This window comes from Lagopus leucura, unplaced genomic scaffold (genome assembly GCF_019238085.1).
Source record: "Lagopus leucura isolate 7727_CA_CO unplaced genomic scaffold, USGS_WTPT01 Super-Scaffold_100012, whole genome shotgun sequence".
Taxonomy (NCBI): Eukaryota; Metazoa; Chordata; class Aves; order Galliformes; family Phasianidae; genus Lagopus; species Lagopus leucura.
The window spans coordinates 20,720,955-20,862,676 of NW_024962267.1; the positions used below are offsets into that span (position 1 = coordinate 20,720,955).

The 141,722-nt window shown below is 48.5% G+C and overlaps 4 protein-coding genes across 6 annotated transcripts in view; 3 read left to right on the top strand and 1 right to left on the bottom strand.

Annotated features, from left to right (window-relative positions):
- Positions 1–41,156: 41,156 nt before the first annotated feature.
- Positions 41,157–80,587, bottom strand: NDUFA10 (NADH:ubiquinone oxidoreductase subunit A10). Its single transcript, XM_042874299.1, has 10 exons — positions 80,463–80,587; positions 80,106–80,274; positions 78,620–78,835; positions 77,760–77,846; positions 75,365–75,486; positions 73,006–73,085; positions 70,055–70,109; positions 63,574–63,659; positions 54,204–54,312; positions 41,157–41,619 (listed from the first exon to the last, which is right to left on the bottom strand). The coding sequence occupies exons 1-10, from the start codon at positions 80,553–80,555 to the stop codon at positions 41,551–41,553; spliced, it is 1,086 nt and encodes a 361-aa protein (XP_042730233.1). The 5' UTR covers positions 80,556–80,587; the 3' UTR covers positions 41,157–41,550.
- Positions 80,588–83,740: 3,153 nt separating this feature from the next.
- Positions 83,741–106,599, top strand: LOC122181769 (aryl hydrocarbon receptor-like). Of its 3 annotated transcripts, XM_042874457.1 has the most exons (10): positions 83,741–83,809; positions 87,762–87,949; positions 98,413–98,531; positions 101,179–101,268; positions 102,810–102,888; positions 103,076–103,200; positions 103,357–103,559; positions 103,663–103,772; positions 104,075–104,216; positions 104,365–106,599. In XM_042874457.1, exons 1-10 carry the CDS (start codon positions 83,769–83,771, stop codon positions 105,869–105,871), a joined length of 2,604 nt encoding a protein of 867 aa, XP_042730391.1. In that variant the 5' UTR covers positions 83,741–83,768; the 3' UTR covers positions 105,872–106,599. The 3 variants fall into 3 exon arrangements, with proteins under 3 accessions (XP_042730391.1, XP_042730392.1, XP_042730393.1); XM_042874458.1 differs by lacking the exons at positions 83,741–83,809; positions 87,762–87,949 and adding an exon at positions 92,080–92,335; XM_042874459.1 differs by lacking the exons at positions 83,741–83,809; positions 87,762–87,949; positions 98,413–98,531 and having other exon boundaries at positions 101,181–101,479.
- Positions 106,600–107,309: 710 nt separating this feature from the next.
- LOC122181759 (aryl hydrocarbon receptor-like) lies at positions 107,310–121,180 on the top strand. The gene is made up of 11 exons (XM_042874435.1): positions 107,310–107,350; positions 107,532–107,713; positions 112,496–112,602; positions 114,747–114,836; positions 115,292–115,415; positions 115,651–115,781; positions 116,431–116,633; positions 116,752–116,861; positions 117,165–117,306; positions 117,481–119,086; positions 119,853–121,180. The coding sequence occupies exons 1-11, from the start codon at positions 107,310–107,312 to the stop codon at positions 120,000–120,002; spliced, it is 2,886 nt and encodes a 961-aa protein (XP_042730369.1). The 3' UTR covers positions 120,003–121,180.
- A 13,318-nt stretch (positions 121,181–134,498) lies between these two features.
- COL18A1 (collagen type XVIII alpha 1 chain) overlaps positions 134,499–141,722 on the top strand; it is a 30,806-nt gene continuing 23,582 nt past the window's right edge. Inside the window, exons 1-2 of the mRNA XM_042874644.1 lie at positions 134,499–134,557; positions 134,640–134,716. Coding sequence (XP_042730578.1) covers positions 134,547–134,557; positions 134,640–134,716 — 88 coding nt within the window. The 5' untranslated portion in view covers positions 134,499–134,546. The remainder of the gene's footprint in view (positions 134,558–134,639; positions 134,717–141,722) is intronic.

Here is a 141,722-nt window from a genome sequence, read left to right on the forward strand (position 1 = left end):
ATCTGGCTGATGCCAGGCAAGCAAACATAGAGCCAGGGCAGTATCTCAGTATGACTTCTGCCTCTGGCCTTTTCCTGATCAAAATCCCATACAACCACCCTGAGCTTTGCCTTGGATTTCATTTCTTTGCTCCAAGTTCAGCAACATCTGTCTTCTGGAGGTGGGAATAGAGCAGCACAGCTATTCCAAAATAAACAGTTCCACAACTGCTTTTCCGTAACAAGGAAGTTGTTTTCTCAGGGCAAACCATTTTCATTCTAGAGGAAAGCGTCAGTGGGAGGAATAGCTGGAGAAAACCTGGCTATGCTGCTTTTCTGGAGCTATCATCATCGGGTAGAAAGACCAATGAGTTTCCACTCTGCAGTATTTGTGGCCAAGCCAAGCTGGCATATGGGAGTGACCTGATCCTTAACTCTGCCACTCTGCCTTAAGCACAGTGGGAGATGTCAGAGTTGGGGTTCTCAATAAATACCCACAGCTAGGGGCAGCAGTGTGGGGAGAACTCTCTGTCTCCAAACCAAAAGGGCAGGGAAAACATGGAGCTGCTCCAGCAAGGGCGAAAGGCCTGTAATTAATGCAGTGGGAAAATTACACGTTTATATAGCCCCTCCAAACACAATAGCAGACATCCATTTCCTGCAGGGCCATGGACACTTGCCAGCCTGCAAATAAATCACTAAAGCACAAAGCCAACAAGGAGGAAAAGAAAGAGGAATTATCACATAGGATGCAGTAGCCTTTGTACCAGGAAAATAATCAGCGTCGCCATCAGACATCTATTGTTTATCAGTAATGTTCTCCAATACTCCAGCAATTGAAGCCTCAACAAGGAAGTGATGATCAAATTGACTGATGGAGGTCTCCTTGAGTTTTGCAAGTTTCAAGCACACACAACAGAGTGGTAGACTGGGAGATGTACTGACCTTCCCAAGAGGCATTTGTGAGATCAAAATGAAAAAAAAAAAGAAAACTGAAAACACAACAAACCTGGTATTACATAGACTTTGGCACGAGGAAAATATGGAATAAAACCAGAGCCCCCTGTTTTCCTGCAGGGAGAAGGTGACTGGTGTGCAGGAGTAGAGGCATGAAATGGTCTGGCAGCACCTCAACAGCAACTGCATCCATTGATGATGGAGACAAAAACAAAAAAAAAAGGAACAGTTTTAGTGAGTACTTGCAGTCCCACTGCCCTACATTTCCCCTTCCCTCACCTTCCCCCATAAAGACACAAACTCTAACCTCACAGCACTTTCAAGTCAACGAGAGCCTTTCCATTGACTTTCAACTGCTGAAGCACTGGGATCATGACACCAGTTTTATGACTTTCCCTGTGATTTATGAAGATGGACTTCATCAGAAACAGGAGAATGGAAGAGAAGGTCCATTAGCGGGTTTCTTAGCCCTGGGCTGTATCTAATGAATTGCGAATGTCTGCTATGCTTTCCAGAACTTACTTTGGCTACAGCTAGCAAACACATGAGCAGTCCTGAGTGTTATTTTCCCTGCCTCTGCTCTACATATTGTAGGGTGAATGCTGCTGGCAAGGCCATAGAGATGTCCCTGGGGCTCTGGCCCCATCACAAAGGCCTCTTTGCCAAGCCTCAGGATCCTTCACAGCACAGTGTCAATGAGCTTCCCCTGAGCTCCAGTGCAACAGCTGGACCTGCTTTTGTGCAAGCTTCACGAGAGGATCCCCAGATATTTTTCTGAAGCAAGCTTTAGGTTGAAATTCTTTAGGCGGCACCCAAATCTCTGTTGGTCACGTGGAAGCTTCCCCATCACCTTTTACATGCTAGAGGAATATTCAAAAGTGATCTCTAGGACTGGGGTTGCTTTATTTCACTAAGCATCCTTTACTTTGCTGCCTTGCCAGCACAAGTCCACCATGAACACAGGCTCCATGACCAGACATGAAATTCCTACCCCAACCTGAGCTTGCCAGCACCAAACCTTCACACTTTCTGCTCTCATTTTTCCATTTCTGGGAGACAAGGGAGAAACACAGCTGGTATTTAGCAGTGTCAGGGAATCAAGCAAGATGCTTCACCATACCTACAGCACTTAAGCTTTCCATTCTTTCCTTGGACTGCTAAAAAACATGAGAGTGTGTATGTTGACACACACACACACACACACACAAGCAAAACATTCATTTAGCAGAAAATTGTATTTTGTATTTCTCTCACTGATTACTGGCTGCCATTCAGGAAGCAGGGAGAACAGCAGCCATTAATGTCTGCCTGTTCTCCAGCGATTTGTGTGTTTGTGTTTTGAATGACATACATAATTCTGGTAAAGGTACACATGCATTTCTTGGACAGAATAATAAATTATTAAATGCAAAGCCCTTTATTTATGTGCCTCGGTGCTGAGAACTTAAATGCAAAGCACTGAAGACGTTCAGATTCTCAAGGTCCCCACCTCAGGTCTTTCTGTATCCCATGAATGAAATGTCCAAACTGGTTTTGGCTGCATTTATAGGGCACACATTTCAGGGATCACCAGGGCCTAAGGCAGAAATATTTGGATATTTGTGCAGCTCAAAGATGTCTCGAGCCCATCGTGCAGCAGCCAGCAGTATTTGAGAGCAGTGGCTCCAGCAGCAATATCCTCCAAACTGAGTACATAGCACGCTCCCTCTTGAGCCCATTATGACTAAGCAGCACACAGGAACCAATAAGCACATTCAGGATAAACACATCTGGAAGCGAGTCGCGAGCTACAAAGAAATGCTTATTAACACACTTTTCAGAGTGAAAACGGAGCAAAACTAAAATATGGCAACCGCAATTTAAGGTTTTTGTTTTTCTGGAGGGGAAAAAAAATAAACCTTCTTCAAACCAGAGGATTCTAAAGAGCTTTGACATTTTCCAAACAACAAACTGATTTCTTTGTTTGTTTGTTTTGCGTTTCCATTTTCTTTTAACCAATACTGTTCCTATTCAGGCTTTGAGCTTACAGAAGACTGTCATTTCCAAGCTGGAATGAGATGCTGAGATTTCCACAGCAACAACTGCAGCCTTGCTGTTTCCTCCTCAATTTCGAGAGGTTTTGGCAGGGCACAGCTCACAATAGGGCACACTGGCCCTCAGGGCCACCTGCATGATCTTTTTGACAAGGTTGGGGTTAAGATCCTGACTTGGGAGCAAGAAGGGGGTCCAGCCCTTGCCCCATCTCATTCTCCTGTGACTGCTCCCATTTCCTCCCTCCTTCCTCCACTAGATCTCAACCTTCCCTCCAGCTCCATGTGAGGAGGGAGATTTAATACTCCAAAACACCAAACCAAGCCCCATCTCATGCCTATGAGTCTCCAGCCAGGTAGCATGCATCACTCCTGAAGCATTCTGCAGCCCACAGAACAGCGTGGACTCAGTTTAAAGGCTGTCGTTAAAGATGTAACATGATGTTCCAGGGTCATAAAGCACTCAGTAGTTTAGGCAACAGTTGTCAGAGCCTTGTGTCCTTGCTCAGTGTTGAAATACTGAAGGGGAGAACTTCAAAAAGGTGCAGGTCCAGAAAGAGGCAACAAGCTCACTCAGCAAGGCCATGCAGGCCTGGAGAAGCAGAGATGGCAGTTGTAAACAGGTCACCCAGGGTATAAAATTCATGAAAGCAATATTCAAGATGGATTCTGATCTGGATGGAGAGCAAGAAGCAGATGTGCAAACAAGAGAAAGCCAGGTTAGTCTGGCTGCACAGTGGGTTGGACTCGATGATCTTGAGGGCCTTTTCCAACCTCAATGACTCTATTATTCTATGCTGAGAATGTAGAGTAAGGAGTTTCAAAGTAGGATGGAGGTCATGAAAGACAAGTTTTGGCAGCAGCATATGCTAGGTGCTACAAGCTGGATGTTTTTTCTTGTGAGTGCCATGCCAAGGAAAGGGCACAAGAAAAAACAATACGCTAAAGTCAGCAAATGCAGCATTCCCAGATGTGGTGGTTACCAAAGGCTCCCATGTACACACATGGCGGGGGATGTGTGATGCTCTCCTATCAGGGGTGTAGGCATAGACCAAACCACACTGAACTCTGCAGAGCCAGCAGCCACAAAGGCCTCATCTTTTCATCCAGATTGATCATACCATGTAGTGGAGCTTGCTGCCAAACTCTCACTGAGCCAGCACTCACCAAGCAGGCCATGGAGAGCATGGCCATGGAGAGCATGGCCACCAGCTAGGACACAGGCTGGGCAGTTGTGCAGCTACGGCACACAGTACTGACTGAGAAACGTGCTCAAGCCACGAATGAGTAATAAATAAATACACTGAATCAAAGCTAGGGTGAAGCCTGGACACGAGCATACGTTACCCCAGGTCTAGGGTGGAGCCTGCAACAAAGACACCCACGATGCCACCCATAGCCTCCCTCTCCCTGAGAATCTGGCTTGCTCACACCTGAATGAGGATTCCTAATGCCACACACATCCCACGTGGAACACTGCATTGCCCCAAGGACAAGCTGCTCTGGAAGGCTCAGGCTACAGGGAGGATTTCAGTCTTCACGCCCAAGCTGAACTACAGCTGGAGACAGGCAGCCTGGCACACACACTTCTAGCATCAAACGACTAAAAGAGAGTCTTTTCCTTTTCACTTCCATGAAAAGAAAGAAAAAACCTGCACAAAATTATTTCAGACTAATCCTAAAGTGAAAGTTCGTATTCTTTAGACAGACTTCACAAAGTCTTGGACCTGAAATGTTTAATTTGACCTACAATCTTTCTCCTTGCTTCTGGTTTCTGCGATATATTGAGGAAACAGGACAGTTTTAAAACCAAACAATAGTTTAACTTGGGCATTTTTCTTTTTGCAGCCTCCTGTAATTTACTTTTAATTTTTAAGTCACTATGCAAGCATCCAGATCATAAACCCTGACACAGCAACTCCAGCCAACAAAAGCTGCAGGACACTGACCTGTGCATGTAGACATCACTTCAACCATGAAAGATCCAGGCTTGGGAGAGGAAATCTTTGTCACAGAACAAAGTCTGCCTTTGGCCTCTGGCTTTGGTCTTCAGCAGCTCTCACACACCAAGAGGATTTAAGCCTTGAGTTAGGATCTCCTGTGATGACCTAGGAGATCTGGCTGGTTGAAGAAGAGGAACAAAGCCCTAACAGATCTCACCGAACCCCTGGTTTGAATGCTGAAGGAGTTCAAAACAGACCAAAACAACAACCTGCTGCACTCTGGATTTCTCTCTTTTTTTTTTTTTTTTTTTTTTTTTTGGTCACAAAGCATTTAACATGGCATTTCAAGAAGTGCAGCATTCACTCAGTCAGAAGGCTGTTTGTAACAGCTGCAGGTGTCTAAGCTTTAAGATCTGCTAGGACCCAGGTAGAAACAACAGTTTCCCTTCATGCCATGTGCTCGAGCTGTATAACGACTGCTTCTAACGTGACTTATGAATCATAATATTAGTTGAACTGTGCATTCCTTTGCTTTCCTGGTTTATCTGCTTGGGAATCAGATTATTGCCCCATAAAACAGTGCAAAGCTACAATTAACCTGTAATTGATACACTAAACGTAGGTATGGGATGCGTATGGATAGTAACCACTTGCATAGGATACTCTGTAAAACTGAGTAACTCTGCTATACCATGCAAGTGCCTTTGTTTTTGTCACTGTAGAATGACAAAATCAAATCAGCAGAAAGCAGGATACACAAGGAGAAGCACCACAGATCTCCAGAAATGACAGACAGCTCAGACTTTATTCCTCCTTCTCCCTGGGCGATGTCACTGACCCCTCTCAAAGCCACCACAGCTGGAAACAGCAGAGCTAAAGAGGTAAAGATGAGGTCTGAAGCTAACAGCACATCCAAAAGCAAAGCACAAGTGCAGGATGTGCTTATGCTTCACCTGTATGTGGGAAGGCCCCTGGGTATCTCCTAGCCAGTTGTGAGTGCAGGTTGTGCATCACCTGCAGGCTCCTGAGCATCTCATCATGGGATGGTGCACAAAATGAAAGCTGCAGATGTAGGTGACCAGTTGGACTAGATGATCTTGGAGATCTTTTCCCACCTTAGGAATCATAGGATTACCATGATTATCTTTTACTTCTTCTCTGAAGCTGTTTCCAGTCTTGTCCCCCTGAACATCAGGGGCTTCTCTCCAAAGAGAAAATATTTTTCTGTTTCCATCAAGATATTAAAGATACTGGTGGGTAAAAGGAAGCAGAGGGCAAGGAGAGAGCTGGCTGCTTTTCCATATGTTTTGGGAGGGAATGTGAAACACAAGCACAGTTTGTATGGATTTGGATTGAACCAAGTCCTCTGCAGACATATATCAAGTTGATTTCACTTGAAAGAAAAGCCATTAGGACAAACTAAAGGAGTCACAACATTGTGCTAGTTTCTGAAAAAAAGCCTTTGGTTATTTAATCTTCTTTTGGAAGTTTCCTAACCATTGCAATTAGCTGCCCACCTTGAAATTTCAACCACTTTCAAAGGCACCTCAGCGGTCAGGGTGGATTTCACAAGGCACCAAGCTTGCCTTGTCCTTTGGACACATCATTAAGAAGTGAAGGTCCTCTTGCCCTGCAGGGTTCCTGGGGAGGTCTGACAGGTGGAAGAAGGGTTGATAGAAGTAAAATCTGAACGACACTGGTAGCAAGAAGACACAGACATAGATATCCATCATGACCAGAGTCTGGTTTTAGCAGTTGCTGCTTGGTCTGAAACTGGCATCTTCTAGGTCTTATGGTCTTCACTTTCCAGAGAAGGTTTGCTGAGGAATGCTAAGCATGCACATCCTCTGTATTTTTCTTTCAGTGCCTTCCAGCATCTCAGACAGCAGCTTTCACTGTCTGTTACTTGTCCAACATTATTACTGAGAAATGGCTTTATGACCATGGAGTGTACACGTGGCTGTAGCTCCAGCTGACACTAACTCATTGTGCTTGGGTGCCTATTTAAGAATGCTTCAAAAAGGGCTTGGGATCCACTATTCATACCTTTGCTTGTACACCTCTGAAGATTGACACCTCCCTTCAAGCCTTCTGTAATTATCCTTAGCAAAACTATACAATTCTCCTCCCCCCGTAGCAGATTCCTCACATTTTTTGCAGGCCTCTGGGTTGTTGCATATGCTCACTGATAATGACCCAACAAGAAATCTTAAGTATGTTATAACAGCAGAATTTGGGCACTGGAACTTTTAGCCAGTCTGACATATGGCTTTCATGGGCAAAGGATTTCATTTGTTGTGTCTGAGACCATTGCTCTAAATACCTCCTACTCCTCTAGATTTTCCCAGACACTGTATGATCCCAGAGGGTATTCTGTATTCCTTCCAATTCATCTCAACTGCAGTAGAGTCCGAAACTTGCATTGGCTTTTCCAGCACCTAATAAAGTCTCATGAGAACAACAGCTTTTTGTGTGCTGTTACTTTCTGTATCCAAAGGATACTCCTGAACTTTAACCTGACTTTCACTTTTGGCTGCCCTCCGAAGACTTTGATCCAAAAAACCCTCTCAACATGTTCCACTTGCTCAGCTGGGGAATTCAGCACTGCAGTATCTTGCATTGCAGATTATTTTTAGAGATGATCAAATCAAAACAGATAAAATAAGAAACAAGCTAGAGCTGACTGCAGAACAGTGACTTACCAGCACTTGGTCTCATGGCCAGAGTTGAATTCCTGATGCAAGAAGGAAGAAAACGCATAACATGAGACCACAGTATCTACTGGACTAACAAGACTCCCATGAGCAAATCTGACTCAAAAAGAATTTTGATGCCTCTAAGCTATCCTGGACAGCAAGAGCACGCCTTTGTGTAGAAGAGGCCAAGACATTGGTGACTCAGTGGTGCTGCCTACCAGCACCCAGTGAGCAGTACAGTTAGTTTTAGGACTAAAAGCAGAGATTATCATAGGTCATGCATGTCAAAATACCCAAATTCAAATTTCTGTTCAAAGCAAATGTCATCCCTAGCTGTGAAAGACATCCTAAACAGTGACAGCCAGCAAGACTGAAGAGGCATAGCAGAATTCCACTTAAGCCTTTTAATGACTATCTGATCTTTAGTACACTCAGCTGGGATGTCTCATCTCAGCACTCATAATCTGGTACTTTATTGGAAGAAAAGGAATGGGAGAAAACAGTGACACATGCCTCTCTGTGTCATATTCCAAGACTTAAGAAGACTGTTTGGGGGAGAACTCCAGAAAACAGTACAGTAGAAATGTGAAGGACAAAACCTTTTTTCTTCACTGGTGTGAGGAAGCAGGCTTTGCTCCTAAGAGGTCAATATTACACGGGAAAGAGAAAAAGCAACATGGCAGTGAGGGGAGCAACAGCTAGTCTAAACTGGCCCCTTAGAGGCATTTTACTTTTTAGAAGGGAATTTTCCCCCCTTTTTCTCAGGTTGATTATTGCCAACAGTGTTTTAGCCCATGCTGTGCCTGCTGACCTACCACATTTGGCCTACTTACACTAATTAAACTTTAATTAAGTTTATTAGGCGCTCATCTAACATCAAAAGTCAGTCAAAGGCTTTGCAAAGCGTTGGCTGAAGCCTCAGTATGACTGGGCAGTTTGAGTTTAAATAACTTTGCACATGTTTTTATACAGAGTGTATTTTAAAAGAATAATTTCTGTCTAGCTATGGCCTTTCTTAAAACCAAGAACAGTTACGTCTACATATTAATTCAAAACCAGTGTTATACAAGAGGCACTTCTTGGTTAAATGGAGACCCCAAGAGACAGACTTGTTTTAGAACACTGCTGTGAGTTCAGACCCCTCAGGTACCCAGGTCTCTACTCCCAGCCTAACAGCTGTGTCTCATTACATTTTTATCTCTTTAAAAAGGCAAGGAAAGGGTTCTTTCCCAGTTCCATCCTGTCAGTGCAGAGTAGAATCTCTAGTTTGTGCATGGACAGCTGTCTTCCTGTCCAAATAATATGAATATAGATCCCTGACAGGTCGAATTTTATCTGTGCAGTATCAAATAGTTGTAGAATTGTTTGAGTTGGAAAGGACCTTTTCTAAGGCCATCTGGTCCAACTCCCCTGCAATGAGCAGGGTGGTTCATTAGTCAGAGCCCATTCCATCCTGATCTTGGGTGTCTCCAGGGATGGAGCATCCACCTTATCATTCCCATGTTTTCCCTCACCTGACACCATCCAAATCAAATTCCCCTCACGTCCTGGGAAGTTCACTGCCCCCATGAGATTCTGAACAGAAGAAGGCAGTAGTAGAAATTCCATGGGAGACCCCACGACCAGTGAATCCACCCCTCAACTCGCTATTCTTTAATTTCAATAGAATTAGCTTGAAAATCGCCCTCCCATCAAAATGAATCTTGTTCTGTTGTCAGAGGACACTGACCATTGCCAGGAGTTGTTTAGATGTTGCATTAAGGGACATGGTTTACTGGGGAATTATTGATGGTAGTGGATGGTTGGCCTGGATGATCTTGGAGGTCTTTTTCCATCCAACCTTGGGGATTTTATGATTCTAGGAGTCACAGAGGAACTTCCCTACCACAAAAACATGCTTCAAACACAGAACTCCTCAAAATTTTTGGAAAGGAGAAAATAAGCTTTTGGAACAAGATGAGTTTTCATCTTGGACAAAGATTTCCAGACAGGCTGTGATAACCATGGCACAAGAAGCTATGCAGATGATTTTTTGCATAAAAATGCAGGGGGAAAAAAAAAATGATTTAAAAAAAAAAAAAAAAAAAAAAAAAAACAACTTTTAAAGCAAGCATCAACTTTAAAAAGGAGGTTTTGGAAAAGAATGTTTTGGCAACAAAACTGCTCAGCTTAGTGCTTGGCAGCCACCAAAATATTTAGCTTTGAAAAATAAAAGTTTGTTCAGTGCATGGGATTTATTTTTTTTATGATGAGAGATTATGCACTGATACTGTGAGGGGGGAGGGTCTGACAAACACCACACAGTGCATTTATGTGGACTTTTATTTAAGAAGATCCATAAGCCTGAGACCAAGTCCAAACTCCCAGGAGTGTGTGTAGCTACATGGGCTTAATGACAGATCAGCTAGCATTGGAAGGCATTCAAATGGATGTTAGAGTCACAAAAAAACCCAATGTCTCTTGACATACTAAAAGTCAAGGGACTTACTTCCACATTTCTACGTCCACTCAATTAACAAAGTGGTTGTTTTTAATTAGGGCCTGGGAGGATGACGTGTTCTGATGTTTGCTGCTCCAGCCACCAAAGTCACCCAGCAGAGGCTGCAAAGCTTCTGCAGTACAAGCAGAGCTGCACTGATGGAAAATGCCAACCCTAACCTTCCCCCACTATTGCCTCACGGTGATGCATCCTCCAGCCAGAACTTCCCCTTTGGTTCCTATTCCTAGGTAATGCTGTTGTCTCCATCCCCTCTTCCACACCGCACAGCTGGTCCCACAGTGCTTGTCCCAAGGTACTCACAGGGTCCTGCAGCACCACCGCCTTTGCAATGGAGATGGATGAGTCAGGGCCTCTTTTGGCTGCTTCATCTGGATGCTCTGAGACAGAGGAGCTCTAACTCTAAGAGAAAAGTATCACTTTGTAAACAAACTGAGATGAGATTTATCACAAAACAGCCATTGTTCCAAACAGTAATCACCTATTTATTTTATTTTCCAGTGTAACAAAAAGAAAAATGCTCATCATGAGTTTTCTGTGCACAAACACAATTTCCTAATGAGACATTCTGTACATCAGTTAAACCAAACAATAGAAATTCTCTGTGCAGGGATGGAATGGGTGCTTTTACTTCCTCCAACAGAAGGAAAGGTTTGGACTCAGCACTCCTAGTGATTCCATCCTATCCCTAGAACTGCTCAGGGTCAGGCAGCCTGAGCTGATGAGGTGAAAACAGCCCATGGCAGAGATTGGGGCTGGGTGGGCTTCAAGAGCTTTTCCAACCCCACTCTGCTGTGATTCTGTGTCTCTAGGAGTCTCAAATTCTAGGATTCCTTTCCCTGCAAGGTATAGATCAACCTCACTTCCCAAGGTGAGCCCTCCCCCTTATTGCTCTGCTTGCACTGACACTGATTTGCAGCCCTTCATGGAATGCACGCTATAAATATAGATGCCAGTTTCCAAAATAGCCTTGCAGGGTTATGCTGTAAACAGTGCTGCTCCCTGATATTTCCTGCATCTATTTTAGTAGATGTGCATAACCCACAGTAAACCCCATTTTCTGGGTTCCTCTCTCTCAGCCTCCCCTTCCTCTCCGTGCACAGAGGCCGGAAGGGCTCCAAGCTAATTTGCTCGATGGCATGGGAAAAATCAGAGAGGTAGCTAGAGAAACAGAACATTTGGCAAATGTGCACTGAACTCCTCACAACAAACCCATTAGTTCGTGAGGCCCATCTCTATGGCAACCAAACAGCAGAAAAACAAGACGTTAACACCTAAATTTATTAGTGTGCAAGTGCCTAGCTATTATAATTCCAGGGGCATACTCCCCCTGCCCCCCACCTCACTTTGGTTCCTAATGAGGACAACTCAGTTCTAGTTCAAATGCCAATGTAAACATCGGCACACAATTTACAGACAGCGTATCTAAGATTTCACATTTTTAATCACAGTTTGAAAAACAAAACAACAACAAGCTGCTCGTAGAGAGTTACTCGGTTTCTATTTTATTTTGCAAAACTGTTAAAGACTGGCAAGCCATGGGGATGGAGGGAGAGATGCTATTCATCCTGCCCTGAAAGGTGTACAAAGATCTTCCTAAGAAGAAGGAGCAGCGTACATGTACTGCCTCATCGCCAAGATTTCAAAGCAGCTTCTTTTTATTTTACATCACCATTACGTACTGCTCCCTGAGGAGGAAAGTGCAACACAAACAGCACTGTGGTCATAGCACAGCACTGGGGTAAGGATGTCAATGTTTGACTATGTTCCCTCCAAAAGGACGCAAGGGAGGGTTGGAATAAGATGCTGGGAGGTGGGGATGGAGCACAACATCATGTTCTCTGACAGCCATGCTAATGTTTCCACACATTTTTTTGGAGATCCAAGTGCGCCTGAGTTAATGCCCGTGCCCTGAGGAGCTCAGATCAGACTGGGACAGCTTACAGAAGACAAGGGGAAGTGATGATTGGATCAGATGATCTTAGTGGTCTTTTCCAACCTGAATGATTACATGACTCTATGATTGTAAGGCAATGAGGTGCTAGTTCTCTGTCTTTGGCAAGGCAATGTGCAATAGGAAAACAAAGAACACATCTCAGCCCAACACGAGCACATTTGAAGTCATGTTGGCCATTCACGCCACTCAGATACTTCAGGTTTAATTGGTATTCACTTAGTTGCTCTCTCCGGCTTTCTTGGAGTGTATGTTCTTAAAGAGAATCACCCTATTCACTATCAGAGATTATTACTGCATGGGCATCCCTGCCCACAGCAGGGGTTTGGAATAAGGTGACCTTTAAGATCTCTTCCAACCCAAGCCAGTCTATAATTCCATGAAATATGTGGACAACAGTAAGACTCAAACAGGTCTCATAGGTTGGTAAGGGCTACAAGTGATTCAACACGCTTGACAGTGCATGTTAATAAGGGTTGATAATGCTAAATCCTCTATTGCTACAGCAGGAAAAGTAGAGAGAAGAGCAGCTCTGAGCAGCTGAACTGTTCTGACAGCAGTAAGTTGTAGACAGCCATGAAAAATTGCCCCAAACTCCAGTGTAATGTCTCAAGCATAAGTGTGTGATTATGCTGGTTTACACAGCTAAGGAACCATTTGATTCCATGTACCAACACAATAGACCTGGAAGGCCACTTCCAGACTGTTCAGAATTTTTCCTGTTACATCTATAATGGGATGGAAAGTACCACGATAATAGCAGGGTGGCAAAGTCTTTGGTTGTAGCAAATGAGAACAAGCCCAAATACAGCAGTCACAGAAGTAGAAATGAAAGAAAAGAGTTGCTTACCTTCAGAAGGCCTCAGGCAGACAGGAATCTCCAGCAAGAAATACCCTCACCTCCCCTGCCAACCTTTAAATGAAGTCTGGGAAGGGGTGGATGGTGGATCCTGGCTCCAGCTGCATTGCATGCACCTGAGCTCCCCTGGGTTGGCCCTGCCTTCCCACTGGGTGCTCAATCACTGCTTCAAGCTGTGACTTAGCATTTCTACTACACCATCACACATTGATTCCAGGTGAATGACACCTTGTTTGTGGGTTAATGCAGAATGTAGCCATTGTAGGGCTAATTTGAATGTAGCTTTTAGGCATTCTGTGTCTTTGCACTAGAACAGCAAAGAAAACTCAGTTCTAATGGCAATCAAACACTTGGATATGATGCCTTAGAAGACCATGGAGTCCCCATGAAGATCTGTCAAAGGTTACTCAATTAAAAGTTTTCCTGCCCAGGGGTGACTCAGGACACCCAGAATAGGTGTTGCACCAAAGGTGCTAAGATCTGTGCATTCACTTCTCATGCAGTGCTGCAACAGGTGAGGAGTCTCATGAAAAATAAGACTTTCCCCTTCCCACTGCAATAGGCACAGTTTGACACAGTAGGTATAAAATGTCAGATCTGTCTGACCAAGAGCAGGGTAGATGGGCCAAGCATAATCCTAAAGTTTTCAGCTCTTTCATGGAACTATAGAATGGTTTGGGTTGGTAGGGACCCTTAAGATCATCCAGTTCCAACCCCCTGCTATAGGCAGGGACACCTCCTGCTAGACTGCATTGCTCAAAGCCCCGTCCAGCCAGGCCTGGAATGCCTCCAGAGAGGAGATAGCAGATGCTGGCACGAAAAGGGACTGCTTTCCCTTCAGAGGACTGTGTGCAGACCATATAACCCAGTGCTACTTCCTAGTGCTGAAAGCAAATTGATTACAGGGAACAGATGAAAAACAATCAAATCAACCTTCTCCTCCAGCTTCACCCAAGTGGAGTCAATAGAGCATTTCTGAGCTCACATCAGTGAAACCATGAGCTAGATTCAGCCTATCACTGTGCAGAAGGTCTAACAGCAAATTGCCCGTCATCTAATTTCAGACGTGATCAGAAAATGTATAACATAGGGGTTGCAATACATTAACCACACTGCCATTAGCGGTGGAACAATCCATTACTAATATCCCTCTATCCCCAGGCAGCACCTCCTCCTGAAAGCCCGTTGCCAGGATTTAAGCTGACCAGGGCCCTAATTTCCAGCCCCTTCAGGCAGGTTTCAAGAAAGCAAATTAACAGGTTGAAACCCTGACAATTTGCTACTGAAGTAAGGTCACTGAGGATCCCACAAGTCCCTAACTAGCTGGCTTGCTATCAGCTGAAAGACTTCAGAAGAACGTTAGCGACGGTGCCAAAAATGTCTGGGCTTGTCCCTGCAGCAAAACAGCTTGAGGAGAAGGATGCTGAGGGCAGCGTCAGTGTCAGAGCAGGCAGAGGGGTGGGTGGGTCAGAGTGCTGCCTCTCGCTTCCTGCAGTATCATCACTGCCAGGAAGGGTGAAGCAGTGCTGGCAAGGAGGGGATGTGTCTCGACAGCAGAGCCAGGGCAAAGGCACGACTGGGAAATAGCTGCTCTGCAAAGTCTCTGCTGACCACTAATGAGAGCTCAAAAGGGCCCAGCAGGCAGGGCTGCAAAGTGGTTGTCCTGCTGCAGGCAGGGGAGAGAGGCCAGCATCGCCTAACCCACCTCACTTCAGAAGGTCTCTTGCCCTCTCCTGAAATACTCTTTGCCACCAAGAGAGTCTCTTGGAGAGTCTCTCCACCAGCTGAAGTCCTCTGACAATTGTTGTAAGCACACAGCAACCATGCTGGCTTGAAAGAACTTCCAGCACGTTCCCTACAAAAGATACAATTCCACCAATACGGCATGTTTGGCAGCATCGTGCTTACTTTTCCTCTATGGGAAAATCTTTTCCCACCCCGCTCGCTTTTTTCAGTCTCTTCAGAAGGAAAGCCTTCTGTTTTTCTCCCATGAAATTATTCCTTCATAACAAATTTTAGCAGCTGAAGGAAAATCCATCACCCAAAATTTCCTTATAAATCCAGTCCAAGAAAAGTTTGGGATTGACACAGAATATGAGTGGTAATGCAGTGGCACAGGCTGCCCGGGGAGGCTGAGTCACTGTTGCTGAAGGTGTTCAAGAACCGTGGGGATGTGGCACTGAGGAACATTGTCATGGGCATGGTGGGGATGGGCTGACAGTTGGTCTTTTCCAACTGAAGTGATTATCTGATTGTAAGATATCTCAGAATCCTCTTTCAGGGCTTTCTCCAGTGGTGTTTTGGATATATTTCTAAATTCAGATCTGGAAGTCCCTGAGCTGCATTTTGGTGCCCTTTCCCTGGAGCCCCCAGGGGCTGGCCCATCGCTCCTGCTTCATGGGAACACAGGCCAGCTTTGACTGCTCTTCTCAAACGCAGGGGCATTTCTGTCTCCTGCAGTTCATGTCACCATGCCACTACTTTGGGGGAGAGAGACACTGACCTGCACGCAGATCCTGGGTACGAGCTTTATTATACCCTCAGTCCACATAAGCACGCACGTAGATGCAGATTGTGTAATAGCTTTGAAAAATCATCCAGGCCCTCCAGAGACTGTGCCATCTTGAATCCATTAGCTTTATTACGAATAAATGAATGAACAAAAGCCAGCTTTTTTTCTGATTGTGTGGCAAAGCCACACCTCCCAGCATAGCGTGGCTCTGCAGATGACACTGCTTGAGCCACTCAGGACCAGGAGGTGCCCAAGCCCAGAGCTGGAGGCTGCTCTTACAGAGGACGTTTATTTCAGTCCTGTTTGCATGCCCATGGAGATGGCTGCAGCCAGCCTAGCCCAGCCCTCCATCATCAGGCACGTGCCAACGCCATTCTGCTTGCACCAGCGCAAGGTCGCATTTCTTGGCAGTGAGCTCCTCTCCTTCTCCCCTCTCCCATCCCCCAAGCTCCTGGTAAAATATGAGAACAGCCTGCCACCTGCCATTTGCCTGGCCCGTTCCTCTCTGTCTGCCAAAAATCAGCAACGTGCCCCCAAATATAATTGGAAACACTGCACTGCACTGCAGGGGTCCCATTTCTGTTGCACGGAAGAGGCTTGACAAAAAGCCAATTTAATTTCTAGATTTCCCGGGCTGCATATAGCTGCTAAGTGGGGAGGTAAAAAAAGTCACTTTTATCAGGCCAATTCCTATTAGTAGATTCAGATCTTCTAACAAGCCATGCTGTAGGAATCAGCAAGCTGTCATTGCAAGCAGATTTAGGGCATTGTTTCTTGGAACTGGAGTTGTGTGGGAGGTCAGAAGCTAGAGGCCAGCATTCCCAAACTTCAGAGCAGCTGGGCGCACGCAGCAGAGCTTGAATGCTGTGTTCAGTGTCCGGCCCCTCATGAGAAAGACATCAAGACCTGGGATCGTGTCCAGAGAAAGGCAACAAAACTGCGAGGGGTCTGGAGCACGAGTCTTATGGGGAGCAGCTGAGGCAGTTTGTTCAGTGTGGAGACCTCCAGAAGTCAGCATGAGACATCATCTATTTTCTACAGGCCTAACTGAAATAACTCATATAAATGAATTACCAGGTCATCTTCAGCCCCAGAGGGTACTAGCAACCACTTCACAAATGATGTGCTTTTAAAATAGACTCCCTGCCATCCATCCCAAGCAGTTATATTACTCCTGCTTGACAAATGCCTTCAGCCAGACCAGCCATCCTCCAAAGTAGGCCTTGCTTACTTTGTCCTTTGAATTCTACTTTCTAATGGACCTTAAAGACTGATACAACATACCTGAATTACAGAATCATAGAATCATTGCAGTTGAAAAAGATCCCTAAAATCATCTAGTCCAACTGTCAACCCATCACCACCATGCCTGCTAACCCATGTCCCAACACAACCACATGCTCTGAAGGGGCAGAGTGGCAGACAGGTTTCATAACACCAAGGTCTAGGAGACCTTCACTGAACACCAGGAGAGCAAGGTGCCCAAATCTGGTCCCTAAATTTTGGTAACTCATGTGACTGACCACCATTAGAGGTTCAGAAAGCCAAATCCAGAAGCCTCTGTTGTCTCAAGGAGTTTTCATCGCTGCATTTTTAGGCATTTTGTGGTCCAGTCTGGAACTTGAGCTTGCTGAAACAGCTCTCCTTTGCAGAGCGTATGGAAGGTACTCAGCAGAGAATAATGGGTCTAAATCCATCCAAGAGCAGCTGGATTCAAAACCGAGTCTGCAGCATCCAAGAGAGCAGCGTTACCTTTGGGCACCAGCCAAAGATTCTCGTTTCAACCATCTCTCTGTTGAGACCATAATTGGGATGTGTGCTCTGAAAGCTCCTCTTTGGCCAGGTTCCTCAGGGATGCATAGGATCGCACAGATCAGCACACTGAAGTGTAACTAAGAACTTTGTTGCACAACACGTAAGGCGCTGTGAGATTTGGATGTCTCTGGAGCTAGGGCAGGATGCTATCTTTAGAGCTTGGACTTGAATACTTCCATCCCTTTATGGATCTGGTGCACGAGACTCTGGCCTGTCTTAATTTCAGACTCAGAAGGGAAAAATAAAAGGGAGCCCAGAAGAGACCCTAGATTCTTTCTTGTCGGGTTTCTTAGTTAATAGATTGTAATAGATCAGAAATGAAATAAAAAAGGCTGCGTCTTAACCACCCTGAAATTAGATTTTGTTTGTCTATATCAAGTACGCCATGAAATGATGGGATGATGACCCTGTGTTTCCAGAAAAGAAAAAGTCATCACAAAATCCACAGCTGCTCCACATTCAAAATAGGTGGTTTAAAACAAAATAAACCGATACTTTTGCTCCAAGAAATGTGCATTAGGCACTGGCAGCTTGCTTCCCTCATTCCTCCATCCCCAAGTACTTGAGCTGAAAGGAGAGGAAAGCCTTGAAGTAATATGTGTGTGAAACAGCCCTGGGAACAATAGCTGTTCCCTGGTTGACTCAAAAGCTGTTATTAAACTTGAGGTTCTTGTGCTATCGGTGCACAGCTTGAGCAGAATACTCTGCATTCACCACCGTCATCACCAGGCTCTGATAATGCAAACGAGTCACATTTCCACCTACAAATTCCTGGAAGTTCATAGCCAAAAGAACTATGTGCCAATGTCTCGGTATGAGCAGGCTCAGCTGGATAGCATTATGGAAATCTCCCCTGCTAGAGCAAAATATCAAGAGACTAATCCTTGGATCAGAATGGACAGGCTCTTAGTTGGTGCCAAGCATCGCCACTGTGTTTTAAGTGGAACGTTTCCCTGTGCTCTTCAGAGCAAGGTGCAGTCAACATGTGAAGCAACGAGAGCGTGGCGTGCAAACCTTGTGCAAAAGTTCTGCTCCAGATGAGGAAAAAGGTTGGGTCAAAAAAGGAAGAATCTAGAAGCTGCGCAGCGGATTTGTGAAGCCATCATAAACTGAAGCAGGGTCTGGTGTTCATGAGCCCTGAGAGAAGTGGGTAGGCAGTCCAGCATTTCACCAGCACCACAGGAACAGACTCATTCAGTGCGCCACAACAAGGTGGGGAAATAAGCAGAAATCACGGACTGTACCACTGCTCAGGACAGATGATGAAAACAACAGGCTGGGACCTGTTTGCAGATGGTAGAAGCCTCCAGAGAAGGCGAAAAGAAGAACCAGGGAAGGAAAACCAAGAGAAAAAGGGTTCACTTAAAAGCAGCAGTTTGTGACTATAAATATGTCTGTGCAGTGTGCGTTGTTTATTTTCAATAAACCCAGCCACCTATCATTTGAGCCAGGCCTGTCATGACTATTCATGACTCAACTTTTGCCTGAAGGAGCATAAACCCAGGCCGCAGAGCTGCCATCCTAGAAGCACGGCAGAGCATCACTGGGAGGGCAAGAGGGGACACGGCCTTCTGCGTGCTCATCCTGCACTGCAAGCACAACCCTTGCTGCCTTGTTCTCCAGGGGAAACGGCTTCTGTTCCAGATGGAGGGGCTAATAAACAATCTGACAAAAGCACTGTGCTTCTGAGACAACTGGGAAGTGCAGACCAGAGACACACGAGGGCTCGTGGTCACGCTGCTGGGCTACGCAGAGCTCTAGCAACTCCCTGCCTGACAGAGGAGCCCCGGCTGCAGCAATGTTCATATTTCATTTCCATTATTTTCAGGATGTGCTGCCTGTTGGTGCATGGGGAGGGGAAAAGCAGTCAGTAAGTAATGCAGCAATCCACTCCGAAGGCTGAGGAACCGGGCTGGGAATGGGAGCAAGAGGTGGGTCTTGATCAGACAGATCTGATGTTTTATACCTACTGTGTCAATCCATGGTGCTCATGGATGAGCAGCACAGCTCCTGGATGTGGTAAAGGAAGTGGAGAGCGGCTGCTGGCATCCAGCTCATCGCTCCCATCCCTCCTGAAAATGGAAAGAGGAATTAAAAGATTTGTCCTGCACTCAGGAGGGCTCTGAGGATTCCATTTTTCTAGAAGCTGGCTTTGGAAAATAAGGCATCTCTAGATATAAATTACTGCAAGTGCAAAGGCTTGTTTTCTGCTCCCTCAGACTCTGAGCTGGCTTATGAGAAATAAGGAAAGAATGTTTTCTCTAATTGGTTTTAAGATCTGAAGAAGCCTGTGAAGCACCATCTTCAGATCTTGTCTTCATCAAGAGACAGAGCCAAGAGGAATAAGTAGCCCAGTCTAGTTCCTAACAGAACACACCACATAGCAAAAACAGAAATGGGGAAAGATCCGAGCAGGAATAAATTACCATGCTTAAAACCAGATTTCTGACCATCAAGGATGGAAAAGTAGGAAAAGGAAGGCTTCAAAGACTGCAGATAGCCAGAGATTCTCTTCCAGCCCAGCATGCTGCATCTCTCTGCATACACTGGGTTGATACACTCCCCACTGTTGGAGCAAGTAATGCACGCTTGGTATCTGCAACTAATCTGTTTCTTGTAATAGGCAAATGGAAGCATTTAAGATTTATAATAAGAATCCAACTACCCATCAGCATTCCTGCACAATGACAAAGGGGAGGTCTCCCCTCCTCCCATTCTGTGGGTTCCCTCAGCACGAGGGATGTAGCCAGCTGTTTAGAAACAGGCTGTTGACAGTGCTGCAGAGTGTGACGTCGGGTATTCTGAGTCAATTAAAAATGTATTAGCAGGAAGAGCACGAGCATGAGGCAGTGATGCTCTGAATCCAGCTGTTTCAGCCTTTCTGCAGGACAAGGACCAGGCTGCATCACCTTAGAGCTCTGACAGAGCACAAACATGGAACTGGAAGTGCTGCTCTAGGGGGGAAAATGCAAAGTCAGGAGACTTGTCTTCAAGAGACAAGCTGGGAGCTACATCTACCTCGTGGCAATCCAGATAGTTGGAACTGCAAGAGAACAGAGCGGAACACACGGGAAAGAGGACAATGCATTGCACTGTGTTTACAAAATAATTCCTTACAAGATCCCTCACGGACTATTAAAGTAACTAAAATAAGGTCTTCACAAGATGGAAGAGAGGATGGAAAACAAAGTGTGAAAAAATAAGCAGTCTTTGCAACGGATAGGGGTCATCAACCAAATACTGCTCTTCAGAGCAGTTTGAAGAAAGTGTGAGCAGAAAGGGGACAAAGAGAGAAAATATGCAGGACAGTCACACCCAAAAACAGCTAGGAAGGGGTACAAAAGTGCCGTGTGATGCAGAGCCCAGGGAAAATAACAGGTGAAATCAATAGCCACATATGCAAAGTAGTGCACCCAAGGAAAAAGCATCAAAAACACGCATCAACACAGGCAGGCTTCTGCCACATGTGGATGATTTTGGACCATGGATGTCATCTGAAGACACCAGGCTCCTAATAGATCCAAAAAGCAAACTGATTGAGGGCAGAACTGAGCACAAAACAGCACAAGACATCTGTGTGTGATTTTATTACTCAATGAGATGCCCACATCCAGATTTCTACATTCAGTCAAAAGGGATATTCTAGGAAAAGAATGGTGAAGGATGGCCAGAAGTATTGTCCATCATCCAAATGGAGAGGGAACAGTCGGCCATTATCCCATACAGCCCGAGGCCTGAGGGACATACAGTAATAGTGTGAGTCAGAGGGTTCAGCACCACAAAAGGAAACATCTTTTTTAGTCCAGCACACAGGAAAACAGCAGAACTCATTGCTGCAGGACTGGAACCAAGACTATAAGCAAGCTCGAGAAGAATTAGATCCACTTTGTGACAATAGACCTAACAATGGCTATTAAACAGCAGTACACAATGGAAACTTCCAGGCCTGAACATCCCTCCAAATGCTGATGCTGGAAGTAGCCCATACATTCAACAGTCTACGGTTTGTCTCTGCTCCCGGGGTGCTGAGCTTCAGATTTATGGCCTTGATATGGCCACACAGGATAGTCTCTTATCAGACAGGCTGATGGTCTCCGCAGCAATCAAGCCTATCTCTTCAGTTCGTTCCCTTTTTTAAAGCTGCTTCTGAACACGCTGTCCCTTTTATCAAGGGAGGCTTGGAGATGTTCAAGACAAGGAAAAGCAAAATTCAGCAGTGCCACCTTCTTTACAGCCCTTGTGTTACGAAGTGGAAGAGTAATTCCAGCCTCCCTGCAGAGCTCAGAAGCAGCAGGAACTGAACTTTGACCATTTCATCTAAAAATCCCGAGGGTTCTTCCATGCCACCTTGTCCATTCGAGGGGAGAACAGGTATGGGTGGCAGAGGCAGCGGGGCAGGAGCAGGTCCTGCTGACTGGCAGTTCTCTTATTTGGAGTCACGAAGGCAGAAATCCCAGGAGCTCTCCTTATAATGGGGGAAAAGCAGAACAAGACCTTCCTCTGGCATCTTGAGAAGGCTTGTTTCGCAGGAAGCCCTGCCAGGCTTTCTGCAATATTTCCTACAGCCAGGCCTGTCCCCTTACTTCCCCACCAAGGAACATTCTGTTCAAAGTCAGCTAATGACCCATTTATAAGTGCCTACAAAGTGATATTGGTTTATTTCTCCTCTCCTCTTCTACCACTTGGCTGCCTCTGGTTTGCTGAGCTTGTCAGGGCTAATTACATCGATTTGTTCATTGAGGGAGTTTTTCCTCCCTGCATGTGTTTTCTGTTCTGAGCATAGCACAGTTTCAACAGGTTTTTGATGCTGTTGTTGTTGTTGTTCTTGACAAGAGCTGCTGTTATGAAACGCATCCTCACGGCCCTGCCAAGACCCCAGCCAAGTGAGAACCAACTCCATTTGACGCAGGAGCAAATTGAGACCATTTGGTAGCTGGGGCACTGGACATTGCACTCAGTCTGCAAGGGAGCTGGGAAAAGCACCGAGTTTCTCCTCCCTCCCCTTCTCTTTCAATACACTCATTTGTTCCTGCAGAAACAGCCTGTTTCTTTTCCAGTCTTCCCTTTTCCGTAATTTTATCCATATGCAGTCCAAGATGGACATGGAAAATTACCTGCCTGTTATTCTCAGCAGCTGCCTTCTGCTGGTGGGGTCAATAAATTTGGCCTGGGGGTACAAGCTGTCCCTGACACCCTTTGGTCAGGGGCAAAGCTGTTCAGATGGCAGTGAAACCAAAGCAGCCCAAACCAAGACTGTTGGCCTGCCTGACAAAAGAGGGCTGAGACCCATCACCGACCATGGAGCCAAACGGCAGGAGAGCACCCTCTCTTCCAGCACACTGGAGGATTTGAGGTCTAGAGGAGCAAACTGCAGACCCCTACCAAGTGAGACCTTCTCCCCAATGGAGAGAGAGAGTCCTTCAGCCTTGAAGGGGCCCACATTAAGATCACAGCTGCTGTGTGCTCTCTGGGCAATAGTTTCTCTTCCCTATTCTGCTCCTCAACGTATCAGCTCATTTATCAGGGAAATGTGCCAGCGAGCCAAGGTGGTGGGAGAGCTGAACCACAGCTGTGCTCCCAGCAGCCCTCCGCTCAGAGGGAGTTACAGTGCAGCAACTCAGCAACAGCTTGGTGGGAATGAGATGAAATGGAACCATCTGCTCTTACATCCCTTGAATGCCAAGCCTCCAAGCCCAGAGATTCCTTAGTAAGGTAAACATTTCTGTCCACAATCAAGGAGGTACACGTAACATTCTCACTGCCCAGCAGCATGGCATCCTGCGGTGTTCAGCAGACCCTACGAGGCTTTCTTCACAGAAATGGGAATCAATGAATTGTTTAGGTTGGAGGGACTTCTGGGGTCATCTAGTCTAACTCCTGCTCGAGCAGCACTGCAGATGTGGTTTCATCAGTGCTGAGTAAGGAGGAAAGATCCCCTCCCTCTACCTGCTGATTATGTTGTGCCTAATGCAGCCCAGGACACTTGGGCCATGTTCAACGTGGTGTCCACCAGGCCCTTTTCTGCAAACCCACTTCATATCTGGGTGCTCCCACCATTCCTGGTGCTGGGGTTGCTCCTCCCCAGGTACAGGACTCTGCTTTTCTCCTTCTTGAACTTCATAATGTTCTGTCAGCACACACCTCCATCCTGTTCAGGTGCCTGTGGGTGGCCGTCTGGCTTTTCAGCCACTCCTCCCAGGTGGGTGTATTAAGCAAACTTCAGGAGAGTGCACTCTACTCCATTCTCCAGATCATCAATGAAGATGTTACTGCACCAAGTATTAACCCTTAGGGCATTTCACTCATTATTGGCCCCCTAGCAGGCTTTGCACCACTGAACACTACACTCGGGACCCAGCCATTCATACAGTTTTTGACCCTGTCTAAAACCTCGCTGTCTATCCATCCAGCCCATTCATCAACAACTTCTCTATGAGGATCTAATGAGGGTAGTGTCAAAGGCCTCAGTGAGGACCAGAAAGAGAATATGCACTGCTTTCTCCTCCTCCATCAGATTGGCCATTTTACTGTGGAAGATTATCATCAGGCATGACTTCTGTTCACTGGAGCCATACTGACTACTCCTGGTGATTTTCTTCTCCTTTACACGCCTGGAAGTGTTTTCCAAGATAAGCTGTTCCATCATCTTCCGAGAGATGGGGATAAAGCTGACCAGCCTGTAGTTCTCTGGGTTTTCCTTCTTGCCTTTCCTGAAGATAGGAGGGACATTTGCTTTCCTCCAGCCTTCAAGCTCTCCTAGCATTTGCTATAATTAATTAAAAATGGAGGGCGATCTCACAGTGACATCTGTGGCATCTTCCAGCTACCTCGGTACTTGTGGGTGTCTGCCATCAGGCCCCACGGTCTTGCAAATGTGCAGTTTGCTTAAATATTCCCTGACCTGAACCTCTTCAGAAGGCTTTCCTTGCCTTCCACCCCTACATATTCCTAGTTTCATTTCTGCCTAAAGGCTGCCCCAAACTAGAAGCAGGCCAAAAGAACCAGGCAGCTGAAGGCCATGGTTTAGAGCTGTACACCCACTACACAAACAGGGCAGCAAGTAAGATTTCCCATAGGCTGACTCCTTCAAGAGCCCAGCTAGCTTTTTCATCAATGAAGATGTCCTCTTTTGTGACAGACACTGTCCCACCAGACCTGAGAAAGGAAAACCAAAGGACAGTAGGTGGGAGGCTGTACTGTTTAGCCCGAGGCATTGACTCAGCCAAAGCACCAAGCAGCAGGGCCCACATTCAGCCCCATGCAAGCGGTGGGGAGCAGAGATAAGAGAGCATCAGGCACAACCTGCTGTTGTGCTGCTCTGGGAATCCCCTCTGCAGCAGGAGCCCTTGTAGCAAAGAGCAGTAATTATACATGAAACTCTCCAGTTCTAGTAAAAATCATTCTTACATCTTCAGAAGACTTGTGTATAACTTTTAACTGCTCCCAAGCCCTTCTATGCTTTTCATCCATTACAAAATTGTTGGATAATTACAATAAATGTGCATGCGGGGGTTGGCTGCTATTATTTTTTTTTTAAACCTCATAGTTAATTTTTTAATAGCAGCGGTAGCAGCTCTGGTGAGGGGCTGTGAGGCTGCTCTGCTCCCCTCTCCAGGTATAGCAGCGTGGCTTCACCCTGCTGGAAGCCTTGGCAGCAGCCCACACAGGTCCTTCTTTCCACTCCCTTGCTAAAGAAAAGCTCTGTAATATTCCCTGCGATTAATCAAGGATCTTTCAGTGCAAACAGTTATTCTGCATGGTGGAAGGAATAACTGCATCCCCACTTGCATTGCTTCACCTCACCTAGAGAAGACGTGAGCATAAAGGCTGGGCTGTAAATCATTTTCACGCATGCTAATGCAGCTGCTGTTGCCAGAGAGGCTGGGGAGATCAGGAAGTCCACATAGATGGCCTCCACCTAGGTCTCTTCCCAGAATACATGGGATCAGAAGAGAACAGGCTTGTATCCCGTATCTCAGCTGGAATGCTGGAGGTCCTGGCCGCCCTTCCTGCCTCAGTGGGCCGCCCCAAGGATGTTCATGCAGGTCCCTTCACAGCCAGCCCTGCTGCCACTCCCCCGCTGCTTTCCAAACTTGAGGGATGTGCTAAACTGAGACCCAACACCCAGATTAGATTCCTCTGCAAAAAGGCATGGCGGGGGCAGGATATCCTTCTTGAGGCCTTCCTCCCCAAATACATGGCAAGCTCCTCTGAACTCTAACCGTAGCCTGGTCTCTGTGACCTCTTTTCAAAATGCCTCTGACCATCATCATGCTGCAGAAATGATTTGCACAGGGAAGGAACTTCTCTGAGCTCCACTGAGATGCTCTGCTGAGCCCTGCAAATACAACTGCAGGAAAGATGCACCACCTGCTACCCCTCTCCCCACAGCAGCACAGATCCAAGCATTTCTTGTGTGTTAGCAAGGAAACAAATAGAAACCAAATGGGACATTCCTCTCAAATGGAGGCTAGGAATGTCCTCGCATGTCTTCCTGTAACCAGTGCCCCATCTGGAAAGAGAAGAGTCAGAATGCATGCAAGACATTTCCTGGATCATTGACTGTATTTACTTCATCTGTCACAAACCCGTTTTAAAACCTTCAGCAGTAAAACCACATCACCTGAGCAGAGGCCTTTTGGTGTGAGAAACAAAAACTTAAAACAACCAACCAAGTTTACTTGAGGACTGACAGGAAAGCTGCCCAGGTTACATGCTTCCAGAGTCTGACAGAGGACACGAAAAGAGGTGAAACTGTGAAGGGGAAAATTTAAGAGGGAAGCGGGTGATAGGTGTATTATTGCACACTTAGCACTGATTAATGGCAATCCTTGAAGTCAGACACACACCCCTTCCTAGGGCACGGGGGAGCATCAGACACGAACCAACCACCCTTGTCTCTGGCTTGAGCCCAAGGAAGGATTTTGGTCCTTGAGCGGTGGTGTCGTGTAAGAAGGTCACAAGCCTTGTCCCTTGGGGCGAATATTTCCTCTTCCTTGCACTTGAAGTGCCTCGCAGGGACAGGGTGCACCAAGTAAGGCAAAACAGCCTGTGCCACATAAATGCCTGAGCTCAAGGGTGCCTTCGTTTTCTGGCAAGGTCCAGACTTGCCTGCTGTCTGCCTCCTGCCGTGGACAGGAGTGGCTCTCCCTGGGCTAACTGCTCCAAGGACATCAATTAACAGAGCTGCTCTGATTTCTTGTAGTCGGGATCCCAGCCCAGCTCATTTCAGTGGAAGTCTCATTAAGGAGGAGGTAAAGTGACAAAGAAATCAAGCTTATCAAGGTCCAGCTAGGGATAGTCAGAGGAAATGCAGCAGCCAGAGTACATGCCAATATTATTAATGCCTTTTTTGTCTGTATCTCAGAGAGGGTTTATTTTGGCAGAGCAAAGCGTGTTAAAAAAAAAACGTCCTTGTGGTATAGATTGCATAGTCCATCAAAAAGAGCCAAAGCTACTGGAACGCAACAGCACTGGAGTGCTCCAGCAGCTGATGGCAGAGCAGAATCTTCACCTGGCAGAAGTCCACCCAGCTTCAGCAAATCCAACGGCACTGCATCACTTTACGCTCACCAAGCATCTGGCCCCAATGTGTTGTTTGGTCTGTTCATTGTTTGTTTTTTTTTTTCTAACGTGTCCTTTGGGCTTCTCATGTTTCATCTACAACAAGGTGGCTTTATGGATGCCTGAGGGATCCACAGATCCACCGTATTGTCATCAAACTCTGCCAAACACTGTAGTGGTTCAGCAAGTTGTGATGGGCTCTTTGAAAACCAAGCCTTCCTCTTGGTGTCAGTAAGGCTTTCTCTTCTCTAAGAAGAGACCAGGCAGCAAGCTCAAATGTAAGGAGTCTCAATTTGCCTATGACTATTTGAGCAAGTTTTTTCTTCTCTCCCAGAACTTCTTCCACAAGAAAACATTGCTATAGAGAGCTAAGAAAAATGAGCCAAGTAGGTTGGCTTGTGGTGCACAGTGACTCATCAATTAATCAATAAAAAATGACAGATTTGCATAATTAGGCAAATTTCAACCACACAAGTGCCTCTTGCATGCCAGGGAAAGATTGCGTGATGAGAGATGCATATCTTTCCCAGTGTCCAAAGACAGCAGATTGGAGACCATGGGCTATCAGTGATGGTGTCCTAGAATCACTGAGGTTGGAACAGACCTCTAGGATCATCTAGTCCAACTGTCAATCCATCCCCATCATACCTACTAGCCACATCCCTCACTGCCACATCCCCACGGTTCTTGAACAGCTCTGGGGACAGCGACACCCGCACTCCCATGGGCAGCCTGTGCCAATACTTCATCACTCTTCCTGAGAACAAATTTTTCCTTATGTCCAACCTGAACCTCTCCTGGTACAACTTAGGACCATCAGTTCTCATCCTATAACCATTAACTGGGAGCAGAGGCCAATTCCCTTCACTTCACTACAGCCTCCTTTCAGGTCTGTCCCTCTGTCCCTCCTAGAGAGGGCAGGGTGATGGCCCCAAAAACAGATGGGGAAAATGTGCAGTGGATTCCTCTTCGTTTCTCACTGGCCTGTTAGGAAACTTGGCCTTTGTGTACTTTCATCCATGCGGTAACCAGCATATTTCTTGGGGAGTTTACCAAAGGAATGACTGCCATAGTAGCACAGACAGACGGACACCTTTGTGAACCCATGGAAATGTGAGTACAGTAGCCTTCCCTCCCTGTGAGCAGGCATTACACGTGAGCATGGTGCACATTAGCACAGGGGTGAAATGCCTTTGCCATGCTGTGGTTCACTGTTTCTGTGGCAGGTGGGAACTTCTCCGCACAAACCACTTCCCTGGCAGGGCCAAACACATCCTTCACTTTGACTGCAGGAGGAGACACCAAGTCTGACCAAAAGCACTTCCTTACAGGATGCAAACAAAGCTTTAAAGAGAGTGAACCATCAAGAAAATGAAAAGGAACAGCCACTTCAGCAGTATATCAGGCATGCTTGGCATGTGTCTCAAGCCACACACAGCTAAGACCATCTGGTGACAGCAGGTAGGCTCGTACATCCAAAACAGGCTTGCTCTGGCCAGTGGCATGTGACGAGAGTTTCGTGTCCCTGGAAGATAATGCAGGTGATGAAGGCAGGCAGTACTGAATGCATCTCTCTCAGCCAGCTGTCATGGCTTTCACTGAATAAAAGTGAAAGCTCTCCTGACTCCTCACTTGGTATAACCAGGGACCTGTTGCTTGGCCAACAGTAAGACCCGCCTTGTCTCTTCAGGTCTGCTGTTATTTGGTCCCTCTAGAGCTCCTCCCTTCCTCTGTTCAGCCTCATGCAGCCACTGCTTTATGAGTCCCTTCTCCTTGTCCCAGTGTGCCGTTCAAGCCCAGCCACGAGAGAATCCAGTCTTGGCCAAGGTCAGCTTTGGCCTGATAGCAGGTGCCTCTACAGCCTGTGGTGAGGATGGCCCCGGTGGCATGCACCCCTTTGCATTTTAGCCTTGTCGTGGCTCCGTCAGCTCTGCCATCAGCAAGATGATGCCTGCAGCAATCCTCAAAGGGGGCCGGGGAGCAGGGATTCCCCTTGCTGCATTTTCCACACACGCATCTGCATCCTGCGCTTCCTTACTTCAGCCCTGCAAGCAGCAAAGGAGCTGAAATTGTACCCGCCACGTTGCTATTGGCCACTCCGTCTTCTCTCCCCCTACTCTCCCTTCTGCCACTGCCACTTCATCTCACATTTTTCACATTTCTGGGGATTGTTTTTCACCTCGCAGCGCTTTCTGGAGCTTGCCCAATAGAAATAAATGCAGCCTGACCATCGCTGGTGGGGCACGGGGGGGAGGTTACACTCTCAGTAAATTTAGCCTCTCACTGACAGATTTATCTCCCTTAATCAGAACCAAGTGTAGTTAGTGAGGTTTGTTTTTGTAGACTGAACTTCCCCAAAGTCAGCGCACACACACCTCCCCCTCCCTCCCCAATTACATAAATGCTTTTAGTTAAGAGCTAATTTCCTGGAGTGTGTGCCAATGCTCTCTCCAAGCAAACAAAACAAAGACGACACATTAAAAAAAAAAACAGCACTTTGCATTGAGAGGAAAGTTTATGCTAATAAAAACCCAGGAGCGAGAAGGTGTCAGAGGGCTCTTTTCCCCATTTCTCCTCCTTCATTTGTCCGTGTAGGACTGAGCAGAGGCATTTCCAGCCCTCAAACACCAGGGCGTCCTGGTAGATGGTCTTGACAAAGGAGAATGGCATTAAACTAAAGGAGGGGAGATTTAGATTAGATATCAGGGGGAAGTTGTTCACTGAGAGCGGTGAGGTGCTGGAATACATGGCCCAGAGAGGCTGTGGGTGCCCCATCTCTGGAGGTGTTTAAGGCCAGGTTGGATGGGGCCTTGGGCAGCCTGGTCTAGTGGTTGGCAGCCCTGCCATGGCAAGGGGCTGGAAATTGATGATCTTCGAGGTTCCTTCCATCCCAAGCCATTCCATGGTTCTATGAATCTATGCTGTTTGCCTTTCCTCCTTTTGCAAAATCCCGTTTCACCCAGTTGAGATATTTTCAGCCAGAAACCAAGACGTGCCTTTCATTAGGCAGGCAAGCCTGGCAGATGCACCAGGAGAACCGCACCGCTTCCCCATTTAAATCCAGGCTGTCTGCTCCTGTCCTTTCCTCGTCCCACCCTCACACATTAGCACCACCCAACTGTCCCATGCCGTCACAGCTTGGATCAGCAGGGGGCTGATGGAGCCAGGGCTTGGTTCCACAGCCCTCCCCTGGGAACAGTTTGGAGGCTGTGTGGTGGGAGAGACTCCGTGGACATCTTCCTTCATGGGCTCCTCCTCTACATCTGTCCACGATCTTGCTCTAACATTTCCCTTTCATTTTAATTCCCGTTGTGCTATTAATTAAGAACATTTCCAACACGTGCCAGCCTGGAAAGAAATGTGCTGTAATGACCAATTTTCTTCTGTTTCAGCTTAAAAGATTGTTTTTACCGAGGTCCTAAAATGCAAAGCCTGTAAAGAACAGATTTGAAGAGAAAAAATTGGATTCGGTCTCCACTAAGGTTCAATAAACTCACATTAGGTTTCAGACAGGTGGATCATGCCAAGGGCAACCATGACTTCAGCCTCTCTTCATTTCTGTGTGTCATGCATGAGGAGCCTGGATAATGTGAGTGAGTCATGTTCCTTCTCTGTTTTCTTCAGGCTATTGCCAGATAGGAGGCTGACATTTATTTTAGGAAAAAAAAAAAAAATTAAATAGAGAGAAACGGAGGGAAGCCCAGGCTGTCTCTGGTCTCATTACAATGTTCCTGTAATCATCAAAAGCTCCTATTGAATCTGTTCTAGAAATCATCACCTGTCCCATGCTCTTTTGGCAGATCGGGGGGTTGGAGTGGAAGGCAGAGCTGGAAATGAAGCAGTTACCACCATTTGTACTCTAATGTTTCTTGTGGGCCAGACATAAAGGCCAAAGCAGATGTCTTCAGACTCAGAGACACAGGGGAATGGATGAAGAGTGACCGTACAGCACAGATGCAGCTACCTACGTGGGGTCTTGGGCTCTGGGCCTTTCTCTTTGTGCGTGCAGAGCAGACCTGAAGACACATCTCTCCCTTTCTCTGTCATGGGCACTGATTTTTTTCTGCCCAGACCCCGATGGTTCATCCTGGCTAACCTCCCCAGTTGCCCGGCCTCCATCGTGGCAGAGAAATCAGTTCTTCCAGCTTCTTCTCTTCCTAAATCCGCTGAGTAAAGTGACTCAGATAAGTAATGCAACCCAGGTGAGACACTTGAGGTGCAGACAGCCGGACCTGCTCAGTTGTGTGGTAATGCAGCCCTCCAGAGCCCACGTTTTGGCTGCAGTTCCCACATGTGGTCGAAAGGCACACAGAGAGATGAGGAGGGATGCTGCGGGCTGCCTTCACTGAATAGGTCCACAAAGTGCAGCACAGGCCAGCTGAGTATGGCCTGTAATGGGACGAGGTGCTGCAGGCTGTGGCATCCAAAAGGACCAGACCTAATCACAGCCCATTTTGGATTTCACATATTAACTAGTCTGGCTACCATTAGGAAAGCACTCTGCTCTGACCTGCTCAACCCGTGGAAAGGGTTGCTTGTGCCCTGTTAGCTTGTTCTCCCTGGCATGCTTTCCTTTCTGTCAGAACACAGGAAATTAAGAGGATCTGGGAGGATGAGACGAGGCGTTTAATAAACTGGTTTCTTATAAATGATCCCATCTCTCGGTCTTCCCACTGCTGCCCCTGTCTCCGCAGCAACAAAGTGCAGGATGAACTTCGATAGCTCGATAGCACGTAGCTTCTGCTGTTTGTCAGCTCCAGCGTCTGTGGGCAGTCCCGAGCAGCTCCCTGTTCCTAGTCCTTAGTGGGAAGGGTACAGTGGTGGGCTGTACTGAGACCCCCGTGCCTCCCATTAGGCATGCAGCTTGAGGGACCACCCGCACCACCACGATGCTGCCCTCAGCCCACTGCTAGCATGTCATGGAGCTGTGTCAGGGGAGGGTCAGCTGGGTGTCGGGAAAGGTTCTTCACCAGGGGAGTCTGGAACAGGCTCTCCAGGGCAGTGAGTGTGGCCCTGAGCTGCCAGAGCTCAAGGAGCTCTCAGACACAGGATTTGGGTTTGGTGGTGCTGTGTGGGGCCAGGAGCTGAACCTGATGATCCGTTCCAACACAGGCTATTCTGTGATTCTATCATTCTTTGCTTTCTATACTTTTAATACATTGTTTGCTTACACTTCATGGCATTTAGAGGCAGAAGCCACCGGCCGTGCTCCAGCCCCAGCTGCCAGCTCCCACGGCCTGTGCAAAACTAGGTGGGGCTGTGCTTCCATTCCGGTGCCATTAAGGCTTTCTTTTCCCATTGCTGCAATTGAAGATGAATTCTTCTGCTTCCTTTTGCGTTCAATATGTTAGGTCTGGCCAAGAGAGTTGCTCAAGCATAGGCAACTTAGCTGGGCAGAAAGGGAGGTTACAGCAGCTGCGAGAAATGCAAAAAGACAGAAGAAAAGGGGAGAGGTACATTTACATATGTTATGAATTAGCGAGGGCTGAGGTGGAGTACCTACCCTGTGACATCTTTAATCCCGACTGGGCATCTTTCTGTGGGAAACCGCTCCAGACCTCCCCATTTCTCAGCCTAACAGCAGTTTTTCTCCTTGCCCTCTGCAGGCGAGCAGTAACTCCACCTGCAATCAGGACGGAGCAGCGACACGTACCGCACTCGTCGGCGTGCAGCAGGACGCAGCGCCTTGCTCCGGCCGGCGGCTGCTTGCGGGGGTGCAGCAGAGCGGAGACCCCCAGAAAGAAGGCTGTGCTCCGATCTTTGCTTCACCTCAGCATTCCCCTCGTTCCCCCCGGCGGGCAGTGGGCGCGTGGGACTGTTTTTAACCTCTGTTTATTTTTGCGGTCTTCCCGACGTTGCGGAGAGCTCGGGGTGACTGCGGCGCAGCGCCGTGATTCCACTGCAGCCCCCAGCCCAGGGGACGTGAAGTCCAGCTCCGTCACCTCTCCCACGGAACAGCCATTTCCAAGGAATATCCCCTTCCGCACCCCCAAGCGAAGCAGCAGCTAATTAGGAGTGCTCTCGCATTGCATCTCCCGGTCCCGAGCTGTTAGCTAGCTGACGAGCTGCTAAACGCTCCTTTACTTTTTGCTGCTGTAAGAGATTCACCTATGGCTTTAGTGGCAGAGACCCCGCAGCAGAGGCTGCAGGAAGGGGGAAGGACGCAGAACAGCACCCGCACCGATGCCCGCCCCGCTGCCGGCAGATGATGGACACAGAGCGTCGGGGTGGATACGGAGCTGTGACACCGGATCGGGGTACTCGTGCCGAGGGGAAGAGGGAAAACACAGCGCAAGGAAGGGACCCAGCTGATTTCCCCGCTGAGGAGAGAGCCGAGTCTTCGCAGACGCTGCAGCGTGCCCCGCAGAGGTGAGGCGTTGCAGAAGGGCTGGTTAACCTAACCAGAGGTTGGACTTCAAGGTCTTTTCCAATCTGAGCAGTTCTATGATTCTGTGATCACATCCATGAGGCCGCTGACACGGAGGTCCCAGACCCCATCCTGGGGCCATTCACACAATGACAGCAGATACAAGGACATTCTGCTCTCCCATCCTTCAGGGCAGTCCCTCCTGGAATCATAGCATCACAGAACCATTCCGGGTGGACAAAACCTCTCAGATCCCCAACTCCAACCCCAACCCACCCCCACCTCCAACATCCCTCAATGCCACATCGCCACAGTTATGGAACCATGATGGTGATGGGGATGGTGACCCCAGCACTCCATGGGCAGCTGTGTCACTGCAGCACTGCTCTTTCTGGGAAGAAATTGTTCCTAACGTCCAACGCGAGCCTCTCCTGGTACAACTTAAGGCCATTCTCTCTCATCCTGTCACTGTTACCAGGGAGCAGAAGCCGACCCCACCTCACCACAGCCTCCTTTCAGGGAGCTGTAGAGAGCAATAAGGTCTCCCCTGTGCCTCCTCTGCTCCAGACAGACTCCCATCTCTTCCAAAATGGGACAGCCCTGAGTTAAATGAAGAGCTCAGATGGCAGCACAACCACAAACCACCCCAGGTGGGGAGGTCTGTGCCTGAGCAAGCTGGGCTTGGGGTTGTTCTTTCAGCCACCACTGATCTACAGGATGGTGTCTTGGCAGGCACACCAGGGAACTGGAAGATCCCCATTAGCTGATGTGTAGACATCGTTCCAGGAAAGGCAATCCATTTATCAAAGTGCCTGCAGCTCCCCAGTTCAAGGCAGGTAAAGCACTAATAAATATCGAGCAAAGCAAGTGAATCAGACCCCAAAGTAGCTTAATAAATAAAAGGCTATTAAGAAAAGAAAAAAAAAACCCACATGCAGGTGCTTGCCAATTTCTGCTCTGAGCGCTGGTGCTTTGCATTCCCGTGTCAAAGGGACTCACTGGGAGAGCTGCTGGTCCTCACACCGCAGGACCCAAATGGTGGCAGTTTCAAGCAGAGATGGGATTGAAGGTTGTTTGTTTTCTGGGTAAATACCTCCCCACCATCACACCCATTCTGAGGATGCGATCTTGGCGTGCCCGGCTCCATCCAACCATGCCAACATCCAAAGGCCAAAGGTCCAATGCGTGCTGTAGGCTGCACAGATGTGGCCAATTGAGAAGTGCTGCCTCTCAAAGCAATGAGCTGCTACGGCAAAAAAAACGAGCTGCTAATTTACTGAAACACAAGTGAGTGCATTTGGACAACTCCAGCCATCCTGGTTTCATGCAGGAGTGAGGTGCCAGAGTGGGGGACACTGCTTTCTGAGCTCTGACCAACTGCAGGGGTTTTTTTAAGGCACTCAGAGAAATGTTTTGAGAAGACATTAAAGCCATGGCAGCTTTCTCCAGGGAACTATCAGGATGATTTTATTTGGCCAGAACTCGGTAACAGGGTCAGGCTGTCAGCTTCTATTAAGATTCGGACGTGCGTCACGGAATGGGAAGCACTTGGCTATACTGCTTCTCATTAGATTGCCTTATGATGAACCTCTTTGTGAACTTACTCCACGTGGCCGACCCAAAGGCTGTGAGCCCCGGTGGGATGCTCACCATCACCCAGCTTAGCCCTGCCCTGCCCAGTTGCTCCTCTCAAGGGGACGAAGCACTCGCACCGAGGACATTCGGGGCTGATGGCTCAGCGTGAGGTTTCCTCTCTGCCTCTCCTGATTGCATTCCTTTAGCCACTGCCTGCCCCTCTGGGTGCCAGCTCCAGGCGCATCTCCTTTGCAACCCAGCAGCAATGAGACCTTGGCATAAGAGCTTCCCATCTTCATTCGTTTTTAGGATCTCGTAATTTATCACAGTCAATTAGGCTGCCCCTGGCTGAGGCATCCCAGACAAGCCAGCTGGAGGCCTCCTGCTCTCTCAGAGCAGATCCCCAGCACGGGGATCTAGAGCAGGCAGAGGGTGTGGACCAGCCTTGAGCTATGGGGCTGCACATGAGGTGCCAGGCTGCGCCATGACCATTGGAGGCAAGAGGTGAAAATGCAAACACAACAAAATGCCAAGAAGAACGCAGCTCCCTGAGGTGCATAGTGGTTCCCCGTGCCCCGGGGTCAGTGACAGTCGGGGTGAGCAACCCCTGCTTTGTGTGCAGTGGGTTGGCCCTGCGGCCAATAAGCAGCTGCACCCCAAATGGGGCGGTTGGGGCCGCGTTATCTCATCTGCAGCCACACACGGAGCTGCAGCCGCAGCCGGGAGCTGCTCCCTCCCTGACTACAAAAGGGCTGGGACCGCAGTTCAAAGTTCTCCCTGGTACACAAACCGGCTTTGAGGGTAATTTGCTTCAGCTCAAAAGCAGCTGAAGTTAATTACACGGCAATGAAGCATCACACGTTAACCTGACTTTACTCTCTTCGGCCGCGCTGCTGCCAAACGCCGCTCTGTTGGAGATTCGGACCTGGGAGTGCTCTGATCTCCAGATAACGTTTCCGTGGAACATAGGAGACACGGGATGCTCAGCTCGTACAGCCCGAGGGCCGCCTTCCAGCTCCAATTCGGAGCACCACAGACCCACCTTTCAGCCCCTGCCCCACACCCAGGCATCTCCTCCACAGCTGCACAGGGCACCTCCAGGGGCGATGCTCCATCTGGTCCATGAGTGATGCTGCCTGGGAAGTCCCCACCGCAGCCAGGCATGCCGGCACTTGGCCAGACAAGCTCTTTGCTTGCTCGATTCTTAAGCAAGAGCTCAAGCAGCCTGGCCAGGGCACTGCAGGTGCCACCATCCCCTGCAGGCCTGGGGCGGTGTGCTGAGAAACGCAGCACAGATTTCCAGTGCCTTTCCCATGCTTTGGGAGCCTCAGTACCACCAGCCCGTCCCAGTGCAGCCTGCAGACCCCAGCCTGAAGCCCCACACTCCCTGCCCTCATCCTCGGGTGCCGCATGCAGGAACAGGCTGCATTGCCACCTAATGGGACGTGCTGGGAAAGAAGCAGCAAGATGGGATCTGGATGAGGCTCATGCAGTTGCCCCGCACTTTGTTTAAAATTTACTGGTCAGGATGTCCTCTGCACATAAAACCATGCACAGGGAAATCAAAGGGGACGGGGAGGAGCTGAGTGGGGTTTTGTGTACTCACAGCTCTGCCAGGACCTAGGGGGAAGCAAACAGGACTTTGTGAGATCACTGTGGCTTTGGGTTGCCCCAGTGGCACAGCTCTGCTGCCCTTTGGGGGCCAGGAACCCCACTGCTCACCCCCTGGCCAATGCTGCACAGCACAGGCTGAGCAGAAGGGAAGGCTATGCCACGCTTTGGGCATGGTCCTACCTACACAGAATAGGCTAGAAGTCCAAAACATCAGTCTCCATCTGTACATCTTGTTTCCACTTGCTACAACACTGACCCGAGCATCAGGCTGCTCTCATTCTGAATGGAAGATGAAAACAAACTCTATATATCAACGTTAATCCTCAAAGCGTAACAGACCAGTGGCACTGCTACTGCTGCGAGCACTGCAGTGGGATCAGGACTCTGCTCTGGGATAAGGAAATTTTGGAATAGGAAGTGGCAGCCAGGGCTTGCAGGAAGCCAAAGCCAGGAGACCTCACACCGCTGTCGTGGGCTCTGAGGACAACAGGAGTCTGAGTTTCACCCACACCCAACACAGCAAAGAAGCAGCAAAGGGGTTCCTCCTCCAGATGCTCAGGGATCCCCTGTTAGCAGGCAGAAACCAGAATCTGAAGACAGTCAATGAAGCCGCTGTTGTAACAACCAATCTCACCTGCTGGAATCCCACTGGTTCCTGAACACCTTTCCTCCTAAGGAGGATAAAAATCAACCTCATCAGTCCCAGGAGCTGGCAAACAGGCACAGCTTAGAGGCCAACCATGCCACGGCTGGATGGACTGTGCCTACTTTTGGTCAATTTTTTGCAAGCATCAACTATGTCTGTGCCATGAACAGAAAGCCCAGCCATCTCCAAAGGCACTTGGCTGCCACTGAGCTAACTGAGACAAAGTTTTCTCAAGATCTGGGTACTGTCTGTATCTGGAGCTCTGCAGGGCAGGGTGGAGAAGCCCAGCAGGAATCAAACAGTCGGGAGTGGTCCCATCAGATAGAAGCAGCTAGGCTGGGCTCCAGCAGAGGAATTACACAGCACCAGCAGGCAACACTTTTGTTTTGATCTCGCTGTGCGTATGTATTTGGCAAATAAAACTTAAAGCTGGGAACTGGAGCAGAACTGGCAGGTTTCATGCCATCCCACCGCCCGCACTGCTCCTGCAGTGACGCTATCTGATCAGCAGCTATGTAAGGAATGCTGTGCTCTTATCAAGGTTAAAAGGGTCAGATCAAATTAAGTGCATCTTACGGAATGACTGCGAGGGGAAAAGTTTCCCTTTCTCAGAAGAGCTCCTTAGCACAGCACCCATGCTCCTTCCTCTAGCACAGTGGGTATCTCCAATCCACAACTCCAAACCTGGAGCACAGTGCTGCTGGGTGGCCATGGCCCAAGTGAGAGAGATGGAGACATGGCACTTTCTTGCCAGAGCAGCAGGAAGGCCAGCTAGAGATGCAAAGCTGCAGGGGAAACCAGATCCAAACCCCTTCATGATGGAAGAAAGGAATCAAGGGATGAAGGGTCAGGCTAAATCTGCTGTGGAGAGTATGGCTCTAGGCTGCTCTCACCAAGCACGGCCTTCACGGAGAACACAGTTTTGGATGCCCGACCTACCTTTCAACTGGTGTTGAACTAAAGGCTCATTTCACAAGTGAGCAAGATGAGCAGGACCACAGGAAGCAATATGGATGTGGAATGGGGTTCCCAGGGCCACGCACCCATGAGGAGCTTGTCCAAGATCACCTGCAAGTGAACAGGTAGCCAGGAACTTATGGAGGAAAGGCAACCCCTTTTATTCATTTCCGGACCTCCTTCTCCTCCAAGGTCTGCTTTAGTGCATATGGATCCTTCTGAGTACTTTCATAAACAGACTTTCAGGCTTGCAATAAACCTGAGGTACACACGTTCCTGAAAAGCAGCTCGTCAAGGTATGGTGTGCAGTCCCACCTCCCCGTTGCTCCGCTCGCTTCCATTAACTTTTGCACAAATGATTCATTTTGCCCAGTCTTTTGTAAACAGCATTCAAAGCCAGCTGGAATTGGCTGTGCATCTAAATTACACTTGCTCAGCAAGCTCTTCAACAGAAGAGATTCACTGCAGTTTGTGTCTGTGGTGGGGGCACAGCAATGTGCATCCTCTGATTTAATTTCGGCAGCAAAGGCTCTGCTTTCACAGAATTTCAGCAGCAGTTAACATCTAAACCTCACTGCGATTAAAACACAAGAGTTACACCTTGAAGGAGGAAGTGGAAGAAGAAACTCATTGGATCTCTTAATTGCAGCCCTGGGCCAGATGTCATTGCTGAAGAGTACGGTGTGGGTAGGGGCAGGAGAGGAATCAATAGCTCACGCTGAGCTGCAAAGCACGAGGGGCTCAGACACTGCAGGCACCTTCAGCACAGGCTGCCCTGGTTCCGCTCTGGGCAGCTTCAGCTGTACCCAGCTGGCAAGGAGGCTATTAAAGGATGTGCTGGGAAAGCACAGACACTGATCCACCGACCACAGCAATGGCCAGAGGGGGTGGTTACGAGACCAAATCTGAGCTGCGGTAAGCCGAGCTGTTAGTGCAGGACAAGCGTTGGCATGAAAGCACTGGATCCCGAGGCCGAGAGGCAACCATCACAGCCTCACCCAAGGCTGCAGCGTACCAAGCCATCATTTTGGTGGCAGGACCTCTTCCCACCTCCTCTTTCTTTCTTTTCACCCTCCTCGAGCAAGTGGGCAGTGAACCAAAGGTGGTGGATGTTGCTGGACTGATGCTGATGCTGGGAAACTCGGTGGCTCTGCCCATAACGTGGGGTAGATGGCTCTAGATGAATCAACACCATTCCCCGTGAATCTGCCTTTGGAAAGTAAGCAGAATCAAGCATGGGACATGACAGGCAAGAGGCAAGCTTCCCCAGGCTTTAATATAGGCAGTGGGAACTGGGGATAACAAGGCAGACTGCAGATAATATCACATATGTACCTACGCAGTAGTGTGAAGAGGACTTGAGTCATTTTATCTTTTCCAATCTAATAAAGAACTGGAGACAGTTTCATTTAACTGGCACAGAATAGTCTTAGAAACTCAAAAGACTTTACAGCTGGCTCGCTAGGAGATTTTTTATTTGAAGTGTTGGAGTAGGAAGGAGGGAAGAGAAAAACACAGCTAACGCTCCTTCCCACAGCAAGGGGAGGGAAAGTTATTTCCTTCACAGAATTAGTTTGTAAACGGTTTTACTTTTGAAGAAGAGTGAAAACTTGGATTAAAACTATGCCCCGTATGTATTTTGTCATACCACACCACTTGCCACATAATGCCAACGCTGGAATTCAACTCCTTCACATCCAAAGCTGAACTCGGGCCCACTGGAGCAGGCAGGGAAGGCTCTGATAAACGCCCTGCATCACGTCGTGCCCTGCTACAGCAAAGTGAAACTCTACAGCTGCGCCAGCACCACACGCAAAGCACAGAACGCCCTTCTAAGAGTTCTGACACTGCGTCCACTGCCAAGAGAATTACAACACCTGGAAAACAGAGCAACACTGAGATGGAGGACACCTGTGAAAACAGAGCCGGACTCCTCCAAAGGGAATCTAAAGCCCCAGCAGATGTTCTCTTCATCTCCACACTCATTACTGGCTGCTGTGAGACAGTTAAAGAAAAGCTAGCAGGATCTCATCCACAGGAACAGACATCAGTGGCTCAGGTTCTCAGGCACCGGACCACCAGGACACACCTTGCTGGGAAAGGCATGGGATGAGGAAGCACGTGGCCTTGCTGGAACACAAACGGGCCTAGAAGGTGAAAATGCACAAAGCCTCAAGCGAGGCAGGCTTCATTTCCACCACATCTGTGGTCAAGAGTGCCAAGGTATCAAGAAAGGCACAAACCCTTATGGGCTGCTCTGTGAGGAGCAGGAGGCAGCAGCTGGCAGCGCAATCCAGCAGTGTGAGGACAACGCTGAGCAGCTCCTGCTGCTGACCAGCCCTCAAGACCAGAGAACTTCAGGGGGCTGAGGACGACTGTTTCACACTCGCATACTTGGCACTGCATCCCAGCGCTCGCCCCTCTCCGAGGATCCACCAGCTGCATCAGCACAGGGTGGCACAGTGGCACCAAAGGGGTCGGTCCTTCCACAATGGGAAACGCAACTGGAGCCATAAAAGATGGAAAGAGAATTCGCAGATTGGTGAGAAGAGAGACTTTCGTACCCCACTGTTCATTTATTTCAGCACCCAACTGATCCCCTCTCATTAAAGGGCTCTTTCCATCCTAGTTTTGGCCCACGGGTTAGACCTGGTTGCTTACTTCAAAGGCACTGCCCCGAAGGCCAGGATGCCTGACGGCGCTTCCATGCGGTGACTGAAGTGCTCAGCCAGCCCTTTGCTGGAAGCACAGAATTTCTGAGGACCAAATCCGGACAGCAATGCTTGAACCAATGCCAAGGTGCCTCATTTGTGTGACTAACTAATACCAAATGAATCACTGATTTAAAAAGAAAGAACTTGGATTTTCAGGGACTTACAAATGTAATAATTACTTCTGTCTTTTATATCCCACGAACATTTTGATCTATGGTTTCCATTCAAGGGAAGAAGCTGTGAGAACAACTGCTGGCAATTATTTGCAGTTTTTGTTTGTTTTACTTTCAAGCACAGATATTTTGCTCTTCACATCACGAAAACTTTCTGCCTTCTCTCAAAAACTTCTCCCTGTGCTTTGTTGCTTTGATACTGATGTCTGGTAAGAGGCTTTCAGAACATGATGTGAGTGCATTATTTAAGCAGGTGCTCTCTTCTAATGAAGCAAATAAAACACCACGCATGACAGAGCAAGAAATTAACTTCGTGAGAACCAGGAGGATACAGATTTAATTTCTCTTCATTCAGGAAAACAACAATAATTCTGTATAATAGCATGCCACAGTCTTGATGAAGAAGTTCAGCACCGATCTTAAGTCTGCTCCTGTAATACCACTTTTCTATTACACACAGACTATCAAGCATCCAAAGAGAAAGCACCCTGAATTCAGCAGGGAAGAACAAACCAGAATGAGGCGATTTGCATTTGCCTTCCAGGAGTCTATTCTCTTATGCTGTAGCTGGAAGATGATTTACCCAGCGTTTCCTTTGTGCTACACAGAATTGATGCAGAGCAGACACTCTGAACTCAGCTTCTTCTCCACTCAAGTGCTGTGGTTGATCACCGCTAGGGCTCCCGAGCGAGGCAGATTTCATTTCAGCCAGATCCATTTGTCACCAACTTCAGCATTGTAGCCCTTCTGATAATTGCGACCAGGAAGCTAGAGAAAACAGAAAGTTTAATCAGGCATTTTGTTACTGTTTACCGAAGTTTTTAGATTCTCTATGAAGCGACCTGTGTTATCTGCAAAAAGAAATACACCTTTTTTTGCAAAATTAAGACTGGTACTCGTAGAAAAATTAATTCCTTCAGAGAAAAATAGAGAATACACACAGAAAATACTACTTCAATACCGTATATAAACACATTTATATGTAAACTAAGCCAATTTCTCACCAACAGAAAAGCACATTCCATCTGGATTCACCCATTTCCACCACTGTATGCCATTCCTCATTTTAATCAGAGATGACCCCTCTAATCTTGGTGCACGGTAGAAGAATGGTATAAGTCAGTAGAATCTCATGCCAGAACAGACACACACTATTAAATGCATAAGTTTCACGCATGAAATTCTGAGCTAATTACTACATTTAAATTAAACCATTCAAATGAAATTGCATATTTAGCCTTCAAGAGCTGAACCTAACTTCACTAAAGCAGAATGCAATCTCTGCCCATCTCCACCAGCACAGCCAGACACCACTACTTGCTTCAGAATAACTGAAGTTTCTGAACACCCCACCAATGCAAATTCCACAGGTATCCTGGGAGCAAAGCAACAACCTTCACTTGCAACCTCAGAACCACACTGAGCTTCAAGCAGCAGCTCTTCCACACAGACCCTCCAGGTTTCTGGGAGCTGACTGCTGCAGACTTGCTGGTTAGCACGACTGACCCTTCTGTGCCACTAGTTCCCAGTCCAGGGCTCATGGAAACACTGATTCTGCAATCTCATTACTTCTTCTCTGACCCATTGCTATACATAAGATGCCACATAAGAGAGGTGATGGTAGTTAGTTAGAACGTGGAGAAATGGTGGGACTCAAACTGGTCATAAATGGTATGGAATAAAGTCTTTAGTTTCAGCTGGAATGGAATTGTTTCCTTCAGAGTGCCTGGTAAGATGCTGCATTTTGGTTCTAGGAGAAAAGCGATGTTGATTACACACTGATATTTACAGTTGCCTGCTAAGCAGTGCTGTACAGAGCCAAGGCCATTTGTAGTGAAGGGCTCATGTTGCTGGGAGGGAACACAGTTAGTACAGCTGACATAAACTGGCCAAAAGGACATTCCATACCACATGACATCATGAAGAAGGAGTTCTGAATGGATGGGAGTTCATCTCTCTCAGTTATGCTGCTCAGGGGCTAGGTGGGCATCAGCTGGGGGTAGTGAGCAACTGCTTGTGCATCACTTTTAGATACGTTCGTATAATCACCATTTTCCTTTTCTCTATCTTAGTCAAAGGTTTTCATCTCAGCCCACGAGTTCTACTTTTTCTACAATTTTTTTTCCCTCTGATTCTCTCCCCCATCCCACTGTGAATGGAGGGAGCAAGCGAACAACTGCGTGGTGCTGAGCCACCAGCCGGGTTAAACCACAACAATGGCACTGGGCTGGGGACCCTCAGAGTCAGCCTTGTTGTTGGATGGCATGTCAGGAATTATGGACGGTTTCACAGGTCTCTGGAGACACATTATGCAAGAGCTCAGGCCAAGTAAACCAAGAAACACGTTGCAGAAGGAAAGGCTGAATGGGCTGGAGCATCTGGGACATCAGATGTGCTAGGAAAGCTGGAGGGTCTGCATCCTCACCAGGGAGGGCAAGCAAGCTGTAATAAGGACAAGTCTAAATGGAGATGCATTAGGCCTAGCACTGCCAGCCAGGCAAGGGAAAGGACTGTTCCACTCTGCATTGCCTGGTATGGTGGGGTGAGGAGAAGGCTGTGCCCCAGAGGGCGGTGGGCACGGAGCAGCTCCCAGGGCAGTGGGCACAGCCCCGAGCTGCTGGAGCTCAGGGAGCATTGGTACAGCAACCTCAGCCATAGGGGTTGGGTTTGGGAGGTGCTGCGTGGGGCTGTGGTTGGACTGGGTGACCCTTGTGGGTCCCTTCCAACTCAGGATAGTCCACGGTTCTATGACAGTAGCCCATACGGGTTCTTGGCATGCAGGAGTTCAAGAAGTAGCATCCAGGCCTAGAGCTGAAGAACAGCAGCTCTGGACATGGAAGGACATGGGAGACTTAAGAACACAGTCCATGCCTGGAGACTCAGCAGGTCAGCTAACAGACACACCTGCAGACAAAGCACAGCATGGGATTTGGCAGGAAGAGGATAGGCACAGCCCTGCAGACCACACATGGGCAGCATCACAAGTGCTAAGTCATTCTACCTTCAGCCTTAAACATTTGGGGAAAGAGGCTGTTTAGGTAGCAGCCATTTTAAGAGATTACTAACACAGCATGCAGGACTGTGAGAGAGAGCCTGCCAATACAGCAAAGCAGCACACGTGCTCTGTGCAGCTAGGAGAGCGCAGGCTGCACCAGCAGGTCAGCAGAACCATCTCTTAGCAACTCGTTTTGCTAAAGCAAGGCAAAATTTTAGTGTAGCTTCTGCCTGAATAAACGTGAACCAGGCTCTGTACCCCCTAGGTAACTAAGCCACAGGATAACACAACTCCCAGCAAAAGGATCAATACCTTACACTGGGCAACTACTATAAAGTGAGTGATCCTACAGGCAAAAGAGATGCAGGTATAATAATGATAAAAAATGAACAAAATAATAAGCAAAATAATGTATCAGCCACACTCTTTACAATTAATTAAGCACAGATTGTCCACCCAGCTCCACACGAAACCTGGTTCCACACAGGACCCTAGGCATGTCCTAGTGATCTTTCCTTTCAAAGAAACTGGGCAAGCATCCTGCTTAAGAGAGCTGTCTTGATGAAATCTATGCTCAGGCCATGATAACAGCTACTTAATCCAAGCTGAAGCCTCTTCTAAGGAAGGTGGAGGCATCTTTTTTTTCTTTATTTATTTTAGGGTCAGAACAGACTTCTTTCTACAAAGCATCAAGCTAACTGAAGACTTCTACTTCCTTCATAAGACATCCACCACCCTGCCCTGTCACAAGCTATTACAAGTCATTCTTCATCAGTTTTTCTAGGGTATTTCATTTCAACTTGTCTTTAATGTCTTGTCTAAACGTCAGAAGAAACCATGCTGTCCTGTTAAGAGTTACTCCTGCTGAGCAAAGAGGAGATGTGAGATGGAAATAAATGATTACTATCCCTGCCCTACAGATTTACAGTGGTGAGTTAGGCAGGGCATAAGACCTGCTGTGACCAGCCTGTGTCTATTAATTCTAGCACAAAAACATCTCTCCCTGGTCCTCTCTGGGCAGCACATAATTGGCCCTCTGATACCTAAGAGATTCCCAGATAACAAGATTATTAAAGCAACAGGAGCTCTCTGGGAACATACAGGGCTTTACAGATCCATTCCTGGGGAAACCTCCCCTGTTAAAACAACACAATATCAATCCCAGCAGAATTCAAATTCATTGTCCAAAACAAATTCCACATGTGTCTTTGGTTAAAGACATGCAAAACATCAAAGCAATTTTTATAATAAGTATTCATCCATACTCCATCATTCACAGTGGGCATTGGCAAAAGCAGCTGAGTTTCAGGGTACGTTGAGGGGCCTTCCAAACAGCCAGGAAACTGCATATAAACGAATTTCCTTTTACCTAGCAAGCAGAATCATGTGAGTTTATGTTCTGTGCAATATCTATCTTAGATGCAAGCAACAGAGACGACTTTTGAGGAAGAGCCCTTGAAAGCTCACATCTTTCAGAACCATCCACTGTAAAGCTGCACAACAAGGTACAAGGCCGGTCTACTCAGCATCTGGAGAAACACCGCAATGGGAGTTGTTCCCGTTCTTGCGGTGCTCTGCCTGCCCTCCACCTCCTCCTAGAAGAAGCATTTGCTCAGGGCACGAGGAGCCTGTATCGACACAAAGGAAAAGCATCAGTGACCACGCACAGGGTGGCTGAATGGACCAGACAGCTCGATATCAAGAGAAGGGAGGGAGCCTGTAGTACTCATCATCATCTCACCTCTCTGCTGCGCAGCCCCAACCCTCTCTGCAGCTTGCTGTAACATTCCACAAGCCCAGTCACCTCCCTCACCCAGTGAGAAGCTATGCACTCCTTTTGGCTGGCTTATTTTCAGTGACTCAATGAGTTCCTTCGGCCAAATGCATACCCGACAGCTGCAAAGAGAAGTGGTGGGAGGCAAACATGGAGATGCAGGGAAGCTGTAGGATGTGCTCCTTTCGGGGCCAGCAATTGGCTAAGCTGAGACTCCGCCCTGCATCCTTAGCTTTCCGCCAGCTGAAGCTCCCAGCCTGCTGGCTGCTGAGCCAATACAAGGGCAGGGATGGGAACAAGCAGCCAGCACCAAAGCTGCCACTATGGCAGACAGAAAAGGTGATGGCTGGAAAAAGAGGTGACCGAAGGGAGGCAGGACACAGCTCCATGAAACTCACCAGTAGCAGTGAGAACAGAAAGAGGAGTTGGATATTTGACTACTACTTCCAGTACAAGATACAGGTGCCAATAAACAAAGCCAACAGCTAGATGGATCCCTTGCTGAAGGACACTAAAAATTCAGTCTCTCAATGGGAGATCAAGTGAATACTTGGAAGAGACTTTCATTTACCATGACTTGAAATTGAGTGTAAGTTTCCTAGTTGAACTTGTAGCAATGCCACGTCACTGTCAAGTGGCTGGCACACTCTAAGGACTGCTCCATGCTCTCTACCTTCAAATAAAACTTTAAGACTAAAGAAAAAGTACAACTTAATCAACGTGTTAATAACAGCAACAAGTAGCTGTAGAGGTATGCATGACCTCTACCAAACATTTCCAAGGATATAAGAGTAGCAGCACTTAGGGTGAGACAAATCCCACCCAACCCTTTCCTGGCATCATCGGCACAGATCTACAGAGCACATGTCTGCCCAATACCAAGTGTCAGAATGCAGACAGTAACAACCTTTCCTCTGAAAAGCAGGAAAGGCCACGTAGTTACCACTACCTGGGAGCAGATGCCCCTCCAGAGTGACCCAGCAGCTTCAGGAGGTGAATGCCAGCTCCTGCAGGAACACTGCTGGATAGTGGATTTTTTCGCTGCAAGAAAATGGAGGAGACTGAGAATCAAGCTCTGGTTTGCTGTGATACACTGCAGAACCTGGAGCTGGCAGCAGGGATTAGCTCAAGAAGTATGCTATAAAAACCACTGTATGAAGAAAGGAACTAATGAAATAAGCTCTACCCAGCAAAGGTAGAACCGGCTCAGAGGAATCAAACTGCTCAACTTTAAAAGAGCATCAGTAAAAAGATGAAAACAAGATCATCTCATCAGTTAAATTAAGAACTCTGCCACAGAAGTGCCTGTCAAAGCTATAAATGTGATGAAAAGCCCTATAAAGTGGTATATGCTGCAGAGTAGCAGCAAACAGTTTTAGCCAGCTGTTTGCTATATGCCGCAGCCACGGCAAATAAAATCATTTCAAACCAGACGTGTACAGGTAGAGCTCTGGAGAGTTTCAACAGCCTGAAAAGGTCTACATCCATAAGCTTAGAATCTGTCTTCTTTTCCAACACTCCATGAGCAAGAAAGAATCACCACTCTTTTCCCTTCTGCCTATAAACATGCATTCATGAGGTGCACAGTTTGATTTCCACAGGACTGGAAAAGACAGACATTTGCCTACAGCTTGGCTCCTACCATCCTTTCCTTAGTGCTGTGAGCATTCACCACAGCCTGAGTAAGACAGCTTTCAAAAGCTTTAGTGGATTGAGGTTAAAACAGACACAATTTAGTGAAATTGTTCAGTGGTTCCTGCCCCTCATTCATTCATTTAAAAACAACCAAAAACCAACACGTAACTCTCAAAAAAACAAAACAAAACAAAAAACCAACAACAAAAACCAGATAAATCATTAGAGATCCAATGGAAAGATAAGTGTCCATAAGGAGGACATGGCTTATTTCTTTAAAGCCAAAGCATTTTCACTTCAAACCAGATAGCTGAGTATCAGCAGGAATCCAATCTGTAGAAAGGAATTTGTGACTTGCAATTCGAGCAACTACAAACACCATAAACAATCTAATGTGTATCTCCAGCTCTGCTTTTGCAAGACAGCCAAGAGTAAATAAGCAACAGGGCACGGCTAAATATTTTACTGCAGTCATTTTCCAGTGTCAACTTGCAACAGTACTCCACACTGTGTGTACTCCACACTGGCAGAATACTTTGTTTTTCCTTAGGAAAGGGCATGTTAAGAACACCAATTACTCACCTCATAGTGCAGGGTCCACTGTCTATTGTTGGAAAAAGCAACTGAAGTCAAGTCACAAAGACTTAGCTAAGTGTAGATTCATTTTTTAACTGGGCAGGCACAGTGCAAAAAGCTCCTTACAACAGGACTGCCAACAGAGCTCTGGTTGGAACTAGATGATCTTTAAGGTCCCACCCACCCCATTCTGTGACCCTGAGTGAAAGCAGCTCTTTGGTCACCATTTGTACATTAAAACCCCCTGGAGTGCTTCTCACTATAAGGGTGCTATCAGGAGAAAAGGAAGATGGCATACTACAGCTCAACAACTCAAATTCACATATCTTCACGCTTAAAGACCCGTGGAGATGTTACCCCAAGGAGCTGGAGCAATGCAGGGATGGGAGGGAGGTTGAAAAGCAGAGCCAAGCACCTTCAGTACATACATGCCAAAGCCATCTCCTGATTTAGAGCATGATATTCAGTACAAGAAACCAAGCAGAAACCGGCCGATGTGGGGCTTCCTTCAAAGTTCCCTGGGAGATGCAGAAGAATGGAAGCAGTTCGGCTGAAACTTCTTCCTCCATTCCTCCATCAGCAAAATATCTTTTTTTCCCAACTATTTTTTCATGTGCTGTTTTTTTTTTGTTTGCTTGCTCTTAATGTCTTAACAGAGGTTTACCTTGGACACCGCGTTCCTATTATGTTACAGGACAGGAGGGTTTCAGAGGGTAAGGTTGTGCTGCTTCCCAAGAAACTGTTTCCTTTCACAAGACTCAATGTTAGAGTGCCAAGTTTAAAGCAGATTATTTTAATAGCAGTGTGATGTTACTTGCCTTCTGGATTCAGATAGGCACCCGGTGCTTGGGACAGCATGGCATGTAAAGCAAAACCAGAGATCTGACAGCCCCAAGGGGCTCAAAGTCCTCCTCCCCTCCATATTTGGGATGGTTATCTCTGCCTGTTGCCCATGCAACTTAACTTGAAGGTAAGCAGGGAAGAAAAGCTGCATAGTTCCAAGGCAGAAGAGGGGCTATTCAGACTTCTCACGCTTCCCATGCACATTTAAGGTTGATGAGAACAGAGGAGGACCAGTGAGAAGGAAACAGGAGCAGATCATGCACCTATTTCCTACCCTTTCCCAAAAAACCTTCAGAAACAACTTTATTAACCTTCATTTTTAGTAGTTCCTTGGGTTCCTGTAGTCCTACAGCTATCTAGCTAGGCAACATCTTCCTTTATTTTAGAAATGGCTAAAAATATTTTTGCAGAGATAAAGCAGCAAAAATAAATTGAGCTTTTCCTAATTTATTGTGCGCCTGTTTTCATCCCCTCCTGAATCCAAAAGCAGATAGGGCTGGGCATTACAACTGTCAAACAACTCCATAAAAATGAGAAATGGAACAGGAGTCCTTGGTCTAAAAAACAAAAAGTTTGGCAAGACAAGAAAAAAGAAAAATGGCAGGAGAGGAAAAACAGAAGATTGTTACCATGGCATCCATCTTTGATAGGATTACAAACATAGAAAAAAGAAGAAAAAAAAGAAGACAGAATATCTTAAACTCCTTAATTCTGCAAAGGCAAGACTACCATGGAAGCCAACTCTTGTTAACTAAGTAAACTGTGAATAGCTACAGGATTCTGGAAAAAACCAAAACCATAACTTCTGTGAAGTTCTACTTGTTCACACAGAGCAGATTATGTGTATGTGTGCATATGCATATGTAAAGTGACTAATTGCTGCAACAAACCTGTGTAAAATCTGAGGCCGGCCAGAGGCCAAGGTGTGTAGCACCCCACAAGAGCTATCTCCACAGTAAAGCTCACTGCACTGCTTTCACACAATATGGAGCTGCACTGACTAGACAAACACAATGTGAGGAGTGTAGCGGATGGAGGGATAGCTGAAGGATCAATACTTTTGTCTCTGCTTTCCTCACACACTGCGAGAGTGCAAATTTCATCTCATGACAGAAAGGGACATCGCACAGTTTGGTTTGGAAGAGAACAGGAATGATCAAGGCAAGAAATCACCGGATGGAAGCTGAAGGGATCCCCAGGATCAGCAAACAGGCACTGCACGGTGGGGAAAAGCAGTATGTGGGTAAAGAGAGAGGAGCAGAGGGTTCACCAATTCAGTACAGGAGCAAGAGGATGCCTCAGATGGGAAGCTGACGACTAACACTGTTCTAAGCAAGCCTTATGCACACGCACTCACTGGAGCCCGAACTCATATTGTGATAGAAAGCATCTTTGAAGGTAGTTCAAGAGTGTGGAATAAATTCTTCAAAGAATTCTTCATAAACTGCCTGCTCCAAGGGTAAGGCACACATCCCTGACTTTCTTCCAGTTGCATCGCTCCGGCTAACAAAAGATAAAAAACATTTTGATAAAAGATCTGCTTTATTACAAAAGGAACTTCTAGGTGCATGGACCTGTCTTGTGGTGAGAGAGTTTATGTGCCCAAGCATTTGTTCATTTTCTTTAGTATTCACACCCACACATGCACTTAAAGAATCCCAGCAAGCTAGAAAGAGGATGCAATACTCCCACTGCACGTTCTTACCCCCTGGAGGGAGGATGGAAAAAAAACAACAAAAACCCTCGAGTGTTGGATGCAAGCTGTGTTTTATAGCATTCTGCTGAAAATAGCCCTGTTCTCCAGGATTTCTTAGATCACTCTTTAAAAACATTGGGGCAAGGCACTGGACAAATAGAGGAAAGTGACTGCACAAACCAGGGTTGGAGCCAGTGGGCTAACACGCATGCCTTTAATTAGATATGATGACATGGGAAAGAAGATCAGATATTAAATACTTAACTTTCCTGTTATAGCAAAAAATTCTCCACTCTGATATGTAAGTGAACACCAGCAAGCCCTCGACTCCAAACTCTTGTCCATAAGCAGCAGCCTCATTAATTTATTTCACTGTCTTTTCAAATACAAAGATTGGGTAAAGGAAATATTGATAATTTCCCTGCAGTCTGCAATGTAACCATTATTGTAAAGTTCTGCAGCTTCGTTTTCAGAGGTAAAAAAGTAGGTGACAGTTTGACTATGAAGCTCAGACAGCTGCACTTTTATATAGACAGCAAAGAGCATGCACCTAAACAAATCCTCTTTTCACCATCCCTAGGAGAGTGAGGCAGGACTTGCTGACACGATTTGGGAGCATGAAGTACAAAAGTACATTATTTAAGTGCACTGATTCCATTACACAGAACCATTTGGTTTTGTCTTCTCTGCAAACACATCTGCCTATGTGCTCCAGCTTCACATGGCGCACACGGAGCTTGGAGCACTGTCTGTGGTTCTGTGCACGGCTGGAAGAAAGTGCAGAGATACAGCAGTTGTGGAAAAAAAAAAACAAAAAACCCATAGCATTCAAGCCTTTACTAGTCTGACAGTTCCTGAAATAATGTTGCTTCACTTAAGAATGAACATGCTTATCTCTGATCTACATACCCTGACTAGAAGGTTACTTTTCCTGTGCCAGAAAAGCATCTTTAGAAGTTTATGAATGCCTGAACAGAACGTCTGAGCCCTGCCAGATGACTCCACAGTAAGAGGAAGAGGCAGAAAGCCACCTCCTCACATACAAAAAGAACATTTACAGAAGAAATTAAGAGGATGTACATAAAAAGCAATCCCATGGTGTTCAGAGCTGTATGTGGTTACCTCACGATTTTGAGGAAAGGAAAATGTACTCAAATCTCATTCCCTGAGAAGTCTTTCCTCCTCCTCCTCAGTTGCTTGTGACTAATTAATATTTTGAACAAAACCCAGCTTCTGCCTGGAATTTGAAAATCCCTGAAAACCACTGTTATTAGGCAGCATGAACTGTGTGCATGCAGTTCTGAAAAGCACAGCACTTAGTTGCCTATTTGTATGAGCAGGGATGTATAGCTAGTTACAGGACTGCCGAGGAAGAAAAATCCCCTGCACAAATCATTGTGTTTATCTGGTAAACATCATTACTCTAACTTTAAAAGCATGCATTTCCCACAAGGAAAAGTTCAAGTTCTGTAATTACACCATAATTAAGCCTTTATTTACAAGTCACGTGAGCCTAAAATCTTTAAATGTCTTCAAACGCAAGAGTGGTAGCAGAGATGCAACCATCTGTGCACAGACACGGGCAAGGCGAGGCTTTATGAGCTGAGATTCCCTCCCATCAGACCCAGCAAACTCGTAGCCAAGACTTGTGTCTACAGTTCATCTGCTTCTCCTGTCTGTGCTGCTTGGTGTCGTGCTGCATTACCTCTGAATGCAAGCAAGCAGAAACTCACAACTTAGTCTGCTAAGCAAAGTTGGAGGAAAAATGCAGCTCCTAGGTTTCAGCACAAATAATTGGATTCTCAGAACATTAAACAGCACGTGGGGCTGGCCCTGTGCTCACCTTTCTAGTAGCTTAGGTGAATGCTTCACATCTTTTCCACTGTGCACGTTCCCCGTGCCTGAGGGCTTACAAGAGTTTAAGTATCCAGAAGAGAAAAAAATAAATAGTAGTCGGCACTGTCTGGATTTAACAGAACGCTTTGTGAATCACACATGACTCCTCTTTATTCCAAATGACATTATCACTTTCCATACTACTTCCCTGAATCAGGGCCTAAAAGCACGCCTGCAGATGGGAGATTTTATTTTGGCAATGTTTTTTGCAATGAAAAGCTCAGGCTCCTGCTGTCAACTAACTGGCATCGAGCAGAGCAATCCAAAATCCCAGCTTTCTTCCCCAGGTACTCACATACCTACTCCTAAGCACCCCTTTGCTGCAAGGGAAGTGACTTTTCCCCGAAGGCAGCTATCTGAGGAGGCAGGACGTTCCCAGTTTCATGCCAACACAGAGAGGAATGTACTGTCCTACAGCTGGAGGGAAAAAAAAGGCTTTCAGAAGTAGCCCCCCTGCTTTCCAGCACACAGCTCTGAGGTCCTAGCTGTGTGTCAGGCAGCCTCAGCAACTCCCAGCTCCTCTGCTAGGTGACATTTCAGCCAAAAAAGCCTATCATCTATGGGAAGAAAGGCACCATCAGCACAGATGGATGTTGTGTGCCGGCAACAAGGCATGCAGTAGGCCATTCTGAAGTATGTGCTGCACACACATAGACATCTCTTGGAGTGAAGGACTTCACAAACTCTTAGACTGAGCCTGAAGCTTGGGATTCAAAACGTCACACTAAAAAGCACAAAACTGGTAGCTCATATGAACCACAGTAGCTCAAGCAGCTTTTTGCTGCTTTAACCCTTATTGTTAACCCCCCTTACAAGGTGAAAGGAATACATCTCAAACGAGGCAGCACAGCATGAACACAGCCTCTCCACTGCGCAATTAACTGAGGAGGAACAAATTCTGCTAACAGTTGTTTCAGAAGTCCCTATGAATATTCGAGAAGAAAACGCTGCTAGTTCAGCTTCCAAATGAGCCCACAGAACAGTTTTAATTCTATTAAGAGATTGTATACAAGCACAACCAGAAAAATGACAAAGCGCAAATCATGATTTGCATGGTTAGAAACAACTCATACAGATACTCCTTTCCTTTTGTGATTTCTAGGGAAATAAACAAAAACCCAGCAACCACAGAAGATTTCAACACAACTTGAAAATGAACCATCACCTGCAACTTCTGTTTGTCCAATCATCATTACTTAATTGCCATCAGTGCCACAATTTCTCTGATGAGAATTCACAACACCTGGCCCTTAGGAGAATGCTGCGTGGTAGGGCAGGACCCCATGCCAGCTGAACAACAATAACCGATAAGACAAAGTGCTAAGTCAATTGGAAGCCATTGTCTGCAGAATCAGAAAGGCGAGCAGCTAATTAAAACATTGTGTGGGAGCCTGCATGAGGTGTATGAGAGTGCTGGGCCACAACAGGCTTTGGATGTGTGCCCGCTTACAGAAACAAACTATTTAAAGCAACAACAGTTCTGAGATCCAATGTAATGTTCCTACCTCCTCAGCCCACTTCAGAAAAACACCCCCTCCTCAAGGGTTTTATAAGCAGCCTTCTTTAGTCGCCATGGGTTTCCAATTTTCTGGTTTGACTCAAAGGATTATTTTAGATTTCAGAGGTCAGAGACTAATCAGGGCAGGAGAAACAAAGACAAAGGAAAACCACTTATCCTTTAGTCCACATCTAAAGATCAAAAAAGAAAATCAGCTTACGAAACAAACCGTTTGTTTCATTATTCCTCTTATGTAGAAGCTAGACTTCAAAAAAGGTGGGGACCCAGGCAAAATCCAGAACTCGCTCTTTGAAACGTGCATCTGTGTACGTGAGATTAACGCCCAGGCTGTGCACAGGACAGTGGTGAATGCACTCACACTTTTGCAGGGACTGTCGTGTGGCTGTTGGACACGTGCTCCCTTTCCAGGGTTACTCACCGATCGAAATTCATAATAGATTTTATCGTACTCAGCGCCTCCAATTGTGATTTCTGGAATGAACCGAGGGATAGCTACAGGATCCAGCACTCCGTCTTTGTCCTGAACACTGAGGGGCAACAAGGATAAGAAAAATACTGTTAGTCCAGATTCTGCAACAACAGTTCTGAGTTTGACCGAATATTAAAGAACTGTTTCGCTGTTCAGCAGTTCTCTGACAGCTTTTCCCTCTTTTCAGCATACGATGTACACGTAGCCCCGTCCCTCCTTGCTCCCAGCTTGTTTCTGCTCCACCTTCTTCCTTTTCCAGTTCCTCCCCAAGGTTTTACCTTCCCCAGAGAGGCTCTGCCACGCCTGGGAACCTCCTCTTAGACACCTCTTTTTGCCTTCATACCTGAACAAGGTAAAAATGCTGGTGCTACAAAAGTCCACCAGCTACAGTAACTTCATTTAATTACCTTTCCTGTTCCATTTGCTTTCACAAATGAATCCTCACAAGGATTATCAGAAGATAGCACTTTTCTTCCTAAAGTTTTCATTTTAAAGGGCACTGAGACAAACAGATGTTTGGAAGCAGGCAGTATCCCCAGCATCCCATCTGGGAGCAATCAGGGGAAGTTTGCTGCAGCAGCCGGTAGGACAGTTAGTGACAAAGGGTGCAAACAGCAGGATCCCCACAAAATCTACAGCACCCAGAGCCAGCACTTCCGAATATCCCAAATTTTAAGCGTCTGAGAAACTGCTAGAAAGCCACCTTCTGCATACTGGTATTAATTTGCAGATCAACAGTGCCACCTATGTGCATCTGGGGAAAAACACATCTGCTGTCCTCTACTGCAAGCCATGACCAAGTTCTGAATTTAAGAGCTATTCAAATAATTGTGTTGTTAGTCTCTGGTAAACTGCATTTCCTGACAGGCACAAATGAAACATATGCCCCGAGGTAATGTGAAACTAACTGCCCTCTAGCATTTTTTCCCCTAAATTGCAAAGCTTAGCAACTCACCTCACAGTTTCAAATAGTAAATGAGACTGCTAAGACATACTGACACTGTGATCTATCCTGCTGCAGACCAGTCAGTAAGGAAACGCAGGAATTCAGTAAGAGATGAAGAGAAAAAAGGACAAATGCCCATTTACAGGGCCAACACCAAGGATATTCCCTACAAACTATTCTAGCATCTACACAAATATTAAGTCAAGTATTTTCTAACCGGCTGGGCAAACAAAAGCAGAAGCATCTCATATTTATTCTGAAGCCTGTGGATGACACACTGTGACCATGAGCACTCTGGAGATCTGTGGCTCTGCACTGTACGACACAAAAAGTCAAATGGCAAATCCAGTGAGGTTCACGTTGCGTTTAAGTCGTCCCTTTGCACAGTGCAGATGTCTGAACTGCACCTACCAGGGACAGCTTTCTGACAGAAACAAGTAGCAGGAGCATTCAGCTGAAGAAGAAAACCCCAGCTGACAAACCCCATGGCATTCAACACGCTGAAACCTAGGAGGAAGAGTCCTCGTTTGCTTCCTCACTAGTACAAAGAAAGCTGTTCCCATGACGTGTGAACCCTGGCCCTCCCACGGTCTCCTCCAATCCTTTCCACTCCAGAAGATTTGGATAACTGAGGATGGAAAAGCTCGCCCAGAGCTGCAATCCGATTATGGTTTTATTTTAGAGTCCTGGTATATTTAGAGCAGAGCACCTTTGCACCAGCTATGTCTCAGGCCCACGGTTAACTAAACAGAAAAGAATAGGTAGCAGCCCTTCAGCTAGCAACTCTTCACTCCTTAGGAACAGTCCACCCTCCAGCCGTGCCTGAGATCAGTACTGATGTCATGTGCTTTCACTGTGCAGAGAGCACAGACAAGTAGCAAAGAAGACACTGAGCTAAGCATTGAAGAGGACTACTTGCAGGCACTGTTTAAATACCTTTCTCAGCTCAGCCTTATCAGCATATCCTGTGGAATACCCACTTATTTACTGGTGAACAAACATTTCCATGCCTTTTCCCTACACAAATGTCCTATACAAATACGAGAATCAGCGTCCTGCCAAACACCAGCAGATGTTCTGGACCTGACAAGCCTGTAGGAGAATGCAGATAAAGTCTGTCCAGGCATATGTAAAATATAATTTGACAGGGGAACAAAGCAAGTCCAGCAGTCAACTAGCCTGCAGACTAATCTATTCCCTCAGGAACCTCAGCCAAATAGGAACTGCCCTTTACAATCACCAGGCACAATTTATTTTAGTTGGTGACCTAGACAGAAAACCTGCTGCTCTTACCAATCCTTTGCTTCCAAAGGAAATGCTGTACAACAGAAAACACAGGCAAACCTGTCGCTGCCAAAGATGGCTTCTCCAGGTTCATCTCTGCTTTATACCTTCAGAAATACTTTGGCATACTAAATAAAAGCACCACCCAAAGACACCTGCCACAACAACGTCTGTAACCACAAAACCACATCTGCTTGCCAGAACTAATTCACTGCTCAGCAGGAAGCATTTACAAGCACCTATTAAGTTCCCTGAGCGTTCTCTCTCCCCCAGTACAAAAGCACCACTGTTTATTGTTGTCAGGCACTTAACCATATCTTCTCAAAGCATAATGCAGTAACATGGCTACCAAAGTGCACTTTACCTACTCATGACATTGCAGCTGTCACCGTGAGCATGCAAGTGACTGCACAGTGCTACCACCACAGGAACACCGGATTTCAGCTCACCATTACAATGGTCCAGAATCCTATTAGCTAGAGTTCTTCCCATGGCTACACTGCAATCACACATGCAGCTATGCTATAGCTTCTCCAGAAGCCTCTACATACACCTACTTTGCACACCCTGTGGCACTGAGGAGCCAGGATGGATACAAACCTGCCTCTTTTCCGAGCAGGAAGTTCTGTTTCCTTTAAAGGCAGCTCACAATAAGGACACACACATTTTTCAGGCCGCTGGCAGAACCCTGATGGCACACAAGCATCAAGTGATGGCAAGTGACACAATACTCAGTATTAGAAAACCATACCTTGTATACCTAAAAGCATTCTCTGGCCTACAAGGCTTAAAGCCAGCAACATAAAACATCCCAAGCTAAGTTCTCTGCTTATGTATGGAACTTGAGAAATGGCAGATGGATGCTAGCAGGAAAGAAAAAAGGCTCTCCTGAACACACCTTGGTATCAGCTTCAAATCTGAGATACAGTAACTGCTTGGGGACAATGTGAGTGAGCAGGTGGCATTCCTTCCTCTGCTCTCATGCCTGTATTACCCCAGACCTTCCACAGCAGTGGGTAGGGCACAGCACATGGGAGTGAGCCAGCAGGTGCATGGTGTGCTCACAGCTTAGCCCATGCTTGTGAGAGCAGGGGAAAGGAGCAGCACTCCTGACTCATGCCATAGGCACACAGGCTGGGTGGGAGAGATGGCCACATGGGTACCTGCATCCAGCTCCAACTGCACTGACCTCCTCTGCTGATGAGCTCACACAGCAGGCACACAGGACAGCAACGGGTTATGTCCCCCTGTACCCTGTCTTCCCCTTGGTGCCATTTTCTTCTTGCCCACTCGCTCCAGACCTTCACAATGGCAGGGCAATGAGTTGCAGATCTCCTTCAGACCAACAGACTCATTGGCCAGGCAGTGCCAGCATGCCCTGCCTGAAGTGAACCGTGGCCACTCCCTGGTGAACAGGCACAATCACTGCCAGGAAAGAAAAACAAAGAGCTTTCCAAGAAAAGCAGGTCTGCAAGAGGTGAGAAGGTGCAATAAGAATGCTTCCAACCTACAAGAAAGCTGCTGCAAAGGAAAACTGACAAAGAAGAGTTGTTCCAGTGGAAGCATAAAGGACAAAAGGTGCTAAGGAAGCAGTTCCCAGCAGTGCCAGAAGTTCTGTGATGGATGGTTTATGAGATTTTTTGGGTCTCCGTGACAGAGGAGTTATAAAAACACTGCTTACAATCACTATTGTGCTCCTATTTGATACCACACGGACATATCCAGAATGGATGTGCCTTTCCTTTGCTAATGGTGTGAAACAGAGCTGAAGAGTTGCTTTCCCTCATTTCTTCCCTCCTCTACAAGATGTCATTTCATCAGAGCAAAACAAACAGAAAAAAAACTGAAGCCCAGCTTCAGTGGGGTCTGCAACAGTTTTAACTACTTAAAGGAACATTAACACAACTTAGGAATTACCAATCACTGCTTGCACAAGATTCTTCAGTAACAACTTCAAAATATATTTCTGTTGTAATGCCAAACACAATACCAGGCAATTTACTACACAGGTTATGTAGCACACCAATTGTAATTAATGAACTAAATGGAACGTATGACAGTGACAAACTATTTCCTGGATAGATTGTTTACAAATGAAAATTGATTCCTTTTCATCAAGATAAAAGAAATGTTGATACCTACCCCTTTTTAATGAAAGTAATGGTGGCTGAAGATTTAGTCATTAAAAATACGTTCTGCTACAACAAACTCTGAAGGAGCTGCAGTAATGTAACAGATCTAGCTGGGGACTTGTAAACAGGACAAGTGAAACGCAGTGTTTCGCTCACCTGCTGGCACATTAACACAGGTGGCACTACACCACCTACAGCTCCTTGTTTCAAAACATTACTTATTCCAAAACATTATTTATTTTGCAATGCACACACGCAGTCAGACAATTCTGTCAGGAAGGGCACAGATAAAAACAGACTTAAGGCAGTGCAGCAGCAACATGGGAAATCCCTGGGACGCTCCCAAAAGCCAACAGAATGATTTCTGTTCCTCTGACTCAGAGGCTGGAAGGGAGGAAAGACATGGAAAGCATTCTCTGGGAGAACCCTCCAGCTTACACACAAGCACGTTCTTAACCTTTTAGCAACTTATGCCTCAATCCCATGATCAAACTGCTCTCTATTAGGGCAAAGGAGAGAGGACTTGAGGGCAAGGCAGGAGATAAAAGATGTGTTTTGCAACTGATTTATATGGGTGCGGCTCCCTGGTCTGATTAGCTTGCTTACTATTTGCATTACCGAAGAAGTGAGAGGCCCTGATGGGGGTTTCCATATGCCAGGGCCCATACATGTGCAATTAAAAAGCTATCCTCACAATACCCATCAACTCCCCTTTGTCCAGATGTGTCAAGTGAGAGCTGAAGGTGGGAGAAGTGAAAGCATCCCTGCAGCAGAGAACACAGAGCAGCAGAGCCAAACCCTTGCTGCAGCCTAACAGGAACACAAGAGGGCAGCAGGTGCTGGTGTGTGTGATCTGGAGTGCACAGCACCATTAAAGCTTCCTTCCATCAAGAGGAACTAATATGGGCACAGGGCATCTGTGCAAGGTTCTTTCAGGTTCCTTCTTACTTGGTGTACATCTTCACAAGGAGTTAGAAGCTGCTCACCATTTCCTGGACAGTTTTGCTTTCACCAAACCTCTGAACACAAAACCACTATCTTGACAATGTTATTCTGAAGGCAAGCGTTAGCAGTAAAACTCAAACCATATTAACATTTAAATTAGCAGTTTGTTGCATTGTGAGAGCTCAGTAACATAGCCACACACTGCCAACAGAAGAAGTGATTTCTTATTATCTGCAATGACAGGTCTTGTAAAGGAAACCCTCTCATCATCGCCCGGGGTTCAATGAAAAATTAACTCCTCAGCAATGCTATTTGTTCTTTTCCACAGTTACAAAGCGCAATTTTCATACAATATCTTAATACAGCACTCTTTGTGTGCTTTCTTTTAACTCCCTCCTACACTCCACAATTAACAATAATCCTTTCTTAATACCTGTACCAGTGCGAAGCTACAGGAAAAACAGTAACTTAAAAGTATTTTCTCCTTTCAAAGGAAATCTGATTTCCATAGCTTCATGGGATGTAAGCCACCAGATGTATCTTTTAACTACTACATACAGAAAACTCTTCTGAGATGCTTAAAGGGCACTCAAATCTTGACTTATTTCTCTTAGATGCCACTCAAAGCTGCTTTTCTGTGATACACCTTCAGCCCTTGGTAGAAAAGCCAGACAAAAGGCACAACAGTATTGCTGATATTAGGAGACAATTTAAGTAACAGCACAAACGAATAAAAGAGATGTACAGGATTCTTTTTCGCAGAATAAATCAATTTAACTTACTATTCCAGTGCCTGTATCACAATCAAGACTGAAATTCTAAGCACAACAAGAGGAAGAGTGGGGCATGCTGCTGGCACCCAGGTGGGAGCAGCTCTGCAGGAATGGGAATGGTGGGCACCAAGCTGCACAGGAGCCAGCAGAGTGCCCTTGAGACAAAGACTGATGGTGTCCTGAGTGCACTGAGCCAAGTGTTGGCAGCAGGACAAGGGAGGGGATGCTTCCCTTCTGCTCTGCCACACCTGGAGTGCTGGGTTCAGTTCTGCCCACCAGGACAAGAGAGACCTGGGCAGACTTGAGGGAGTCCAGCCAAGGTGCAGAAAGGACTGAGCAACTCTCCTATGAGGAAAAGCAGTAAGAAATCTGGGACTGTTCAGCCTGGAGAAGGGGAGGAGGCTCAGAGGGATTTCACCAACGTATTTAAAAAAACAAACCAAAAAAACCCACAACACCAAAGAGAGGATACAGAGGTTATGGGGTCTCCTCCTTGCAGATCTCTGAAAGCCACCTATTGTGGGTGCCCCTACTGGAGCAGAAGTGCCAGAGTGAGCCAGAGGTCTCTTCTGTAATTCTATGAAATTCAGAGAAAAGTGTTCAACTATATGCTTCTTTAAAACCCTGCATTTCCACCAACCTGTGAGAGAGAACCTGAAACTAACACAACTGTGTAATTGTTAAGCTTTGCTTTAAAAATGCAGCAACTATACTGAACTTGCTACCCCATGCACGCAGTCTGATGTTATTCTGTAAAATGAGAAGCTTATCTCACTTCAGTCAAGGCTAAACCTATTAATACTCTTCCAAGTGTAGATTTTTTTTTTTAATGTGGGATTATCCAGGGAACATTTTGTTCATCAACATGACTCAAGAGTGGCAGTCCTAATGCTTCATCTGCAATGCATGCAGACTTACTTGCTTACATGCATGTCAATGATTTGATTCATATCCCTTCAAGTTTGAGGGCTAGGTCTCCCTTCAACATTGCTCTGCAGACATATGCAACCTTACCCGTAGCACTCCACAATTAAATTGGAACAGAGATCATCATGGAGTACTTGCAAAGAATTCCTTTAATCAAATTTGACTTTATTTCAGCAAGAAGCTTTCCACTGTCTGATTTTGATTTCTTCACACCCAATTAAACAGACATCTTTAAGAAAAAAAAAACAAAAAAACACTACCCTTGAACTACTACATGTTACAATTTTGCTTGTTATTACACAGAACAAAGGAAAAAAACCTGCAAATTAAGAACAAAGCTCTGGTTTAGGATTATTTTCTGGAAGTCAGACAGAAAGAGCACAAAAGCACTTATCTTCCATACAGTCTTCCAAGTTTGGCTGTTTCCTTTTTACCCTACAGCCAGCTTCTTGACTGCTGTGAAGATACCAAAAAGCAGACAGCTGAAAAATTACTTTCAGAAAAACACTCTAAACACAGCCAATCTAAACAGCACCACACCTAAATCTCACTACAAGGTTGCCCTGTCAACAAGCTCTGATGAAGAACACCGTGCTGCCAGAGCAGCAGTGACACCACCATGTCAAGTGCATAAATAGTGTTTTAAAACTGCATGCCTGTCTGTATACAGTGCTTAGCCAGCTCGCAAAATACATTTCCAACAGTAGGAACCACAGGTCACAGTAATTGGGAAATGCCTGGAGAAACTGGCTGCTTGTGGCCTGGACAGATGTGCTCATTGCCAGGTAAAGAACTATCCAGACAGCCAGGCCCAAAAAGATGCTGCCAGCAGAGTTTGGTAGTCAATCATAATTAGTGTTCCCTCATCAGTGATACAGATGATGGAATCAAGTGAACCTTCTACAAGTTTGAAGAAGACACCAAGCTGCAAGAGCATCAATCTGCTTGAGGGCAGGAGGGATCTGCAGAGTGACGTGCATAGGCTGATTAATCATCTGAGTCCAACTGCATGGCAGCCAACGAAGCTAAATGCTAGGTGCTGCACATGGGTCACAACAACCCCATGCAGCAGCATAGGCTTGGAAAAACTATCTGGAAAGTAGCCCAGCAGAAAAGAACCTGAAGGTGCTGACAATCACCTGAATGAGCCAGCAGCACAGCCAGGTGGCCAAGAAGGCCAACAGCACCCTGGTTTGCATCAGCAAACAGCAGCACTGGGAAACAAGAAGCCTAGAGAAAGCTGTGAAGTGACCTGATGGCAGCCTTTCAGTATCTAAAATGGAGCTAATGAAAGAAGGACAGATTCTTTAGCAGGGTCTGTGGCAACAGGACAAGAGGAAATGGTTTCAGTGGTTACAAGCTCAAAGAGGGTACATCTAGGTTAGATATAAGGGAAAAATCTTCTACAGTGAGGATAGTGAGGCACTGGAACAGGCTGCCTAATGATTTGGATGATGCCCTGTCCCTGGAGACTTTCAAGGCAAAGCTGGACCAGCCCCTGGGCAACCTGATGCAGGGGAGCTGGACTAGATCGCCTTCAGATGTTCTTCCAACTATAAGGATTCTGTGATTATCCCTTTTTACACAGCACCGGTGAGACAACACCCTAAATATTGTGTACTGCTTTAGGCCTCTTATTACAAAGAGGATACTGAGGTTCAGAGAAGAGCAACAAAATTGGTAAAGAGACTAGAAAACAAGCCACAAGGAGCCAGTTGAGGGAAGTAGCATTGTTCAGACTGGAGAAAAGCAGGCTGAGGGAAGATCTCACTGCACTACAACTATCTGAAAGCCAGTTGCAGTGAGGTGGCTGGCTGTTTCTTCAGGAGACCAGTGACAGGACACGAGGAAATGGCCTCAAGTTGCACCATGAGAGGTTTAGACAGGATATCAGAAAGAATTTCTTCAGTGAAAGGGTGGTCACACACTGGAAGGGGCTGCCCAGAGAGGTGATGGAGGCCCCCTCCCTGGAGGCATTTAAGAGACATGTGGCTGTGGCCTGAGGGACATGGTTTAGTGGTGGACTTGATAATGTTAATTAATGGCTGGACACGATCTTGAAGGTCTTTTCCAACCTAAATGTTCTATGATTCTTGTACTTCATTAATAGAAAGGGATGTTTGCCTGAAGTCTCTCCTCCAACTGGTTAGCAGCAACACAACTCCGCACTCACTTTACAACAGCAACAGTATTAAAAAAGTCTACTGTCACATGAAGCACAGTGCAAATATAAATATACCTTAGAAAAGGTCAAGGCTTTAACGATTCCCAGAAATCCAGTGCTAAACCATACTGGAAGATATCATACTTACAAAAGTCTCAAATGATGGAAGGAAACATCATCTTGTTCCAGCCATGGGCCCTTGTCAAATTTCAAGTACTCAATGTCTTCAATTACCTGAAATCAGAGGAAAAAATCATATTAACAGGTGGTCTGATGAGAATGTCAAAGCAGCCCCCTCCAGGCAATTGAAGTAACTGAAATATACTCTTATGCAGTAAAAAGGTCTCCCTGGTAAAACTGTATGAACAACACAGACATTTTAAGCATACGTTAGTATGATCTCTGAGTCACATTTCTGGAGGTAGCAGTCCTGCTGTGAGCATTGCACAGACACACAGTGACCAGCACTACAGTGCCTGCTGGCCTAAGCCTTGGCTGGGATTAAGTAGGCTGGAGAGGTGTTATGTTTCCAAGTTCTTACACCATCTACAACTTTCTTCTTCAACCTGCTGTTGAGACTGAAAGGGAAAAAACACAAGCTCACTCCAAAGGCAAATCAAAGAAAGAATGAAAAGGAGTCTAAATTTAACCCTTTCTGTTGCAAGTAAAATCATTATGCTTAGTGCTGCATAGGAGGGCTGTTTTCTTTCAAAAAGGAGAAGTAGTCTACTGACTGAGAAAAGCTGAAGTGCAGTGAAACTGTTCCTTGATGTTGCTGGGCACGGTTCACAAGACAGAAATGGGGGTACACTCCAGGCTGGAATAGAGTAGCTCTTGAATTAGAAGTCCACAGATTTTGGATTTGATCAGATGTGAAAACCTATCCATGCTCACACGCATCCAGAGCAGAAAGGAAGGGCAAAAGTCTCCATTTGACACCAAGAACTGTTCAAACAAGTAACACCTCAGCAAATCACCCTGCTAGCATCACCAGAATTTCCAATCCATATTTGAGCTTCATTTACAATCTTGTTCCATCAGAAAACGGATCTTTGCTGGTCCATTGGGCAATTGTTTAACACAAGCCCGAGGTTATCACACATGACCTACTTGCTAAAAGGAAACCCAAACCAGTGTCAGGACAATGCACTTAAGCCAAAACCTCAGAGCAACTTGGGAAAGAACAGATCATGGCAACTCCTACCATTTCACAGATGCCTCTTGTAGAAGGATAAAAACTATTGAGGTCAGGACTGAAACCCTCATATTGTTGATCCACTGACAACAAAGCAAGCAGATGCCAGTAATAAGGTGATAAAATAATCAGAAAAGCTTTTATCCTTTACTGCACATCAAATCCATAGTAACCTATTCCCTACAATCACAGTGAACACTAAGTCCCTTTTATTACCACCTGAAGGGTAATAGAAACACACTACTACAAAGGAGTCCCAACTAAAAAGGTTCACTCTGGCACTATTACATTTTTATGGCAAGAAGTAGCAGCTTAGAGATAGGAGTAACTGAACCATCATTTAACTGAAGGCTTCACATTTGCTGAACACTAAATTAGCTGATTGAAGACTTGAAAAATACGGTTAATATGTGACAGCATCAAAGTGTATTTAAAATTGCAAGCAAGATGCTGTTCAACCATCTTTTATCTTCTACAAATAATTAAGTTCTTAAGTGAGATATCATAGCTAAGAGCATGGGAAACCTACTTCTTGTGTTAAATAAATTCACCTGTTGACGGAAAAACAACACGTTTCAGGCCTCAAAAACACTGCAGAAAGCTGCACCACAGACATCTAGATGAGTTTTCAAAATTACACTTGGAAACTGCTTGTTCCTACCAAACTGCCTGACACAGTACGATTATCATTTTTACAAAAGAAAAAGATGAATGTTGTTAGTTCAAATGTCCATTGTTCTTAATTTAGAGGTTAAACTTCCAACATACTTCCCATTAGATGTGCAAAAGCAATTACTCCCCTACTCCATAGCAGAGTTTGCCCCACTGCTGCTGATGACAGGATTAATAATAGAGCTGCTGACAAAAGGGCTCAGACCACGTCGAGGGGAAAAAAGAAATTAATGCCCAAATTAGTTTTGCACACTTATTACTACATCAGAAATCTTCACCAGCAGCTCATTAATAATGGCATCAGCCCTCCTCCTCCAACCAGGCCAGAAGAACAGCTTTTTAATTCACAAGGAATGCATCGGCACCTCCTGGGAATTAGTAGCAAATACATGATTTAGGCCTGACTAAGCAGCACAACACGTAACAACAGCCAGGAGAGATCAGGTCTTAATATACCACAGAGATTGGTAGGATTCAGAAAAAACGGTTTTCAATAATGAGACTCCTTCCCATAATCTTTGCAATTAAGCCAATACAAACAGCTTACAATTTCTAAGCTGGTTTTCACGGCGATCTGGTGAGTTCTGTTGTTAGAAGAACTCCAGCGAGAGCAGAAGGCAACGCAGGTATGGGACAAAGGATGGTCTGTCAGTCAGATCAGGTTTCTCCTTAAGCAAAATGCAGGGTGCAAGGAGCAATGCAGGATCCAACCCCAGGAACTCTTGCAGGAAGAAGCTCAGCACACAAACAGCAGCTGCAACCAAAAACTTCATGCCATCTAGCTCGGAATCCTTGCAATTCCACACTGGCAAAGGACGTGGTACAGAGCTGCTCTGCCATCAGCCCCCCACCTAGATAATTTCCTCCAGTTTACACAAGGTGGGGTCACCGAATAAAATCAATGCATAATACAAAACACTGTGTACAAGTACAGAGGAATTGGAACTGGTCCAGTCCTGCTTGTAAGTCATAACCCTTCTATATCCACTTTTTTTAAAAAGGGGAAATAAAACAGAAATTATTTGAATTCAAAAAGCCAACTTTTTACTATTTTGTTCTCGTGTAAATGTGGTTTGAAATGTTCTAACCAAGATCACTTGAGCACTTACAAATCCTTTAATTGTTACAACCAATCTTAATGACAATATGAAGCCCCAACTGATCTTTTTAAAAGACACTTCAGAAATAGAAGTTCTTTCTAAGCTGCACGTTTTCTATGAGCAATTCAAAAACTGTTACACTATAAAGTCATACAAAATTAAGTTCCCAAATTGCAGTAAAGAATTTGTAGCTGGAAGCTGGCTAACAGTTAAGTATTAGCTCTATTAGCAGGGTATAGCTGCCTACACACAAAAACCCTTTAAGCAAAAACCAATTCCCTTCTGTTATCCCTTATTTACAAACGCCAGTCTTTTCACTTCAAAGGTAAACTGAACCCAGGCATAAGGGAATCAATGTCATTCTTTCAAATGGAAAAAAATCCTAGTTTCTGTAACTAATATCTAACAATGAGAATATGATCCCATCTTGGACCTGGACTTCAATAATCTGTCCTCTATCCCAGATTTGTCCAACTAAATTAAGAAAAGGATTATCAGTGTGCACTCTTGTTACGCTCAGCCACGACGCAAATTTGCTGAGCTCCATAGACTTGACTTGAGCAATAAGACCTTTAGACAGACTTCAAACTCTGATCTGCAGGATTAAAATAAAACCTCTAGCAATGACTTTTCTAGGAAGTCTGGGGAGGAGACAAATGGCTTTACCCTGACCACTTCAAAACACGTTCAGGAAGAACAGAAGAAAACAAGCTCTCATTTCTTCCAACACCTCCACACTCCTTGAAACACAGCTCTCAACTCCTACTATCCTTTCTGATATCCTGAAAAGCTAACAATAATTGCTCAAATATTCTTATCCACATGCTGACCTCTTCTTTTCCATTCATTTCACCCTTTTCCTGTCTAATTTCGTCCCTCAAGAGATAATTTTAAAATTTCAGGACTAAGAAAAAATAGGAACATTTAGTCCCTTCAATCATTTTCTCTTCCTGAAAGCAGTGCAGAAGGAATTACATCAGAACTGTCCACCTGTAATGATCACAGGTAGCTATCTGCATAAATAAAGTCAAATCTCACAACAAAGGCAAAGAAAGGCCATTGGTATTTAAAAATTATAAAGATATTCCATTTTCAGAAACTTCCCTTTTTGCAGTACTCCAAAAACAGCTATTTTATATGACTAACGGCACTTCAAGGATTTTAGGGACTGCAAAGTCCATACCAACATTCCCAGCTTTACAAAACCTTTATGCATGGAAACACAAGGCTCTCAGGTGAATGCTACTGTAATGCACACTGCACAAGTAGAAGCTACTCTGAGCTTCCAAACAAAGTCAGCCCCTAGAGAGTAAAGTTTACTGCAGGATTCAACTGAACTAAATCACTGACTCCAACTGCATGTACTACACTCACAGAGCCAAGAGATTTTCCATCCGCTTGCTCATAGGATTAAGCTTTGCCATCTGGCTCAAGGAGAAAAAATGCAAGTCAGTAACAATAACATTATGCTTCTTTGTGAAAAAAAAAAAGTAATGCTGTCACTATATGCTCCAGCATGGGTGGATATGAGTGTCAGAGCTCTACCAACTGAACAGAGCCCCTTTGACAGAAGTCAAGCCTAACTTGCTCTTATCTAACAAAAGATAAGACCTAACAAAAAGCCTCTCTTACTACTCCTCATTTCACAGCTGTAGCCTGGCCACAGCAGCATAACATACTTGATGCCCTATGGGAGCTATCACTCCCAACCATTACCAGTTCTCTCTGAAAACCTGAAAACACACAATTCGGGATCTCCAAGTTTCACTGCTGCTGTGGAGAGTCTTCCACAGCTGTGGTGGGCTGATCCCAGCTGGCAGCTAAGCCCCCACCCAGCTGCTCACTGCTCGGCAGTGGGAAGTGAAGTGGGAGAGCAAGAGAATTAGAAGGACAAAAGCAAGAACAGCTAATAAGTCGAGACAAAGACAGTTTAATAAACAAAAAGGAAGAGAAAAAGCAAAAACAAGCAAGCAGTGGTGCCGAGGCAATCACTCACCAGCTCACAGTAGCAGATGGATGCCCTGTTAGTCCTCAAGCAAAGGCTACTTTGGAACTCCCTCCATGGCAGAGTGTGATGTTACATGGTACAGAACACCCCTTTGGTCAGTTTGGGTCAGCTGTCACAGCTGGAATGAAGGAATACTTCCATCCCAGCTGGACCAGTACATCCATAAGTGAGGAAAGCAGTAGCAGGTTACCTCCTTCAGGGCTTCAAAATGTTCAAATATGCTCAGCACGGGTACAAGCAGTCAGATACCTCTCTCACTGCAAATGCCAAGGTTGGCAGTAACAATCTTAATTAAAGCTTGCAAGAGGGGTCAAGGACAACAGAAAGGCCTTCTTCAAATCCACTGCAGATAAAACTAACACTAAAGGCAATGCAGGCCCACTGATGAATGAGGTGGGTGCCCTGGTGACAGAAGTCACAGAGAAGGCAGAGTTACTAAATGCCTTCGTCTGTCTATACTGCTACAGGCTGTCCTGAGGAGTCTCACACCCCTGAGGAAATTGGGATAAAGGAAGAGTTTGCCTTGGATGATGAGGACTGTGTTATGGAACAGTTAAGCAATCTGGACATCCATAAGTGCACGGGACCTGATGGACCTGATGGTGTTGAGGGGGCTGGTGGAAGTCACTGTAAGGCCACTCTCCAAGATCTTTGCTAAGTTGAGACCCTTACTGCTACTCCAGAGTGCAAATGAACTTTGAGGGATTCGATTCCATCCCAGACAATGAAACACAACCACCACAATCTGTACAGAATTACATAAAGCCAATGACTGTTTTCAGAGGGGATCGCAGCTACAGAGGCAAATTTCAAAAGAAGAAAGTAAGTTTCTACTTCCCCACTATTATTTTCCACAAGCAAGAACATCTGTTGAAATAAGGCAAGTGTTAATGTGTCATGCAAAACACTTTGGAGAAGGTGATACAGTAGAGACACCACACGCTAGTCAACACAGATGAATAACCCAGGGTTACCAGCTTTGCAACAGCTCTGATTATCAAGTTGTTTTCTCAGAGCTGATCATCACTGGCTTATCGCAAACAACAGCTATTTTACTGCAAAGGAACCTGTGTACCAATCTGGATCATAAGAAGCTGTGTAGTGGCAAAAGCCAATAGAAATAGACTTTATGCTTGTAGGAAAAATCTCAGCTGGCTGCTGAGTGTGACTTACTTCTTGGTTAATGCCTTTAGTTCCCAAATTAAGCTATAAAGAACCTTACCTATCCCACCAGCCACAACACTTCAAAGAGTGATACCAAAGAGACAAATAATGTACAGCCCAGAGAGTCAGGAAATGCTGTTTCCACTGCCTCAGGATTTGTTTGGAAAAACAATCCAGATGTGGAAACACTTGGCATAATTTAAATGAGCCAAAAGATTCTTTTGAAGAAAAAAAATTAGCAGTAATAATAGAGTGGAACTTGCTTGCTCAGGCAGACAGGTATAATGGCAAAAGGGATGGGGGGAAGGGTGTACACTCTCCTGACAAAAATGCAATCACTCATGCAACATCACTGCAAAGCACTTATAGTCCCAGCCCAGAATACTGACAGAGCAGCAAGCACTAATTGCATAAAGTAGCTAATTAAGTTTATTATCTAAGATAAGGTGTTTTCTTCATGTTTCTGTTTTGGAAGCAGCAAACTCTTTACCTTCTCCACATCCTCTGCCTCACTTGCTGTGTATTGCAGAATTTCACTGTTCTCACTGCAATGGAAAAAAAATAGAAAGAAGTTGAGCTCACAGGACACAACTGCTTTTAACATCTTCTCACCTCTACATCAAAATGAAGCAGAAATTACATTCAAAAGCACAAAAACAGAACCCAAAGCTTTTTTTATTTTTTCCAGAGCCTGCAATAGATGTGTTGGATCTGTGAGTTGTTTCTTTCCTGACATAAAACTGTACAAACGACCTGTAGAAAGTCTACAGTTTTAGTTCAATAAGAAAAATAGAAATATCCCACCTACCAATCTGTTTCCATTTCACTGATGTTACCATCGGCACAAATGCCCAATCTACTTGACAACATAAAACTGTTCAACCCAAAGCTTCAGCAGACCTTCCATTTTTATGTGTACATTAACACTTGTGGGTAAGTCTTAAGAAAATAATACATTCATTCGTCATTATTACTAAGTCAGAGCTAAATGAACCAATGCAACAGAGGCAGTGTGATCTATGTGTAGAACAAAGAACATAAGGCAGGCAACATGCTGTTTTCTTAATTGTACAGCATAGAAAAGTCACCTCTAAGTTTAATCAGAATCGAGGCTGGCAGTGTAAACAGTGCTGCTGGAGGCAGGACTGCTAACAAAATAAAAAGTTGCAGCAGTTCAGGCTGGTTCCTCATCTGCATTATCATCTTTCAGCCAGAGCAGCCCTGGCTAACAAAAACCAGTTTCCTTACGAGGCGTCCTTTATTCACATGAAGCCCCAAACTTTTACATTGTCAGCCATTCAACTGGTGCTCCCAATAGTGGACTGTTTGAAGAGGGTTTTTTTTTCCAGCTTGAGGGGAAAAAAAGCAGAAACCTCACAGAACTCCTCAGTCACAAAAAGAACACGGGTGGTTTGCTTTCAAGGGAGCCGCTGTAGGATGTGAACACACACCTTCAGTTTCAACTGTCACAAATTAGAAGGTAAGCCAGGCCTCAGCCTTACACTGGCAGCTGCATTAGCAATGCAGATCAAATCACTTGATACTCTGCATGTTATCAGGGCTTTCATTATGTGAAAACAGCTGCTCAGTGGAAGCGCTATTGGATATGAAAGATAGCATCAGTGATCTGAGACCACTGGACCAGAAAATCAATCAAAAGACAAAAGCTGTCTGTTCGTAGTCACCAAGAACCTGCCTCATAGCAGCCAGCTCACAAATGCATTAAAAAGATTATATATATGTGGATAGATGGACACAGATACATATAAGGACATTCTCAGGCATATCAGACTAGAAAGGAAGCACAAATTTTATGATCACCAAATATTCACTCTAAGACTGAAGTACCAGGAAATCCGGTATTAGTTTGTTACAGTCTGTAACAGCCAGGCATGCTCATCATTTGGTGCACCACTGAGCAAGTCAGCAAGCAAACAGTTAAAGGCAGTTGAAGGCAGTGTGCATCTATGCAACATGCAAGTCATCAGCGAGGTCCAGAGATAGGCACAGCTGAAGTTTCACATGTGCAGATCTCCTCCCACCAAGGGAACAGAGACATCTCCCTTCAGGCCTGAGCACGCAGATCGATGTGACAAGCCATTGTGAGCCTGGGCACTGATGAGGATGCCAAGTAGAGGGTGTTTGCTTAACAAGTGTACTGACCACATCCAGACAAAGGGGAAAGAGTTGAAATCACAGCAGGACCAGTTAGGCTAGGTTTAGCCTCGCTGAACGACGCAGTGTTTTTCTGAGGCTAGATTTGATCCAAAGAATAAGCAGCATTTTCCTCCTTGCAAGTAAATTCAAACCTACTCTGCCCTCGGGGGGATGACAGTCCCATCATTGCCCACCCTTCCTCCCTGCCACTTTCTTCTGGCAGCTGTTAATCTGTGTAGGTTAGAGGCAGCTAACCATATACTGCACCAACAGCTTCTGTCCCTGTATGAATGACAAGCTCAACATCAAGTTATCCACTTCAATTGCACAATTGTACTGATTTACCATGGAGCTGAAGCGAGAAAGCAACAAGGAAGCAAGCAAGCAACAATATTCCTGAAGATCTTCTATGACTTAAATAAATGAAACTCAATAGTCAATTTCATGAACAAAACAAGTCTTGCATGAGTAGACAGTTTTGATGTAAAGCAGACCTGACTCTGTAACCTTTAACAGCTTTTTTTTCCTGAAAGTAACCTGCTCAGAATAGCAAGACTGCTCACACTCACGTTTTTATATTTGTAAGGCAATTTGATTTTTGATAGAGCTATTTCTTAAGAATGGGGACATCTGACAAATTATTACAGTCTCAAGTTCACAGTTCACACATTCTCACTTCCCAGCCAGAGAAAGCTGGGAAGTTCAAAGACAAGCACTTCAGCCTGTAAAGGCAGGTAGCAGTGCACTCTTTTAACAGTATCAACAAAGTCCACTGAATCCTCTCCTGGATGCAATGTGTCTGCCTCACAAGGCAGAGAAACTGAACTAGAAACGGGAAAGAGAAGCCCTTATCTCTCTCCTTCTGTATCACCATCAAGAAATTAGCCAAAGCTATGACAACTGAGAAGAGTTGTTAGGGAAGGTAACATCCCAAGTGTGGCACACAACAGATCCAGGCTCAGCTCCACTAACAATATCCAATGAATTTACTACTGTACAACATTCCTCCCATGTGCTCCTAAAAACATTTCACTTTCAGTACTCCAACACTGCAGTGGTGACATCAAGCTTCTAAGATGCAGGAAATTACTATGCACAAGTATACACAGACAGCATACCAAGGATACAGCACCATATAAATAGGGCATCACATTGTAGCACATAGCAGAAAAAGGATTATCTCACATTATGTGGTTTTATTTGCTTCTATTTGAAGAGATTTTAGGATCATGACACATTTCTTTACTCAAAGACTCAGTGAACAGAGCAGTTTGGTTTGCTAACCTCATTTCTGGTAAGAAGGTTTTCTTATAAGCATCCTCAATGTTCTGGAGATACGAAGCAGGCACCTTTTTCTCGTAAGGCTAAAAATAGACAGAAAACAGAAGAATAACATTACAAAGTGTATTTTCTTTTCCCCATCAGCACAGGAGCCTAAGCAGAAGTTGGTCCTACACCATCTGTCAAGAGTTCACTCTTGTATTAGCAGCTATTCAGTGAACCATACTTGAGTTTCAAGAGTTAAGTCATACAGAGCATTTAGAGTTTCTTAAACATCAAGAGTACCCCAAGGAATGAGTCACAGAATGTAGTAATCACTGCTTTACACCCGCCATCTCCATGGTTTTAATCATTAGACATGAGCGAGATTCTTCTGATCTGATAGTGAATCTAGTCAATAAAGGAAAAGGCTCAACAGAATGATGTAAGAGCAAAACAAAAAGCTTTCTTAAAATTTATTGCAGTTTTTGGGAATTCTCATTTTTCCAGAGTTTGCATGAACCAAACAACAGTCTCAAAACTTAAATTTTATCAGTCCTTGAAAAGTTATCTATTTACATAATCCAGGAAATTATATATTATCACCTGAAAGAAAGGAGAGGATCATCCCAGTCTGCCTTTCCAGCAAGAGGGCCAACGTTAACCCATTTCTCTAGTTTCAGACAGTTGCATGGACAGCCATTTTCTTCTCTATCTTCTTTTGGGATTTAAAGGATATCCTACCAGCTGTTAGACAGTTCACCGCAAGCCTAATCTCCTACACATCTTGCCTTAATGTCACGTTTGCAAAATAACCGGAATTTCTTTCATTTAGCATGTCTTCCTTCAGTTCAATCCTAAAATCAAGGCACGATTCCTGCCACTATTCAAATAGGAAACACACCTCCAAGATGCCCACCGCATTGGAAGGTGCTGCATCTCTGCCAGCCGGCCCCACTGGAAGGCTTCTCTTCTTCCAGAGCTCTGCAATAACTGTACTCAATACCAACCACAAACACTCCATCCACCAGGAACCCAAAGTTCTATCCCCAAACAAGCCCCACAATGCCCAGCAGGTGCCACTGCCCTAGGGAAGCTCTGTTACACCAGCAATTCATGCCAGAACGTCTCAAAAGTGCCGCTGACCTTTTTGCTCATAGGGGCAAAGAACGGGCAGGTTCCCACAATACATTAAGTTTCTATTTCTGTAACTGAAGTTGCTAAAACAAAGAAATCCATAGTTCTCCCACACAAGAGTGCCTTGTTCGTTAAAGAGTAGAGGCGCGTTTAGTCAGCGTCCAAACTGCTGGAGGGCAGGAAAGGAGCCACTTGAGCAGCAGGCAAAGCCATTGAGGCTACACAGACCACAAAGCAGCAAGGGCAGCCTTCCACTTCACAGCTCTGAAGTCACTTCCCTTTGGCAATGATCAGCATCCCTCTTAAATGGGCAAAAACAAAACGCTACTGACTTAAACCCAGCACACCAACACACACTTGCTTCAAGAAGCAGACATCACCAAGCATTTAAGGGACCTGAGAATGGCTTTTGTAATAAATCAAAGCTTTCTTTTAATATATCAGGCTTTCCACAGTTAAATACCTCACCTGAATACAATTTTCTATAGCCATGGCATAAGGTAAACATCATTAAACCCTCAGAACGGATCTGAGAACAGTTACAAGCATGCGTCCAAACACCACAGGAGGTTAAGGAAAAAATCCAAACCAAACATCGTATTTAATCATTACACAAAAACCTCCTACCATTTTTCTGATAAATAATAATTTCAATAACCCAGTAACGTAATATGGTGATAAGAAATTTTAAGAGGTAACGCTATAGAACTGAAGTTACTTTTATTTTCAACAGCAGTATCTATCCACTGCCATGAATTTAAAAAGCAGCTTGAAAGATGCTTGATGATGGGAGTTACAACAGTTCCAGAGGATCTGGAAAATAAACTGTCGAAGATAACAATACATAAAGTCACCTATCAAACCTCAGATCACATGGAAGTTGCACTGGTGACAAGAATCAGCTGTACTCCTTCACAGGTATAAGACTGGCCAGAAAGCTCAATGGTTTTTCTATCTCACGAAAGATCTATAAAAGCTAGCTTAAAGTTTTGTTGTATTAACATCAAAGCACCAAGCTTTCATAACCGCCCTCGATTCAGGAAACTAACTGAATTTGCAGGTAATCCCTACTTGAACTGACAAGCAATTAACATCGACAAAGGTCTGAAAGAGCAGTCATCTGGGGAAGCTGGAGAAGGGGCTTCTGGCATTCAGGAAGCACAGATCGCAGAGCAAGGAGCACACTACTTGAGTGCAGCTCCTGAAACTGCAGCTAGGAAGACTACCTTTTAAGAGCCTGAATTACCTCTCCTTTCTCTTGAAGCCTCTTCTGCACATCTGGGACAGGTACATCTAAATAAATGACCAAGTGAGGTGGCAGGAATTCACAAACGCTGATCTCTTTTATCTCCTTGTAGTGATCAACACCTGCATTAAAAAGCAAAGAAAACACAAAAGCTAAAGCCAGCAGAACTTAATCCAAACGAGGAACAAGTGCAAAGGAACAGCATGAGAATTATACCTCATCATTTCTTGAGTGTTTTTCTTGTGTTTGCTAAACACATTCTATTTCCAAATAAAACGTACCCCCTACTATTTTATTTGAAGTTTCCTCTTCATGGTAGATATACCAAGCTTAAGGGTAGGCTTTTCCACAAAGAGGATTCAGGACAACCAGATTCTTCTACCAGATCAACATCTTAAAGCATTCTTTGGGTAATAGTTTGGTGATTAGGAACCTGTCAGGGGAAGCATTTAATTCAATATTTAGGTGGCTTTAATAGCACAAATTCCATTTAATCTAGCTGAAGTCCGAGCTTCTCTCCACAAAGCTCACTGGCTCAGCTAAAAACATCACCAGGCATTCTAACACAAAGAGCCTGTGAAAAAATTTAAAGCCTACCATTCCCATCATCACAGTAAAAAGCTGCCAATAATATTAAGGATTTTGGTACAATTGGGTATTTGTTGATTAGATTTTATGTTAAATTGTGGATTACTGGGCTTTGCTTGCAAATTAATAGGACATTCATTCATTCATTATAACCACCCTCAAACTCATTCAGCAAAAAGCTGCAATTTACAGCATGTGTTTAAAAAACAAAACAAAAAAACAACATATCCTAAATCTAAGACAAAGTGGACAAGAAGCACAAGGCGGTCAGGGAAACAAGGGAATGAGTACCTCTACCTCAGGAAAATGCCAGAAATAAGAGCTTCAATTGCATTTTACTTGGGGGTCAGATTAAGATTCACCTCTATCAGTATTTTCTACACTTCAGACTTGCATGTATTTGCCAAAGTTCAGCATCCGTAACTGAGAGCTGCAGAATGGTTGTGGTTGGAAGGAATATCTGCAGATCAGCTGGCTCATTCACTCTACTCAGAGCAGGACCAATGAGAGCAGGTGGCTCTTGACTGTGTCCAGTTTGATTCTGAGCATCTCCAAGCATGGAGCTGCCATTGCCTTCCTGCACAGTCTGCTCCAGGATTTGACCACCTTCACAACAGAAAAGGTTTCTATGGACGTTTAACTTGAACTTTTTGTAACCCATTTGTGCTGCTTGCCTTTTGTTCTCTTGCTAAATACCACTGAGGAAAGTCTGGTTCCATCTCCGTACTCCTCCCCCGTCAGGTATTTACACTCATCCCTTCAGAGCCTTCTCCAGGCAAAAATGAAAACATCCCAGCTCTCAGCCTTCCCTTCTGTCAGACACTCTAGGCTCCTGATGACCTTCTTCATGGCCTTTTTCTGGACTCACTCCAGCAATTCCATGTCTGTCTTCAACTGAGAGCTTAGAATTGGTCACAAAACTCCAGATGCGGTCATCACTGCCTGTGAGCAGCTGACAGCACTCTTCATGCAGCACCCAGGCTGTTGGTAGCCTTTTGTTCCACAAAGGCACACTGTTTGCTCATGCTGCTGTGCATCAAAAGCTTCAGGTTTCCACAAAACTACATCCCAGACATTTGGCTCCAGTCAAGACAAACAACATCCAGCACTCCTTTCATCCACTGAGCCAGCTTGCCGCATGGAGCTGACTATTAGGTGATTAAGCACAATTTCTCCTTCATAAAACTGTAACAACTATTTGCAATCACCTTTACATCCTTAATATGTTAAAAATGGCTTCCAGGAGGAACAGCTCCATTACCTTGTTAAAGTCTTGCATTCTCCTCCTTACACTTTGTGCAGGCAAGAAAGCATTTGCACTCTTCAAAATTCGAAAGGTAACTGGCAATCTAAGGCAAGCAGGCCAAATCCCAACAGTCCATGATTTACCTCCCATCTAATGCTGCAAGATCAAGGTCTGCCTGAAGGATACCTCACAGAAAATTCACAGGAAAAATATCATACAAAATCTCACATAGAAAACTCATCCTCATAAGCATGCTCACACACTTACTAAGGGAGGCTCTCCCTAGCTGATGAGATACAAGTAAGCAATACTCAGAATATACAAGCAAACTGAGGCCTTAAATAAGGATTAGGAAGTCCCACAGATTGAGACTGGTCTTCAATGAAAGAAAGACCAAGGTGCCAAACACCTCATGAACAAAAGCAAATATTTAAAGTAGCCAGTCTTTCCAGCAGGCTTCTTTTTTTTTTTTTTTTTTTTTTTTTTTTTTTTGCTAATTTATTACATTTATGACATTTGTTTATGACAAAATAACTTCCCTTTTTCGTGCAGGTAACTTACATCGTTTGTGGATATAGCCCTGTTTAAACATTGCATCCAAAAACACAAAGTCGCTGTAGGGGGAGCGCTCCATCACCACACCTTGACCTGCAATTGAAAGCAGACTCCAGTCAGACTGGGCTCAGAAAGACCCCTGGCAGCAGCATTCAAATTTACAGACGGCGCTGTTCTTGCAGACAATTTTCTGAAAACTTGCCTAAGAGATTTTAAATAAAACAAAAGAGCAAGAGTTTTCTGTTCACACAAACAAAGATGTGCATGTTAAATGCCTGTCTAATCCATATACACTCATACTCTGCCTAGCACTGCAGCAAGTAAGGATTAATATATTTAAGCAGCGCACTTATTTTTGTGTTTGTGATGCTTTCTGGTACTCACACTTCATCATTTTTCGGAAAACACTTCTACTAAAGCACAAGCAACAGGTAAATCAGTGTTGATTGAGAAAAGCTTTTCACACCAGAAGACACTCAGAAATTAATTGTTATAATCACCAGCACAAAGCAGTACTTAGTGAAATCAAAATGACAGAACAAAAGATGTCATCAGGAAAGTTTTAGGGAGTTTTAAAAAGGCTACAGAACTCTCAGCTGTGTTGGTATGTTTAAGATGGCCTTTTTTATACGGTTCTATCATTTAAAACCAATGAAACTGATAACAGTATGCATTTCCTTCATTAGAAACAATACAAGACATTGTCCTAACACAAAACATGCAAGGTATTCTTCTAAATGTGTTATACAACCACACTCACTAAAAGGGTCTTAATTTCAAAACACAGATTCTAGCAAAACACTTAAAAACACCTGAAGAATTTTCACTCAACACAGACATTAAACGTATCCAGTGTGAAATCTAACCTGTGGTAAGCAGATGTTCCAATGCATCAGAGTACTGTAAAACACGGTTACCAAACAGCCAAGCTTGCAGCCTGTAAGAGTGTCCATCAGGGCATTTTGGATCATTGTAAAATCTCTCTAGGTTACAGAAGCCATTAAACCTCTCATCCAGTAGCAGTCCGTCTCCTGCGATCCTGTCTTGATAATGGATATCCGCTTCTGGGAAATATTTCATTCCTGACAAGAAAGGCAGAAACTCAAAAGAGAACACCAATCAGAACAGTGAGTTGTACTTGCTTACTATTAGCATCTCCTATTCTCATTTATGTATGAAGGTCTACTCTAAATAACATCTGAAGACAGCACACAAAGCCCTCTGGCCTATCACCTCACAGAAAGCTGATGGAACCCAATTATTAGGTTTTATTACTCCAGCTCTATGATGTGAGTTGAACATTTGTTTTAAGCAGAACTTTTATCATACTAGTTCTCCATTAACGTGGATGCTCTGAGCACATCACAGAAAACACCTCCGAAAAACCTCTTAAAGTCCTCGGTGACTTCATGACAGTCGGAAGCTGTAAATGGACATTACTGGAATCAAAATGTCATTTACAATGACCTGGCAACATCCCTGTCACCTCAAGTTTCATCAGCACTTTAGTCTGCCTCTATCTATACGCCATTAACTGTGACGCCATCTAACAATTTGCTAGCCAAGAGTTGACGTTCTGGTTAACTTCTTTTATGCAATCACAATGACACTGTTAAATTCCAGTAAACATTGAAATCATAGACTCATAGAATCAACAAGTTTGGAAAAGATCTCTGAGATCATCCAGTGCAACCATCTACCTACGCATTTCCACTGTAAGTCACGTCCCTCAGTACAACATCTAAACATTTCTTGAACATCTCCACGGACAGTGACTCAGCCACCTCCCTGGTCAGCTGGTTCCAGTGCCTGACCATTCTTTCAGAAAAGAAATTGTTCCTAACATCCAATTCGAATCTCTACCCGCACAACTTGAAGCTGTCACCTCTGCCCTATTGTTAGTTATACGAGAGAAAAGGCAGATCCCACTTCAACACAGCCTCCTTTCAGGGAGCTGCAGAGAGCAATAAAGCCTCCCATGAACTTCCTCTATGCCAGACTGAACAACCCCAGATCCCTCAGCTGCTCCCTATAAGACCTTATTGACATTTTCTGGACGCGCTTCAGGGCTGCAATGTCTTTCTTGCAGTGAAGGGCCCAACACTGAACAGAAAACTCAAGGTGCGGCCTCACCAGAGCTGGGTACAGAAGGACAATCACCTCCCACTCCTGCTGGCTGCACTATTTCTGACACCAGCCAGGATGCCATTGGCTCTCTTGGCCACCTGGGCACACTGCTGGCTCACGCTCAGCCTGATGCTGACCAACACCCTCAGGTCCATTTCTTCCACACAGTCTTCCAGCTACTCTGCACACTACAGGGAAAATAAAGCCATACCTAAAAAGCCATACCTAATTTATCTGCAATATACTGTGCCAGCTTGCCCTTCCCAGACGACAGGTTGCCATCCACTGTGAAGATTTTACTGTATTTGCTGAATTTTTTAGAGGCTCTCTCTCCCAGCATGTAAGCCAGCCAGCCATACTGCAAAGGGCGCTGGGAGCTGATGTGAACGCCTGCCTGAAAGACAACACAGCAATACGATTAAAAGCTGACAGCGCTCTTAAGCCACACCGGGCGTATTTTCCACAGGCGCACATCTAGCGCAGGGGTCACGCAGCAAGCTCGGCGCTGAAGGTCACCTCCCCCTCCCTTCTCCTGTTCCCTCCGCCCCCCCGAGGCCCTGCCGTCCCCGGGTTCCCGCTCACCGCCGGCAAGACGGCGCTCCGCAGGCGGCCGCGGGCAGCAGAACTGAGGGTAGCGACGGCGGCCGGGCCCAGGCGGGTCCGCCACAAGGACATGGCGGCGCCGACGGAGCCGGAGCTGCGGGCGCTCAGAGATGACGTCACGGCGGGGCGGGAGGCGCGGGCTGCGCGGCTGTGTGGTGGCTGCGAGGGGAGCGTTGGTTGGGGTGCTGTGCGGGGTACCAGAATGCTGCAAGAAAAATATTGAAAATTAGAATGTTTTGTTACTTGCATCTTAATTATACTGTATGTGTTACGAGGGCTGTCCCAACTGTAATGCCTCCTGCCAGCATAAGTTGGCCCACTCATCAGAGGTGGATGTTGGTGGTATGGCAGTGGGTTGAACCTTTCTAGGCTTCAGCCGTGCACAGGAGACCCATGAGGACAGGAGTGGATAGGAGGAAAGAGCAAAACAGCTTAGGCACCAGCATCTTCCCACTCCCTGTTCAGTGTGCAGGCACCTCCTCAGCCACCAAACTTGTAGCCAGCAATGCTTGCAGGTGCTGCATCACCAAGCCCTTGGTGGGCTTGCTCCTAAGAAATTGTTGCTGAGGTACACCACGTGCCAGGAGGCTGGAACAGGGGCTGCAGGAGGAGAGAGGACATCTTCAGGTTGGATATTAGGAAAAAATTCTCCAAAAAAGAGTCTGGGCACTGGAACGGACTGCCCAGGGAAGTGATGGTGTCACCATCCCTGGGGGTGTTCAAGAAACATGGAGATGTGGTCCTTAGGGACTTAGTTTAGTGGGCATGATGGGGATGGGTTGACGGCTGGACTAGACGATCTTAGAGGTCTTTTCCAACCTGAATGATTCTATGATTCAGCAAGGACCCAGGGCGGGGGAAGACAGCCCCGGATACCACGTCCCTAGTGCTGCTGGCAATTCAGCCAATGCCCACTCGGCGAGCAGAACGTCCCTTCCGATCTTGGAGGTTTTGCTGATCCTTGCCACAAGACGGGGCTGGGTAGTGCTAAAGGAGAGCTGCTTCTCTGCCAGCCGCCTTGCATGTCTCCCTTCTGGTGCAATATACGGTTGCAGGACATCACTTGGGCTGTTTTTCAGTCTGCACTCCATCGATGTCAATTCTTCAGCATTGGTTCCCGCCCCAGATCCCCACCCAGCATATTACTGACTCCATGCCTGTGTCCCTGCCGTGGTTCTGTGACACCCTGACATAGCCTGATGGTGACCTAAAGCACTTCAGAAGAGACCCCTCTTTGGGGCTGTGGGAAGTTCTCGACTTGAGATCAAGAGTAGTGTATCTTTCTAGTACAGCACAACAGCCAGCATCTCTCACACATCACCCATTCTCAGCCTAGTAACTGACTACAGACGTAACAGACGTGGGACAGAGAGAATGGTACAAATCCACAAAGATTCATTTCTTCTCATTGCTTCAACAGAGCCACACTGTTGAGTTTCACAGCTGGCCATTGATGAAGTCCTGGACCCAGAGAAGTCCACAACAATCTCTTCTGAGCAAGCAGTAGATGTCCAGGTGAGCTGATTGTCCAATGGGAACAGTTTTATAGCAGAGAGATTAGTGTCTTCTGCCTGGGCAGCCACCTCTTTTGATATCTACACTGCTGTCCAAGTTCCTGCTCATGCAATCTCCGTGCATTTGGCTGGCATTTGAAAGCCTCTTTGTGTACAACAGATACACAGGGCAATCCAAAGTAGCTGAACAGGAAGAAAACAGCTGTTAGCAAAACGGTGTTACTTCATGTCAGTACAGATCAAGGCACTTGATTTGGGGTAGGACATTCAGCCCTGGACAGCTCTGGAATCACCTGCTGATAACTTTTCAACCCACAAAAGAGAAGGCTCCTGGGAGACTGGATGGCAGCCTTTCAGTATCTAAAGGGGATGAGAAATAAGGGGACAGACTCTTTAACAGGGTCTGTTGTAACGGAACAAGGGGAGATGATTTCAAACTGAAAAGGGAAGAGATTTAGATTGGATGTAAGGGAGAAGTTGCCCAGAAAGCTGGCGAATGTCCCATCCCTGGAGACATCCACGGTCAGGCTGGACAGGGCTCTGAACAACTTGATCTAGCTGTAAATTTCCCTGTTCTTTGCAGGGGAGTTGGACCAAATGACCTTTAAAGGTCCCTTCCAACTCAAATGACTCTAGGGGCTTGCTGGAGTGGTGGTAGACGGACTTCCTAATTATTTTATAATCTCTCGCCCACACTGCCTTCCCCATCTTTGCTGCTGTGGTTTAGCTAATACCTGTTGCTTAGTTTTTAAAAGATTGCATAACAGAAAACAAAACAACACTCAGCACTTGGCAAAGAAATGACACCATTTTGGTTTGGTTGGTGTCTGGTGTCTCAACCAGTCCTGGACTGGAGCCAACTACAATTCAAACAGGGGCTGGGGAGAGCATCCCTTCCCCTTTTGTTCTGGTACTACTCATAGGGGCTGAGACCAGGACTGGTGATCTATCTACCTCCTTTCATTTCTCTTTCTCTCTTTTCCTTTCTTCTCTTTCTCTTGAAGTTGTTAAGTATCGCAAAGCTTACTTGAATTTCCTATAACATTCCTATAATTGTGGGAGAGCAGAAATCCCCTGTTAAAATTCTATTTTATTTTCTCTTACGTATGAATCCCGAGCGTCATATCACCTTAATTTGACCAGGGATGTAACCAACTGCCATCCTGCATTCCTCTGTACATGCATGAGAGTAGGAGAGCTGTTCCCACATTGCCTGCAAGTCACACTCGCTGTTTGGTGATGGCATTTAGTGACTGCAGGAGTTCCTTGTCCTGGAGAGGAAGGCAGGAGGATGGGGAGGGTCAAAAGGGTCTCCCAGGACAGAGCAATCAAATAGCACGTGCTGCTCAGGGTAACTTTCCACTCAGGCTTTCATCTCTGCCAGTGGCTGCATGTCACCTCCACACTCTGAAGTGTGACTTTGAAGTGCCTCCAGCTGTCATGGTGGGCATGGTGGGCATGTGCTGCCACGGTGGGACAGGCTGACTGTTGGACCTGATGGTCTAGAAGGTCTTTTCCAACTTTAACAATTCTGTGACTGTATGGTTCTATGCTTTTATGACTACAACCCCTCTCCACCAGCTGCTAAGGGAGTAGGGTGGTCGCAAGAGGGACACGGCGGCCAAGAAGCAGGGAAAGCCTTGCGGGCTGTCCGGGCACCCGGGCTGGGCAGAGCCACGGAGGGACGGCTTGGGACCGGGGCCGCCCCGCTTCACTCCCATTTAAACTCCTCCTTCGGGCGCTGCCGGCGGTGCTCGGTGCTGCCGGCGAGATGTACGCCGGGAGGAAGAGAAAGAAGCCGGTGCCCAGGAGGTGGGTGCGGAGGGGGACCCTGCCCGCGGGGCTGAGGGGCGGGCGGGAGCTTGCTGCGGGGCGAGCCCGGGGTAGCGGGCAGGGCTGCTCTGCGTCCTGCTTAGCGTTATTTGCTGCTGGTGCTGGCTGCTGGAGTCTGAGCTGCAGGGCGAAGTAAAACGGCAGCCAGCCCGCGCTGTTTCTGGAGGCAGCTGGGGATGCTCGGCTGTGCTTGGCTGCAGATGCGGGCTGACTGTGCGCCGGTCCCTATTGACCGAAGTTCCCCAGCCCTCAGAAACTCAGACGCGGGGCTTCGTCACGGTCCGACGCTGTTTCCCAACTTTTGTGCTCTACTCCTCCCAACTTGCTGCAGTCGCCCAGGCCTGAGATCGGCAGGCACACGGGAGGCTCAAGTGCCTGCTTCTGAGGTCTGCAGGAAGGAGGGATGAGCTGAGCTCGAGCCTGCGATGGAGGAGGGAGTGTTTCTTCACGATCTGCCTGAATGTGGTGCTGGGCACCCTCAGTTCCTGCCAGCCTGCAGAAGTGCCACACTTCGACAGGGTTCCTCATCCAAAGGGCAGCTGGAGAGGCAGCACTGCAGCCTTTATCCTGCTCACAGCCGTGTGTTCCCCGTGTCCTTGCTTCCCCTGGCCAATGCAGGGGCTGTAGCTTTTTTTCTCAGCAGCTTCATCGTGGACTCTGGCACCGTTTCTGCACTGGGAGACTGAAAGCAAGTATTGCTTGTGGGATGCAGACCCTCCCAAGACATTTTCTCACTGCTTGTGCAGGCATGGAGCTGCCAGTTCTCAGTGTGTTGTCCCCGAGACCCCACACAATGCCTGGGAAGTGTGCATGGAGCCTGTCCTAGAGACAGGGAATCTCAGCAGGTTTGGCAGGACACAGACACCTGTCCAGCCCAAACCCAGGGAAGGGCTGTAGTTGGCTCCAGTCCAGAACTGGTTGAGACACCAGACACCAACCAAACCAAAATGGTGACAGCAGGACCCTTCTGTGACTGAATGGCACAGACACTGTTCTGGGCTCTTTAGGAGTTGACTGAGTCATCACCCAGGCATTGCCTGGGCTTGTCCCTCACATATCCTGGCATGTCCCTCACCCTACCCCACGGCTCAAACACCCTGACGTCTCCTTTAGTAGTGGTGATAGGCACAGAGTGGATAGCAGGAGGAAAAGAAGAGAGGAGATGAGATATAATAGAATCATGAAGGATGGAAAAGACCTCTAAGATCATCTAGGCCAACCATCAATCCATCACCGCCTCTCCCAGCACTGCCTGGGTATGTTCCTTACATGTGCGAGTTTGTCCCTTGCAAAGTCCTGGTCACCCCCCAGCATCCTGGCAGCCCTGCAGCTCCAGTTGCTGGGGCTCTCACAGTCTCTGTAGATGTTCCCACTCTCTTCCCAGAAGGATTTGCCAGCAGGTTACAGGCAGAACCGTTAAGGACAGAAAGTCAAACACATTAGCAGACAAAGTTTCTGCCTTCAGGGGATGCATGGTTTCCCCACTGGTGCTCACCTGTGCAGATTCTCTGATGGCTAATAACAGGGTTGTGTTCATGTCTGTGCCTTTCCCAGGCTATGTGTGTGTGATGGGGGCTGTCAGTTTTCCTGCTGGCTTCATTTTAAAGCTTCATAACTGCACAGAGAGTGAAGAGCACCCAGAAGACATTTGTCTCTGGCATCCATGAGGATGGTTTGGAGATCAGTGCTGCAGGGCATGGCGTTGGCCTACATGAATGGGACAGTGCAATTCTGCAGCCCTCCTGCCCTTTCCCTGCAGTGCTTTGGTGCTGGCCATACACCCCACTTATGCAAGTGCCATCAGTGCTCCTCCATAGCAGGAGACCCTGCGATGTCTCTGTATATTTCCCCTTCCATAAAGAGCAGCACTGCCTGCTTGGCTCCCTTCTTCTTTCTGTGGAGCATGCCTGTGTAGCGAGTGTGTATACTATATATAAATATATATATATATATGACTTTCCTCGGATATCTTTAAAGAAAAAGAAAAATCTTTTTCCTTAAAGATACCTGAGGAAAGTCAGAATTACTTACAGAATTGCTTGTTTTTTTCCTTGACGCTCTAATTGAAAGCTATTTCATTTTTCTTCCCTGATGACTGCAGTTTCAGAAGGGCTTGTTAAGCCAGTGGCTAACAGAGTACATCAAAGCATCAGTGCCAGTGTTCTGCTTGGCTTGTGTAAATAAGTTTGGTGATGAGTTACACCTAATCTCTCTAGAAGCAAGGTCTGTCCATCCTGATTCTCATCTTACAAAACAGCCCGACTGAGGTTTTCTGGAGAAATTTTCCATCCATGTTTAGACCCATCAGTAGCTCTCTGTAATGAGAATTCAACGGACACCTCGTTGTGTTTCATTTAGTACTCATTTCCTCTGTTGTCACACATGTGAGCAGTCCTGCCAGATGGGATTTGAGAGCAGTATTAGAGGGAAGAGCTTAAATTGCTTCTAAATACTGGCAGATCCTGTTATCTGAAGCTGCTTTGTGGAGGTAGAGTTTGTGGTTACACAAATTACATCAAAACAACACAGATTGCATGTTAGGAGATGCAATTCAACCAAATACAGAGTGGGGTGTGGGTCCCTCATGAAATCTAAACTGTTTTTCTTCAAGCTAAAAAATTGGAATCCAAAAGAGACAAGGTGACATCCCAGATTCATGTAAGTCATTAGCTAACCCCTAACCACTGTGGCTGAGACTTCAGTGGTGGTGAGTGTGTAATAACTGCAGCTGATTGGCTCTCCAAGCCAGCTTGTGACAGACTAGAGCTGCTCTCACAGAACCTGCAAGCTCAGAGTTTGTCCCAGAACCTAAGTCTGGCATCAGATGTTTAGTTTGGAAGTGCCCATATGAAAGGATTAGAGATCATAAGCTTGGAAAGGCTGCTTTCTAAGTGCTGTGCCCTAAACCACCTTATGTGGTATCTCTTCATCCAAGTACTACTTTTGATTTTCATGTGTGCTTTCCCTTTGTAGCATCAGTTAACAAGTAAAGGAATGGATTCACAGAATCACAGAATCACAGAATTGTAGGGGTTGGAAGGGACCTCCAGAGATCATCGAGTCCAACCCCCCTGCCAAAGCAGGTTCCCTACAGTAGGTCGCACAGGTAGGCATCCAGGCAGGTCTTGAACATCTCCAGAGAAGGAGACTCCACCACCTCCCTGGGCAGCCTGTTCCAGTGCTCTGTCACCCTCACTGGGTTCAGCATTCACACTCTTCTTCATGAGTTAAGAAAAGAAGTCTGGTTGTGGGGCTTCCTTCTGCGTAAGATGATAAATGTGATTGCAGGAGGACAACTTAAAGGAAACTAAGAAAAATTCAAAAACATCTTCTTGGACCTTCTTACTTTTCATTCTTACTATCTGTTCGTCTGCTCACTGCCAGTGTCTGGCCATGTGCTGATCAGGCCCTGGGCAGGACTGCTGGTAGAACCCCCTGAGGAGCTCAGCTAGCATTTGCCATCCTGAGGAGCTTATGTGAGCATGTGAAGTGTGACAGGGAAGGGGCCTGCCATGTGGGATGGGTGCAGGATGAGGAGTTAGAGAAAGGAGCAAGGGTGGAAGAGTCTAACTGGACCAAAAGATGCTCTTGTGAGACCCCCAAGAGATGTTCTGATGGCTTGTAGGTCTCCACTCAGTGTCCCTTTCCCTGCCAAGGCTTGGTAATGGGAGCAAGGCTGTAGTATTCTGCTGACACGTTAAGGTTCTACATGTTCCCACTGGAGGACATCAACCAGGGACTGCACGAGGTGTCCAGATGGCATGGCCATGTTGTCCCCAGCCTCATGGCTTTGTTGGGGCTTGCTTTTACTATCTCATGGCCTTACCTTGATCTGTCAGTGTTTTACTGTTATGGGTGCAGTAACATCAGCTCTGGGGTTGGGAATAGCCTGTTGGACATACTTAATCAAACTCTGCTTTGCCTTTTCCAGCCCCAAACCACCACCTCCTGAGGGGGTGAAGTCCAGCCCCTCCAAGAGGCATCGAGATCGACTCAATGAGGAACTGAACAAGCTGACTGGCTTGCTGCCCTTCTCTGAAGATGTATGCACCGGGTTTGATAAACTCTCCACCCTGCGACTGACGGTAGGATACCTGAAGGTGAAGAATTATCTTACGGGTAAGTGCCTTGTGTCAGGGTTGAGAGGAGTGAGAAAGCACCTGGGCTCAATCCCTGCTGCACATCCCATCCTGAAGTGATGATTGCTTTGGGGTGGAGAGTTGTATCCCCTGAAGACAGGATGATGATTGTGATATCAAACCCTTGAATGTTAATCTTAGAATCACAGAATGGCTTGAGTTGGAAGGGACCTCAAGGATCATTGAATTCCAACTCCCTGCCACAGACAGGGCCAGCAACCTCCAGATCTGGTACTAGACCTGATTGCCCAGGGTCCCATCCAACCTGGCCTTGAACACCTCCAGGGGCAGAGCATCCACAGCCTCTCTGGGCAGCTGTTCCAGCACCTCACCACTCTCTGTAAAGAGCTTCCCCCTGACATTCAATCTAAATCTTCCCTCCTTGAGCTTAAAACCATTTCCCCTTGTCTTGTCACTGTCTACCCTTGTAAAAAGTTGATTCCCCTCCTGTTTATAATCCTCTTTTAAATACTGCATTGATGTTGCATCTTTAGCAGTGGACCAAAGATAATCTGGAAAATTGGGGAGAAAAGTGCCACGTCTCCTAAAATGTGTAGGCAGTGGTGTAGCTGGGAGATATGATCACGGGACATCAATCCCTCAAATCTTCCAGAGAAAACACTTTTTGTCCTTTCTGGAAAGAATGCCCTTCATTTTTGACTGCTTCACATCCAGATCTAAACCTCTTCAGGGAGTTACAAGTCCCTGAAAAGAAACAACCTTGGGAAAGCAAGGACAACTTGGGCACCAGGAATGTCCAGGAAAGACATTGCAGGAGCCCACACAGGACGTGGATGGGGGAAGGGATATCCATGTGAAAATTTTCAAAAAATTCTTTACATTATAGGGATCTGTGGGCTGCTGCATCTCTTCTGGTCAAGCATAGGTAGGAAATCCAATGCAGGGCTGTTCTGTTTGTCACCCTGATGCCCTGTGGATGGAAGGTTAAGCAAAGTTGATCCTAAGGCACATGTTCACTGTTAGCTCATTTCTTTCCTGTTCTTCCTGGAGTTCATGTGTACATTGGAGGCTCACTGCTGTTTGCAGTGGAACGAATCTGGGAAATAGGATTCAGCCCCCTGGGTGGTTAGGTCCTCGCTGACATGCAGCCTAACGCTGTGAGGGCAAGGTAGGTCTGGAATGCTACTGCTGTGCAAGGTGATGGTGGTGGCATAACATCAACCTGCCTTGCTTGGTTGATGTTCAAAGGAGGACAGCTGTCCCTCTGTACCAGTGCCATGGGGCTCTGCAGCAGGTAGGAAGTGAAACAGCCATACAGAGCCTGTCAGGCAGGCTTGTCTCCACGTGTTCATGAGTCACCTCCCTGCTGGTGGGACGTGAACTTCAGACTGCAACACAAATAAAGCCAGAAAGGCAGCTGGGGATTGCTTTCATAACTTGTTTACAAGGGCAGGTAAATACTGCAGAGCAGTGCTTGTCCTGCAGCTGGGGGAGACAAGCTTGGCATGGTGAGGGGACAGGGACAGGCACATGGTTCTTCACCAGTGCCTTGTGCTCTGTGGGAGAGGTGATGGACCCAACTGTGCTGTTTCAGGGAAGATGAAGGCAGAGCACACTGAGGTCAGAAAGCCACCAGCATTCTTCTACACTCCAAAACTCTTCCTAAGTCATCTTTCCTCTAGGACAAATAAACTCAACTCTCCTGGCTTTTGCCCTATGCCCGGTCTGTAAGCTGTCCCCTGGGGCTCTCCCTGGGCCCTTCCAGCTAGGGATGCACATCACCATGAGTGGACCCCTTGCCGAGCACACTTCAGCTGGGTCTCTGCCTTTGAGCAGGAGTGCATCCCACTGTGTGCTCTCAGCATGCATTTTCCCAGGGTGAGAGCTGCTTTAGAAAAGCAATCATCATCGTGTATATTCACATTCAGCTTGAAACCCATCCTTGTAGTGCAGAGCCCTTCTGCCAGCCCAATTACTGCCATTTGGGCACTGTGCCCTTGATTTATTTCCCCTCCCTTGCTTTGCCCATGTTTGCTTTGAAACTAATCTTGTTTGACTTCAGATCATTCTACTGATTCACTGAGATCAACGTCAGTTCTGGCCCTGTCTGCTGAAGCCATGTGTCATCAAGGAGTCATGGCAACCTGCCTATGGTTTATCATCTCAGGCGCTGTGGGAGAAGACAACAAAATCATTCCTATTGCTCTCTCTGGTTCAGTTTTGCCGCTGAGTGTGTTCCATTTCATGCAGCCTTCCCTCCTGCAGAAGCAGCAGGAGAGCATGGCATCGCCTTGGCGAGCATCTCCATCCCTTGCTGTCCCCTTCAGCACCCAGTCAGGCATTCTGATTTGTGTCATATTGATAGAGCTCCTTTCCAAATGTTTTTAGTGAGTCCAGGCACATGCCCCTTCTCCTAGGAGAAATGTTTGTGTGTTCTGTGTGGAGCCAAAGTACGTGGTTATAACCGGTTTGGCAGCGAGGCGGGTGCTGGCAATCCTGGCTGTGTGCCCACACAGGCTGTGCTGTAGGTTAGAAGTAAAAATCCCACTGCTAGAGGTGGTTCTTGCAATGTACCAGAAAGTCCATCCGAGACTGAGATCCCTGCACACCTGAAGCCAAAGCAGCAGATATTCAGCGCTTTGGAGCAGGAGTTTGCATGTGAAAGCAGGTGTGAACAGATACGAGGAATGGACTCATGCTCACTATCTAATCTCTCTTTGCTACTTTCTGCTTTGTATTTCACCTGCATATTTCACCTGCAGCCTTTCACAGAGCCATAAAGCTGTTTGAGTTGGAAGGACATTTAAAGGTCATCTAGTCCAAGATAGGTCAAGTTGCTCAGGGTTTGGTCCACCTGATCTTGAGGCAATTCAAGATCAGTTACACTCTTTCTCTACTTGTGACTGCAATAAACAGACATTCATGGAAAGCATAGTCTTGGACTGCCTGAGATCCCAGTCTTATACGTTACAGAGCTCCCGGGTCTGGCTTTTTGGTGCTGGTGGTGTATTTCTTCACCTTCTTTTCAATTCAAATGTTTAGGGAGAAACTGGTGAGAGATGGATGGAACAATCCTCTCGTCCTACCTGCATGCATTCATTGGCCATATTTCTTCTTCATATTTCATCCCAATACAGCTTTTTTTGGTTTGGAAACTTTCTCAGGAAGACCCTGCAGAGGTGACAGACCTTCATCTGATTTCTTTTTAGTGTTGATGGAGGGATCCATGTACCTTGCTCCCCAGATGGAGAAGGGCAAGCTGACCTGAAGAGCATACAACACCTGCTTGAATTACTAGGGAAGCCTTCCTGGAGGCTGGCTTCTGCTGAGCTGGTCAGGCTTTGTGTGAGTGTTCAGAAACATGCTTTGGCTGTGACAGGTTTGCATGTCCAACACCAGAATGCAAGTGGCATCCAGTAGCTGTGCCTTGTAAGGTCACATCCCTGGCCTCTGTCCTACTGCAGCTCGTGGGCTAAGCTTGTCTGACAGAAGCTCTTCATCAGAGCAGGTTGTTCTATTCTTAAACCAGTGAGAGCTGTTACCTGGACGTTTGAAGCAGGAAAACTAGTGCATTTACCAGCACACTCATGAAAATGCACGTGGCAGTTGTGACGCTGCCCCAAATCACCATAAATCATCTGCCCTGCAAAGTGCCATAAACAAGCAGAGAGGAATGTTTCAGAAATGTTTTGTAAGACCTCTTCTAAGCCTAACAGAAATGGTACTGACGTGTATAGATGGGCTGAAAGCTTGGCAAGGATGGTTAATGTTTTCTGACAAGCTCTGCACCTTCTGTCTAGTAAATGATTGATCTGTGCCCTCTTGGGACTTGACTACAGTTCACAGAAGAAGTGACCATTTCCTGGTGTTCCCACCAGGTTATATCTTGTTCCAAGCAAGGCTGTCATTTTGAGGGAACAAGCCTAGATGCCCTTATATGTGTTGGATTTAGAGCTGGGTTTGTTGTACAGATTTTTGTGCCTACTGTAAGTGTTTGCATCATGACTTGTGCAAGACTGCATTATCTGCTGGACAGAGCAAGCCAGGTGCATGCTTTGCATGTCAGGTGCATGCAGGCTCAGTGACCTAGAGGCGAGTTTTGCTCTGTGTCAGAGCTCTGCATACCCAGCCAGCATGCTTAGCATGGGATAGGGTAACCCCTCCTGCCCATTCATATCAACAAACTCAAAGCAGAAAAGGAATAAATGACCAAACTTTCTGGGAAATGATTTTCCAAACCTCTGGCATTGCCGTGGCTTTTCTGTTCTTACCTGGTATGAAGCTTGCATGTCCCTCCTGAGATATCCCTGCATTATTCCTGCATAACATTGCTTTTGGCTCATCCTTGTCTTTCTTGGGACATGAGGAAGAGGTCATTAGCATGCACAGCAAGAGGACAGCCAAGGTGAGTGCATGGGCAGCAGATGGGTAGATGCTTCTGAGTCCTCTGCTGGATTGGAGAAGGGTCACTGTTATCATGATTTCTGCTTAGGATCCTGGTCAGCATGATTGCAGCTGGAAGCTCACAAGGATCTCATTTTTGAAAGTTGAAAGAAACAGTGGGGTTTTTTGTCGTCGTTTTGTTTTGATTTTTTACTTGAACTTTGTTCTGGTGCATGGTGCTGTTTGGAAATCAGATGTTATTGCAGGGTAATAACTCTGGACTGACTTAGCTTTGAATCTGCTTTGCCTATTTTACTCCTGTAGGTGCATAAGAGCCACAGGGAGCTCTGCCTACAGCCTTCCCCAGGCTAGCCTCGCCCAGCTCCCAGCTTGGATTCGATGGGCTTGGATTGATCTCCTCATTCTCCAAGGAATAGTGTGGTGCAGCACCATCTCAGTCTCAGCATATGAGAGGTGTATGTGTTGAGTTCTGGTGGTCCCCAGTTGGTGCATGTCAAGTGCCAGCAAGACAGTAAACAGCTTGCTCCATGCATTTGGGGCAAGCAGGAACCTGTAACAGTGGAGGAGTCCTGTGTTCACTCTTCTTCTGAACACCACGAGACTCCCATTGTTAGAGCCTGCTATAAGTTGGAAAGCTTGAGTCCTTCCCTAGGTTATATGGGAAAAACATGGCAAGGTTCAGGGCTTGATCTCTTCCAAGCTTTGTTCATTGAATATAGCCTTTGAGTGCTGGTGGATAGCAAGGACAACTCTGGTGCTACTGAAACCTGCCTACTAGGATTTATTTCAATGAGTAAGCTAGATTGTGCTTTACCATCATAGGCTGTGACATGGTTTCAAGCACAGATGTGTTTTAGCAGTAGGAGCAACTAGAGTTCTACCTCTGGGAGACAACTTGATGACAGCCCACATTTCAGTTTGGAGGATGGCTTTGTTCTGAACAGCTCTGTGATGCCAACGCTGCTCTACGTCTGGGAGCTCTTCTCAGGTGCTGTGAGAACAGGGTGAACCACTGTCCAGTTTTTCATTTACTTCTCCCTACAGTTGGCCCATTCTGGCTTCTTAGCAGTCAAACCATCAAAAGAAAAAGTCACTTCAAGTCACTTTTGTTACTTCTGTAAAAGATAGATGAACCTCACCGCGTTTCTGTCCACAAACAGCAATTTGCAGTGGTTGCTCCTTGGACTTGGATCCAACAGTGTTCTGGATAAATATGGAGGGACTTCGCCGATCCTCATCTTTGTGAGAGTATGCCAAAGGAGGAAAGCTTGGCTCTGCGTTTGCAGTGCTGCTGGGTGCCCTGGACTCCTGATGTGGTGGGACCCCCACTTGCTGCAAACAGTGAGACCTCAAAGCTTGGATGGATTTGTCTAGTGCTGAGTGGCTTGGAAAGCCTCCAGCTAGCTGGAGATCTGTGCTGGGGTTTGTTTTCTAGAGTTTGCATAACAAAAGAAGCAGATGCTGAGGATTGTGGAGAAACATCTTGGAGTAATTGCTGATGTGGCAAAGTTCTGGCTGTGCTAAAGACAAGAGCAGCAAAAACAAAACAAAAACAGAACTCAGAGCTTAAAATGTTCTGCCAGGTGGAGGGGGCATGCTCAGGGTGTGTGCTGCTATACCACTGTCCCAGGTTAAGGTCATGCAGGTGGCAGCATCTGCAGTAGAAAGCCCTCTCCAAGTACAAGACCACGCTCTGGAGCTCATAAGACCAATGGCCAATAGTAAGGTACCTCCTGTGACCCATTGGCCCACACACAGCCCGCTGTCAGCCTGGGGAAGGTTAGCTGCCCTTTGCAGACAAGCAATTGAGCACCAGCAGGTGCTGGTGCAAAAATGCATTCACTGGAACAGGCTGCCTGGGGGGGCTGCAGATTTTCCTTCTCTGGAGATATTCAAAACCCCCAACTGTGCAGCCTGCTGTAGGGGGCTTGCTTTGCAGGGGAGCTGAACTCAGTGATCTCTGGAGGTCCCTTCCAGACCCTACAATTCTGTGATCCCTTGAGGATGAGCTGAGCAGTATGGTTCTGTCATCAGAGGGAGCTGATGTCCCACTGGAACACCATTGATCTGACAAAGAGTTGCAGGATGTGTTCTCCTACGTCCACATTTCCCACCAGCAATATGGGACACTCACTGTCCCTGCACTGTGCAGTTAGGAGGGATAGATGCCAGGCCCCTGCCTGTGCTGGGGACTTACTCTGCTAGAGCAGAGGGTTGGCCTAAGAGATCTCAGGAGGTCTCTCCAACCTCTGCTGTTGTCTGACTCTGTAATGCTCTGCTGTGGGGCACCACTGCAGCCAGCATTAAAACAGCTTTTCTATTCACCTCCTTATTGCTTGTTATTCCCATAACCCAGAGTTGCAGGCATCTAGTCTTAAAGTAACTAATTCAATGAAAGAAGTCAAGTCTGTGGGCAAGGTCCTGCAGGATTGTAGCAGCAGGTTGGAGGGGGTGGCGTGGGCTCCCTCAGGGATTCATGCACTGTTTGGGAGAATACTGGATGATTTCTTGCAACAGTTTCTGATCTGTGGATTTGGCATTTACCTGCAGAAGGATGTTTTACTTGGATGATGTGTACCTGCTCTGCTTGGCACTGTGCAATGGTTGAACAATGGTGGAGAAAGTTGGTGCTAATTTGTAGGGTTTAGGATTGGGTCCAAGAGGAAAACAGTTACAAGCAGCGTGGTGTTTCTGGAAGATCTGGGAGCTCCTGGTTTTGTGGTACCAAACATCCCCAGAATCTGTTCAAAGGGGAATTTTTGCTGTAGGTGAAGTCTCTCATCTCCGACTGGTGTAACTCAACCTATGGGAGCAGGACTGACCCCAGGATCTTTTACTGATAATGTTTTTTTCCCGTTGACAAAGCTATGCCAGTTTGCAAGGACATGTCAGTTTCTGTGGTCACACTGCTATAATTTGTCTCAATAATACAGTGAGCAAAAGGTGAAGAGTTTTGATCGCTTTGCTCCTTCTTCTCATTCTTTCTCCACACTGCAAAGCTTAGAAACTTCCTGTTGAAGGCAAGGATCACCAACCCAGCTGAGTGCTATTGGGGATGTATGTGCAGTTCACGAGCACCAGGATCTGCTGTGTCTGGCTGTATTTCCTCCCCTCTTCTTTAACACTGCACACCAAAAGCCTCTTTCCCAGCCCAATGAAGACATGAATGGTCCCTAAATTACTTCAGCAAGTGCCAGGGATTTGTGTAGTAACTGCAGATCACTTGTGTGTCATGCTATCTCCTGTCTTGCATTAATTGCTTGTTTTCCTGGAAATCCTTGCTATGTGATTCACCAGGGTGCTGAGATTTTCTGGCATTAGCCTTAAAAACTAACAGAAGCTTATTTTATGCTCATTTTTCAGTGGATATGGAAGCAGGGTGTCTAGTAAAGGAAAGGAAGAAAGGGCAAAAAGAATCAGCGGTGACTTCTGTGCTCCCATGCTGGGCTTGGGGGATATGCAAGGGAATGAAGTACAGCAGAGAGCTAAAACTACTTCTTTTAAATGGTTTTCAGGCAGGCTTGGGGTTTCTTTTAATGGGATGAACTTTTTGATCTTGACTGTTTCTTGTGGGAGTCTCAATGTTATGCTATAATGTGTGTCTTAAACTGGGGGTGACTTACCCAATGCACAGCACTGCCTGTCAGCTCTGTCACCCAGCAGTGCCTCACAGCTGCAGGAGGGCAGGGGGCTTGAAGCCATCAGCTTGTGTCATCAGTGAGCAGAGCCAGCCAGCACGTGCAGTGGGAGCACTGCCTTTTGTGGGGCAGCAATTCTGCCAGCTGTCTCTGATGGGAGTGGATTTATGTGCTGGTGAAATCCCCCAGGAGGTAACGTGCCTTGAGCAGATGTTTCACAAGTGCTCCCTCTCTCTCATGGGTGCAAATGGGGTGGTTTTTCTGCTCTTTGATTAAAAGGATTTGTTTCCCTTCCAAACTAAAATGATTGAAAATAGCCTCTGTATCCCTTGATTGTTGTGTAGGCCTGGAGTCCTCTGTGTGGCTGTTCTCATCTCCCATCTCTTGTGGGATCACTTTTAGCCCCTGTGGTTCTTGGCAGTTTGAGTGTGAATGAGTTTGGAAATTTTCCTGGAGGGGCAAAAGCCGTAGGGATGCTTTGTTCCAGGCTTGTCTCTGCAGGTGCTTGGGGAAAGTTATGGAGAGCTTGGGGAAACAAAGTAGTCAGTTACGACATGTTAAGAGGGTCATCACCTGGAGGTGGGCAGGCTCTTCCCCTACAGAAGCTCTCCAGACTCTGCAGACCACTGAGGAATGGTTGTGGTTCCTGAGGACAGCCTCAGCCCAGCAGCAAAGTCATCTGCAGTCCCAAGACCTAACTAAAAGTATCAGACCGATGGAAATAGACAGCTCAATAGCAGCTCCTGGGGCCTGCCACTGGCTCTCTGTACCCCTAAGCCTTCTACCCAAGCCAGGCCATCCTAAACGCCCCATAGGAGGCAGAATCTGCAGTTTTCCAGCACAGCTGTGCAGAAATGAACCATTCTGCCACTGAGAATGTAGGGGGAAGTGAGCATCTCCAAGGAGAAATCAAAAAAACCCTTGAGAAGATGGATATTGTGCTGCTAGTGGGGAGGGGAGGGTGAAATCATTTTGCTGGAAACAGTAAAATGAGCAAGCAGGTGTTTTGTGTTGGATGCTGCTCCCTCTGGCTTGCTGCAGCTCTCCATGCTGAATGCTGCTGGGAAAAAGCTGGGGACCATGTGCATCCTCTCCACCCTTTGGGAGCTTTGTTTTGGAAGAACTTGGTTTCTTTTTGAATTCTCCTGCCCTAGTTCAATGCTTCAGAGAGGAGTCAGCACTTCAAAAGAAGAAAAATAAATTAAAAAAAAAAAGTTTTGCTTTGAAACTATTCCACCCCATCATGTGCAAATTGAAGTCATACCAATGGTACAAATGGGCTTTAGATATTTTTCCTTGTGGATCACTTGGCAATCATAAGAGAAGCTCTCCTCTTGGTTTGCTTTCGTCCTGATTTGTAAGGACGTTGACTTTTTGAAAGCCTTTGCAAGATGGGATTGTGATCCCCCACTGCCTGGTGGGGGCTTCTGTCTCATGGCTGCCTTGCATCTGTTTTTTGAAACACCTTTAGATGTTGAACCTTTTCTTTCTAAACCCTTCCCAGAGGGCTCACATCCCTCGTCCAGGCTGATCAACCTCTTGCTTGTTTGGGAAGTGTCTGCACAGGATGGTTTTCCCCTGCAGGAAAAAATGTGAGCTTACACATGGGGAAATGCTGATCTGGGGAATGGGCTGACCTGACTCACCCAAGGGATGCTGGGGTTGGGGAGACCATGCCATGCCCTTGAGAGACTGAGCATGCGATATAGGGATGACAGGGGACGTGGCTGCTGCTTGTGCATCACCCATCATTACCCAAGGCCTGAAGGGGTCTGAAGTGGTCCTGAGGTAATCTGTTGCCATGGGATGGATTAAATGTGTGGTCAGACCTAGGGTGGTTTAGGGTTTTTCCTCATTTCCTACCTTTCCTCCAGTATCAGCTGCACCTGTGGGTGTTGCCTTGAAGGCTTTGATCAAGGAAGCTTGAAGCAGCCTGTGAATCAGCATGGGAAGCTCACAGCCACAGGTTCATCAGTCCCGAAGGCAGGAGGGCCTTTCTCCACTGCAGTTCTGACAGCACTGGGGCAGCTTGAAGCTAAGAATGGGGTAGCACTTGGCCCACAGTGGTGAGCTCCAGCTCTACCAGGCCCTGAGCTAAAGACTTCTTACTGTGGTGATTGCATTTCCCAACCTGTCACACTCTACTCCCCTCTGTTGTTCCTGATTCAGACCTTGGCAGAAGCGAGATTTCCCAGAAATGGAACTGAGCAGGGAAGACACCATCTTAGAGGAAGTGCTGAGCAAGTGAGGATGCCTTTGTAAAGGGGCTCTGCTCCAGTTCCCACCCATTCTGAACTTCTTTCTCTTTCCTCTGAGCTGCCTGCACACGCATGATGCACCCATTCACAAGCAAAACTGAGATGGAGGGGAGGAGGAAGAGGTGGAGGGAGAGACTCCCGGTTTGCCTATCCACACTGATTTCTTGCTGCCTTACTTGCAGCTGTAGGTACGGATGTTGGCAGCTGCATGCTGGATCAGCCCAGAGCCCCAGGATGGAATGGACAGACACATCTGCAGATCAACAGGGAGCCATTTCCAGAGGGGGACCTGCTGCTCCAGGTACCGTGCCCTGGTTTGGTCGATGGGGCTGTCCGTTAGCTCCTGCCAGACACAGTGTCTGGGCCCTGCCCATCAGACTGCACCAGCAGCAGTGGGATGTGTGGTCCCAGCTGTAGAGCAAGAGGAGACCCTTTTTTGCCAGGAGGTGCTTCACTGTGATCTTTGCATCCTGAGCAGGCACTGAGCACCTCAGGAAGGGCACTGGAGGCACTGCCTGGCTCATTTTCTCTCATTCAGTTTGCTGTGGCTTAGCTTACAGTGTGGCAGGTACCAATATGCAAGCTTGTCCATTCTGTCCAGAAGGGTGCAGAGGCATCACATACAGCAGTGTAGGGAATGATCCCAATGAATTTCCAGGGTGGTGCGTTCCTTATGCTCCAGTGGATGCCAAGAGAAGACAGGAGATAGCTGTGTGATAACATGCCCACTAGGAATTGGTTTCCCTACACGAGCTCCGTGTCGTGAGTTCACAGCTGTTTGGAATGGAAGAAACCCAGGCTCAGTTTGAAAGTTGAGAGCAAAATGAAGAAAGATGGATCTGGGAAGCTATTGTGGACAAAATCAATGGCCAGTGCAAATTTGCCTTATGAAAAGGCCAGTGTATGTCAAGTGAAACAGCCCTCGCCAAGTGTCAGAGAGCAAAGAGACAGGGATTCACCTGGCAGGAATGCTGCTAGCTCAGGCTGCAATCTGTGAATGTGAGCCAGAAGGAAATGGCTCAGAAAAGTTCCTTAGAAAGGCTGTTTGCTGAATAAACACTTAGGCATCTCAAGTGAAAATATATGATGCTCCTTGTGGATGCAGGGCAGGTCTGCAGAAGGCATTCGATCTTCGTGGCTTTAATCCTGATACCATGGCATCCTGTGCCTGTGCTTTTTGCATCTTGAGTTCTCTTCTCCCATCTTCGGTGATTGGGCTAGATGATCTTAGTGGTCTTTTGCAATGTTAATGTCTCTATGATTCTTCATCTCAGATGTCTGCAAGTATGATAGTCACAGATGAATTGGAGGAATAACACAATAGCCAGAAGGGAGCCAGCAATTGCCCAACTCTCTCTGTGAGGCTTCTCCCAAGTGCTCTCCAGGAGTTTGAGCTAGGCCACATGATGGCTGGCAATTTGCTGAGCTATCAGAGCATTGGCAGCTGTGGATGATTGAAGGCATCTGGATAGCATGTGGGATGTTAATAGGACCAAAATCCCTACAGCTGAGCTGCCCATTTTTTTTCCTTAAAAAGTATTTTATTCACATGTTATAATCTGCCAAAAGCTTTGACTCAGGGCTCATTGGTGGGGGCTGCAGCACATGAAGGGAAAGCACCAGTCTCCCTGCCTGCTGGATGTGCATCAAGCTTGATGTGTATCAAGCAAAATGCTTAAACCAACAGGTTTTAAAATAATCCAAGATAATTAAAATGATTTTTATTTTTCTGTCCTTTTATTCCATTGACCAGCTGGTTCTCTTTGTTCTGGAACATCCCATCCATCACAGTGCACCTAGGATGAGCTGCAGGGTGGACCACGAGTTGTCCATCCCTGCTAGCTTCTGGTGTTAGCAGGTGGTCAACCTGTGGTCTGCTTTGTTTGTTGTCATACTAAGAAATCATGCTTCTACCACTGTAGCAACTTGAAGTTGCCCTGAATTGCAAATTGGGGTAGAGGGAGTTACCCGAGCACACAGGAATCCTGCCAACTCTCTGAAGGTTGCACTCATGTCAGGATTGCAAGGCTGGGGGAAAGAACTTTTGAGCCTCAACATTCTTCATAGAGGTTCATAAACTGTGTGTGGTTCTGTGATTTGTTTTCCTGACCTCCAAGGATGTGACACAAATGACTACAAAGGCTGTTTTTAAGCAAGTAGCTACTGGTTGGGTATGTATTTAACTGCAGGCCATGTACATGCAATTGTAGAGTGGAAGGCAAAAAGTGAAGCTGGCAGTTGGTGTGAGCACAAAGATGTTTTATGGAGTTGATTTTTGTTTTCATTTCTTGCATGTGAAGCCTTGTCTTCTGTCATCTGCAGCATAGGCCGGAACAGAGGAATTTTTGCAGATTGGTGTCTCACAGTGGCACTTCAATGCCAGGATGTGTTTGGAGGCCTTTGAAAGTATGGAGACTCCTGAGACATTAGTCAGAAACAAGACTGAAATCAAACAGGAAGGGACTGTTGTCCTGAGTAACCAGAGGCTGATTAGATGGGATGGTGTTAGCTCCTAGAAGACACATCGTTTTGCATGTCCAGGGCATGGGGGATGTCATGTCAGACATTGCAAATACAGTTGCCAGGGCCTCATCTGGGCTTTGGTTTTCCGGATATTGTCACCTCTGGACTTTCAAAGTACAGAGTGGCTGCTATTTCCAGATGCTTGATGATATTTGAACAATAACAGCGACTGAATTTGGTCTTTACTTCGTGTACTTCTTAGCTGATGCCTCTTAATACAGTAGTTGCCCTGCCTGTATGTGAACACAGGTGATGTTTTACAAAATACAGTGGTTTACCAAAACGTCTAGGCTATCTCTGATCATTGCTCATGCTGGCTGCGAGACCTCCCCACCAAATAACACCAGCACTTTAAGATAGTCCAGCCAGCCAGCTGCTAAACTGAAGCTAAGGAGAGTAACTCTGGGCTCAATTTATACTTTCAGGCACTTAATGGGTTTGTCATCACTGTGTCTGAAGACGGCTACATCTTCTACGTCTCCCCTTCCGTGCAGAACTATCTGGGCTTTCATCAGGTGGGTGCTATTTTTTCCTGAGTGTGCACACATGGATGCAGCACAGGCCTGGGAAGGAGATGCTGGCCAGCCAATGTCTGCTTTTTCTCTCCCTGCCCAGAATTTGGTCACTCCTGATGGATGTTTTCAAATGAATTGTGTTCTTCAGGGGTTGTGAAAGCCAACAAACGTGCTTGTGAGCTTAGTAGCCACAGATGCAAACTGAGCAATGGTAGGCATTACATCCTTTCCTCTTTGTGAGAGGGGTGTGAGCTTTTCGTCCCGTGGTGTCATACTGATGGGCACGTCCACCTTCACTGAGAGGGCGGGAGGGGTTATCACAGTGGTGAGCATCATCAGTGCCTGGAGGTTTATGTGAGGTGCCATAGAAAAAGAAGGTCTCTTTCCCCATTCACCCCATTATTTCTGATTCCTCTAAAGCTCAAAGGATCGAGTCAACAGGAACCCGATGAGGCTACCAAACTCAGTTTTTGTAGACAAAGCTGTGAGGTGGGCAGTGCTGATTCTTGGTTCAACAGCAGACTGATGTTTTCCTCTCTTTGTTCTCTTTGCACCCTTTCCCAGCTCACTGTAGGAGGATCTTCGTGTGCAGGTGGGCCAAACCAGCTGTCTGAGGCAGGGAGTGGTCTTCTTCTCCTGTACGTCTGGCTAAGCAGGAAGTTCTGTTCTGGCACATTTCTGAGGACAGGGACATGGCAGAGGATGGCCTGAGCTGCCTGTGTGCTCAGCAGGGCCATGACTTTGCAGGACCAGGCTGAGAAAGGCTGCTCCAAGACATGGCTATCGAAGAAGGGGTGTGTGTTGGGAGGTAGAAGGTGTGAGAACTTGCTGGTGTTTCCTAGGAAGATGGTTTGCACCAGAACACTCCCACAGGCTTAGTCAAATGGTAGTTTCTGTTCAGGACAAGGATGGGTATTTCTAACGTGCTGAAAAGAATTGAGGCAGAAACAACTCCAGGTTGCACCAAGCATGCGTGTGGTAATGGTAGATACCTTCCAAGGGGATTTCTCCTGGTAGCAGTGTGTTTCAGGTCACTAATATCTGTACAGTTTATTCCAGCATATACCCACTGGTTGTACTTGCACCTGGGACAACTAATAGTGCAGCTGCCCAGGCTCACTCCGCCTTCTTGGCACACCTTTGGTACCTGTGGCATGCTCTGGCACATGTTTTCTCACACAGTAGGAAGTTGTAGGTTTTGCTCTGTTTACAAAAGTATTTTTCAGACCTCACCACTCTTCTGTTGTTCTCTAAACTTAAACCTCTCTCTGCTGCCTCATCAGTTGGAAAACGTGCCATTGCTTTAGGATGGAATGGAAAGTCTGTGTGTGGGCTGTGGGTCGGCAGCACATTCTATGACAGAGCCTGTTCGATCCCTGCCATTCCTAGTGGAGGTTCATCTGGTACATCTCCGTGCTGTGCTCAAAACCCTTTATTCCCATTTCTTTATCCTCAGTAACTGTACTTTTACCACCCACAAAGAAAAGCCAGGGGTCAGTACCTGTTAGGTGCTACCTGCTCTCCACATTTTCTCATTCCAGTCGGATCTCATCTACCAGAGCATCTACGAGCTGATCCACAAGGATGACAGAGCTGCTTTCCACTGCCAGCTGCACAGTGGTGAGTGCTGGGCTGGGAAGTGTGGGCTCAGCCTTAGTCACCCCCAGAGAGGTCCAACCCCCACCTCAGGACCTGCCGTCCATCCATGGGAACCACTTGTGACCAGCAGGTGTGTGGTTTCCTGCAGCTCTGCAGTGTCCTAGCAGGTCTGTAAGGTGTGGCTTCATTTTCCACTTGTTTTTTCCAGCCGTGCCTGATGGATGCAGCGTTGCAGGAAGCCACAATCACCAGTGCCCTGAGTGTTCTGGCTGCATGGAGAGGAACTTCACCTGCCGCCTGCGCTGCCTGCTAGCTAACTCCTTGGGATTTCTGGTAATGCCAGGATGCCTCTAAGCACTGGCATCACCCCTGGACACATTGCTGCGTGCCTGTGTTCACTCGTGTCCCATGCAGATGTGATCTGGGGCAGTCTGGTTTCCAGCTCCTATTTCCTCACCTTGCCTGCCTTGTTTTCTCATCCTTTGCAAGACCTTGAATTTCCAAGGACGCTTGAAACTTCTTCTTGGGCAGCAGAAGAGGGCATCAGACACGTCCCTGGGGCCTCTTCCACTCGCCCTCTTTGCCATCGTGACTCCACTTCAGCCTTTCTCCATCCTGGAGCTTCAGAGCAAGGCGCTGTTCTTCCAATCAAAGCACAAGCTGGACTTTACTCCCATTGCCTGTGATTCCTGGTATGGCATCTCCCGCCTTCATCATGGCAAAACCCGTGGCCACAAGTGCAGAACAGAAAGCCAGAGTGCCACAGGGTGCCCATGCCTTGTGCTCTGCCCTCAGGGGGGAGGTCATCCTGGGCTACACAGAGGAGGAGCTGTGCAGTACAGGGTCCGGGTACCAGTTTGTGCACGCAGCCGACATGATATACTGTGCAGAGAGCCATGTGAGAGGTGAGTGCTGAGGGGAGCAACCTAGGGAGGGACACTGGGGCTGTGGCAAGTCTGTGGGCTGGCAGCTGTGCAGCCCTGGCCGTGCTCCCTTGTGTTCCTGAGGTCTGCAGGAGCTGTGATGAGGTGTCCTGCTTGATACCTGCACAGAAAGCTGGTAAAGTGCCATCCTGTGCAGGGACACCCTGACATGCAGCACGGTGTGCTGGCTGCAGTTTTTGCTTCTGTGCCTAGGCACAACTTGCCCACGCCCCTGCGGTGCCCAGCTGAGTCTCTGTGCCACCTCTCTTTTCTCCCTGCCCCAGTGATAAAGACAGGGAAGAGTGAGATATCAGTCTTCCGGGTGCTGAGCAAGAGGGGCACCTGGGTGTGGTTGCAGTCCAATGCCTGGCTGGTGTACAAAGGGGGTGAGCCTGACTGCATCGTCGCCCAGCAGCGAGTCCTGTCGTGAGTATGGCTGGGTTTCCAGCTGCGTCCCCTCGCCCAGGGTCTTGGACAAGTCTGCGAGCTCCCATCTTGCTGCTTGGAGGCTGGTCCTGCCTGGCCTGCAGAATATACTCATTGTGTTTCCCTCTCTTTTTCCTCCACTCTGAAGAAATGAAGAAGGGGAGGAATGTTTGCGAAAGCGAAGCCTTCAGCTGCCTTTCAGCTTTGCCACAGGGGAAGCGATCATATATGGGAAAAAGTCCAATTTCCTAGGCTCCTTTCAGGCTAAGGAGGAATTTCAGACAAAGACAGACACCCATACAAAGCAGCATGCTGTAGATCCCAACTCTATTCTGGGGACCACGATGGAACAGGATGCATCCATCTCTCTCTCCCATGCTGATGTCCCTCAGTTCACCTTGCCAGATCTCGATGCAGAGCTTGAGGGACCAAGCCAAGATGGAAAAGCTGGTCATGACAAGGACAGCAGCTCCTTCCTGGTGGATATTGAAACCCTCTTTGAGAAGAGTGAGGTGGATGGAAACGTATCCCAGAGCCTCACCATGGACAGTACAGAGCTACAGCAGTGGGAGGACGCTCTGCTTAGCTTGTTCGTGGAGGACCTGCCACCTGAGGACTTTGGTGAGAGGCTGAGCAGTGAGTTGCCCTCTTACATGGAGCAGATGCTGGTCAGGGAGCGTGATGGAAAGAGCATGGAGTTCATGCACTGCAGTGAGGAAGGGTGTTATGTGGCTCAATTCCAGCACTGGGGATTTAATCCAGAAGCCCCACAGCAGCCCCAAGCAGCTGGTGCACAAGGCCAGGATGTTGTGCTCTCTCTGGACTCTGTTATGTCAGAGGGCAGCTCTGCTCCAGCAGAACAGCAGATCCTGATTAACCCAGCCAGTCTGGAGGAGAGGATGCTTCTGGATGCCTTGGGCTCCAGCACCAAGACCTGTGCAGAGGATCAGTTGGTCAACTCAGGACTGGAGTTTCAAGTAGTACTTCCTTCCTCTATTCCCATAGACACCATCATTCCTGATTGCCAGAGCCAGTCTGAGTGCACTCTGATGGGCTTGAGCTGCCCACCTCCCTTGGACTCCAGCACTCTAGTGTCCCAACAGCATGATGATGTCCCAGTATGGGCAAACCCGGGCAGCACTTTGGGCAAGAGCACTTCCCCAGGAGATTGCCCACTGGATGCTTGGATGGCAGCTCCAAAACAGCTGGGAGCAACAGGAGCGTCCTTGGAATCACAAACTGCACTGACCAGCAGCTCCCAGAGCTGGGGGAGCTTCCCCAGAGAGTCCCATTGCAATGGGAAGCAGGTGCTCAGCAGGGACGCATGGCCCCAACCTCAGGGACTTGTGCTAGGGGTCAGTGAGGGCTCTGGCACACATCAGACAGACAGCATCATGCTGCGTCACCGTGAGTACAGAACGAGCCAGGGTGTCTTCAGGCACGGGAACTCCTTTCTTGGGGATGCCATTAAAATACCTACAAGTGCTTTACCTTGCACAAACCACCCTGGAACACTGACAGGATTGAGTTCGAGTTGCTCAGCATCTCCCTTTGCAGAGGTGGGAGTGAGGACGTCCTCCTGTGAGCCAGCTGCTGTCTTTCCACTGTCCTCCTTGGCAGGCAGGCAGCCCCTCTGTGCATGTAATGTCCAGTGAAGGTGTGTGCTGGGGACTGCAGGACGTGAGGGCCAGTGGGGGGCATCTTTGGAGAGACAGTGGGGTGAGGTAACTGCAGCTGTGTGCACAGTGAGTGAACCCAGGGAGGGAAAGAGGTGCTTCAGACCACAGGGATGGCTCCTTCCCCTGGTTTTCTCCCTACCTTTACCCATGCCATCAGATGGAAGATGGTGTGTTTTTGCCAAAGCAATGAGAAAGGCATCAAGGGAGGCAGTGCTTGCCACCTGCCTCTGTGCTTAGGACCGATTCTGTGGCTTTAAAATTTGTTTCTGAGACAGAGCTCCATCAGCCCTGCATCTATCCTTAATAAACCAGATCCAGGCAGGGATGCTGCAGGACGCCCTGTGGCCTCGGCAAGTCATCAGCACTGGGTGGGATGATGCTGAGCTGTAGGGTGCAGGCAGCAGAGCGATGCTGGACCCTTCTGCAGCAGCCTGGAGAAGCACCTGATGTGAGCCTTACACACTGACCAGCCTCAAACCTTGCAGTGCTCTGCCACTGGGGGCTGCAGCAGACCCCTGCTGCTCCGTTGCTTGCATCTCGACTGCATGTGTTATGTCTGTGCATCCGTGGATTGTTTTCGTGGCAGTGTCTCATTTTCCACTCTGTGGTTTCTTTGTATGTCATTCACCAGCGTCAGGGCGGAAGAAAAGATGGACTGCAACTCACTCACTGCACTTTGTTGTGTATTAAAATGTGGTTTGTAGTAAAAAGTGGTGTGACAGTTTGTTTGATGGGGCTCTGGGCAACCTGGTCTGGTATTAAATGGGCAGGTTGGTGGCCCTGCCTGTGGTGGGGGGGTTGGAGGTCCTTGGAGTCCCTTCCAACCCGGGCCACTCTGTGATCTGTGACCTCGAACAGCATCTCTCCATTTCCCTCTCAGCTGAGCAAGTACTTGCAGAAGCTGCTCAGTTTTTCTCTGGGCTAAGGCTGGAGGAGGAGGGTCCTGGCCCCTGCGTTTCCTATACAGAACTGCAGACTGGTTTGGGTTGGCAGGGTCCCCAAAATCCACCCAGCCCAACAGACTGCCCAAAGCCCCATCCTGCCTGGCCCTGAGCGCTGCCAGGGAAGGGGCATCCACAGCTTCTCAGGGCAGCCTCTGCCACGGCCTCACCTACCTCGTAGTAAAGAATTTCTTCCTTCTGTCCGATCTGAACCCAGCTTTCCCATAGCCCTTGCCGGTACAGAAGAGCCACGGCTTGCTCTGCCCGCAGCCTTCCCCAAGCTTCGTTCCACGCACACACGCCGTACCCACGCTGCCGCCCGGTCCCGGTGCCCACCTCCTCCCCACCCGCAGCGTCCCCGCGTCCCTCCCTCCTTCCCAGCCGGAGGCGGAGCCGCTCCTGCGGGGGTCTCTCCGGGCTGCTCCGCGCTGCCCCGCTCCTCTCCTGCGGCTGCCGCCGGCTCTCGCTGAGCCATGTACGCGGGGCGCAAGCGGAGGAAGCCGGCGGCCCGAGCGTAAGTGCGGAGCGGGGTCAGCGATGGGAGCGGGACCGGGAGCGGGATCAGGGTGAGAGATAGGAGCGGGGCTGGGAGCGGGATTGGGATCAGGGATGAGAGCGGGGCTGGGTTCGGGACGAGGGATGGATGGTGCCGGTTCCGCGCCGGCTCCGCGGTAACGCGTGGCTGCGCCCCGCAGGCTGCACGCTGCAGACACCGGACGCTCCAACCCTTCCAAGCGGCACCGGGAGCGGCTGAACCAGGAGCTGGAGCGGCTGGCCGCGCTGCTGCCCTTTCCCGAGGAGGTGGCGGCCGGTCTGGACAAGCTGTCCATCCTGCGGCTCAGCGCCGCTTTTCTCCGCGCTAAGAGCTTCTTCCGCGGTGAGTGCCGCTGCGGCTCGGGGCGAAGCGGGCTTCAGGCGCGGCGGAATCAGGGCGATGAAGTTGGTTCTGTCTGTGGGTTGCACTGAAGTAGAAAACTGACACTTGGGCTGGAGGGCACGGCTGAGAGGAGGCACTGTGAGAGCGGCTTTTCCCGTTGTAACGGACCTGAGAAATGCCCGGTGTTTGACAGTGGATAATTACCGCGGCGTGGTTAGAGTTCATTTGGGAGCCTTTTAAAACACACCGCATTAAATACCTTCCTGCGTTCTGCCGCTGTAGTGAATAGCCCACAGGAGGAGTGTTCGGGCAGCCCTGCGCTATGCTGGCCAAGCAGCAGCAGCTATCAGTGACCTCACAAACGATATTTTTCCAACTCCAAATCACTGAATGAATGGGAAGTCTTTTTTTTTTTTTTTTTTTTTTTTCCTTTTTCTTTTTTTCCCATTCTCTTTCGAGCACGGTGGAACTGGCAGGCGGATGGAATGAAAAATTAATGGCCTGAGAGAGCAGTTGTTTGCTTGGCAGCTCCGGGTCGATTTGTTTGTTTGACCGTATCGCCCACAGCCGTGCTGCTTTGCCCCGCTAAGGAGCCATGCTGGGGCAGCCCACGCTGCTCCATTCTGCCCACATCCACCTCCACACAGAGCCCAATGTGGAGCCTCAGACCCATCGTGGTGATGCTGGGAGCTGTGGGAGCACTGCTGCTCTCTCAGGAGTAACGGTGTGAGGTGCAGTGCAGGCTCGCTGCTCTCCTGAAACATGAATCATTTAAAGGCTTGTAGGATTTATAGACCGAAAGGGTGGTCGGTTCTTCCTTAGAACAGTTCTGAAATGGCTGCTCTTGTCGTGAAGCACGGCGGCAGAGGTTGGGGTGTGTGGAGTTGGCCTCCTGTGCAGTGTGATGGGGCGCTGTGCTGGGGAAGGGAAGCAGGGGCTGACCCTGGGGCCATGAGCAGCCATCCCAGCTCCCTGCCTGCAGCCCGACATCCCGGCAGCATTGGCAAAATGGGTACCTTGGTGAGCAGAGTGAGAAACTGGGAAATCCCCTGCTTTGAGCTTCTCTCTTTCTTTATTTGCCTTGGTCATTCCATGCGGTTTGATTTCATCTTCCCAGCAGCCGAGCCACCCGTGTGCCTGAAGCTGTAGGACCGGCTGCCCTGCTTTAAGCCAGGTCACAGCAATTCAGGTGTGAGAGGGGAAACCCCCATCCTTTGGGATGCACATAGTGCCTGTGGATCCAGCTGAAGCTCCCCTGCTGCTTAAAAAACAAACAAATAAAACTCCTGATTTAAGCAGTTTATCTAACAGGAGCTCTGAGAAAAGCAGCCTACAAAATTGGGTGATTTCAGAGCGTCTTCAGTCCCTTTTGATGTGAATGCAGAGTGATGCCACTCTAAGAAGCCGTGTGAGATGAAGCTCACCTTAGAGCAGCTTCTGCAGTGCTCCTCTTCAAAATACACAGCCTATTCCCTCCTCGACTTCTATTGTTTGGTTTACTGATAGCAGGCAGCCTGTCCCACAAGTGGATCAATCAGTGCACCAGCAGGTTTCTGCCAGCTGCCATTTCTCCAGCCCCCTTCTTAAATAATTCACTGCAAGCCAGGAATGCTGTCGTCTCCAGGCTGTTGTTTCTCCCAGCCTATTTGAAAATCAATTACTTTTAATTTTATTTGAGTATCTTGATCTATACATAGATGGTCACCATCACGCTGCGCTCATCCCTTCAGATCCATGTCCTGTTGCCAGGAATCACACCTGGGGCTTTGTGAACTCGCATGGTGTTTCCAGAGATGCAGACCCTTTGGGGAAAGCCATCCAGCCCAGCCCTGCTTCATCCCACATCCCATCCAGGTGGTACTGCACTAAACCCAGCACCGCTGGCCAGGCCCAGGAGGGTGGGATGGAGCTGCAGTTGGCTGCCACCATCACGTGCCAGACCCCAGCTTCACCTCGGGGACACCCAAGGGGCAGCACATGATGTGTCAGCTTAGCCTGGTGGTGCCTGGCTCCCCTAATCCCTCCCCTTGGGCCCAGCTCCTGAGGAGCCAAGCCCTGGGTGCAGGCAGGTGGCCCGCGTCAACCCCTGGGACAAGAGGTTTGTCCTGGAGGGGGCACTGCGAGGGTCTGCAAAGCTATTTCCAAATAGCAGGAAGCGCAGCTTTCTCTCTGCGTGTTACAATCAGGATGGAGGGAGTCTTTACCCTCTATTGCAATGCCTAAGATCAACCAGCATGAGCAGTCTTCCAGCACTTCAGCTGCGGGCCATGTTCCCAAGCCTGAAATGGTGCTTCCTTGTTTCCTGGAGCTTAGAGAACCATACAATAGGGTGGGACAGAAGGGACCCCAAAGCCCAGCCATACAATGGGATGGGTCAGAAGAGACCCCAAAGCCCAGCCATACAATGGGATGGGTCAGAAGAGACCCCAAAGCCCAGCCATATAATGGGATGGGTCAGAAGGGACCCCAAAGCCCAGCCATACGATGGGATGGGTCAGAAGGGACCCCAAAGCCCAGCCATATAATGGGATGGGTCAGAAGGGACCCCAAAGCCCAGCCACACAATGGGATGGGTCAGAAGGGACCCCAAAGCCCAGCCACACAATGGGATGGGTCAGAAGGGACCCCAAAACCCAGCCATACAATGGGATGGGTCAGAAGGGACCCCAAAGCCCAGCCATACAACGGCATGGGTCAGAAGGGACCCCAAAGCCCAGCCATACGATGGGATGGGTCAGAAGGGACCGCAAAGCCCACCCCGCCTGGCCTTGAGCACTGTCAGGGATAGGGCATCCACAGCTCCTCTGGACAGCCTGTGCCAGCGCTCTGAGTAAAGAATTTCTTATACATCCACTCCAAACCTGCCCTCTTTCGGTTTAAAACCATTGCCCCTTGTCCTGCCACTGTTTGAGTGTGTGAAGGATTGTCATTACTTGAAGGACTGTGATTTATCAGCATTACAAGAGTTAGAAGAGCTGCAAAAAGAAGTGACAGCCTGACACACCACTGTCCTCTTTGTCCTTGTTTAAACCTGTGCACGTGCTCTTCCTCTGAGACCAGTGTGCCTTCAGTGGTGCAACAGGGATGTGTAGATGAGGCCTTCCTTGCTTTTAGATGTGCAATTAGATCTTTTAGCAGGACATTCATTATTCACCACGCCTGGTTACAGAACTTGCTGTCTCTGCACCGTTCAGACAAGGGATAAATAATTAATCTATTTAATGAAATTTGTGCCAACGGGGATCTGTGGTAGGTATTATAAGTAAAACTGTTGTATCCATTAAGAATAAGTGTGGCTTTTTGCCTTAAGTGATGCCAGCCAGGAGGCTGGGCATGAACTGTTGCTGCTCCTAAAGAGCCATGAGGTGGTTGAGTTCTTCTCTGCTTCTCCTGTATCAACCCCAGGGCTGGGTTTCGGTCTGAGTCTTCTTGTTTTTAAGCTGTGACCGATGCAAAATCTTGTTCCCACTCGAAGGTTTTGCCTGCATGGAAGAAAGGGAAGGGGGCTGGGATATATCCTCTCAAAAATGTTAATACCAGCTTGCCGGTGCAGAGATTTCTCAGGTCTGCAAAGCCCCTGCAGGTTCAGGAGTTCACCAGTGAGGTGTCCCTTCGGCCTCCTGTGAATCATTTCCCCAGGCTGAGCATGCAGAAGGACCCCCAGCCCTCCCTCCTGTGCCCAAGGACCACTGCTTTCAGGTGGCAATCTCTCCTCATCTTCCTCGGGAGGCTGATGTGCAGTGTCCTGGCCAAGAGCAGAACATCTCTGGGGCTCTGGGGATGGTATGGAAGGTCAGGAAAACCCTCATGGGGAATGCAGGATGGTGGCTGGGTTCAGTGGCAGCTGTTGGTACAGAGGACAATGTACCATCTGATTTTAACTGATGTCTCCTCTGGCCCCATAGTGAAGTCTATATTTAGGCAGTGTTTGTGATTCAAGACCATTACTTGCAAGTTTTCTTTCTGCTGGCAAACACAAAACCATTAAACCAGACCTCAGCAACCCTTGACTCTTTTCTCCACCAGGTTTATATTTGTCTTGCACCTCCAGCGTAGCCATCTGGAAGCTGCCAGAGGAGGAGAGGAGACCTTCAATAATTTATAGCCCCTGCATTTTACTCACAGAGATGAGAAGAGTCGATCCATTCTCCTTGCTGGGAGTTTCTGCTGTGCCTGCAATGCCCAGCTTGTTCAGGCTGCATAGCATGGTGCTGAGGGCTCCTTGCAAGGGGTGGACAGAGGCATTGAACCCCCTGGGACAAAGGACCTCTGTGGCCATTACTAAATGATGAGAGAACTTCCAACTGATGAGCTCACTAAACATGTGGATTTTTTTGCAGGATGGAGTGCAGGATCTCATGGTTACTCCACAGATCACAGAATCACAGAATGGCCAGGGTTGGAAGGGACCTCAAGGGTGATGAAGCTCCAACACCCCTGCCACAGGCAGGGCCACCAACCTCCACATTTCTTAGCAGCCCAGGCTGCCCAGGGCCCCATCCAATGTGGCCTTGAACACCTCCAGGGATGGACGGGGCATCCACAGCCTCTCTGGGCAGCTGTTCCAGCAATTATGCCTACTTGTTTTAATGATCTTTGGCTTTAACTGCTCTTTGCTTTGGGTTTGTTAAAGGTATGGAAATGAAAAGGAGAAAAAGAGGATAAAAGAGGAATTCTGGAGTTATGGAAAGGCAGGGGAAACGTCTTTGTTCTGGCTGCTTGTGGCGGTGATTTGGAGGTGTTGCTGCAGCACTGATGTCCCTTCACTGTGCTTTGCTGCAGTTGCTCTGAAGAACCACGGTGCTGAAGGAGCAGAGAGAGATGGAGACCATGAGAGCAGCCCAGCTCTGGGCATGTCAGCAGTACCGGAGGGCGAGCTGCTCCTGCAGGTCAGTGGTCCTCTCCATGGCAGATGCCTTCAAGAACTTTTTCCTTGGGTCCTCTTTCCTTTGAGATTTGCCCGAAGAACAGGCTGTTCTGTTCTCAGTTGCAAGACATTTTGGTGAACGTTGTGATGAAGGGAGGACGCGGTCTGCTGTCCCACTGGTGTGGTTGTTGGTCAGTACAGTGGTTACAGGACTTACTGCAGTAATTTCACTCATAGTGTGTGTGTTTGAGCAGAATTTATAACTCTTTGGATCCCTGAGGCAGAAAGGGATAAAGGCAGAAAGGATTCTTGCCTCTCCTTTTCCTGGAGAAAGTCGCTGTGGCCCTTACGCTCAGATGAGGATACTCACATGCCTTTATGCATGGGGTGCATAAAGGGTCACGCTCCAGCACCATGAGGTCCCACGAGGACGCAGTCCCCCTGTTCCTCTCTACCTGGTTCCCAGCCTGGCTGTCATCTGGCACCTACCCAGAAGCTCACTCAGCAGTAATTATAATTACTGTCCTGCTTGATTGCTGCGGAGCCAGGATCTTGGTGTCTGGGGAGAGAAATGCTAAAGCCAAGCTGGTTAATCATGAAAACCTCGAGGGCTTTCCGCTGTCAAAGCACAGAGCTGCGCTCAGAAGGGTTGATGCCCTGCTCATCAGGCTCCTCCTCGGGTTGGATGCTGCCTTTGTAGAGGCACCAAGCAGGGTGAGAACAGCTCCATTTTAGTCTCATCCAGGGCTGAGGGATGCGGCTGGGCTTTAGGACTGAGGACTGGGTGCAGCATCCTCGGGTGTGCAGCCATGCAGGTGCATATTGCCTCCAGTCTGCCTCTCTCCAGCACCATTGAACAAGGACAGAATGCTGCCAGACTGTGCTCACCAGCACACGGAGGAGGCCATGCCTCCAGGGCTGCTCAAAGGGTTAAAAAGCGTTTGGCAGCACTAATTAACCTCTGCAGCAGATTCCCACACACTGAGGTCAACCCAGTAAATAGAGAGAGCATTTGTGCCTGGGATAAAGGGAAGGAGAGGGGGGAGAAACACGGACCTGGACAATGAAATGGGAATTGGCAGCAACAATAGCCAGACTTGGCTGAGACAACGCGCTAGACTCTAATTGATCCTGATGTCTGTGGATGGCCAAGTGGGGGAAGTGGGACGGGGCTGGCTGCCCTGCCTGCAGCCAGATTTTGGGATCCAGGAGGACCTGGTGTCCTTAGGGACAGGTGGCTGGGTGATGGTATCAGCTCGTGAGAGCTCTGTGAGGGCGCTCTGACTTCTGCATGCTAAAGCTGTCCAGGATAGCAACTGCACGGTCAAACCTGTGAGGCAACTTCTCTGCACCTTGTGATCCTCACAGATCTCCAGGGGCAAGGGACACTGGCCCTGGTCCCTCCTCCTGCCAGCCCTGAGGCTGCTGTCTCAGAGAGAACACCCAAATTACCACCCAAATGTGTTAAGCTGGTAGGAAAGAGCCCTTCTTGGGGAGGACAGAGGCTCTGAGCAGCTTGGCCTGGGAATGCAGTGTTCCCTTAGATGTTGGTTTTGCAGTCCTGCAGCTACTGGTGTGGACAGAAGGGCCACTGAACTGTAGAGTGTGCATAAATAAATTAATATTTAAAAATACAAATTAACTTTGGCATTAACAACGCCAAAGTTTGGTCCTGCTGCTGTCATGCAGTACTGCCGAGGGGTGATTCCATGTAAGCAGAGTGGGCAGAGCCCATGTGGGTCCTTGGCACCTGGGGGACGTGGAAGGGGTGTGAAAGCAGCAGGCACTGCCAGCACTCTGGGATATGCAGCGTGTTTGTTCCTCACTGCACATCCCCTGTCTTCATTCCCCCAGCTGCCAGGATCCTCCCTGGTCTGTAGGAAGGATGGGAACTATGAAGGCAGAGCCACAGAGGCAGACACAGGTCAAATTTAATGCGGCCAATGTGAAATGCCACTTTGATCCCCTGTTGTCAGAAAGGCACTTTTCCACCAGGATTCCAGAATGGATGGGGTCCTTAATGTACCTGGTTTCATTCTGCAAGTCATTGTGAGATTTGTGCTTGCTCTTTGCATAGGATGTGGATAAATGTCTGAATCTGAATCTGAGCTGCTAGGACAGGGTGATGTGGGCAGAGCTCAGCTGCTGACCTGCTCTCTCTCCTAGGCACTCAATGGCTTTGTGCTGGTGGTGACATCGGAAGGGCTGATCTTCTACTCCTCACACACCATCCAGGACTACCTGGGATTTCATCAGGTTCGTGGGACACCCCTGAATTGCAGTGATGGGTTTGCAGGGCCATGTGGGGCTTCACATACAGGGAAGAAGGCAAGGAGAAGTCTGTGGCTACTGGGTGTCCTGGCCCTGCTACCATGACCCCATCCGTTCTTTCTGCAGGCTCAAAAATCATCCCAAAGGGAGCAGGAATGAGACCTACAATAGGGGAAGCCTTTTACCCTCCCTATGGGTTCAGTGGCTTGGGAATTTGAGATGTGAAGTGCCCCTGCTGTACCGAGCTCAAAGCAGAGGGGCTGAAGTGTCTAAAAAGTGCTGTGCTTTTTGTGCCCTAAACCAGCCCAACATCAACTCTGGTGGGGAGTGTCCAACCCCATTCAGCTAGAGGCCTGAGCACAGGGAGACGTGGTGGGATATGGCCAACAGCAGGGGCTGGGGCAGGCCACGTAGCTCACTCAGCTTTTTTTTTTCTCTAGACAGATGTTATGCACCAGAGCATCTTCAAGCTGATCCACACTGAGGACCACCAGGAATTCAGGCGCAACCTCCACTGGGCTTTCAACCCACCCCAAAGTGCTGAGGGTGAGCCCTCTCCCGAAGGTACGTGTAGGCACGAGATGCTCCATTCCCCACAGGCACTGGGGAAACAGCTCCCAGCTGCTCCCAGTTTGCATCCTTGTGGCCACAGATTCATCCAAAACACAAAGCATAGTTTCTGCCGATATGTCCCACAGAAGCTGTGGTCCACGATGCTGCCTTTGCTGGGGACCACCACCCTTTGCTGAGGACTGGGACCACCAGCCTTTACTGCTTCCTCAACCCCTCTCTCCTACAGGAAGGAAGAGTCTCAGCTTTCCTGCTGTTGCCTACAAGCCTGATCAACTGCCTTTGGAAAACTCTTCCTTTCTGGAAAGGAGCTTTGTGTGCAGGTTTCGCTGCCTCCTGGATAATTCCTCTGGCTTCCTGGTGAGTGCAGGTCTGTAGCAGGCTCACGCTAAGGGATGATGGAGCGTGAAAGTTGACATTGAAAGGGTTGAAACTCTTTTCTGCCTGCCTCAAGAAGGGGATTTTTCTGCTTTTTTTTGGTGTGTGTTTGTGTTTGGCCTGCACCTCTTCCTGTGGATTTTATTCCTGTCCTCTCAGTGGCACTGAACCTTGAACAGATGTTCTGGTTATCCGTCACTAATAAGCAATGCTTCTCGGTGGGGTTGAGGTGTAGCTCACGTCGAACAAAGAGCAGCCTATGCATGATGTGATGCGTTGATGCAACTGCAGCATCTGGGTTATCAGTGATGAGCTGCTGCTGTGGGGAGACCAGCATAGCATTCTTTTAAGCTTCCCTCTGCACCCACCAGGGAACAAGGAGGCCACAAGGAGCAATACTCCTGGACCTGTGGTGTTACCCTGGCCTGAGCAGTGTCAGACCCATACAGGATGGGTGTGTATCTCCTCTGTATGGAGGTTCACTGCTCCTGCTGGGCAGCCTCTTTCTCCTGGGGCTTGGTTCTTTGCATCAATTCTGCAGGAAGATGGCTTGTTTCCCATGGAGCTCTCCTCCCTCTCTTTCCCTCCACTCAGCAATGTGTGTGACACTGGCCTTATCTTCTCTTTCTAGGCTTTAAACCTTCAAGGCAGGCTGAGATTCCTTCACGGGCAGAACAAAAGGTCTGAAGATGGGTCTACGCTGCCCCCGCAGCTGGCTCTTTTTGCTATCTCCACCCCTCTGCAGCCCCCATCCATCCTGGAGATCAGAACCAAGAACATGATCTTCAGGACAAAGCACAAACTGGACTTCACTCCCTTGGCATGTGATGCCAAGTAGGTGGCAGAGCTGATCTGTGGGGTGATGCTGTGTGTCTACACTGTGCTGGTTCGTGCTGAGCCCGGGTGATGTCCCACCTGGACCTGCCACTGAGCTGGGTGCATTCTCCTGTAGGGGGAAGATTGTTTTGGGCTACACCGAGGCAGAGCTGCGGATGTGTGGCACCGGCTACCAGTTCATCCATGCTGCTGACATGCTCTACTGTGCCGAGAACCACATCAGAAGTAAGAGTCCTTTTCCCTTTATGCTCACCTCTGAGGCCAAAGCTCCCTTGGTAGCTCTGTTGATCCGGGCAGCTCTTTGTCCATAAGACGCTTTGCTTTATGCCTTGCTGCAATGCTCTTGGTGGCGAGCAGGGAGGTGCATCTAGCCAGGGAGGTGTGTTCCCTGCTCATGGAGCCAGCCAGGGCATCCTTCTGTTGTGACTCTACCTGCTTATCCCTGCTGGCAACAGCAGCATTGCTTGAGGCAGTCCTGCCTCAGGTGATGTGCTGATGGGCACCAGCATCTGTGCTTCCTCCCGGCAGTGATGAAGACAGGGGAGAGTGGCCTGACGGTCTTTCGCCTGCTGACAAAGGACAAGCACTGGAAGTGGGTGCAGGCCAATGCACGGCTTGTCTACAAGAACAGCAAGCCTGAGTACATCATCGTCACACAGAGACCCCTTGTGTGAGTGCATTTGTTTGTACATAAGCACACCTGTGTGTGCATGCATCGGTGCGCATGGGCTGGTTGTAGTAAAGGGGCCTGGGATGACACAAATTGCAATTCTGCATTGCAGAAGCAGTTTACAGCAGGTGCTTGTACACGTGCAAACAGCGGTCTCCTCTTCCTCCCCTGCAGAGATGAAGAAGGAGGAGAGCACCTTCGGAAACGATCCATGCATCTTCCCTTCACCTTTGCTACAGGAGAAGCACTCTTATACCAAAGTGCTTTCCCTCTCCCGGGCTTCTGTGATGCTTTCCAGAGCAAAGGGAAAATCAGCAAGTCCAAGAAGACCTCACACAGCAATGGAGGATGCTCCCAGAAGGACAGCATTGCCCCTGGTTCTCTGCTGAGTGCTGTACTGCAGCAGGACAAGGCAGCATATGCCCCCCAGCCAGCTCCTTCACCCAACCACACCTTCAACAGCAGTTTCTTGGCCCACCTCGAGGACACGTCCTCACTGGGTGCAGGACGGGCCTGGAGCACAAGCACCACTCCAGTTTCCTCAAGGAAGGACAGCCTCAAAGAGGAGTGGGTGCATTTGCAGCAGGAGGACCCTCTCTTGGCCACCTTGAACTCCTTGACAATTAACAGCGACGAGAGCTGCTCCAACAACGAACTCTTCAGTGCACTGGAGAGCCTGGGGCTGAACGCTGAAGACCTGGAGCTCCTGCTCCTGGATGAGAAAATGGTGATGGTCAATACAGACCCTGATCACACTCTGTCCCTGAGTGACTTCCTCACCAGCAACGAGATCCTCTCCTACATCCACACCACACCGGGGAACAAGCACAAGGAAGACCTGCAGGCTTGTCCCCTGCCAGGCACGACCTCGAGCCCACTGGGATGCTCTGCTACATACCAGGCCCACGCAGAGGCCAAGGACTTGCAGTACCCATCCCAGCAAACACAGCAGCCTGGCACTGTCGCAGGCCAAGCTGCTGCTCTGCTATGGGAGCATCCTCTCTATGATGCGCTGGCACAGCAGTCCCCGCTGCCATTGAAGCCGACGGAGGCCGAGCTGCCTGCAGGCCTGCAGAGCAGAGGCGCTGGGGAGGAGGACCTGCTCCGCTTCCTGCATCTCTCTCAGGTCACACCATGGACTGTAGCTCCCAGCTCACACCTGGGAGCCCCGCCGCAGGCTCAGCAGCTGGACGGTGACTTCCCAGCTGTGCATCCCACCCCAGAGGATGTTCTCCAGACTTTTTCCCTGCCTGTCCTGGGCCGAGGGCGTGGGGCAGCACCAAGCCAGCTGAAACACAAAGCTGGCCGGCGCTTGCTGATGAACAGGCTGTGTGCTCACCATCATCCCTCTGCTCCACGCTTCCTCCCCACCAGCAGCAGCAGCAGCCCCTGGCAGGACTACGTCTCCCCTCTCCTGACATCCTCAGCTCAGCCTGATTTCTATGGCATCAGCCAAGATTTGATCTGCCAGCGTCAGGACTACTTGGGTCCAGTGCCTGGGCCTGCCGTGCCAGCACTAGGCTCCAATCTGAATGGATTATGCAGCATGGATGCTCTAGACAGTGAGAGGTCCCAGGAGGAGATGGTTCCCTACTCCGGGCTTTTCCCATCTTCTTCATACCAGCTTGTTCCTGAGACGCATCCAAGCTCTATTCCCTCCATGTACCCTTTCCTGAGCTCATCTGCAGAGCACTTTGGAAGCACTGGCGGTGTGCTGGAGGCTCCAGCAAACTCCTATGGATTGTACACCTCCATACTGAGCCAGGAGAACAGCCACAAGGTGAAGGTTTCTCTTTGCACTCGAGCTCAGTATTTTCTGTGCTGGGATTTCCTGGGGGGTCTTAGCACAGGAAGGCATGCACTGCCTGTTTGGTAGGCAGGAATCACCTTGCTCTGCCACTTTGCGGTCAGAAAGAAGGCCTTCAGGGGCTTTTCTTTGCACCAAGCATTGCAGAACAGGTCAGAATGTGGATTTTTCCCTTTAGACCTTGGCTGTCTGGGGTATGGTTTCCATATGCTTTGTCCTTTCTATGGCATATTCCAGCCATGCTATGTTAAGCTTTGATGGGTGGTCCATATGAGATGAAGATCTGCTATTTTACAGTACAAAGAGTGTTGTCTAAATGCTTCTCAAACTCCAGCAGGTTTGGTGCCATGACCGGTGTCATGATCACTGCCCTGTTCCAAATGCAGAGCGGGAGCCTGTAATTTACAGATACAGTTAATGAGTGAACTGTGGGGCTGCAATACATGGTCAGCTCTGCAAAGGTTGATTATGAAGTCAGTGGGTGAAAATTGGTGTCCACTGGGGAGTACGGATGGACTTGCACTGCTTTCAACCTTGTCAATGAATTGGAGGGCCAGTGAGAGGTGAGCTGGGGAAAGGTGTGCAACAAGTACAGGGATTGCTGCTGAGCCCCAGCACCTCCAGGGGAAGCAATGCAGGAGCTTCCCCTCCACGCAGCATCCTCTGGGCACCCAGCCCATCAGTGTCAGTAAAACGCTACAGAATACTTCACCACTCTCTTTCCTCTCTCTTCTCCTAGCCTGACAGCAGCTGTGTTTTGCCTGGCTCTCACACGGGACTCCCTACAGATGTGCCAAAGGGCAGCCCTGCTCCCCCCTGCAAGCTGCATCCCCACGCAGAAGTGCTGCCGGATCACCCCCACACTTTCAGTGGTGACTTCTATCTCTAGGAGAACAAGATCAGACTGGGCAAAGTGGGATTATTCACTGGGAAAGGAGCTGCCCTCCAGCTGCAGACAACAGACCTTCCCCCTGCCATGTGCGTCCTGTCTTTGCTCCTGGTGATTTGGCTTGGCTGGTTTCTGTGGTTTTTCAACTTTGCACCATCCTGCCTTGGCAGAGGCTGCACATGCTGGTCCCCTGGAGATGTCCCTGGTTTGGACAAGGAAGTGACAGCCATGGCATGGCAGTTTTCTCCAGGGCACGGTGAGGAAGATCAGCTGGCCTGTGTAGCATTATCCTTATCTTGCATCATCTGAGAGCTGTGTCACTTTGGTCATTTGGAGGACCTCCAACTTTGGAGCACCTTGCTCCCATGCTGTCTCTCATTCCAGCCTCCTTGCTCCTATTTCCCCACTGCGAACTCTGCCCGTGTTGTCTATATACCTTAATGAGAGTCAAATTTGAAATGTTCTGGCTTTAAGTGGCATTCAGAGCCTAGCTGTGGCTCTAGAAAGAGAAAAATTTGCTCTCCAACAGTGACCAGGTAGCTGCATTGGAAGAAGTGGTGTTCATGTGGCAAATCCTCAGGGAGTGTGCTCTCCTCCACACCAGCCTTTGCAGTTCTGCCACAAACCAAGTGCATTTCTGCTGGGCCTCTAGAAATCCAGGCTGCTTCTGTGGCTCTCACCTGGCCACCATGGTTCAGTTCTCCCTGACAGCATCAGGCTGGCTGGGTCTGACCCTCTCTGCCTGCTCCTTCTCAAGTATTGGGAGCAGGATGGCAGATAACCCGTAACTTGTATCTGTGCCTAAAAAGATCACAGGTAAATAGTGGAGCTGTCTAATCTAAGGAGACTTCAGATTTAGTGCACAAAAAAAAAAAAAAAGTTTTCAGTAAGATAAATAAAATAGTGGAATGATTCTTAATTTTACATATGGTACGGTGATATTTTCCCACTGAGTAGAAACGCAGCCTATAGTACGTATAGAGCATGAGTTGACAGGTATATTTTTATGCCACTCCAGGGGAGAGAAAAAAAATCTCTTTGTTTCACAAAGCACTGAAGGAATGGTCTGTGGAATGGGACAAACAGACTATGTGTAAGATCAGAAATATGACGACCCTTTAACAAACCTGACAAAACATCATCCCTCTTCCTACGTGTCCAGCTTTGGTTCTGTGTTAACTGTCAATATTTTTCTTTCAATAAATGGTTTTGGATTTCAGCCCTTGGCTTCCCTCTTGCTGGTTGTGTGCCTGTCTCAAGAAGCACGATTGCTTTTGTATTAAAGTCAGAAACAATTTTGAAGTGGACTTCAAAACTCAATGGAGAAGGGTGAGCACGTGGTTTTGGACTTGCAACGCGTAGGACCAGGGCCTGTGACTTGGCCATGCCATCAAGCTGTGTACTGCTGGATGCTGTCCCACGAGGTGTTTCTGCAAGGTCTGCTAAGCAAAAGCCATCATCTCAGCAGCAGGAGGTGCCCTGCAGCCCCTCTGCTCCCCACCACAAGCTCTCCAGGGAGGCCGGCACATCCATAATTCATTCCCAGCCTCACACCAGCTGCTGCTTGTCTCCTTGGCCTTATAACACCTATTTGCAATGCACCAGGCCAGCCCTGGGACCCCAGCTGGAGCTGTGCCAAAGGAGAAGATGCTGTCTGATATCTGAGCATCTACGGCCTGCCTTGAGCTGTAGAAAAGAGCATCAGGTGGGTGAGCCTTGCTTGGTGGGGTGCTTTCACCCTGAAAAGCTGATGAGGATGCTAGTGGGCTTTGCTCTGTCTGGAGAAGGGGAAGATGAGCCATAGTGACTCATGGCTCCAGATCTCCTCAAGTGTTCAGCTGGCCCTGCTCCATCGGTACCGTGGGACTGAAGGTCTGCTGAAAGTCCAGCTTAACACTTCTAACTCTGTGCAAGGAGGAGGAAAACAAAGGAGATTTTCCCTCTGCCTCTTTCTCCTCATGCCGCAGCAAATGCAGCAATAGGAGCCCACTGCCACATGCAGGCCCTGGTCCCACAGTGATATTCCCATATCCCATGGTGATATTCCCATATCCCATGGTGGCACCATGGATGCTGGGAGCAGGCGTCTCCCAGGGCCCCAAAGCACTGGGCAGTAAGGTAAACATCTCTATAAAGGTGAGCTTGGTGTTTGCCCACACCATCTACGTGCGCATCCACTATACATGGGGCTGTGGGCAGTAGAGCAGAAGGCTTTCTTACGGTTTGCACATGAAATAGAGAGGAAGGCTGGCGTGGGAATGCACCATTCATCACGCCTGGCCCGTGTCCTCCCTGCTGCCTTATTATTTGTATTACTTCTTTTATTATTTCTGAACATCGGAAAGTCTAATTTGGATGGGCTGAAAGTTTTCATGCTCTACGATAACTGTGTGTGCCACCAAAATAATCTGCCAGCTAATGAGAAACGTTTCTATAGGAAATGTTTTCAGATCCCCTGATTAATTATTTCAGACTGAGATGTGCTTGAATTTTCTTGATGGATTTCAGAAATCAAGCTACAGACAAAACACCACCCTGTGTTTACCCCTCACTGAAACATTTTAGGACATGAATAGGAACCTCTGCAAAAAAGAGGCTTTTCCTCCTCCAGTGGCAGGAGAGAGTTTACCAATCTGACCTTGAGGCTCATAGATTAGATGCTGTCCTTCAGGTATTTACTTGCAGTTAATTTGAGACTTGTTCTCCCAAGGAGCCTGTAGGCTCACCAGCAGCAGAACTGGATGCTGTTCTTCCCAGTGCTGGCAGAAAAGGGAGCCTGGTGTGGTGGGACTGGGCAGCCTCTGGGGCTCTCCAGCAGCACCCACAGAGAGGAGGAGGAGGAGGAGGCAGCAGGCTGAGCTCAGCACTCTTTCCCTGGAGAATTCTGCAGTGAAAGTGGCTTTGAAGAAAGGGGGAAAGAAAGCCTGGCAAGGCCAGCTGGGAAAAGAAAGGGGCAATCATTGTAGGTGCTGGCTGTGGAGGCAGTCTAGCATCATTAAAGCAATGCAGGTGAAGGGCATTTGGTGACTTTCTGCTTGCTTTTGGCTCATGTCCTGCAAATCCATAGGAAAGGTGCTCAGGTCTGAGATCTTCTGCATGCATCAGCAGTGATGGCTGCTCCGTTGGCGGTACTTCTGTTCTGTCATTAGGCCTGGAGTTAATTACAGACCTCTAGTGGGGCTTCATGTTTGCAGACTGTACCCACTGAGCACCGTAGCTACTTTCTTGAAGCATGGTTTGATGGTGGGATCAACCTTGCTGTTTTCTCAGTGCGTTTTTAGCAGCAAGACCAGTTTGAATCAGCTGCAGCAGCTCTGATCCCACAGGGACTTGGATCTTTACACCTCTTGTCCTGTTGCAGTTGGATTTTTGGGGTTTGATTTAATGGGTCAAGAAGTTCTTGCTGACATTTGGCTTTCTTCTTTGTTTCCAGAATGAAAAAAACAACACTCGCCTGTTATTTTGTGGGTTTTTTGGGTTTTTTGGGTTTTTTTTTCTGAGAAGAAGATGGGAAGAAATTAGATCAAAGCAATCTTAGCTTTTCTAGCCAAGTTGCTTAGGCAAGTCTTTACATCCCTTGAAATACATTAAGCGTGGCTCCAGGGGCTATTGTGGAGACTCAGCACTGTAAAAATGCAGATTTCAGGGAAAGCCTTATGCATTGTGACAATTTAAAGTATCCCTGAAGGGCATTCACTCAGGCAGAAGCGCATTTTATTTGAAGCAAATTATGAATGAGACAGCAGAACGATTTTGTTTTATTTTATTTCTGCTGGAGATGGACATTGGATCAATTAAGCAGAGCAGAGGCCACAGAGCAGCTCAATTTGCAAAAGGGCAAAACACAGAGGAGGTGGCTGCATCCTGCCTGGCATCCAGGCCGTCCTTCTCCTCTCTGGCAGAGGAAGTGGAGGAACAAGGCTGCAGAATGCCAGGATGCTGTGGTTTGGGGAATCCTGACACGCACACAGAGACTTGCTGACCGAAGTGTGGTGATGGTACCCATCCATGGGCACTGGGGATCCCCTTGGCTCTGTTCTTCCTCTTGGAGATGCTGGTTCTATGGGCTGCAGAGCCCAGGAGCTGCACATGTATGTGTGCCAGGAATGCTGCTGCTCAGCCTGGGACTGCTTGAGCTGACCAAATGCACTGCAAATGCATTTGTGTATTTATGAATAAAGATATACATTTATGCTATTCTAAGGAGAGAAGACCGTATGGTTTTAGCATGCAGTAGTTCATCCTGTAGTGTCTGTGTGTATATATAACGTATTTATTATCTTTGTCTGTACCTACCCAGAAATACACAACAGCTGAGATTTTCCTGTTTAAATATAGCTTTACAAATCCTTTGGACACGAATACCAGCAAAAGAAGTTGTTCTTCCCTTGATAGAGACCTTTCCTTGGTGGCATACCTGTCGATGTAATTCTTATTTATTTAATCTCGCTTTTACATCTGTGCTTAGAATTTTCCACAGCGTGGTCTGAGAACTGGAAATCTAGGTCAGAAGTCCAACTGGACCTCATAGCCCACTCCACCTGAGTGTCAAAAGCCCAGATTTTGGAATTTAATGGGATATACAGGCCTGCCAGAAGGTGGAACCTCCAGTAATGTGGAATAATGGCTCTGCTGCCATTCCTGGTTGCGTTTGGTCAGGGCAGTTTAAACTCAGCAACAGATGAATCTAGCACTAACTGCAAGAGCAAGCATGGGGAAGGCACTGGTTGCTGCTGGGCATTCAATAGTGGTGAAACAAAAAGGGTGGTGGTGGTGAGGGAGTAAAGCAGCACAACCTGCTGAGGCTCATACTATCCCACGAGAAGCCCACTGGTACCCTGGGGCACATTAAAAAGAGCACAGCCAGCAGGTCAAAGGAGGTTATTCTCACCCTCTCACCTGCCCTGGTGAGCACACAGAGGCTGGCCAGGAGGTTTAGAAAAGGGGATGTTGCTATACCACACAGAGACCACACAGCTGACAGCCCCATAGAGGCTGCAGCTCAGTCCCAGAGTGCAATCATACGGTGCAGGATGCCTCCAGCTATCAAGTTCCTGGTCTGGCCGGGTACATGGGGATGCTGTGAGGAGTCTCTTCTTTGTACCCACACTACATACCTCTCTGTGCGATGCTTCTGGCTCTGTTCTAGCCCAAGCACCACAACCAGGAGGACATGCTGGCCAGCTTCCTCATTATCAGCTCCTCTGCGGTCTGAGATGGTCTTAGAGATGATGAAGTGGGCCAAAATGATGCAAGACAAGCATGAGGTTCAGCCTCTGCCTGCTGGTGGTAGAGCCCAGCTTTGCAGAGTTCAGTGGGAAGGGAGAGAAAGCCACACAGCTTGGAAAAGAGAGATGAAGCTGTAGTAGAGCTGCAGCCCACCAGTAAAATGAACATGGCAAATATCTGTCCTAACGAAACACATTTATTGCATTGCAAATAAATGTATCTGGAACATAGTCCTGGTCACCCTGCTTTGGGTGGGCCTGCTCAAGCAGAGGGTTAGACCAGACAGCCTCTGGTCTTTCCAACCTCATCCATTCTGTGAAAAAGAAGGTCGATGCATCCCAAGCAGAGCCAAACGGACACTCGCAGTCTCTTTTTCTTGCTTGGTTAGCAGGGAGCATTCTTATCTGTAACACTTTTCTCTTGATGTCTTCTAGATCCTTTCTTTTCCCTGTGAGCTGAATGAAATGCTTTGCCTCTGGGCTCTTTCAGGTCACAAAGCAGCCATCTTCCAGGGGTCATAGTCAAACTCTAGAGCTAGATGCCAGACACCTGGCTAGGTCTTAAAATCTCACCAAGTGCATGAGCCCTATCTAGTAATCTGTTAGAAAGTAGCCATGTCCTTCCTGCTGTTTCTCTGGAAGAGCCTTGAATGTTTTGACAGATCTGTGAATAAAACATGGTGTTCCAGGAGGCATGGGAGCTATTAGTTGGAGGCCTCATACGGGAAATAGGCTGCTTATGCCTCTCCTGTGCTTGCCCTGCAGGGGCTGCAGGAGGTAGTGCATCCCCTGGCGCTGTCAGCCTGGATGGAGTAAAGTCATAGGGACAGATCTGTGGCCATGGCCAGGGCACTGGGCTGGCCCTGCATGCAAGCTGATGGGTTCTGGAGCCTGGTCCCCTGGGAGCAGCAGCCACTGTGCAGGATAGGGAGCCAAGCGTCCTGCTGGGGTCTCCTTGGCAGATGCCCTGGCTGCCTTGAGAATTGGCTCTGCAAAGGCTGCAGAGCTTTCAGCTGCCTTTCAGCCCTAGCTCCAGCTCTGGGGACCCTCGGTCCTGCTGCCCCTGCAGCACCAGCTATGTGAGGTGGTCCTTGACCCACAGCTCTGCCCCATGCATTGAATCCACTGGCTTTCCATTTTCCAGCTGCTTCCAACCATGTGCAGGCAAAGGACCTGAGTCTTGCCAAGGTATGGTGGACACACGCCTTGTCTTTGTGCAGTGGATACCACTTGCAATCTCTGCTGCTCCGCAGGCCACTCTAGTAACATCCATAGTTGCTGCCAAGTCCCTGAGAAAGATGCAGCTGAGGAGCCTGGCAGAGACACGGCAGACACAGAATGCCAGTGAGTGCCTGTAAGATGCCTCGAGCCCATTTACCCCCTCCAGTGGCTCCATCCCAAAGCCACTCCGAGTGTCCTCAGGTCTGCTCCATCACCGTCCCAGCAGACACAGAGCAGACCCACACCAGCCCTGTGCCCCCACACTCAGCCTCGGGTCAGTCCCGTTCCCCTCTGAGCAAACTCGATGCAGCTCTGTGCCCACCTTGCCGGCTGGGAGCAGCTCTGTACCCCACCGCAGGAACACCTACCACGCTTCCTTCTTTGTGTGCTGTCACAGTTTTGCTCGTCCTTGGCTGACATGCTCCTCGCAGGGCTGCTTTCCCCTGCCAGGAGCCAGTGTGTGTCTCTGCCACACGATGGCAAGCCAAGACTGTGCAACAGCACCAGAAGCAGGGACTGGAGCAGCAGGGCTGGGGCGATGCTGGACACAGGCACAGCTGGGAAATGAGTGTCTGGGGAGCAGCTGTGCAGGAGGAGCCTGGGGGTGCTGGTGACAGCAGCTTGGAGCTGCATGCCCTGGTAACCACGAAGATGAACTGTATCTTGGGGTGCATCTGCATCAGCACATGGTCAAAAGAGGGGATTCTCCCACTGTATTTAGACTGGCTTTGACTATTATGTGCAGTTCTGGGCTAAACAACATAAAAAGGTTAAGGTGCTGAATGGGTTGGGTGCCTTGGTAAGTAGGACACTGAGAATGCTGAGTTACTGAATGCCTTCTTTGTTTTACTGATAAGACTGGTCCTCAGGAACCCTAGAGCTTGGAGGTAAAGAAGGAGAAAAGAAGATTACCAGGAGTAGTCAACACGGATTCACCAAGGGAAAATCGTGCAGAGACCCACCCTCTGCTCACCATCTACCATGTCATGACTGGCTAAGTAGATGGGAAGAGAGGAATGGATGTTGTATACCTTGACTTCAGGAAGTCTTTTGACATTGTCTCCCATAATATACTCATAGGTAAGCTTAGTAGGTATGAGAAGATGAGTGGACAATGGGATGAATGGAATATTGGCAGACTGGAAGAGCTCAGAGGATTGTGATCAATGACACAGTCTAGCTGGAGGCCTGCAACTAGTGGTGCTCCCCAGGGGTTGGTGTTGGATTCAGTCTTGCTCAGTGTCTTCATCAGTGACCTGGATGAAGGGAGAGAACCCACCCTCAGCAAGTTTGCGGGTGATAAGAAGCTGGGAGGAGAGGCTGACACACCTGAAGGCTGTGCTACCATTCGACGAGACCTGAACAAGTTGGAGAGTTGAGTGGAGAGGAACCTGATGAGGTTTAGTGTAGAGCAAGAGTAGGGTCTTGCAACTGTGGAGGAATAACTGCTTGCATCTGTACAGGTTAGGGGCTGACCTGCTGGAGAGGAGCTCTGCAGAGAGCGACCTGGGTGTCCTGGTGGACAACAGGTTGGCCATGAACCAGCAGTGTGCCCTTGCTGGTAGGAAGGCCAATGGTGCCACAGGGTGCTTTACAGAGAGCATGGCCAGCAGGTCAAGAGAAGTGATACTTCCTCTCTGCTGTGCCCTGGTGAGGCCACATTTAGAAGGCTGTGTCCAGGTCTGGGCTCCCCAGTTCAAGGCAGACAGGGAACAGCTGGAGAGAATCCAGCGGTGGGCCACAAAGATGGTCGGGGTCTGGAGCACCTGTGTGAGGACAGGTTGTGGGAGCTGGGGCTGTGCAGCCTGGAGAAGACTGAGGAGGGATCTTATCAACACTTACAAATATCTAAAGGGAGGGAGTCAAGTGGATGGAGCCAGGCTGTTTTCTGTGGTGCCCAGCAAAAGGACAAGGAGCAATGGGCACAAACTGGAACACAGAAACCACCTGATATTCCATCAGCAAATGAGACCCCATTGGAGAAGGGCTGACTGGCTGTCAGCTGCTTTCACACGCATCTCCTTGCAGAATGTATCCTTGGTTCCTGGCCTCTTCTTCAGCACTTGTGATCGTGGCTGATGACCCATAACTATCCCACAAGCTTGTGGCTGTTTGACATGGTCAATCTCCAGGCTCAGGAAGGACCTGATGCCACGTTTGCAGAGACACTCACTCCATCAGAGGCCTCAGCAGCTCCAACACTTGGTGTCTTGGCTTCAGTGAAAGCGCAAGTGCATTTGAGTCACCAAGCCTTGGGTGACCAAGGACGCTGGGCTTTCAAGAGCCCCTTTCAAAGGGCCACATCCCATTAAGATGCTCTTTTGCCTTCACAGCAGATGGGCAGGAGAAGAAACCCAACTTTCCTACGATGAATCATCACCAGAGGAATGATGCAGATGATTGTCAGCTGTGTTGCTGGGGTGATGTGCCAAAAAGCCAACTTCAGGGGTTGGGAGCCAGGCAGGGTTGGCTGTGCTCTCACGAGAGACTAGGTGTTGGGACAGAGAAGTCACGAACCCAGAACACAATGTGGATAAGCAGCTTCATTCCTGCAGCCAGCAGCATGCTCCTACAGGGGAGGAAGTTGCAGGTACTGAGAAAAGCAGTTTCAGCTACAGCTGGTTTTGCCACGCAGGGGATGTTTGTTTGTGCCTGGAGGGCACGCTCCTGCAGCCTGCCAGACTTGGCTGTTCTCCACAGCGTGGAGCCAGGGTGGATGGCTGTCAGCAGGTGGAGGGAGGTATTCTGCAGAGCAGGGCCACCGTTTGGTGCTTACCATACTTCAGAGAGGTCTATGACAAGGTTCTAAAAACTCTAGAGAACCCAGGGTGAAACGTGTGCCTGTGAGGACACCTGTGCAACTGCCTCTCCATGCAGCAAGGGCTAGGAATGGGCTTTTATTGGAAAGCATAACATCTTGTCTGAGCATGAGAAGCCAGGAGATGGAGTTTTGAGAAGCCTCTTCAAACTCAAGCAGCTCGAGGGAAAACCTCGAAATTACAGGACCAGGAATCCCCCACCCCCATTTAGTCTGCACATTGGAGAGACCCACAGCCCACCAGCCAGCAGTGGCAGACACGGCTTGAGAGAGGGCAGAGGAGCCCCTTCTGGGGGCCACAAGGGCACAGTGAGCCTTCAGAGGCCAAGCCTGCACCTTGTTTCTCTGCTGAGGGAAGGAGGGTTGTGGGGGGTGGTGGGGGAAGCAGAATTTGGCAGCTCACTCTCTTTGGAAAGGGTCCGGCTGCCTCAGGAGAAATTCTTGACATAGTTTTGTTGTAAAGAAAGTGCTGACCTGTTCAGGGGTGTTTGCTGAGCAAGTGAAGACGAGCCAGAGGCAGCTCGCAAGTGCTGGGAGAAAAGGGGCTGTCTTTTCTTCTCTGGGGGTGGGCAGCAGTTCAGGCAGCAGTTCAGGCCCTTTGGGGAAGCCGTGCCCTGTGGCAGTTGTTTGCATGCCATCAGCAACTGCAGTAGGATGCCCTGATGCTCACTGCCCTTGCCTGCTGCCAGGGGAATGCTCGGACCCCAGCAGAGAAGCCAGAGGTACCACTCCACGTAGGGTAGTGAGTGACAAAGTGTAAGCTGTGTGTCCTGGCTCCTTGGCACCTTTTGGGATGCACAGGACACAGAAGGTAAGGACAAAACCTTTTAATGCAATAAACGCTGTCATTCCTCCAGAAGCAGTCTGGGAATGGCCAGGGGGAAGATGCCCTCCCAGACCAGCTCCCACACAGCACATGGGACACAGCTCTGGGACAGCTGGGAAACCACTTGGTTTTAATTTTGTGGTAAGGAAGAGCAGGCAGAAGAAATCCATCACGCGGCTATTCAATAGCAAGGCGAGAGACTGTGTAAGAATATGTGTCAAAAAAAGAAAGAAGAAAGAGGCCCATCCCAGATTTCCCAACACTGTGGTCCACAAAGCCAGAGGCCTCCGCGCTGCCAAGGGGCTGAAGGGAAATGCTGTACTCAGAGCCACAGTGCAACGTGTACCAAAGAGCAAATAGGGCCGTGAAGACCTCACGCAGCAGCTGGGAAAGAACAGGGAGCACAGAGCCAGGGTTGGTACTGGAGAGCAGAAGGTTCATCAAAGGGAAAGCAAACTGGGAAAAAGAGGGAGAGCAACATGGTTGTGGGCAGGCTGGAGGAGCACCTCCAGCAGCACCCACTGGGCCAGAAAGGGGTGGGAAATGCTGATGGTCAGTAGGAGTGTGGCCAGGATGGTCCCACAGCACCAGCCATCACGAGATGCTCCGTGGGGAGTGAGGCATTTCCTCTTCCCAGGGAGGAAACGGCTCCTATTTTGAGTCTTGCTGGAGCAGGGATTTCAATTCTTTTTTTCTTTTTTTTTCTTTTTTTCTGAGGCTTATTTGATTGTTTCGGGGGAGATGCTACATATATTCTGGAAAAGCACCAAGACAGCAGCACTGCCGGGACCCCGGGTTGTAGGGCTGTCTGCTCTTGCTGTTGCCTGCACAGAAGGAAAACGTACCTGTGGCTCTGCTCCCAGCACAGGGGCTGTGCACACCATGCACTGCCTCCAGCTCTCTGCTGGCTGCTCTGCCAGGCACTGCTGTGCACTGTGACCCATATGTCCTCCCACCGCATGCCACTGTGCTAACAGCAGCTTGTTAGCATCAAGTCCAGCAAGCCAACAGTGCTGCTCATGGGCATCTCCCAAACTGCAGCACGGGCTCAGTGCTGTCACCGTGCCAGAGCCTGCTCCCTCCTGCCAATCTCATCTTGCACGGCCCCATGTTCAAGGCTCTCTCCCTGCTCAATCAAGCACCTGTCCGTCAATGCAGGAAGCGGGAGGAACATGCTCTTGTGTTAAAAATAAACTGCTTTTAAAGAGGTCTCTGGAAGGGCTGGGAAAGGGTAGCAGGTCTGATGCTGGGTTGTGGTTTTTGAGGTAGAAGAAACCTATTCACTGACTGCCAGGCCATGCATTTGCCTTCTTGCTTGCCAGACCTGCAGGTCCTACCCACCTCCACATCCCATCCCAGCAGCAAGCTCCAGGCATGCACTACAGGGACAGAAATACCTACTTGGGTCTGCTCCCAGCCTTCATCTGACGACGGTGTCACAGGACGTGGTGCTGACATCTCTGCATCCCCTCACCTACCAACTCTGGGGGCATGTGGCCCTCCACCTTTCCCCTTCCTGCTCTCTCGCCCCTCACCTGAGCCCCTTCCAGTATGCTCTTTCCCATCCAACAGCTCTATGCCCCAAATCCTCATAGGGGCTCCTCTGTGGGCTGCCCCCAGCTGCAAGGCACCTCTTTAAGGCTAGGGACCAGACCCACGTGTTGTTCTAGGATGTGCTTGCACCAGGGCTTTGCACAGCTGTGAAAATCTGCCCTCCCCAGCTCCCCCTGGCATCACACAGGCACGGCAGGAAGGCAGACAAGTGCCATTTCCCACACCCAGCTGAGAGGCGAAGAGACCTAAGGGCGAGCCACATGGATGAGGCATGCAAGAAGCATCTGCCTCGGCCCAGTTCCCATGAAATGCTTTTCTGTGTGCTTCAGCTGATGTGTGCACAAGTATTGGTTTCCCCGTTGAGTGGATGACTCACGGAGGAGCTGGAAGGAAGGGATGAGGCTGTGGGATACACACTGGGTGCCCATGCCTGCAGGCAGCCACACGGGGTGCAGCGGGCACCACCCCACAGCAGGGAGCAGGGGGGACATGTGGCTGGGCCCTTCTGACACTGCATGGGGATCTCCACCCCTGGGGTCCTTGCCCCTTCACCCACCTCCTTCTATCTAGCCTGAGCCCCGCTCAACGTGAGCCATGCTGATCGCATGGCTTTCACAGCCCTGCTGAGCCACAGCCATCGGCACTATCCTGCCTCTCTGCACCAACAGGAAGGGTGTGGGTGGGCTCCTGATGCTCCCTCTCCCCAGGATCAGCTCACCCCCACGCACATGGAAGGGTAACATGCTCGGCCAAGCTCTCACGTTTGCCAGATTTCCTCTTTGCTGGGATATCTGGGTTTCCAATTATCCCCACTCCCTGTCTCAGCTCCTTGGGTCCTACCCAAACGCCCACCTTCATGGCTCTGCGTGTTTCAGCTCTGGAAGTGGGGATGCCTTTTGCAGACAGAGGTGAGATGTTGATACCTTGTGTGTTACTGGATGCTCGCTGCTCAGACTCCCCATGGAGAACAACCCAGGAAACCCTCCCTACATCCCACACAGGTACAGACCCCGGGGTTCCTATGGGGGAGTTTATGACCCCTGCTTCTTCCCATGGGAAGAATGCAAAGCCTCCAGCAGGGTTCACCGTGGTGGATGTTCCCGAGCTGCCTCATCCTCAGGCCGCAACCCAGCACCAGGGATTGAACCCCAACAAACAGCTCAGGAAAGGGCTGCAGGCGGGCGCAGGCAGGACATCCTGCTACTCGTGGTATTCTGCTCTCTTTGCATTGCTTCAGCCTTTGTTTTCCTGCAAGGCCGCTTGCCAAATATCGCGCTTTGCCTCCTTGCTCCTCACTGCCCGACAGCCCCTGCTGCTCCCCAGCCTCCAAACACAGCCCCCCAGGAGGAGCCTGGCGGCACCAGGACCAGGACACCCGCCCGCTTCCACCACACAAGCTGCGTTGCACAGCAGCGCTGCTCAAGCAGCCGGCTCTCAGCAGTGCTGGCAGCCACGGTTCACGGGGTCTGCAGGCGCCAGCACACGGGCCATGGCTGCTGGGGACATTGGCAGCCTGGGACACGCTGCTGCTCACAGCCGCCGTGCAGGAGGAGGAGGCGGAGGCAGGCCAAGCGTGTCGGAGCTCTGCTGGAGACATCGGCATTTCCAAACCCCCCTTCTCCACTGAAAGGAGGGGGAAACAGCCTCGTCATCCCGCAGGGTTGCCAGGGTGACACTTGTTGGCTGCTGTGCTATCCCAGCCGCAGAGCTGCTGAGAGCGGTGTGCCGGGATCCAGCACAGCCCCTCCGTCCAGACGATGGCACTGGGGTGCCCATGCGGAGGCCACCCAGAGGCACGGGGTGTGAGGGGACAGCAGGGCCCTGGAGGAGCCGTGTGGAGAGAAGAAATGCCAAAACTTTGCTGGAGCCTGAAGCCTGCGGGGCAGGAGGCCCTTTGGGCTGGGGCACCACCGCCATGGAAGCGCTGATGGTTTCCATTTGGTTGGCTTTTGAAAGAGCTGCCTCCCTGGCAGCTTCCCCCCTGGTGGGCAGCGCTTGTTTGCTTGGGAAAAGATGAGCCTCATTATCTGTCCTCTGCGGCTCTCCAACTTGAAAGCGCAGCAGGAGGACGTTTTATGGTGGGAAACTTCCCCGGTGGCAGCCAGGATGGTGCGAGGAGAGCTGTGCGGGGGGGACGGTGACCTACTGGCAGCATGGGGAGGGAGGAAGGCAGCCAAAGGGTGATGGTGGGCTTCAGCCTCCCCCAGTCACTCGAATCAGCTGAAGTTTTCAAGGTTTCCCAAGCACCATCCAGGCCCAATGCCTCCTGCAGCCCCAAAAGCCCCATGCACAATGGCAGCCTGGGGGTTGGGCTCGGGGCTGCCACGTATTGCTTTTGCACAGGCTCGGGTGCAGTGCAGTGCAGCCTCCACCTGGCAGAAAGGCATCCAGGCTGGAAAGGGGAAATGTAAGAGCCCTGGCCACGCGGGATCACCCAAACAAAAGGCAGCTCCGGGCTCAGACTCTCGCCCCCGTTGTGGGTTTTGCCTCGTGTGTTATTTCACTTAGCTCAGACACCGCCTTTGCCATCAGTCCTGGATCCCCTGGAAGTTTCCAGGCTCGCGTTCCTGAAGCACGCTGCCGCGGGGCACCAAAGTGCCGCACAGGACAAAGCGAGGTGTGGCACTTCTTTTTTTTTTCTTCTTTTTTTTTTTTTTTTTTTTGTGCGGGGCTGCAGAGAGAAGAAATAGGAGCACCGGAGCACGTCGAGGATGCTCGGGGACAACCGAGCCGCGCCTCCTCCGCCCAACGCGGCCCTCGCAGCCCGGTACCGGGGGCTGGAGGCGGGCTGAAACCTCCACGGCTCCGCCCCGCCCCGTCCCGCTCCGCCCCCCCCGGGCCGGGCCGAGCCGCGAGGTGCCGCGCGGAGCCGCGCATAGCCGGCAGCGGCGGGCACCATGCGCCCGGGGTGAGCGGCGGGGCCGGGGGAGCGGGGCCGGAGACGGGGTCGAGGCTGACAGCGTGCTCTGTGCTTCTCTCTCCTCCCGCAGGTGTGCCCCGCGGAGGCTGCTGCTGCTGCTCGGGCTCTTTGTGCTGCTGCTGCTCACCGCCTCCTCCCAGGAGCCCGGTAACGTGCGCGGGGCGAGAGGGGAGGGATGGGGGTCCCGGAACCGTGCCCGCGGGGTGCTCTGCGAGCGCGGCCGCCCGTGTGAAACGGTTGGGTGGAGGGGTGGGTAGATGGAGCTGCGTCCCCGTGCGCCCCATCCGCTGCTTCGTCTGATGCGCGAGCGGCCGGAGGGAGCGACGCGTGGCCGCGGGGCGGGAGGGCCGGCGTTGCCCAGGAGTAAGATTCGGTGATTCTGATGGGCCCTTTCCGTCTCGGGAAGTCCTGTGATTCTGTGGTTCCGTGCCCCAGAACAGCCGTGCGCCGGAGGTGCCCAATCCGCGGGTCCTCGCTGGGGCAGCGCTGGGAGACGCGCGGTGCCCCGACGTGCCGTGAGGGATCCCTCTGCCCTATGGGGAACCGCTGCCCCCCGGGCTGCGCGCGCCCTCGAAGACGCAGAATGAAGCTCAGTTTTCCAAGTCCTCCCTCCCCACGAGGCACGAGCCGGTACATTACACTCGGGGAGGCTTGGCTTGCCTGCAGCCTGTTTGCGGAGCGGCCGAGCGCTGTGAGCGCTGACCCACAACGGGCGAGGGCGGCTCTCCGTGTCCCACACGGAGCGCTCCCACCTCTCCGCAGGTCGGGAGGTTCGGCTGCTGCCCCTCCTTCATCCCGCCGCCAGTTTGTGGGAGGCTGCTCAGGTACGGGCGAGCTGGAAGTCAACAGATGCTGGGCTGTGAAATCTGTGGATTGTTTGCTGGAGCGAGGCTTTATGCCGTCTAGGTACAGCTTTCCGCTTGGGCTGCGCTGCAGGCACTGGGTGCAGCCAGCAGGAGGGATGCCTGGCACTGCTGGAACCCATCCGGGAGCATGGGGAGAGGTTTTCCAGGCGCCCCAGACTGGGCTCGTGACACTGCTGTCTGGGCCGTGGGTCCCCAGGGATCTCAGCAACAAAGACGTCTCCAGAGGGAGAAAATTATTCCCATGCAAAATCCCGAATCGACTATTTTAGGTCTCTGGAGAGTGTCCAGCACAGTCAAGCTGCAGGGCTGGGCACTGCTCTAAGGGTGGCTATTTGGAGCAGAAATGGCTCCTCGTGTCCTTCCCACCCTGGCTCCAGGTGACGGAGCTGTACCTGGCCCAGGGCCGTGTCCCCGCTGCCCTCAGGGTCCCCCCACTTTGTCCAGACTCGGTAGGCACAGCAGCAGGGCTGGCAGGGAAGTGCCCGTCTCGTCCCACTGACTTGGCCAGCTCCCAGTGGCAAGCTGCGAATCGGGTTTTAAAGAATTTGAACATGTCTCAGTGTGACTTTTTTTTTTTTTTTTCCTTCCTTTTTTGTTCCCCTTGGTTCAATGTCCAAGGACTGCAGGGCCTGTTCTGCCAGCCCTTCTTTGTGATGGGCTCCTCGGGAATGTTTGCTCTGAAGGCCGTCCTGGCGAGGAGATAACCTTTCTGTTTATCTGCCTTTCTTGCAATTTGGGAGCTGAGCTGCCTGGAGCTGGGCTTTTTTTTTTTCCCCTGGAGATCCCTCAGAGTGGCATGGAGCAGGAGTTTGGGGCAGGGATGCTGCTGGGATGCCACTGCGTGTCCCATCCTGAGAACGCAGGGAAATTGGGACAATGCTGCAGCCTGCTGTACATTGGGTTTCTCTTCATTATTGTTGGAGCTGTGATGAGGAGCTTCCATCCCATTTTTGGAGCTCCTATCCCTGAAGGTGCCTTGGGCAGCCTGATCTGGTGCAGGGCAACCAGCCCTCAGCATGGGATTGGAACTGGGTGGGCTTTTGGTCTGTTCCAATATAACCATTCTGTGATTCTATGCTGGGCCAGAACACTGAGGTCAAGCTGGTGGTGATAGGAAGCAGACAACACCTGGACAGCTGTGATCAGCTGTCTCTTGTGCTGCTGAATGCAGCAGGTGCCAGAGTGACATGCTGCTGGCAGCTCATGCTCTGTGTATTTCCGTCCTCGCTGGCTCGTTGGCCTCCATGGCTCGGGTGCCTCACAAGCACGAGCCCTCAGAGATGAAGCAGGTGCCGTGCAAAGAGATTTATGGCCTGTGACATAACTGCTTTGGCATAGGCTTGTGGGGATTTCTGACAGGTGGATCTGTGCTTTCGCAAACATTATTTGAGGAATTTCTCCTGACAAGGAGGAGGGCTGGGTGAGGAGCGTGCCGCAGGTGGCACCAGCAGGTGCTGCTTTAGGTTAGAAGGAGCTCTGCATTGAGCATCCCAACTGCTGCCCATGAGCAGAAGTGCCTCGGTGTTGCCCATCTGCTGGCTTGCCAAGGACAGGGAGCATGTGTCTCTCCTGTCAGCACCCAGCCCCTGCCCAGGCTGCTGGCAGAGCTCTGCAGAATGGCTGCCAGCCTTCATGGCCCCTCAGTGCCTTGTGCTTTGGAGCTGGGAACTCAGTGTAAAAAGAGATGAGTAGTGCTGCACTCTCAGGCAGCGTTCATCTTCCCTTCCCTTTCAGCAAGCGACCTGACCCTGACTTTCTCCGTGGTCTTGCGGCTCTGGGCTGGACTCAATCCATCCGCAGCATCCTGCAGCCCTGCTGGATCTCAGATATCTGCGGGGGAATGGGAGCTGAGCCCTCCTGGATGCATGGGGCCATGGCACACGCCCTTGGCACAGTGGCTGCTGGCACGAGCACTGCCAAGCCCCGGGGCAGTGCTGTTTGTGCCCTGAAGAGCAGCCCCTCTTTGGCAACTCTTGTTATTTGTTTTGGTCCGCAGCAGCAAGAACGTCTCCTTACACTGTTTATTTCATTACGATGTAGGCGCTGCTGAAATAGTGAGCCTGAACACTTAGAGAGGACAGGCACTCGGGGGAACAGCCCTGCAAGGGCTATTGCCAGGCACTAAAACAACAAACAAAACCCAAAAGTAGGCACCTAGTGCTGGGAAACAGTCCTCTTCTGTGCTATGCTCGGAGTGATGCTCTGAGCCCCTACGTGGCGGCCTGACTGAGCGCGTCGCGTCTTGTCCAGAAGCCGAGAGCTTCCCCAGTGCAGAATGAGTTCTGGCATAAGCCACTGAGTTCAAAGTGCTGAAGGAGACATCTAGGATTAAGCATCGGATGTGAATCAGCAGCCCAGAGGTATGGGATTAATAAAGCATTTTAATGATCTTACAGAGTATCTGGTGGCGTTTGAGGAAGTGCTGGGAACCCTAAGAGCATCCCTGGGCTGCAGGCAGCCCTCGGGGGGCAAGCCCAGCTCTGCCCTACACCCCTTTGTTCTGTGGGGTGCTGGCTGTGCGGATGTAGGAAGGTGTGTGGTAGCACTGCGTTTTTTGGCTCTCAGCATAGGGCTTGATTGACCCGCAGTGTTTCTTGCCAGAATGTAATTGAATCAGGGAGCTAAGTGGGATTAGGAACTGGTTTGGACATTTACGCGGTTATTGGGAGCTTTCAGAGCTGTGTCGGCGTGGGCTGGGAGCACGGGGGGAAATGTCAGAGCAGGGGAGTCTGGGAGAGGACTGAGGGCAGCAATGGGGCTCTCAGTGAGCAACATCTGCTCTGTGACATCCCGTTTGCACTTAAAAAGGTTGCTCTGGTGGAATTTTTATTGCTTTTTTTGGCACCGCATCCCGGCCCCTTTTAGATGGAAATTTGTCATTAGTGACTTTTATTGTATTTTTGTTATATTCCCAAGCTCCATCCGCTGGTTTCTTCCTCCCGGGCCCTGGGACTGGAAGATGGGGCTGCTCCCCTGGCCCTGTGCTAGGCTGTGAGAGGGGGGGAAGCAGCAGAGCACCTGGGGGCGGCCCCAGCAATCTCCCATCATCATTCTGTCTGCCTGCCCAGATGCCCTTGAAGCCGTCTCCAGTTTTACAGTCCGTAAGTGAGCCACCTGCCTCCTCTCCAGTAAACACTGCAGTTAAACAGGTTATTTTTTTTTCCACCTCCCTCATTAGGCTGTAACTTGATTGAGCCGGGGATTGTTGACTTTTGGATAAGGGGCACCTTTCTGATAACCCCAGATAAGGAGCTGACAGGCACCCCTGGCACAGGGCGCAGTGGCTCCGGGGACCTATTGGGAGGCAGCAGGGAGGGATGGGTGCTCTGGGGGAGCCCAGGTCTCACCAGGAGCGCTCCCTCCTTGGGCACAGCAGCAGAAGGGAAAATGCACTGCTGGCTTTGGATTTCACCCTGGGCATGTGGAGGAGAAAAGCCCCACTGTGCGCCATCTCAAGCCCACAGAGGGGTATCAGCTTCAGGCTATAGTGCTGCCACCCCCACGAGATAAGCCCAAAGGTGCCATTGTCAGCCTGGTGTGACGATGTAACCAGAGGCTGCAAGAGGAGGATGGGATCTGCACAGACTCCTGGAGGAGGTTTCCAAGCAGGGCACCACGCGATAAGATGGTGCTGTGTAGCAAATTCCTGTATCTCTGGCTACGGAGATGATAGAAAGGAGCCAAGGCACTGTTCTCTGCAGCTCTGCCTTCCCAAAGGGAGTGGGTTGCTTCCCTTTGTGCAGCACCTGGTATCACCAGGAGGAAAATGGCCTTACTCCCTGCTGGCTCCATGGTTCTGGTCCAGTGCTGGAGCCGTAGGACATGAGGTAATGGCCTCAAGTTGCATCAGGGGAGGTTCAGGTTGGATATTAGGAAGAACTTCATCTCAGAAAGAGTGTTAATGCATTGGCACAGGCTGCACAGGAAGGTGGTTGAGTCCTGGTCCCTGGAGGTGTCCAAGAACTGTGGAGATGTGGCACTGAGGGATGTGGTCAGTCAACATGATGGGTCGGAGTCGATGATCTTAGTGGTCTTTTCCAACCTTTATGTTTCTATGATTCTATTTCAGAATGGAAACATATCCCCAAAATGCACTTTTGTGAGTCGGAGGAGGGATATTTCTGAGCTGGTTGCTCTGTGAAAGTGAAGGTTCTTCTCTCATTCTTGGGGCAAGAACGTAGCTGTGCTGGCAGGAAGACCTTGCTGGGAGTGGGCTTATCGGGGATGGTTGGAGTACATGATCTTAGAGGTCTTTTTTTAACCTGAATTGTTTTACGAGTCTACGACTCTATGCTCTGCACCTGCAGCAGCTGGCTGGCAGCAGGGAGCCTTATTTCCCTCTGCACTGGGACCAGAGCCATCCTCCTGGGGACCTTCTGGCCACCCTGCCACACCTGGTGACTGCTCTGCAGGACTCAGGCCACCAGCTCCTATGGCAGGCAGCCATGGGAAGCAGCGCTCCATCCCCTATTTGCTGCCGGGGCTCAACCTAAAGAGTTAATGTACATGTTTGCATGTACATGGGCCCCGCAGCCTCCAGCCCCCAGAGGCAGCGCTGGAGGTAATAATCTTCTTTCAGCTCTTTTTTTTCCCCTTTCCCCTGCTAACTGTGGCGCTGACATGTCCCTTCCATGAAAGGCCCTTTTGTCACCGGTTGCTGGGCAGGCCCACGGCTAGCAATGGGCTTCAGGTAGCTCACTTGGCACAGCAGCATCCCTCTGCCTTGCTCCCGCTTCTGGGGGCTGCGCAAAGCCCCCTTTTTCCTTTCCTCCAAGGAAAGTGCCAGGGGCCCAATTCTTGCCCCGGTGCTACCTAGAGGGAGAGGTCAGCCAGTCTAGACGCTAATCCGCCCCGCGCTGTATTTCTGCTGCCTCGAGTGTCCTAGCAACAGGGTTTGGAAGCGGGGGGCAGAGGATGCGTGCTGCATGCTAGGGCGGCCAGCAGGGTCTGTCCAAGTACCCTGCAGCTGGGGACAGACTGACACCTGAGCCTCAAGGCTGGCCGTGGCCTTCCCTTTTGGGGAATTCCCATCTCCGGGCAGCTAAACAGGCTGAGACCAAGTTTTGTGCTCAGGACCCTCTGCCGCACGGATTATCGGCCAATAACAATGTCCCCTTGCAATCTGCTGTGTGCTCCCTTTCCTTCCCCGCGGCCCCCTTCCGGGCTTTCTCCTGCCCTGCGTTCCCCCGCCCTTTGTCCTGCTGCCTGTTCTTATTGCTTGCACCACATCCCAGCACCACCACTACGGTGTGTTGGGCTCTGTGCCGGCAGCGCTGGGTGCTCCCCGCTGCTGGGCTGGGTGCTCAGCGGGCACGCTGCATCTTGCATGGAGTCCCGCAGCCAGTTCCTGTGTACGTCAACTTTTCTGCTGGTGTTTTGTTTTTTTCCTTCCTCTTTTATTTATTTATTTTTTCCCCTCCCCCTTTTCTCTTTTCAGCTCTAGCAGCACCAAGCTCTCACTGGGGAATTGCTAATTCAGCGCCCTTTGTCTGCTGCCCAGCAGCAGCCAGGAGGGGAGGTTTGGGATTTGCTTGGAAGTCTGGGGTTTGCTTGCTCCACATGGAGTACCTCATCCTAGGAGCAGCCACGTGGCTGTGGGCATGAGGGATGCTGCGGTGCTGAAGGTGGTTTTGTGGAGTCTTCAGAGTGGTTTATTTACTTACAGATGCTTTCCTTGGAAAAAAAACAACAACCATAAACTCAGAAAATAAAACAAAAACAAAAAAAAGCTAAAACAGTGGAAAAAAACCAGTGAAATAGTAGTGGTGATGCTGCAAGGGAGGGGGGGGAAAGACATTGCCATGTTGATTTATGGGGCTTTTTTCACAGGTCACTGCTAGCGTTTGTGGAGTTGGCCTTGCTGCAGGAAAAACTGGTTTTCAGCATTCCCATTAGGAAGAAACTTGAGTGGTTGTATAATTAAAATGCAGAAGAAAGAATCCCGGAGCAGCTGCTTGTGGTGCTTGGGGCGCGCAGCCGCCTCCCGCATTTGCCCTCTGCTTGCTCCGTGCTGTTGTTCACAATGGGAAAATGCCACATCCCTCTGCTTGCCTTATTGCTGCTCTCCCATCCTTGCTCCCTGCAAAGTCAAGCCCTGCAAGTGGACTTTGAAAGCAGCACGGCATGGGATGCAATGGGGCATCTGTCCGATGCTGGGGTGCATGGTGACGGTGCTGCGGGTACCCCTGGCTGTGCTGGGGCACAGTTTGAGATGAGGGGAAGGCGGTCCCCCAGCGCCATGCCCAGCCTGCAGGATGTCAGCCCCACACAGGGAAAATTGCCAGTTG

Bases quoted from the DNA above. Each gene is read 5' to 3' on its own strand.
- NDUFA10 (XM_042874299.1), bottom strand. From the start codon at position 80,555: ATGTCCTTGTGGCGGACCCGCCTGGGCCCGGCCGCCGTCGCTACCCTC. The intron at 70,110-73,005 runs GTTAGCAAACCA...TTTCCATTGCAG, and splicing joins ACCTTCTTACCAGAAATGAG to TGAGAACAGTGAAATTCTGC. The intron at 54,313-63,573 runs GTAAGTATGATA...GTTGCCCCTCAG, and splicing joins TTCCATCATTTGAGACTTTT to TGTTCAGGACAAAGACGGAG.
- LOC122181769 (XM_042874457.1), top strand. From the start codon at position 83,769: ATGTACGCCGGGAGGAAGAGAAAGAAGCCGGTGCCCAGGAG. The intron at 101,269-102,809 runs GTGGGTGCTATT...TTCTCATTCCAG, and splicing joins ACTATCTGGGCTTTCATCAG to TCGGATCTCATCTACCAGAG. The intron at 103,773-104,074 runs GTGAGTGCTGAG...TCCCTGCCCCAG, and splicing joins TGCAGAGAGCCATGTGAGAG to TGATAAAGACAGGGAAGAGT.
- LOC122181759 (XM_042874435.1), top strand. From the start codon at position 107,310: ATGTACGCGGGGCGCAAGCGGAGGAAGCCGGCGGCCCGAGC. The intron at 116,634-116,751 runs GTAGGTGGCAGA...ATTCTCCTGTAG, and splicing joins CCCTTGGCATGTGATGCCAA to GGGGAAGATTGTTTTGGGCT. The intron at 117,307-117,480 runs GTGAGTGCATTT...CCTCCCCTGCAG, and splicing joins GTCACACAGAGACCCCTTGT to AGATGAAGAAGGAGGAGAGC.